General features: G+C 36.0%; 3 protein-coding genes and 1 non-coding gene across 5 annotated transcripts; all 4 read right to left on the reverse strand.

Moving 5' to 3' along the window:
- Nucleotides 1-11042: 11042 nt before the first annotated feature.
- Nucleotides 11043-33592, reverse strand: LOC112941567 (flocculation protein FLO11-like). The gene is made up of 3 exons (XM_026031175.2): nucleotides 33523-33592; nucleotides 24963-25068; nucleotides 11043-14879 (listed from the first exon to the last, which is right to left on the reverse strand). Exon 3 carries the CDS (start codon nucleotides 14865-14867, stop codon nucleotides 14262-14264), a length of 606 nt encoding a protein of 201 aa, XP_025886960.2. The 5' UTR covers nucleotides 14868-14879; nucleotides 24963-25068; nucleotides 33523-33592; the 3' UTR covers nucleotides 11043-14261.
- On the reverse strand, nucleotides 31439-42740 carry LOC138348803 (uncharacterized). The gene is made up of 2 exons (XM_069298382.1): nucleotides 42659-42740; nucleotides 31439-32079 (listed from the first exon to the last, which is right to left on the reverse strand). The coding sequence occupies exons 1-2, from the start codon at nucleotides 42738-42740 to the stop codon at nucleotides 31439-31441; spliced, it is 723 nt and encodes a 240-aa protein (XP_069154483.1).
- Nucleotides 42741-46816: 4076 nt separating this feature from the next.
- TRNAM-CAU (transfer RNA methionine (anticodon CAU)) lies at nucleotides 46817-46890 on the reverse strand. Its single transcript has one exon. It is a non-coding gene; the product is annotated as a tRNA-Met (tRNA).
- A 2514-nt stretch (nucleotides 46891-49404) lies between these two features.
- Nucleotides 49405-117180, reverse strand: LOC101261231 (uncharacterized). Of its 2 annotated transcripts, XR_741580.4 has the most exons (28): nucleotides 116961-117180; nucleotides 116578-116811; nucleotides 114846-114905; nucleotides 114671-114763; nucleotides 113808-114036; nucleotides 112685-112791; nucleotides 107503-107565; nucleotides 101711-101811; nucleotides 99327-99421; nucleotides 91704-91724; nucleotides 91534-91629; nucleotides 91305-91425; nucleotides 91024-91203; nucleotides 90714-90910; nucleotides 83560-83831; nucleotides 82699-82800; nucleotides 73932-74108; nucleotides 73633-73821; nucleotides 64459-64700; nucleotides 64233-64379; nucleotides 61339-61552; nucleotides 60799-60927; nucleotides 60588-60719; nucleotides 53949-54020; nucleotides 53694-53873; nucleotides 53409-53468; nucleotides 51065-51373; nucleotides 49405-49681 (listed from the first exon to the last, which is right to left on the reverse strand). XR_741580.4 is itself a non-coding variant. In XM_004239266.5 (26 exons), the coding sequence occupies exons 1-26, from the start codon at nucleotides 116815-116817 to the stop codon at nucleotides 51299-51301; spliced, it is 3594 nt and encodes a 1197-aa protein (XP_004239314.2). In that variant the 3' UTR covers nucleotides 50693-51298. The 2 variants fall into 2 exon arrangements, 1 of the variants encoding a protein (XP_004239314.2); XM_004239266.5 differs by lacking the exons at nucleotides 49405-49681; nucleotides 116961-117180 and having other exon boundaries at nucleotides 50693-51373; nucleotides 116578-116817.
- Nucleotides 117181-144179: the final 26999 nt, after the last annotated feature.

A 144179-nucleotide genomic window follows, 5' to 3' on the forward strand; every position in this document is an offset into this window, starting at 1 on the left:
GGATAGAGAACAAAAATGAAGCCAATGGATGCTGAAATTGAAAATATTTAAAGTAATGATATTTGGGAGCTTGTTGATCTTCCTGAGAAGCACAAAATCATTGGTATCAAGTGGGTCTATAAGACGAAGATGGAAGAAAAGGGTGAAATGGATAGGTATAAGGAGTGATTTATGACTACAGGATACAAGCAGGACTATGGAGTTGACTACATTGAAGTTTTTGTTTCAGTTGAAAGGAATGAAACTATCAGAATGTTAATTGCTTTGGTAGAATGAAATTCCAGGCCTATATTTCAGTTGAATGTGAAATCAGCTTTCCTACATGGAGTTTTGGAGGAAGTGGTATTTACCAAACAACCCTTGGTTATTTTAAGATTGGTTACGAACATAAGACTAAACAATTGAATAAAGATCCTATAAACTTAAATAAACCCAACAAGTTTTGTATAATTGATTGGGGCTTATTTTTATAAATGGGTTCTCAAAAATGTCCATAGGAGCATACACATTTTGTGAAATTTCAGGAAAATAGGAAATTTCTCATTGAGTGCTTATACATTAACAATTTTATATTCATGGGAATAGTACTGTAATATTTTAAAAACTCAAGAAGTGTAATGATAAATGAATATTCAATATGTCTGATATTCGTAATGAAAACCTCAAAACCTAAATAAAATTGAACATCATTAAAAGGGAAAACCAAGGAGGGGAATAAGAACGACTCTTCACCTTCGCCGTGGTTCACATACAGTCAAACATGGAAGACAACAGAGCTCTGCATGGGTAGTGGGACTCCACAAAGGCCATCATTAGGTTCCTGAAAAAGTACCTTAGAAACCCCCAAGTCATTATTAGGAACCACAATGGCCTTCACAACCCTGATGCTTCACACGATCTTTAAAGTTGACCATGAATGGGGCAGATAAGACTTTAAGTATTGGATCAACATCAAGCGGTCATATCTATTAACAGAAAATGAATTAAGTGGCTCATGACCTATCAAATTAATGATCTTGAGACCTTTCTAACACCATTGAGTTTGATAAAATCTAAGCTCAGTGTAAAAGGTTATGCTCATTTCAACAGATCCCTATTTAGCAGGGCCATAATCTATAACCCAGCCTGTCAGTGGCCTTGTGAAGGGCTTTGTTTTGATGATTTAATCGAATAACAATTTTGCTGATCCATTTACCAAAGGCTTACATAGAAGTCTTTTGATAAGTATGTTAATGATGTTAAATTATGTACATGAGTGGTTATAAATCGATGTGTTGGTTATAAAGACATAACGTTTTATGTTAATTAATATAATAAAGTCTTTTTTTATCATTATGTTTATATTTGTGTACATCGCTTATATAGTAGACCATTATTTTGTATGGATTTTTTAAACTCATGCCCGAAATATTAAAATTTTCGGTTCTTAGAAGTTAGAAGTTAAATGTTCACAACCAAAGATGAGGTTGGAGAAAAATCATGATGATTGTAATGCAAGATTAAATTTAATTCAATCTTAATTATGTGATTGGTAAAATTTCTACTTCTTATATAAGTACACTTTGCATGTATTGGAAGAACCAATTTGGGACACATATCTAGGTGCTCAATTTAAATCAATAATATCTCTAGCCTATTAGATGAGGTTATACTTTTAATCGTCATGTAGTTATTATAATATGTATAGCTTTCTTTATTATTTTAATATATTAAAAGGCAAGATTCTATAATGAGCAAAATATTCCTAATGGATTGGATGATAATAAATTAAACTCGTGAAATAATAATTAGTTCATAGAACCATCTAAGATATGAGAACTAAGACACCCCTTTATGGTGCTTATAAGTAATCATGAGAAAACCCTGCAGGTGGATGGTATGTATATCTGTCACGTGAATTATAAAATTAAAGGATTCAATTAACAAATGAATAAAAATTTTCAGATGTTTGAATTGATTGATTGGTGTCGATTATTCTAGCATGGGGAGTTAAATAAATTGTAACGGTATAGAGGAGTGAAGTTACAAAATTTTGGTGGTACAATATGTGCTTAATTTTTATATGGTTAATTCATACTTTGAAAAATTAAATATTACTATTGAAAGCCTCTACTAATAAAAGATCTTCATTGTTACCTAAAAACGTGTTGTATTTGAGGTTTCTAGAAATCAAAACCTTTTTGGTTTACCACTTTGTCTAAATTTTGAATTGATTCAAAGAATATAAAACTTCATTATAATTCAAGGATCATTCAATTAAGGATTGGAAGACTATAAAAGTTCCATCCTTAACATAGAAAAAACATGTGCATTAATGTTCTAGTCTTATCTTTTATATGATTGAAGCAAGTGAATGTTTAATTCTTTGAAAGATCATGCATCTCATTTTACGCGAATGGTTATTTATATTTTATACTCTTCACGGGTGCCTTCCCTAGATCACAACAACAAAGTAACGGGACATAGTTTGGATTTGGCTAAATATGTTTATTGTAACTTTAACGGACCATCACTCTTGCCGGATGTATGCTGTGAAGTTTCACTATGGTCCTTTTTGTGTAGGAAAATCTTATGTAGTAAGTTGATAAATAAAATATTGGCCAACTAATGTAGGACCATGAAAATATAAAATTTGTTTAATAATTGATAGATTATAGTGACACTACATTCGTCCCAATAGTTTACAAATCGTTCGCAAAAGATGCACGAACACTGACTACTGAGATTTGAGAATTTGTTTGTTGAAACTCATTATGGTTTGTTTGTTTCTTATGTAAGTTAAAATTATTCAAATTTGTACCAGGTGCACTATTTGATTACCTAGAAGAAGCTCTCCACAAATTTAACGATTGGACTTTTTTCTTCGGTCAATTAAATCAGATAATTACTATCTTTCATTTTCTTTTCCTCTGAGATGATGTTCCATGTGCGATGGAAGCACTTCCCAATAACAAATTCGATAAGTAGTACAAATTAGTGTCGGTGTACTTTTTTGCTAGATTTTCAAACTTCATCCATACATTCTGCTGATATGAAAACTCTGTTGTGCTAGTTTACATAACAGGTGCTCCATTTATCGAAAGGTAACATATTTTTAAGCCAAAGGGGTTTAACTATGACATCACAACCGGGAGGCCAAAGCAAGCCAAATGGATTGAGGTATGACTTATATTGTATTTGGAGTGTAAAGTATGATTAATATTTTTATATTATATAAGAAAAATTATTATTCTTATTATTAATTTAGTTGTATTAGATGTTGTATCGTAGAATGTTCATCACAAGAGAAAAGGGCCCATGACATTCCCTTTGAAAGCATAAATCTAAGGCTTGTTAAAATTGTATTTGTTTCTTTTGATGATAGCGTAAACTTCAGGCTTGTTTGTTGGTTCATTTTTCATGTCTAAATCATGTTCTTTATAATGAAGGTAAGCCTTGGAAAACAATAAAGTTGTCTTTGTGTTACTACAAAGACTTGAATTGCGCAGATTCTTCACTTCTGATGCACCCATTTACATTTTTTAAGGATCCAATTAACATAACATGTTGCATATAACAAGTTCAAACCGTGGAATCAACCACTGAAATTTTTGTTATGGTAGACTACATACATTACACCCCTTTGGTGTGCAGTATTTTCCTTATTCTGCAGGATGAAAGTGGGATGCTTCCTTCATCATTGTTCTATTTTAATTGTGTTGAATTGATAATCTCATAGGAAATGAACAATCTTGACGGATACAAGCAAACAAAAGTCTTGAAAGAGGAGAAAGTGGTTGAGTATTACAAAAACCGCTTTCTACCGGTACCCACTTCCCAAACAATAAATATATTTATGTCTTTTTGTTTTTTTGGTTTGAGAGTCGTATATATAGCTTATATGTGTTATTTTTTTTACAGAAAGCTTGAAACTTCAAAAATGCTTGTCAATCTTAAGTGAAAGTTACAGGGGCTAGTACTTGGTATTCAAATATGTCATGGAGTTCTGTAATAATATGAATCAACAATAAATTTTCTCTATGTTTATTTTGTTGTTAGTATTTGGAAGTGTATTTTCCTTCTAGAATTTTGAGAGACATGTACTTTTATTTTATCAAATATGTAACAGTAATGTAGTGAATTTAATTTCTTTAAAAATGGTGTTTTATAATTTTTTTATTGTAATTTAATATGTTTTTATGGTCTCATAAATTTTATATATTTTTCTAATATATTTTACTAAACTATAAAAGGGAACTTCAAGTACTGAAATGGGTAATCAACATGCTGGTTTGAGCATTTTCAGGGTGTTTTTGAAATTTTTTGTAGTTCTTTCATTTTAATTTGTATGTTTTATTTTACAGTCTTTTATATATTTTAAAAAGAATTAATAAAAAGATTTTTATCTAGGAGTATACACTGTTGGATAATATTAGACTCTGCTTCATATCTTTAGAAAAATATACGGCCTCATCTTCTAAAAAGAAGTAAATGGTGGAGTTTGGGGAGTGACTTTCACTCAATGTTGAGTTCCTTGGAGAGCATGAGCACTTACCAAAGTTGAAAGACCCACTGCTACAATAATAAATAGATATGGTGACAGAGGATCCGCCTGTCGATGGCCTCGTGATGTATGATATCACTAAAATGGTTACCAACATGAGATGCAAACCATTTGCATAATCTTTGTAATCCAATTCGATGAAAATCATATATTTATCATCTTTCTCAAAAAATTTCACTCCACTTTATCGTGAGGTTATCTAAAATGCATTTTGAAATTACCAAATCTTGTCTTTCCATGTGCTTTACCTTTAAAATGGTGATTAAACTCAAAAGTGATAATGACATTATCAAGAATAAATCTTCAACGAATAGATTCACTTTGGGCTTTAGCAACACAATCCTCCAAGAAAAGTTTTTAATACAATTTGCCAACATATTGCAAACTATATGATCAGTAATAATACATAAAGAAATCAGTCTTAGATCAGAAGCGAGCTCAAGTTACTTTATTTTTTTGGAATAAAATATTTCTTGTGAAAATTATTTCCTGTAATGAATCTATTATTATTCAGAAAAGTGAGTATCACATTAGTCACATATTTACCAATTTTAGCCTAAAAACTCTGATAAAAATTCAAATTCATCCCATATGGACCTGACGCCTTATCTGAATGCGTTGAAAAAACAACTTCTTTTACCTCATCAATAGTGAAAAGTCCATTCAAGGATGCATTCTGATATGCTGTTATTTTCCCCTCAATCTACCAATAATTTGATTCATGTGTCCTTACTCAAGCGTGTATAATGATTCAAAAAAGTTATAGATCATTCCCTCTAAAACACTATTCCAACCATTGTTATCTCTTGTATTAATATTAGCAAATCCTAAATAATAAAAGATGAAAAGAAAAATAAAAAAACTATCTGAATTCTAAGAACTCATTGTCTGTCCTTAAGAAATTTAATCCTCTCAAGTCTCCGAGGTTGTGGATGAATTCCTCACAAGATAAAACGGATTAACAATTAAAGAAGTATTGGAACCTCAAAGTTCAGTAATTTCAAAAATTTCAAAATGAAAGCAACAGATCACATGCACGGACTCCATCAATCGATTTTATTTTCATAGAAATGTATGTAAGAGAAAATAAGAATTCAGTGCAGAAATATCAGAGAAAGTCACACTATTTATAGACAACAAAGGGTAAAAGTCACAACCCTTTGGAAGAGGTACAACCTTTCATTTATATCACAACCCTTCAACAAAGTCAAAACTCATTCGAATAATCACAACCCTTCATTTCCTGTCCACACCTTTCAAACCCAATGTATCTCCTACATGAATGGGGAACAATTGCATCTGGATAAGTAAAGATTGATTACATCTACATAAGTGGGTTTTCCTTTGAACTTTGTATAGTGAATATATACCGGATATACTCAATCAGTTGATAAATTTAATATCTTTGAATCGTCGAGCTTTGGTGTATACCTAGACAATATAAGTAACACTCTCAAACCTTGAACTATTCTTTGTTCTGATTGTTTTTATCATTTTATCCATGAACATGTCTTAGTTTATAAGTGAGTAGAGAATTGGCCTTACCAGATTTTCCTTGAAGCAACTTACACTTCACACGTACATAGGTGATTTATAAATGTGTTATGTCGTAGATACACCATTTTATATACCCTGTATCAAACTTAAAAACTATTAAAAAGTCATAGTGGCCTATCCTTGTTACTAAATATTGTCATATCATCAATATGGACCATAAAAAAATATATTTACAATGTTGGACCATCATTAATGACTTTGTTTGATCTCCTTGAACCTACATCTTTGGATCTCCTATATTCTAGGTAGACTTATAGGCACAATGACATGTCCTCGGCCAAAGTCTCATTCCTTGGACAATCTATCTGGATCCGACTCATTATCCTCTGATTTTACATAGCAATTGGACAATTCAACTAGAGATTAGTTCTCTAAAGATATTCTGTGTAAGTCATATATAACGAGAGTTTATGTTATATATTATGTTTCATGCCCTACCTATTGCAAATTAACTCTAACGTTGTATGCATACTGGAGCTAAAGGTTTGGTCAAGAAATCTTTCAAGAATTTTCGGAGTCATTCAACTTCTTCAACAGCTTTATTTAGAGTGATAAACTAAGATTACTTAGTATAGTGAACGATACATTTCTTTTTGGATAATTACCAAGAGATTACTCCTCCACCAAGAGTGAGTACATCTGCACTTGCGTACTTTACTTCATTTTAGTGTACAATTTTCATGTTTGTATTATAACAATACTGTTGAATATAAGTTGTAATGCAATGTATAGTTTAATTTTAAATACTCCAAAAATATTTTTATTGTTACATTTATTAGAGTCTTGTAAATATTAAAATTCAAATACTTGAACTTGTCAAGTACCTTTTCAGACACATCAGTAACTTCAATGACTTTCATATCGAAGCTACTTTCTTGCATATACTTAGCATCATTTTTGTTAGAAATTTTTTTTTATGATCAACATGTCATCAACGTAAATCAAAATAACGACCTTGTAACTTGGAGTGTCTTAAATGTAAAACATTTATCACATTCATTGATCTTGAGTTCATTTGCCACTATAGTTTGGTCACAGTTTAGATGTCATAATTTGGGCACTTGTTTTTAGTCCAAAAAGTGACTTCAAAAGTTTATAGACCTTATTTTTATTACGAGGAACCACAAAGCCCTTGGGTTTTTTCTTGTATAGACTTTCTATTACCAGGAACCACAAAGCCTTCGCATTGTACCATGTAAATTTCTTTCTCAAATTCTCCATTTTTAAAAAAAGTTTGACATCCATTTTGCAGAATTTGAATGCCATATACCGCAACTAGTAAAATTAACATCTGAATTGATGTAATCCTAATTAGTTATTATTTTTGTATCAAAATATTCAAGTATCTATTATTGGATAAAGCCTATGATGACAAGTCATGCTTTGCGTTTTTCAATAGTTTTATTAACTTTCATTTCCTTTTGTACATCCACTTTGAACGCAAAGGTTTATTTCCCGAAAGAAAATCAACAAACTCTCAAGATTGATTGCTCAAGATTGAACCAATCTTACTGTTGATATCCTATTCCCAAAAGAATGAGTTCATAGAGGACATAACTTATTCGAATTTATGAGACTCGTTTTCAAGAAAAAGTTTTACACAATCAAACTCGAAGGAAGTAATTTGTAAATTGAAATTGACGACACCTCTTAATCACTTTATTAAGTACATCCTCCTTTGGTCTTTTCCAAGGTTATTTAGACACTTTACTTTACTATCCGATAGTTAAGACCTATGAAACATAAATCGACATTCGTTACTATTTGTTGAATATCCAATTAATATACATTCCACAATCCTAGGTCTTATTTTGACTCATTTAGGAATAGTTCCCTTATTTTCATTTCTCATATGGAGTAGATTGTATTGGAAATTTCTAGATCAGTATCTTATAAGAGTTAATTCTTGTATATAATTGAAGGGACGACAAAAAATTCTCTATTAGGCAACAACAAAGCCTCAACAAATCAACTTTTTGGTGCTTCCTTTCTTACCAAACAAATTTTTTATTTGTTACTCCCTTTACTAAGTAACAAAAAATATTTTCTCTTTCTTAACAGACAAACTTTTGTTGTTCTCTTTTTCTATAAGGATATAACCCCCACAAATTTTGTTCTAAATCTTAGTACATAAGTAGGAGATTCAATATTTCTAACAAAGTTTAATTTTTTCATGTCAACAATTTCATTAGATTGAGATGAGTATATGCAATAATTTTACGGATGATTGAATTTTTCAAATATATTTCTGCTAAATAATATTCATATTCGCCACATATACCACTTCTAATCATGGTAATCTTTTTACCCAACTAATTATCAACTTTATTTTTGTATTGCTTATGTGTTTATATTGTTTCATCCTTATCATTTAGCAAATAAACATAACAATAACTAATGCAATTCCCAATAAATATTATGAATAATTTTCCAACCATGTCATGCTGTTGACTTTATACCGTAAATGTAACTTTCAATCAAATTAAGGAATTAAAATTCCTTTGAAAGCAATTATACATATGCTTAAAATGCATCGATATAACACATACTTGACTTTTTTATTTATTCCATTAAAATTTCGTTAAAACTTCTAACTTGCTCAATTTTTAAATGTTTTGTAATGGACATGTTCCACGGATTTATGTTACAAACAATTTAATTCAAGAAAGTAATAACAAATAAAATACTATGTTTTAAAATTCCTTTACTCGGGTAAATTTTTTCCATATATATTTTGTTCTTTACATTTTATAAATTTCTCAAATCTACTATATATTTAGAATCAATACCTTGTCATATGTTCTTTTTAGAAAGAGCTTTCCATAAAATTCAAGTTTCTATAGAATTACCTATGTCCATAGTCTCATTGCTCCAATAAGGCATTATCACCCAATTGGTGTTCTTACAACACAATAAAATTTGTTGGTAGATTTGTTGGTATTATGAGTGATAGTGTTTCTGATACTAATTTGTTTAGAAAATTTAAAGTTTTGATTATGAATGAAATATGTGATTACCAAAAAGAACTTTTAACTAGTGTTCATATCTATAAAAACAAAATTATTTTAATAGACATATATTTTCATGAAAAATCTTAATCTTTTAAGTGACAAGTTTTCATCAACGAGTATAATTCCTTTGAACAGGTATTATAACGTTGTGATTTTATACTAGTCATATCATATACTATAAATTCTAGGGACCTAGTTGATGAAGGAATACACTAGTGTAATCCTACATACCAAGTAACAAAAATGAGGGAGAAATATTATACATTTCGGGGCTTATGCTTGAAGAACACTTCTTCTTGCTCTAGAAAGATATTGTTGCCTCTTTCTCCTCTTTTAGATCTAACTTGAATAATTTTTAGAGAATGAAAGTTTTGAGCAGGTTCTAAATTGATTATTAGGCTTAGGCATACTATAACAATATAGTTTAGGTGTTAAAGGGTGTAGTTTACAAACTCTATGCATACATGGAAAGACAAAAACTACCATGACATAACATTGGTGAGGATCACCCATGGAGAAACTAATGGACCATTAACGGAACCACGTTTTGTGGAGTGGATCATGGTTGCTTGACAGTTCTTACTCGTTGTGAATACTCCTCTCTAAGATCCACTACACTGACCATGTGAAGGACTAATCCACTTCACTTGGTCTAGGGGGTCAGCTGGCTTGACTTGATTGTCCAATCCAAAACTTCTCAATGAGATTACGACCCATGGAAGGACAAACGGTATACAACGCCAGCTAGATGTAAACCACGAGCAGGTCGACATACCGTTGTCCCTTTCACTGTCATTGAATCCCTCCGTGGTTCACCCAATTCTGTATTGTACAGTCTACTAGGTTCCTGAGGTATTACAATATCCATCATTTAACTTTTCATATTCTTATTAATTATTAAAAAATGTTTCTTTTTTGAATGCAAATAAATTGACAACTAATTTTCTCGAATTCATAAATATCATGTGGTACTAACTATATGGAATTCATAAATTACACGTAGTCGATCAAGTTTATTTCCATTGTTCTACTAAAGACCTTACACATAAATTAAAATTTTCCTTCATTTGCTCATAATTTTTTGAATGTATTGATATGCTCAAACTTACTTCTCAAATAAGAAGTAAAGCGGCCGTGTCAAGTAAATAACCCAACTAGTGAGGTTGGGATCATTCCCACGAGGTAAATAGTCTAGACTTAACTTCAACCTGTTATTACTATTGTTTGGTCAATGACTTCCTTGGAGAGTAAAAACAATAAAGGGGGGTTTGTATTTCTAATTGAGTGAAAATAAATAACGAACTTGACAGAGAAACTTAACAGCTTTTGAATGTTGGGTTTTAATCAATTAATCAAAGTAACTAGGGTTTACGTGTTCCCCATAGGTTCATAACTTGATAATTCCAACTATAACAATTCTTTCCTAGTATCTTGCATGCAAAGTGATAAATTATGTATTTCTAAATCCTTGGTCCGGCATCTAGAAAATCTCACTCCGTACCTTGGTCCGGCTACTGTGTTGCTATCCTAACCCTTATCCTTACCTCATATTAAGCATTGTATTCAATATTTGACTAAGTTATTACCTCGTACAAATCAATAATAGCCTATTAGATAGTATACACTAAATCTATGTTAATAATTCTTTTCCTATTATCTACCTCCTTGGTCCGGCAAGTTGCATTAAGGCAAGTTCTAACGTTGGCCATCCGTTAAAAAGACTTTTCAGCGAAAGAATTATTAATACATGCAAGACACTAATCTAGAATTGTTATTTTAGTTAGACTTGTCTCATTATTTGCCTATGGTTCCCACAACCCTAGTTATGGAGTTTAGTTACTCATTGCCATAAACACAATATTCAAATATATTAAATACGAATTCATGTACTTACTTCAATAAGAAAGAATAAAATCCAAACTTTGCTTGATTAATATCCAAAAATCATTTGCAAGAATCTCAAAATCCAACACTAATACACAAAATCTAAAAATCTGATGTCTAATCTCATAGAGTCTAACTATCTGGTGTCTAACCTCAAAAATGAGGTTTTTCGAACTATTTATAAAAAAACAAAAACCTAATTAAACAAGGATTCTAATTGCGGGAAATCTGCCAAAACGCGGCTGGATCGACAGACCACGCGATGGACCGTCGTGGTCACGACGGACCGTCATGGACCCCGTCGTCCCATACATGTGCAATTTCTTCTGCTGCTATCTTCATTCCCCTCGACGGCAAGTATGACGGACCCTCATAGGCACAACGGTCCGTCAAGGGTCTTCTTTCAAAACACTTCAACTTTTGGAATCTGGGTACTGGATCACTTCTCTGAACTTCACGACGAACCTGCAGGACGGACCGTCACAAGCTTCGTAATCCCACACTTCGTCAGACTTCCCCATCTTCCTTCAGCAGCTGCACTATGCTGCCACCCACGGACCGTCACAAGCACGACGGACCGTCATAAGCTCCGTAGGTGGTCTCTTCTGCAATTCTTCGCTCAAAATCTCCGCATTCAGCTTTGGACAGATTTCCTACAAAACAAAGAGAAACTTATATAAAAATTAGCACAAAAAGGCTTTTGGACACACTAAACTTAAGGAAAAAGTATTAATAATACCGTGAAACCACGATATATCAACACCCTCAACTTAAATTCGTTGTTTGTCCTCAAGCGACACACTATAACTCACTACACAATCTTTGTACAATAGTATCCATGTTTTATCCTTTGCAATCATTTGGATATCAATCCCGATTAATCTCATCACATCTATGCATGATATCACTGTTAGGCTTGAATTTTTTGTGTGATCAGAACATGTCACAGACTCACCACGCACTAACACCTATCCTCTTCAATTTCTGACCGAGGTGCTAACAATTCTGGTATTGTAACTAGTGTCCTCACTTTAAAACAAAATCTTCCTTTTTCACATAATGATTTCAGTTTGAGTATAAGGATTACTTTTCAACACTCACTCTCAAAACAAAGTCACACTCATTCATACCTTTTGCCATAAGCTTGCCCTTATTTTCGCTGCCTTAAGTTCGCTATACAACCCTCAGGATCACGATAGGACTTTTTTATCTAGTAACATAGGCTCGGGGTCAAGTAAGGTATATTTTAGTATACTTTAGTGAATTTTTGCCCTCCTTGACATATCGGCTAAACCTTCCACTGTCTCTCATTTCATCTTTCCCAGTTTCTCATATTCTTTTATCTTGCTATTTTCTCGTCTTCCTTCATTTGTGTAAGTGACTCTCTTCTTTTCTTGCTTGTATTTCTTGTGTATTTTTCTTTTTCTTGACTTTTCTTTTCATCTAATTCTTGAGTCACTTTACTTTTGTTCTTTCTGTCTGTTTGTTCTTTCAACCCCACTTTCCTGAGCATTCCTCATAGTAGCCACCCTCAACTCATGGCTTTGCCATGAGTCAAGGTACACAATACCTAAAGTAGGGTAAGGGCCATAACGAAGTTTGTTTATGCATTAGCCACCCTCAACTTATGCTTTTGGCATAAGCTGAGGTGCACATGTCCAAAGAGGGACCAGGGCCAACACATTGTTCCCAGAAAAGATCAGTTGGGGTGAAAAAGAAAGGTCAAATTTTAAGCTCAGATTATTTGGATCAAAGAAGGATAAATTTCATTTGGTTTCTTTTCTTTAGGCTAGAAATGGGCTATATTGAATAAGGGACTATGATCCTTTCCTAATTGTGTATTACGGCTTACATTTGCAGGACTAACCAGGTAAGTTCTAGCTCAGTACCAATAGTAGACTATTCAAATTTTCTCACACTCACTTAAGATCTCATCACTATACCAGATTATCAGACATCTAGTTCAAATTTAAGACTTAGGGTAATGCAATGGTGTAACTCGGTTTCATGCTTAGAGCCACACAATTATCAGTTACTATGCTTAATCATGCATTATTTTCCAATTTATCAGGATATCATTTTAGCCATCATGCTTCAGACATAAACTATGTAAAAAAGATATAAACGTGCCGGTTCAACAGAAAAAGTAATCAGTCTTTTGGGGAAAAAAACACAGGCAAGAAAACCCCAAAAGAGGATAGTGAATTGGGCTACTCAGACTTCACCCTAACACTCACTATCCATTTACCCCAACCCCAACAAAAGGCATGAAATTGTCCCCAATGCATAAAAATCTAAATACAAGAGTGGTAGGTGAAGCAACAAAGCGCCGTCGATCTGCAAGATGGTGGGTCCGGTTCCCTGGAACCCACGTCCTCTGCAATCTGGACACCCTCAGTGGTGTCTTCAGCAACAACTGCACCATCAATAGTGCCTCCTTCTATCTCCACAGTGCGGGAGCTAGACACCCCAGCCGCTAACTCAGATGCTCTCATGCGGTTTGCCTCCTCCTCAGCAAGGGAGGCTCTCCGCGTAGCCTCCATCTCTCGGCGCTCCTTCTTCCTTGCTCGCGCCTCGTTCTTTGCTCGAACCCTACACCTCTTGGCACTATCTCGAGGTGGAGGTGGTGGAACTTCTGAAAGTAGCAAAAAGGGCTGCCAACATGGTGTCCTCAGCAGGCTCGACAGAAGGGGCCTCAGGCTCCGGCACCCTAGCCTCTAAGATCGTGTCGATGTCTGCACGAAGACTGTCGACTACAGCCTGAAGAGTCGACACATCCACCGGAGGGGCTGGTCGGGCTAGCACTCTCAACTCAAAGGCGTCCAAACGCTGGTTAACCTCAGCTATCTTCCGCTCTGTAAACTGCATTATCTTCCTCTCTAGAACTTTGCTGTGAATGTGAGGTTGGCCTTCTTGATGGCCCCCTTCGGCTCAGTCGCCCAATTTTCACCCTCTACATCTATTGACAGGTGCAAGGCCATCCACCTCTTGGCGGTCTCTCTCAGTGCTGACTCACGCAAGAATTGTCCATCCTTTACTATCTGCCAGCAGTAGTCAAACTCGGCAGTGATGGGGGTCCAAGTAGCATCTGCGTTCTCCCCGTATAGAAACCAGCGGATGGCTGGCAGGGAAATGTCAACCTACACACCATGGACTCGAACCTGCTCCAGTGGGTCCTGTTTAGTAGGGGAAGCCCGCCTATCGATCTGTGATCAGAGAGTCGCTACGTAGGATGCGTAGAACTCTCGGACCATTTCCTCGTTGTATCATCCCAACGGACGTGCTGTCCATGCTAAGCGATGCCTGGTGAAGAGGTTGTCGATCTCCGGCATTGTTGGGAGACTCCCTTTAAGTACCCACCGCTCCAAGGTGAGTGTTCGAGTCATCATTCCTTTATCAGTCAGGAACTTGGCGTCGGAGTAGACTTGAAACTGCCCGTCGACACACCACCGGTTGGGCTGGTCAGGAGTGGGGACCTGAGCTGATGAGCCGGATGTAGAGTCTGAACTGTCAGCCTCATCAGACGAGGCCGACACTGCAGTAGTGGCGGGGACGAGAACCTGAGAAGAGTCAGAGGATTCCTCGGACCAGGATACTCCAAAGGAGACAGACGCTCCTTCATCATTTATGGCTGACCCAGAGGGTGTGCCGGTCAGTGTGCACTCCTCATCAGACTGGGAGGCAGTGACTACACCGGATGCCACCTTTTTGGGTGTGGCTTTGGGAGAACGTGCAACACGGGAAGGTGTGGAAGTGCTTGGGGGCACATACTCAGGGTCCCGCTCATCATCAGAGTCGATGATCATGCGTGCAGATGGGGCAACAGACTTTGATCGCCCGCGTGCGTAGCTCTGGTCTTGCTTGGGTGCCATAGTAGATAATACCTGCAAAGGATCAATATTAGTACAAGTAGTGGCAAACAAGACAAGAGAAACCATACAAAAGAAAACATTAAAAATAGTATGTCATTGCTGTAAAAGCAGTGACACACGACGGGCCAGGTGACGGCTCGTCGTGACTATGACGGACCGTCGTGAGGTCCGTCGTGTTTTACTTAGACTATGTATATATAGAGAACCCTAAAGGAGAGTCTCTGACTAGCATGATGGTATGTGCAGGACGGACCGTCACAGGTATGACGGTACGTCGTAGATGTCCGTCGTAGGACACTTGAGAAAAAATATGGAGACCCTTAGGAGAGGGGTCTCTGACCGTTATGATGGTCATGCAGGACGGACCATCGTGGGTACGACGGTCCGTCACATGTGTCCGTTGGGGAACACTTGGGAAAAAAATTAGAGACCCTTAAAAACAGGGTCTCTATCTAGCATGATGGTTGTGCAGGACGGACCGTCGCGAGTATGACGATCCGTCACATGTGTCCGTTGGGACAGGGGTGCTAGGGCTTTTGCAACAGACCCTATGACGGTCCATCGTAGGTACGACGGTCCGTCATCGGGGTCTCGTTCTGAATAACAGAGACAGAACTAAGGGTACCCTACGCATCCCTGATGAACCCACATCAACCTTGTAGTGTTTTGGACTTACATGTGACTAACCCAACTACCTAGGAAACTAGTAAAGCAAAAGCACCTATGTCTAGGGTGGTAAACATGGCAATTTCGACACTTAAAACGCTATACTATCCACAGTATGTTCTAATTCAAAATGAACGAAAAGTAGGGTGGCTGGACTTTCCTGATCATTCATCCATGTCGGCATCACCGTCGGTTCCCTTAAGAGACAAAAGGTCACTGTTCATAACATCAAAATCGGATTCGCTATCCCACATGCTATGCCTCTTGTCCTCATTAGTTGAGACATAACCCCCTATGGGATTGATATCGTTTATAGGATGCAACATTTCCAATCTAAACATGTGTGTCTTGGTCATATCATCCTCCTATTTTTCTCAACGATTGTGAGGGAGGGTCCATGTATATTTTTCGTGCCTTTTATTCTTGGTGATATATAGAGGTGTGGTGCACAAGGGTAACAACTCCAGATCGCCTACACAAAGTAGTGATTATTCCCCCAATAGCATACCTTTGACCTGAATATAGTCTAGCCTTGAGCATGGCCGATTTTAGCACTGCTCCTACATTGTGGATATGTCCTTTATTAGCGCGTAAACAAAGCATAATCAATTTCTCATCACCTTGGTAAAATGCAGCCTCAGTATTAGTGAACTTATGAAAAATTTTAACGACACTCAGGCTTCTCTATTTATGTGAGCACAAGGATATGACTAGAGCCACAGTGCATATGCTAAATCCATTTTGCACTAGATTGTACCCCACACAAATCATTTCGAATCTGATGATATGGAGGAATGATATTTATCCCATGAGAACATCAGAAGGGGAACTAGTAGTCCCCAAATATTTGATTTATGGTTGAAGGTGTAAGCGGGACCACCACGCCGCACACAGTTACTAAGTTAGAATAAGCATTAGTTTTCAATTTGAATAGAATTCCCATACCATACTAACATTGCACTCTGATGGATCTTAAAAGATAAAGTCCATGTGAAACTCTTGTAGGAGACGCATAATTCGTGAAAACTCCCTCTATAAATGGACGTCATCAAGTATCAGATTCGAGAAGTACTTGGCTTCGGTATGTAATTTGTACCATTATTGCGGATGTTGGCGGAATAATTGTTTCCATGTTTACTCTCTTACAACTGCTAGACGCCACCGCTTTTGTTGACATGTGTGAGATAGATATGTTATCCTACAATCAGACAAATATCATATCATATCAGTTGAGAATTCTCAATAATGGAGGACCACACCACACTTACTTTAAGGCACAACTTCACAAACAATACGGTACTCAAACTTCCAATTGTTATTTTCAGTATATGATTCACCCAATTCGACCCATTCTAAGTATACAAACCCATACTATTTAGATTCTACTAAAGAATTCGAACCAGCAAACATCCTTCTTCTAAATTAACCTAGTTTCTACGCAATACTTCACAAACCCTAATTCTTAATTTACCATATAAGGTCTTATTTTCTATAAGCAACCAAATGGAATACGACAAATTTTGCCACCATGAGTAGCAATAAACATGCAGAAAACTACAAAGAACAACAATTTAAACATGCTAAAACAACTCACAATACTATCTATAGCTTCAATAATTCATCCTAAAGAAATAAATAAAAGATTAGGATGCATACCTTGCGTGCTTAGACCCACAAAAATTGATGAACTTGAGGAGAAACTCAAACTTTGCGACATAGAATGGTTATTGGAAGCATTTAAAGTTGCAGGGGTAAGGAGAAGAATGAAATTTAGAAGAGAAAATGGGTTGTAAGGGATGGATTTGGGAATTAAAAGGAAATGGGTGTCGGGTTCTTACCTAATTATATGAATAAATCCCAAAGTTTTAATTTAAAAATTTGGGAAAACCTACCAGGTCCGCGACATGGAGTTGTCGCGTGCATGCCTTGGATATTTTTCTTCACCACAAAGAAGAACTCAAGCCTAGTGGGAACAAGTAAGCAATGGCAGTGAGGTCGTGCAATCCACTGTTAATCCCTCATAAATTTCATAATTATTAGCCACAGGTCCGCGATGCAGAGCTATTGCGAAAATGACTTTGGGATTTTTCATTTTTGTTTTCAGTTTTCCTCTTGTGGAAACAAGTATGAAACACAGTGAGGTTGCATACTCCACTATTTCCTCGCCAAAAATGTTATGATTCAATTGGGTCATCCACCTTTAAAAGATACATGTTGGTTTTTCTCCACGTTCAAAGTTACATGTTATATTAAAGATGGGTCGTCCTCCTTTCAAAGAAACATGTTGGGTTGTCACCTCGTTAAAAGTGAGATGTTATATTCAAGTTGTGTTGTCCACCATTCAAGAGACACATTGGGTTGTCACCTCATTCAAAGTGACATGTTATGTTCAAGTTGGGTCGTACACTTTTCAAAGAGACACATTGGGTTTTCACCTCATTAAAAATGGCACGTTATGTTAAAATTCGGTCGTCCGCCTTTAAAATAGATACATTGGGTTGTCACCTCATTCAAAGTGACATGTTATGTTCAAATTAGGTCGCCCGCCTTTCAAAGAGACACGTAGGGTTGTCACCTCATTTAAATTGACATGTTTTGTTCAAATTGGATCCTCTACCTTTTAAAGAGACACATTGGATTGTCACCTCGTTAAAAGTGACATGTTATTTTCAGGTTAGGTCGTCCGTCTTTCAAAGAGACACGTTAGGTTATCACCTCGTTCAAAGTGACAAGCTATTTTCAAGTTGGGTGGTACGTCTTTCAAAGAGACACATTGGGTTGTTAGCTCCATTGAATTGACATGTTAAGTTCAAGTTGGGTTTTCCGCCTTTCAAAGAGACATGTTTGGTTGTCACCTTGTTCAAAGTCACATGTTAATCAAGTTGGGTCGTCCGCCTTTCAAAGAGATATATTGGGTTGTCACCTCATTCAAAGTGACATGTTATGTTCAAATTGGGTCGTCCGCTTTTCATAGAGACGTGTTGGGTTGTCACCTTGTCCATAGTAACATGTTATTCACATCATCATCCTTTCAAAAAGGTACATAACCTTCATTGTTCAATTTTGCAAGTAACATCGAAGGAATGTGATTGTTCACAATTTACAATCAATCTCTTTCTTATGTTTATTATTTTCACCCTAGTCAACGGACATAGTGTCTTGCTCAAAAGCTCTATTACGTCTCACTTGTTTTGTCAAAGTTGATCAAATCAAATTTGGGTTCATCAACATTGTTTAATCAGGATCTCTTTCGTCGATCCTAATCAAATAAAGGGGCTAATAGTTTACACCAAATTTTGGTCTGATAGTTTTTAAATTAATATTTTTGAGTACTTTATTTTAAATAGTTCAAAATATATGTTTTTCCATCTTAATGCAGTTTGCTGACAATAATCATTTTTCTCAAAGTATTAAGATTTTTATCTATTATTCTCTTTATATTATTTTGTCACAGTTGGACGTTCAAATATTTATTCATTTTTTATAAAATCACTTTTTCTATCAAATTATATTTTTTACATGTCATTGGTACGTTTATTACATTTTTATAATACTCGTTGTTATTTGTTACATTATTAATATTAGTTTTCAAATACAATTTGCATACACATATATTTTATCAACCAAGAATTTATGGTCCACGATCTGGAGCCCATAACATAAGCCCATTTTTAATAGTTCCCTATATATAGAATGTTTGTCTAATTAGGTTACGGTGGTGAATAAATTTTAGAATTGGGATGCAATTTTCAGAGATATTTTACTTTTTTTTCACTTTTCATTGTTTTTCAAACCAGTCACCACCCCACCCACTAGTCACCCATCTCCATCTCTTCTCTCCTCACTGCCACTATAGAACCACCCAAAAAATCTACATTCCCATTTCTCCCAGCAAAAAAAGCACCTGAAACAATCCATTTTCCTTCATCCAAACTACCCATTTCACCCTTCATCATTTCCAGCAGTTCAACAAGAACTCCAAAAACCTTCCCTGTTTCTCCGACAACTAGCAAATCACCCCCTCTCTTCTCTTCAACCACCAATGAACTCTTCCAACCACGGTAAAAAAGACCATATCGGAAACCCCTAAACCCTAACCTGTAGAGAAGTATACCCACAACCACTAAACAAACCACCCTAAAAGCCATCGGAGCAGTGAGCTAAAGCTCTGCTAAGTTGCAGCAGCCGGAGAGAAGCAAAAATTGCCCTCATTTTCCATATTTTTTTACCACGAACTCACACCACTATCCGTTCTCCTCATAGACCCAAAAATACCGAAAGACATCTCACTATAAAATACCTAAATACACCAACAACTGCCCTTAAACTCCGACCAAACAAAAACCCAAACCCCTGTTCATTTTTCCCATTTTCCAAGCAGTATATCGGATGAACCAGAGCTAAACAACAATTCCCATTCCCCTCTCCCCATTAACGATTTTCTTCATTTTGTTGGTGCTTCGACAAGGCAAAGCTCAACCTCTCTTTTGTTCCATTTTCTCTCCGGCGTGATTACAACGTCGAGGAACCTTAGGCAAACTAAAAGTCTCCAAAACACCATCAAAGCTCCGATAACACAACTTTGTTCCAAACGGAAATCATGGCAACATACTGAAAACAACCCGACTTAATACTTCTCTAAGGTGACCTTTTTCCTTTTCAAATTTTTATGTATGTGGGTATTTTTTTTTAATTTGTTTGACATGATTATTGACAAATATTTTATAATTAATATTTTAATTGGAAAAAGTTGAGTGTTACTTTTAGCATATATTATTATTTTTTGATAAATATGTGGGACTATTCTATTTTAACTTTTAATTTGAGGGTACCTTCATCACTCTTTACTGACTTGTGAATATTAATTTGAACATTTCAATATTATTTTACATGGATGGTGTGCAATTTATTTTTTTATTATTATTGTGGTTATTAATTAATTATTTAGTTTTTATTTCAACTTTCTTGTTTCATTCTCATTACTTGTATTTTTTAGCTTATTTTCATGTTTTTTTTCTTTTCGTTTGCAAGTGTTAAAATATTACTAGAAACTCAATGTTTTTCTTTTTATTTTTATTTAAACCATTAATACTACTATGGAGCTTTCCCTTTAAGAGTTTGTTTTGCCCTTTTTATTATTTTTGTGTTATTGTTATTAGTATTAGTTCTATTGGACAATGAAAAGATCGTCAGTTTGAAGGCCTCTCCAATGTTAAAATACAAAAATTTAGTCTATGTTTATATTCTTTATATGTTAAATTGGCCGATGAAGAAATTACCATTGATTTCCAAGACCTTCCATGTTCATTAGATGGATTTTTATTTTCAAGTTATTATTTGATTTATTCATATTTATTTATTACTTAAACTTTTACTAAGGGTCTTTATAGGTACACGGAGTTGCTCTCCCTTGAAGCTATTCAAATTAAGTTCGAATTATATTTATTCTTCATTATCATATATATATATATATATATATATATATATATATATATATATATATATATATATATATATATATATATATATATATATATATATATATATAAAAATGTTAGGCAAACAATATGCCGTTTCTTATATTATTATTTTACGTTGTTATTTATGTATATCGCATGTTCATCATACTTGTATATTATTTTTGTCCCCTCCTCAATTTGAAAAAATAAACTTAGATGGGAACCATAGTTATGGATTTCGAAGGATTGTCTAATACCTTCCCTTCAAAATAACTTGAACCCCTAACCTAGAATCTTTAAATTTCGTAGACTACCTTTTAAATTAATTTATTAATTGGTTTCCTAGTTTTCAAAAAATTAGGGGGAGTGACTTCGTTTAAACTCATTTTACCCCCTTATTCTCTTTAAACCCTTTTAAATTTTTGTTAAAATTCTTTTTACTAGTCCTTTTAAAATTGAGTCACTGTGACGTTGCGCTCTATCACAGGATGTCAACAGTCTAATTTCAGACTCAGACTCACACCACCTCATCATTTTTTCTAGCCCTTTCTTGAAAAGAAAATGCTCATCCCATATGTAGAACTGAGCATCATAAATCACTCTTCTTTAGGTGTGTGGTTGCACCCGGTGGAAACAATGCGCTAACCTAATAATTAACAATGTGTGCAACCATACTAGTTCGGTCATGTCTAGCAACAATAGTTGTTCATTAGGAAACTCTTCCGGAAGCTGTCCTTGCTCTCCTACACATGAATAACTCTCCAATCTTGACAAATATTCTACAATCTTATTTTCAAATCCTCTTCGGCCCTTGATCTCTTTGTCACACTCTTGCAGCAATAGAATTGTAAGACCCACAAAATGAGTTAGGGTGTCTAGAGCCACACATGTGTGTATAAGATTTTTAACATGTTAATTATGTTTTTAGTACGAATAAGTGATTTTAAGTAATTATGATGTCAAACGTAAAGGGACGATCAAGACGTTCGGCGACTAGTCACAAAGAGGCCTTAGATATTTTTGTGTGCTTATATGTGTTCCATTGTCTTAAGAAGTCCTTATAGGAGTAATGATTATGTTTATAGGCAGTATGTTAAGTTTCATGAAGTTTAGAGGTTAAACGTCCAAAAACGTCCAAGACATTCGAATGTTAGCCCTTGAGACGTGCATGTTGGACTTGAGTATGCCATGCATGTTTGCATGTGTTACGAATGTTTGTTTTGGGTGAAACTGATGGATAAGGTCCTAGGCTTGTTTAAGGTTTATATTTATGTTGGAAATGTATAGGTACGAATCCCCAAGGGCCCCACAAAAGGCCTTTAAGGAAGACCCAAGGCCTGCCAAAACACTGCTTTGGGAGTGTCTACCAAAGACCTTCAATCGACGGACAGTAGGTTCACCTACGCCCCGTCGATAGTGATGCATCGATTGACACTTTTCATGTTGAAGGCTCAAGGTAGTTGTCAAGCACCAGAACCAAACAGCGGCCTGTAGTACAGTCTGTCGATGGACCTACTGGGCGTCGATAGGTCCGTTGATGCAGGCTTGAACAACTGTCATGCAAGATGCTTTCATTTAACGGGTGAATGGAAAATTCACTCAACGTGCTAACCTGACCCTAGTATGTTTATTTGATTATTTTTGGGTTTATTAAGTGGGTTATGAATGTGACAACCCCATTCCCAATCCATGAATTCGAATTAGACTTCCCTCTCCCAAAATACCCTAGGAACCTCCATTGGAGATGAAGCTCAAGAACAACTTGGATCTTGGATTACCATGGGTTCTTCATCAATTTTCAGTGGTTTTCTTCTACAATGATGTATGGTGATCCTTCATCTTTAGTTAATCTTCCATCTAAACAGTTTTTCTAATTGTTTTCAAAGAGAAATACATGATTAAACTTCTCCTTCTTCAATCTGCCCATGGCTTCTTCCTGAAAATGTTTTAAAAGGCTTCCTCATGATGAATTGATGTTAACATGTTGATTGTAACGTAAATTTAAATACAATGGAATGATGAACCCATGCTCTCTTAGAACTCTCGTTTAGCCATGTATGGGATTTGTTATTCTGATTTTATGCAAATCGAATTTTGATTAAGTAATGTTAAAATGCTTATATCTACTGCATAGTATGTGTATTGATAGTGAATTATTTATGAGTGATCCATAAGGATGAAGGATTGAAGGTTTGAATAAGACTAGCTTATAATGTAGTATCTTTTGATATTGATGTTGAGGATTATAATGTGAATCAATTATGTTCAGTTAATGGTTAGATACTGCCTATGATATCATGTGATGATGAATTATGTGTTGTTGGTCCAATATGGATTTATTCTTGAAGTCTTGACCTCTATTTCCTATTGATTTTTAAAGTATGATATTCACTTTAATCTCGTCTACATAGGGTACGAATGTAGGATTTTGTTTCTGTAAAGATAGTTGTAGCTACTGCCATATATGGATACTATTGATGAATTATGTGTATAAATCATGGATGATTAAAGCAGGTGAGTTTTGGTAAGGATGATCTACATTCCTTTAATTCTATAGATTGATGGTATAGTGTACTTGATATGATCGTGATCTTGTTATGGTTAATTCATTATTTTGATTATGTTACTGGACCTTTAGATACTACCCTAAATATGAATTACTGATGAAATATGGGTATTGATCCAAATGGATCAAAGGTGGATGAATTGGTAAGAATGACTCTTCCCCTCTACTTTTCTATAGAATTTGTAGTTGATGAAGCCTTGTATGGCATTGTGTGGTATGGTCCACTCATGGTGGCGGTGTTTACTTTATTTACAATATATATATGTGATGTGAACATGACCTTGAAGACAATTGTATTATGAATATATGGTGGTGATGATCACACTATGTGAAGCATATGCCTAGTTTCTTGTTCTAGCTATGATCTAGGTTATATTTATAATGTTATGACCATGTAAATGGTTAAGTTTATGGGTATATCTGCTGCCTATGATGAAGGTATTCTAATGTTTTATGTGAAATAAAGTTAATATAGGTGCATAATGACTAGAGCCTACTGTAATGATATTGTAAGTCTTGAATAAATGTGTCTTATTACATGTTGTCCATTCTATGATGTTATGTGATGTATCATTCACTAGGATGACTTGATAGGTGTACTATTACGGTAAAGGGTATGTGACCTTGTCTATGCATTGCACATGTGTGCCTTGATACGATAGTTCCTAGGTTTGGTTTTCTATGTACATGAATATGAATGTATGGTTATGTTATCAATGGGCATAGTCTTAATGTGTTTATATGAAAGAATTTCTCATAAAAACACTTATGCATTAATTTATGAACATGTGTGGCCTTAATTTGTTATGTAAAAGGTTTGCTCACATATAAGTATATACATACACATGTATGATGATCTAGTCAATGGAGAGTCCTTGAAAGGTGTGCTCAAGTGTACCCTAAACTAGATAGGTGCTTGAATATGCTATGTTCATGTGAAAGGGTTTCTCACATGATTTAGGTTGATGATGTCACATCCAGGAAAACCCCATTGACGTAACCGGCGTCATCTTCCTCTTTGAGGAGTAAGACTAGCCTCTTAACTTACATCATTACATTCATAGGTCCTATTTAGAGGAAAATTTAAAACTTCTCATTACTTCTACTTCAAGGTTTACATAGACCTCTACAGCTACAAAGTATATATATATATATATATATATATATATATATATATATATATATATATATATCGAGTATACATAGACGCTTCGTATACGAAGATTAATTAGTCTTCTACTTGTATTGATCGTAAATATTTATAGAACATAACATAGTCATTATATTCATCTCATCTCATAGCCATATAATAAGAGTATATCAAATTTTGGCCTAGACCATACATCAATAAGAAGACTACATATAGGTCATACAGTAGTCTTAATACCAAAACAAATTCATAACCTTATATTGGCATCGCCCTCGGAAAGTGAGGACCTACTCTACTTGGATGATCAAGAGATCCAAGTCTTCTTAAAGTCATCTCCAAAAGTCCTTCAACGATCGAAACCTAAAATGTTGGGGGAAATTATGAAATGGGATTAGTACAACACTTGTACTAAGTATGAGACCATATGAACACATACTTAAAATCATGCAAAGAAAAGGGACTTTTCATAAAAGGTATGCAATTAAGTTTGAAAACACTTATGCATATTCAACAAGACCATACCAAATCACGTAGGCATATTCATTAAGTCATAGTCATGTACATCACAAGACCAAAAACATCAAAACTAGTCAAGTCAACATGCATATCATGTAATTGAATACATGGTCAAGTACTCTACCATCAAGTCCTTATGGCAACAAGCATGAATAAGAGTTCATTATAACGTAATCAAAGCAAGACAATTACCCATAATCCCTATCAAGTCAACCAGTGCAATGACCAAGCAAAGCCCCATAACCTTACTCAAGCATGTAATCCAACAAGAATCATGCCTAACTTCTTATTTCACATAGCATAGCATTTAAGAGTACATATAATCATACTTTAACAATGTAGACCAACACATATTCATAAGTTACACCAATCAACATATAGTATAAACAATGTGCAAGCTCATCATATGCATATAATGTACCATTATAAGCATATTCATACATAGTAAAAAACTCCTAAAGTTCCCTTCAAGGAAAACTAGTGCAAGGCATAGGTTGAGTCCCATACCCCTACCTATGCTTAGTCAACCTCTCAAGTAACCTTAGTTTGTACTTCATTAATTAATTTTATTTTAGGGAACACTTGCCTTAACCGACATATACCACAAGAGCTAACTATGGAATCCGGTGTTGTGAAACCTTACACCGAAAGAAGGTGGTCTATCGGTCAAAGTAAAACCAAACATAAACGTAACTCTCTAGGTGGATCAACTAGCTAGTCTTATTATGGGGGCAACATAGTTCAAGAACTAAGAGATAGGTATAATCTCTCTGCATACCACTTGACAATTGGTGCCTCCTTTCAAAGGAATCCATTAGATGAGTATCCTCATTGGGGAGTAAACACCACATATGGAACTATAGGGTTAATCTTCCTCTATGGAAAGACATCACCTCCCATTGTCAAGTTCATTCGGTGCTATGCTAAGTCCCTTTTTGAAATTTCTTTAATGTCTTTATTAATCATCGTGCAAATTGTAGGTAATAGGGTCTAGTCGTTGTATATTCATCATCATCATAGCTCAACAAGAATTGCATGAGTATAGTTCTTTCATTAAAATTTATATAAGTGAGGTTAGCACATTTACATATTACTTCATAATAAGACAAATTGATAAATCATTCACCATCCTTATAAAATTTACATCTTAAGTCAACATTTCACAAATAATAGTAAAGACATTTCAATTCAACATCATACATCTTATCAATCCTAATACAAGGCATACTCCAATACAACATCATGACTTAATTACAATTAACCACAATTTTAAGTAAAGGATAAGGACACAAGACTTACCAAGTCTTCTTAATAATCCATCATCAAGGTCTTACCATAAACCCTTAATTCACCGCAATTAGGGTATAACATAATCATAATTTAATAACAAACATGATAAGTCAATTGAATCACTATATCAAAATTCATCACTAGTTCATAGCTTATGATACGATACTTGGGTCAATTCACAACATACTTCTTAACCTAGAACAAAGTCTAAGAAGTAGCATGATAGGTCTGTAATAATCCTAATTTAGTCATAATTGATAAATAGGAATCATCTAGTAGTAATTCAACCAATAACCAATTCAATTGAACCAATACAATACAATTGATATCAAGATCACAACCTAGGGTTATGGGTTAAAGGTCATCTTCTACAAAATAGACAAAACCATCAAGATATATCAAAATTATGTAAGAATACGTGTTTATATATTCATAATATCCAAAATAAATCATAAACAAATCAATTCATAACCTTAATTTCGAGATTGGATGAAACTCACTTGAAAACCCAATTTTTTGAAATAAATTGATGGAACCCTTTGAGGAAAGAAGTCTCAAAGGTGAAATAGATACCATCCCTTTTAAATTGATGAATATTGATGGTAAACTCTTTTAAGTGGTGTTAATACCTCCCCTATCTTGGTCTTCAATGGTGTTCTTCATTAGAGAGAGAAAAAAGAGAGAAGGAAGAGAGTTGGGTTTGTGAGTTATGAGAGTTTAGATTAGTCTAATGGGATTGTGGTCTTTATATGGGGTGTTAATTAATTTAATTATTCTTACCTTAACCCCCAACTAACAACCTAAACCCTTAATTAATTAATTAGAACAAGCTAAAAACATGCAGAAAATTCATGCCCTCATAGATGAAACCTCAACCAACGGTCCGTCTGTGAGTCGACGACTCCTGCCCCCCCCCCCCATTCCGTGCCACACTTCGTCGATCAGCTCAAAGACCTACCAAAACAGGTCCTTCAGGGATTTGGCTAAGTGTTGGTTGATGGATGGCATCAACGCCCGGTCCTTGGGGAGTCTTACCTGGACGTTTCAACTGTGAATCAACTTAAACACATGTTAGACACACTTCCACCAATTTTTATCATTTTCGACTTCAAAAAACTAGTCAAGTAGGCTAAGGCATGCGAGCACCTCATTGAACTAGTTTCCAGATGTCATGGACGTTCTCCGACGTTTTGATTCTACAATTCCTAAATGACTTATATTCATCATAATGAACCTTAAAATAGTGTCTAAACATTATGACATTTATGTTAAGATCTAGTACACATCTTGGATTTTCTAAGTGTTACATTATTCCCCTTTAGGAACATTTGTCCCCGATTGACACTAAAAATCTTTTTGAAGGAACGAATAGACTCAAGACTAGCAGCCCAACCAACAACAATACATAGCAACATTAGTTACAACACCAATAGTACCATTTACACAAGGAAATTCAAAAATTTCAATTTCCCTATATAAGGCTCAACATTACATTATGAAGAACATCATTCTCAAAACAACAAGAGATCAACATAGCATTCAACTTACCAACATGCTACATATCATCTCATAAATAATCACCATATCGAAATGCACAACATGACTCAAGAAAAAATACAATTTCAAATTGTTCAAGTCAAAATGCACATTCACTATAATTCAATATAACTACATCAAAAATGCACATTTTTGCAAAACTTCAACAAAAATCAAGAAACTTCAACTTCTACTCATTAATTTCATTATTAATAAAAACAACTAACCTTAGTTAACAAATAGAGGAAGGTAAAAAGACTTCATGTCGGACTCGGCCACCCATGTTGCACCCTCAACTAAGTTATTCCTCAATTTCTTTACTTGTCTATCAAGGATTTGAACCAAAAATTCCTTATAAGAGAGGTTATCCTTCACACCAAGACCCTAAATAGGAAGAATAGACTCGAGATCATTGATACAATAAGCATGGAAACATGGAAAACTGATGAACCGAAGCCAATTCACTAGGAAACCTTAACTCATAGGCAACCTTACCAACTATTTGCAAGATTTCATAGGTACCCACATAACGAGGACTCAACATCCCTTTCTTGCCAAATCTAACAACCCCTTTCATAGGCAAAATTCTCAAATACACCTTATCATCTTCTTGAAACTCTAAATCCTTTCTTCTGTGATCGGCGTAAGACTTTTGCCTACTATAGGCCATTTGTAACCGGTTCCTTATGATATGAAATTTCTCCAAAGACTTATAAATCAAATTGGCACCATGAAACGGAGGTTCACCCACTTTAAACCATCCAATAGGAAACCTACACCTTCTACCATACAAGGCTTCATAAGGGGCTATTGATATGGGCGAATGAAAACTATTATATAAGCAAACTACACCTAAGACAAATGCTTATCCCAATTTCCTTTGAAATCAATAATACAAGCCCTAAGCATATCCTCAAGGGTATGAATAGTGCACTCCGCTTGACCATCCATTTGGGGATGAAATGTGGTGCTTAATTTCACCTAAGTACCCAACCCTTCTTGTAATTACCTCTAATACCTAGATGTTAATTGTGCACCCCGATCCAATATGATGGATAACGGAATACCATGGCGACACACAATCTCATCTATGAATATCCTTGCATAATCTGCCGCCGAATAAGTAGATTTGATGGGAATAAAATGAGCAGACTTGGTCAACCTATCCACAATCACCCATATAGAGTCATATTTCTTTTGAGTCCGAGGCAAACCTACTACAAAATTGATATAATGTCTTCCCACTTCCAAGTAGGAACTTTGATTTCTTATAGTAAACCAGTGGGCTTTTGGTGTTTGACCTTAACTTGTGGAAAATATGGACAATTAGCGACAAACTCCGCTATCACTTTTCAAACCTTCCCACCAAAACACTTCCCTAAGGTCATGTACATCTTTATCGAACCTTGATGAATGGAGTAAAGGAACCCGTGGGCTTCCTCAAGATCTAGTTCCTCAACTCATCTACGTTGGGAACACACAATCTTCCATGATACTTTAAGACACCATCCCACCCCCCCCCCCCCCCAAGGAGAATGACTCATTAAGCTTACCAAGAATTGATTCCTTCAACTTCATCAATGATTGATCAAGGTGTTTTTTTTATTTAACCTCAACTACCAAAGATGACTCGGAGTTATGATGGACCATGAATCCACCTTTCGGAGAACCTTCCAACCTCACACCCAATCTACCCAACCTATGAACATCTCTCACTAAGTCTTTCTTGGCTTCCTCCATGTGAGACACACTACCAATTGTCATATGACTTAGAGCATCCGCAACCACGTTGGCCTTGCCAGGGTGATAGAGAACCCTCATGTTGTAATCTTTCAACAATTCTAACCACCTTATTTGTTTGAGATTCAACTCCTTTTAGGTAAACACATATTGGAGACTCTTCTTGTCGGTATATACATCAACATGGACACCGTACAAGTAATGCCTCCATATTTTCATGGCAAATATCACGACCGCTAATTCAAGATCATGAGTTGGGTAATTTCTCTCATGTACCTTATGTTACTTAGAATCATAGGATATTAACTTCCCATGTTTCATAAGCACACACCCTCAACCCACTCAGTATGTTACAATACATAATGAAACCATTTTTACCCTCCGGTAAGGTCAACACCGTAGCGAAGTAAGCCTTTCAAATTTTGGAAGCCTCTCTCACATACCTCCGACCACTCAAATTTCTTACTCTTTTGGGTCAAAGTAGTCAAGGGAATTGCAATGGATGCAAAACCATCCACAAACCTACGATAATAACCTGCTAGACCCAAGAATCTCCTATTGTCAATTAGAGCCAATTGTCTTGGCCAATTTTTCACCTCCATTTTCCTTGGATCAACCTCAAATCCCTCTCTAAAGATGATATGACTAATAAATTCCACCGACCTAAACCAAAACACACATTTGCTATACTTCGCAAATAAATGATTCTCCTTAAGCATTTTTGACACCACCCTCGAATGGTCCATGTGATCACCCTAATTTTAAATATATACCAAGATGTCGTCAATAAAGACAATGAAAAATAAATCTATTTAACTTCGAAACACCCTATTCATGAGATCCATAAACGTTGCCGGGGCATTCGTGAGACCAAAAAACATTACTAAGAACTCATAGTGACCATATCTAGTCTTAAAATCCCATCTTTGGTATATCCTAGCCTCTCACCCTAAGTTGATTATACCCCGATCTCAAGTCAATCTTAGAAAAGTAGCTTGACCCTTCGATTTTATCAAACAAGTTATCAATTCCAGGGAGAGGAGACTTGTTCTTAGTAGTGACTTTATTGAGTTGGAGGTAATCAGTGCACATACTAAGGGACCCATCCTTCTTCTTCATAAACAAGACCGGGGCACCCTATGGAGAAATACTAGGTCTAATGAAGCACTTGTCTATTAAATATTATAGTTGAGCCTTCAACACTTTCAAATCGGCCAGAGCCATATGATAAGAAGGAGTTGGATGGGATTTGTATCCGGTAACAAATCAATACCAAAATCAATTTCCCATTTGGGAGGAATACAAGGAAGATCATTAGGAAAAAGTCTCCAGAAATTCCCTCACTGCGGGTACCAACTCAATGGGAAGAATTTAGGATTCTAAATCTTGGACTCTTAATATGTGGTATAAACACCCTTTTGAGATCATTTTTCATGCTTTCAAAAAAGAGATGTTACGACCTATAGGGATAGAATTTCCCCCCTTCCGCTCTAAAATGGGCTCATTTGGAAAGTTAAACTTCACCACACTAGTTCTACAATATATAGAGGCAAAGCAAGCATTCAACCAATCCATACCCAAAATGACATTAAAAAATCAATAATATAAAGTTCTACTAGCTCAACATAAGAAACTCTAGTGCACAAAATTATAGGACAATTTCTATACACCCTTTTGCAACTACCGATTCACCCACCGGGGTAGACATTATAAAAGGTTCATGCAAGAAATAGAGTAAAATGTCAAACTTTTTAGCTACTAGAGGGGTAACAAATGATAAAGTAGCACCGGGATCAAGTAAAGCATATACACCAATAGATAAGACTTTCAACATATCAGTCACCACATCGGGAGAAGTATCTTTCTCACCCCTAGAGCGGAGAGCATACATGCGATTATTCTTTGGAGCCTTATTGGAAGCACTTGCTTGAGCTTGACCACTACCCTTGTCTTGACCCTTCCCATTAGGGCAATCTCTAACCTGGTGGCCACTCTTTCCACAACCAAAACAAATTCCCATTCCAACTAGACATTCACCTTGATGACCCTTTCCACACTTGGCACAAGTAGGCTTCTTGTTCGGTGAATTAGTACCCTTTCCCTGTATAGGTTTAGGGTTAGACACCCTATAATCCCTAGCCCTAGGAAACTTTGAAGGAACTTGATTAGACACCCGCTTCTTGAACCTAGGCTTGTCTTGAATCTCAATCCTTCCTTTTGAAGAGCCACCATCAAAAGATCTTGCCCTCTTGGCATCTCTACTTTTACTCTTAGCCCTTTGCTCTTCCACTTATTTAGTATGAACCATTAGACGAGAAATGTTCAAATTGCCATGTATCATAGCCGAATGACACTCCTCTTGCAAGTCATCTGACACCCCCCATCACAAAGCGGTTCATTTCATCTCTAGGGTCGGAAACCAAAGAAGGAGCATATTTTGACAATTGAGTAAATTTCAAAGAGTATTCAAGAACACTCAAACCTCCTTGATAGAGGTTAATTAAATCTACCACCTTGGATTCCCTCTTTTCGCTAGGAAAGAACCTAGCAAGAAAAACCTTCTTAAAAGCTTCTCAGGTCACCGGTCCACCCCTTAATGGCCTATTGTCCCTCCATTGGACATACCAAGTTTGAGCCACATTTTTGAGTCAGTAAGTGGATAAATCAGCCTTCTCACTAGTAGACAATATCATAGCATATAGGATCTTATAAACCTTATCAATAAACTCTTGGGGGTCTTCTTCAACCTTGGGCCCATAGAAAGTAGGGGGATTCATCCTAGTGAAATCCCTTAGACGAGAGGCCATGGTAGCAACTTATTGGTGTGCTCGGGGTACAACCTCCCAATTAGCTTGCGTCGTCATGCTTGATCTTGAGTAATGGAGACTTTTTCTTGGGTAGTAATTTCTTGGGCCATTTGTAAGAGAGCGGCTCTTATGTTCTCATCCGTCAAAGGAGGAGGATTCATCGGGGCTTTGTCATCATTGACATCTTCCTCATGTGCAGGAACTTGATCACCACGGGGATGAACCATATTTTTTCGAGTATTCATTGCCTATAATCACAATATGAGGATTACGTGCAAACGCACATAGAGTTAACACTCCAATGACACGATATTGGAATTCCTAGAAAGTGAGAGTTTTCTAAGCATCTCATAGATTCATATTCATAAGGGTGGCACGCTTCACAATTATGAATACAAACCTATATAGACGTGGTTGAGAGATATCGACGCAAAGATATTTAACCTCATGCTATGATACAAAGTTTTTCACATCCGGGAAAAGCCCCTAGACGTAAATGGCATCCTCGTCCTCTTTAAGGACTAAGACTAGCCTCTTAGATTACATCATTACATTAATAGGTAAGGTTTAGGAGAAAATTTTAAATTGTTCATTACTTTTACTTGGAGGTTTACATATATTTTTACATACACATAGTATATGTATGTCTATTATACATAGACCCTTCGTATAGGAAAATTACTTAGTCTTCTACTTCTATTGCACAAATATATATAGAACATAACATAGTCATAATAGTCATCTCATCTCATAGCCATATAATAAGAGTATATCAAATATGGGCCTAGCCTATACATCAATAACAAGACCACATATAGGTCATACAGTTAGTACTCATGAAAGGAAAGAAACATAAGAGTAGTCTTAATACTAAAACATATTCATAACCTGATATTAGCATAGCCCTCGAAAAGTGAGGACCTACCCTACTTGGATGATCAAGAGATCTAAGTCTTCTTAAAGTAATCTCCAAAAGCCCTACAACGATCAGAACCTAAAATGTTGGGGAAATTAAGAAATAGGATTAGTACAACACTTGTACTAAGTATGAGACCATATGAACACATACTTTAAATCATGCAAAGAAAAGGGACTTTTCATAAAAGGCATGCAATTTACTTTGAAAACACTTATGCATATTCAACAAGAGCATACCAAATCACGTATGCATATTCATTAAGTCATAGGCATGTATATCACAAGACCAAAAATACCAAAAGTAGTCAAGTCAACATGCATATCATGTAATTGAATACATGATCAAGTACTCTATCATCAAGTCATAATAGCAACAAGCATGAATAATAGTTCATTATAACATAACAAAAAGCAAGGCATTTACCCATAATCCCTATCAAGTCAACAAGTGCAATGACCAAGCAAAGCCCCATTACCTTACTCAATCAAGTAACCCGACAAGAATCATGACTAACTTCCAACTTCACAAAGCATAGCATTTAAGAGTACATATAATCATACTTTAACAATGTATACCAACACATATTCATAAGTTACACCAATCAACATATAGTATAAATAATGTGCAAGCTCATCATATACATATAATGTACAATTATAAGCATATTAATACATAGTAAAAACCTCCTAAAGTTCCCTTCAAGGCAAAATAATGCAAGGCATAGGTAGAGTCTTATACCCCTACCTATGCTAAGTCAACCTCTCAAGTAACCTTAGTTTGTACTTCATTAATAAATTTTATTTTAGGGAACACTTGCCTTAACCGACATATACCACAAGAGCTAACTATGGAATCCGGTGTTGTGAAATCTTACATCGAAGGAAGGTGGTCTATCGGTCAAAGTAAAACCAAACATAAAAGTACCTTTATAGGTGGATCAACTAGCTAGTCTTCTTATGGGGGCAACATAGTTCAAGACCTAAGACATAGGTATAATCTCTCTGCATACCACTTGACAATTGGTGCCTCCTCTCACGGGAATCCTTTGGATGAGTATCCTCATTTTGGAGTCAACACCACATATAGAACTATAGGGTGAATCTTCCTCTATGGAAAGCCATCACCTTCCATTGTCAAGTTAAATCGGTGCTAAGTTAAATTATTTTTTGAAATGTATTAATGTTTTTACAAATCATCATAGTTATTATAGTTCATAGGCTATAACCCTTTTATATTCATCATCATGATAACTCAATAAGAATTTCATAAGTATAATCCTTTCATTACAGTTTATATAAGTGAGGTTAAGATATTTAGATATTTCTTCATAATACAGCACATTGGTAATCATTCACCATCTTTATAACATTTACATCTTGAGGCAACACCTCACAAATCATAGTCAAGACATTTTAATTCAACATGATACCCTCCTATAAATCCAAATACAAGGCATACTACAATACAACAACATGACTTAATTACAATTAACCACAACTTGAAGTAAAGGATAGGGATGACAAGACTTACCAAGTCTCCTTAATAATTCATCATAAAGGTCTTACCATAAACCCTTAATTCACCCCAATTAGGGTAGAACGTCATCATAATTCAAAAACCAACATGATAACAAAGTCGATTGAATCACTATATCACAATTCATCACTAGTTCATAGCTTAAGATAAGATGGCCTCATTATTTCTTTGGGAACTTTAACCTTAACTAACATAGATCATGTAAGTATCATGAAATCCAGTGTCTGTCCCACACCGAAAAGAGGTTGAATCAGCGTCCAAAGTGACCCGAACATGATAGCATATATAGGGAGTCAAACCCCGCTAGATCCCTATATTGGCAGTATAGGTTCAAAGACTAGGATATATAAGGAGAACCATACCCGACATAACAGACAGTCTCATGTAATAAGAGTTACATGAACCTCATCCCTTCTCGAAGGAAGGCATCACCGCTCATTGCTAGCCTATCGGTGCTCAGTATAAAGTTCCATTACATTCAACTCATACATCATGGAACCTAGCTTCTAGCATGAGGGCATAATTTTTCATTAGATGATTTCTCATCTCATCATTAGTATTAAGTGTGAATTGTCCTTACACTTATATATAGTGTATGATTGAGACTTGTCTCTTGATTCTCAACACTCTCTAAGGTGAGTACTTTTAGTGACCTTTACTTAGGTTTGGTTGAGACTTGTATCACCATTTATCTTAGCCTCTTATTATGTTTTCATAATTTTCATTATCATCATAGATTAACATAATCACTCACTCATTACATGAATATTCATTTCTTCTTTATCTTTAGTGTTGACTCAAGCATTATGGAGGCTTGCTTCTAGATAAAGATTTACTTACTATATTTATGACTGGTCATCCTTACTTTACATTGATGAATTGTGAATTTTCCTTACATATCATCCTTTGGTGTTAATGAAACTGGATCACACATTCTAACACCTTCTACGTGAGTATTCATTAAACATAGAAGCTTAGGTGTAAGTGAGACTTGTCTCACTTCCTTTAACACCACATTCTGGTCACTTACTTACTCTATTGATGACTGGTCATCCTTACTTTACATTGATGAAATATGAATTTTCCTTACTTATCATCCTTTGGTGTGAATGAGACTAGCTCACACATTTTAACACCTTCATACGTGAGTATTCTTTTAGGATAGTAACTTAGGTGTAAGTGAGACTTGTCTCACTTCCTTTAACACTTCATTCTGGTAACTTACTTACTATATACCCCTTTAATTATGTTGTAACTCGTGTTACTTACTTACTTTAGTGTAGTAGATTCATATCATCGTTTATGGACGATGAGCACTTCATTCAATGAGTTTCATGAGTTCATATGTCATTCATTTAGAGCATGTTGGGAGTTGTCCCAATCAGTGGCATGCCCTTGGTTATGGATTCATTGAATTACTTTAGAAGTGATTATAATATATTTGATACTCTTACTACACAAGATTGACATATGATTAGTATTGGCATAAACATTTGGGTATAGATTACATAACCATCTTTGTTGGCATAGGCCAATTTTACATTCTTTTATGCTTGGTTGGATATGTACATTATTCATTAGCCAATCTTTTAATTATTTCACATAATATTATAGCCATTTGCATGCATCCCTTTTGAACAATGTATTTTTAGCCATTTTATTGGCATAAGCCAAACAATCACTCAAATTATGATTTTATGGAGATCTTTTTGGTCAACCTTATAACATTAAATTAGGCATAACGTTTTTAAATATCTTGAATAGAATAATATGATATTTTAACGAACACAACATCACCAACAAGTCACATTTATAGTCATTATGCACAAGAAACAGTAATCATCTTCATACATAACAGTTTTGGACACATCTTAACATAGTATCATTCTCTTAACCAATCTTGGTCCAAGACTTTAAGGTAACATTTGTAAGACATATTGGACAGCATCAAATTAGTATTTGATGAATTTAATACCTTCATAACGTCACAATAACAGCAATGCAACATTCGTCCAAACACATCAACATTTGAAACAATTACGAGTGTAACTAACACATCGTCGTTTCATGATTCATGTTTTAAGCACTTAACTTTATATGATCACAACATCATAGGTTAATCAATATTCATAATTCAAGAACATTAAACATAAGATCATACAGCACCACATACCAACAATATGATATCTAACCCATTCAACATGGAATCGAAAAGGATAATAGGGACAAAGGAGTTCGACGAGAACACGGGAACAACCCTATATTTTCAGGATCTTTGAATTGTTGGAAAGAAATTACTCTTGGTAAAGAATTATAGGATATAGACCCATACCTTATGTAGAACTTAATCTACGAATACCACCTTGAACGAAACCTTGAAGAAACCTTGAAATCGCCCTAGAGAAATTGATAAATTGTTTTGCCTTTTTCTTGCAGTCGTTGCTTACTCTTTTTGCGTCCTTTTTGTCTATGAGTTTGAAAGTTATTTTTAGGTTTGAGAACTGATCTTGACTCATTCAAATTAGGTTTCAGTAGTTTAATTAAATAAATTAATTAACTAATTACTAAAAAGCCCCTCCTAGATTGACTAGAACTAGGAAAACACATTACTTGGTCAAATCTGAAATTTTTTCTAATAAATTTATTTTCCTCCCTTAATTTAATTAATTAAATGTCTAATTTAATTAATTAAGGTACCTAGGGTAACTATTAAAGTGCCCCTAAATCATTGGAACAAAAGTTAACCCTTTTGGACCATCCTAGGTTAAGTACTAGGATGTTTCTTAAGTTGTACTAGATTAGTGTAAGATTTTGGTTTGACTCCTTTAATTTAATTAACTAAATGTTTAACTTAATTATTTAAGTGACATATTGTAATTTCTATAGTACCATTAAGTCGTAATAACCATACCTAATCCTTTGAACCATCCTAGGTCATGTACTAGGTTGTCTTTTTCTTGTTTTAACCAAAATCTGGATAATGCTTTGTGATTTATGTTTTCCCCTTTAAATTATTTAATTAAGTTACTAAATTATTAAATTAATTAGACTAGGGTAATTAATAAATTACCCTTAAGTTGTTAGGATCTTAACTAACTCTTTGGACCATCCTAGGTTAGGTTCTAGGTTGTCCCTTTCTTGTCTTAATCGAAATATGAAAAATTTCCTTTTTATTTTCGTTTTAGACCTTTTAAATTAGTTAATTAATTTTCCAAATTAATTAATTAGGTAACCTTGGGGAATTACTAAACTACCCCTAAGTTGTTAGGACCATAACTAACCTTTTGCACCATCCTACATTATGTACTAGGTTGTCTCTTTAACTAGTACTAGGTTAGTGTCAACCCGGTTTTGGTCCTAGGTTGTTAGGTGCACTAATGGATCCAATTCGGATAGTCCTAGGTTATTTAGTAATTTAGGGAAGTAGTTTAAAGTCTAGAATTGTTAGGAAGGTTAGGCCCCACGTGGAATAGTCCCTTATGCACGTTTTCCCCTTAACTACCCTAACCAAATTTTATTAGGGTGGTCCCCTCCTTTGGCAGCTTCTTCACATATCTTGCACATGTGCTTGCACATGGGTTGGTTGCACTTTTCTAACTAACTATTATTTATCGTTCATTTGGGAATGTTTACGTATTGTCTAAAGGACCCTCACTATGTCTTTGGGCACTACTTAATCTACATGAGCATTTTAATTGATCATGTTCTATGGTATCTAGGTTTGACACTTGGATGCCTCATACCTTTTATGTGAGAAATGAAAATTTATGATTTTTAGCTTAGGGTCTTTATTGCAAGTACATCTCTTAAACATGTTCATTAACATTTAGAAAAATTGGCTAACACCCTTTAAGCCAATATTTTCTAATATGCCCAATATTTTACTTATTTGGGCATTATATAGAAATTTACTTATACCCCTTAGAAAATTTTCTATATTATGTCCAATATTTCTCAATATTGGGCATTGGAAGGCCTATGTATCCCCAATACGCATTCTTAAAGACCTATTGGGCTCTTCACTAGACATGTAATTTTTCGGAATGTTATAATGGTATCAGAGCCCCAGGTTCATAGGTCTCACGTATATAAATTCAAGTCTAAGTAGATCCTCGAGGATCATTTTGTAGATGTTTGTACTTATCTTCAAGAGGCTACAATGACTTTTAGTAAAAAAAATTACTTCTTGAATCTTTATCGTGTTACTATGTTCACTTCACTTATAGTGATGACTTGTACGTAGTTCTTCATGTGAGTCATTGGTATGTCGCATATGGCTTGAAGTCTAGGTCCTGTTTAGAAGTGATAGAGTTATTGAAAGGATGTGTGATCAGATTAAAAATGTTCAAAAATTTGAAAGGGTTGAGCAAGGTGATGACTTAATGATGTATTTTGGGGATATTTGAATGATTAGGTTAGACATTGGTTTAAGGGAATTCATGAGCGTTTGATATTTATTTTTGGGATAGTTATCTAGTAATGAGATCATTAGTTGTGTGATATGGAGTGATTTGACAATTACAATAGGAGTTATTAAAAAGATGGCTAAATAGTGGACATGTAACTTTAGAAACTACAGTTAGCAGTGTTTTCATAACATATATGGGATGCTTAGTAAATGATGATAACGATATCACACGAATTTAGATTAGACGCTCTATCATAGTTTTATACATTAAGTGTGTAACAAAGAGGATCATAGTACAACTCATACAAATGTACCAATATATACTTTGTTAGAGCTATGGTATGTGTTACTTTTGCTATCGACTTGATCAACAAAGGAATACATAGGACTTAATATGAGAACTTCAATGGATTTGGTGGTGCATTATAGTTACTTAATCAGTAGAAATATGTGGGTTATTTGCGTACAATCTTCTTGAGGGGCGTGATGTGTTCTAATGGTGGATCTATCAGACTCTCATGATATGGGACTAGTGGTATATGAAAATAAATACATCGGTTGTTAAGAGTGAATACTAGATACTGTAGGAGTTATCAATTGTATCACATGCTCCTATAATTAGATTCAATGTTGCATTCATATTTGAGAAACCAACTAGTCTGTTACTATGGGCGCTTGAGTTAAAACATTGTTATAAGGGAGATTTTAGTGGTGGAAAATTTGTATGGTATTAATGTGTTAATTTGTGTAGTGTATCACAAGGTTTCTCAATTAGGACTAGTGATTTCATCATAAGCTCTAATGTAGTGGATCGATATAGAAATGACAAACTTACGGCTAAAAGGATTCTTCATGAGTAAGCTTGTGTGAAGATAATTAAGGATTTTAGTACTAAAGTGCATATAAAATTGGGTTATTCTATTGGATTTTGTTGGTATAAGTTGGTTTAAGGTGGCATATTGATAATAAGGAATACTTGTGATGATGGTAATGACTACCAAGTATAATGGTAATAAGAGTTTGTGATGGATTGTGACTGAGATTCAACAATATGATAAGGATTATTGGTTAAAGGAGCTTTTATATTGTAGTAACGACTTGCAAATATCTAAGGTTGTGATTTCCTACTATTTTGTGAGTATTGTGGTTGCAAGGTAAGTTTTACGAGGAGTTGAGATGTCGCTAAATAGAATTGAAATGAGATAATTAAAGTCATAATGAAAAAAATTGTGGGATGTAGTTTCGCTTTCAGAAAGAGGAGAGAGCAGGGATATTTACTTTGAGTGCAAGGATAAAGAGGTATCTTAAAAGGATAAGAATTGGGTTCAGAGATGCGTGGTTTCACGCGTTTTTATCGATTTATGGTAATAGTTTCACGGGATCATCAGATTTGTTAAAAATTAGTCGATAAAACTTGAGAAAAGAGTGCATAAACATTCAACTCGAGTGTGGTGATAAGTTCTTTTATAATTTTGAGTTTGGTAATTGGTACGATTGGATATTAAATGAAGAGCATGGTAAGGTCGATGGATAGGCGATCAATGATAATCTAAGATATGTGAATTCATAAAGATCTTCAATGTATGAGCTAATGTTGATAGATAATGGTATTGTGTTACACTATTGAAATCAAATTCATGGTCATGGGATTCTATATGCATGGTAGTATGTTTTGGACAAGGTATGGATTGGTAAGGTAAGAGATGATTGATTGCATTGAGTATTGAGCTTTTGGAAAGACATGTTCATAACTTGAATAGTAAATATGAGTACTTTTGATTGTTAAAAGACATAAATGGGGATACCACTTGAAATTTTTATATTGAAGATTATATAAATTTCATAGGATGCTTGTCAAATGATAAGAATTATATGCTAGTTAGCGAACAAAATAAGAGTTTAGTGTATTGAAGAGTTCAACATATAAGAATTTTTTAACATGAAAAAAAAATTAAGAAAGGTGAAAGACTAAGACCTATCGTATATATACCATTGGTTCAAAATTGAAGGGTATATGTATTCTTTCCTTTGAATTATGATATGACTATGAGATGTGAACATGTTTGGTACAGACTTACCAATGTTTATTAGCAATTTTTATAAGGAGTGAGTTTTGGTTTGGGTGATAAACAATGATGTGTGGAAGATTCTCTGTAGTTATATCGAGTTAGATTGTTCAAATTATGATAGGTAGTTTTTGGATATTCAACATTATGGACCTACGACTCGACTTGGTTATTGAGGACTTCAAGGCGAATGAAACTACTAATTCATGAGACTAGACAGACTATTATTATGTGCTACCTAGAGATTTGATGGTGAATAGAGATTATGAGCTTATAGTAAACAAAATTATTGAAGTTACTAAGGATTTCTATGAGTTTTAGAATTAGTTATACAACTGTTTAGAATGGTTGTTGAAATATTATATGTGAAAGTTTGTGTCAAGCTGACTTTCAGTGTGATTTAATTATTTTAACCCGATGTAAAAGTAGTCTTATATTTGGAATTAGTTCTATCATTCTTAAGTTTGACCCATATCTATCATGGGATGCTTAAGTGGAAAGAGATGAACCTATTGTTCAAAATTTTTGGAAGCTATAATGTGCTTGCTAAGAATAGTTTGATATTAGTGACGATTTGAGAGTAAGGTAAATGAATAGTGTTGTTATGATGTTTGTCGGCATTAAGAGTGTTGTCTTCTATGGAGTACTGTGAGAAGTATGTGAGGTTTGATAAATCAAGTATCTGTATGATTATAATGGGGATTAGACTAGTTATTGTGTTTGCCTAAAAATCAAAGAGATGGAGTCATATGAATGGGAGCTATGGAGAGAGTATATTTTGTTATTTTATTTTGGTTCGTGACCCACCTACTTCATTTTAAACATGATTTGGAGTAAAATTCTGTAACACTTCTAAAGTCCTTGACTTACACTAGAGCCTCACCTATTAAATAACAGATAAAACGATGTTTCCAGACCTATATTAATGTAAAACTCAGTTATAAAAGGTTAGATCCAAAACAACAAAGAAAGACCTTGACGTCCGGAAACTAGCTAAATTAAACTAGTCCACGTCCCTATGATTGGTGAAGGTTTGCTAGTGCCATATGAAGTCTAAAACTTGTAAAAAGACTTTAAAAGGTGTAATATAGTATAAAAGGGTCCAAACGTCAAGTAACAATTCCCCAATTACCACTGAAGGGTCCATCAGGAGGACCCGAACTTTGGCAAACAAGCTGCAAAAGCATCTCGATGCAGCCAAGATGTTGAGCCATCCACACTTTGCGCCCTCAATACAATATCACATCGTGGAATATCCCCTAGATGTAACCTGCGTCGTCATCCTCTTTGAGGACTAAGACTAGCCTCGAAGCTTACATCATTACATTCATAGGTCAAATTAAGCGGAAAATTTAAAACTTTTTATAACATATACTCGGAGGTTTACATAGACCTCTACATACACATAGTATATATGTATTGAGTATACATAGACCCTTCGTATAGGAAGATTACTTATTCTTCTACTTTTATTGCACATATGTATATATAGAACATAACATAGTCATAATAGTCGTCTCATCTCATAACCATCTAATAAGAGTATATCAAATTGGGTCTAGCCCATATATCAATTCAATAAGACCACATTTAGGTCATACAAATGTTGAGTACTTAATTGAAAGGAAAGAAACATAAGAGTCTTAAACTCATAACAAATCCATTAGCTAGATAGTGGCATCGCTCTCGGAAAGTGAGGACCTACCCTACTTGGATGATCAAGAGATCTAAGTCTTGTTCAAGTAGTCTTCAAAAGCGTTATTCGACCGGAACCTAAAATGTTGGGGAAAAGGAAGAAATAGGGTCCATACACCACTTTTACTAAGTATGATATTATATTCACACATACTTTGAAATTATGCTAAGAAAAAAGGACATTTCATAAAGTATGCACTTTTCATTAAAAAACTTTATGCACATTCAACAAGACCATATCAACCAATAGGACATGTTCATTAAGTCATATGCATGTACATCATAAGACCAACAACATCAAGTCTAGTATATTCAACATGCATATCATGTAATTGATACATAGCCAATTAACTCTATCCTCAATTCATAAATAACCACAAGCATGAGTAAGAGTACCTTTCAACATCAGTAAAGCAAGACAATAACCCATGAATCCCTATCAAGTCAACAAATACAATGACCAAGCAAAGTTTCATAACCTTACTCAATCAAGTAACCCAACAAGCATCATGACTAACATTCTACTTCACAGATCATAACATTTAAGAGTACATAATATCATACTTTAACAATATAGACCATCACATATTCATAAGTGACACTAATCAACATATAGTATCAACAATGTACAAGTTCATAATATACATGTCATATAGAATTATAAGTATTTTCATATATAATAACATCCTCCTAAGACTCCCTTCAAGGCTAACTAGTGCAATGTTTAGGTAGAGTCCCATACCCCTACCTAGATTAAGCTAAACCCCTTAGTTCATCTTAGTTAGAGTTCAATATTTTAATTCATTTTACCTTTTTGGGAACTTCTTGCCCTAACCAACATAGACCACATAATCTAATGTGGAATCCTGTGTCATGGAACCCTACAATGAAAGAAGGCAGACTACTTGCCAAGGTAGTATCAAAACACGGACAAAGAAACTACGTGGATCCACTAGCTAGTATTCCTATGGGGGCAACATAGTTCAAGAACGAGGAGATATAGTTGGGACTCTCTTTATGCTACATGCATTGTAGTCTACAATGTCAGGAGTACATTAGTGATCCTACCTTTCCTATGTGGGAAGGGACACTCCTCACTCTAGTTCACTGGGTGCTAAGCTAGAGTCCCTTTTTAAAATGTCTTTATGTCTTTATTAATCATCATAGGTTATTTTAGGTCATAGGGTCTAACCCTTGTATAACATCATCATCATCATAGCTCAATAATAATTGCATGAGAATTGTCCTTTCATTACAATTCATATAGGTGAAGTTAGCACATTAACATTCTCATATCATGATAAGGCACATTGGCAAATCATTCACCATCCTTATAACATTTACTTCTTAAGCAACATCTCTCAAACAATAATAAGAAGTATCATTGGTCCTCATGGAAGAATCTTAGTTTTCCACTTGAAGAAGAGGGAATTAGAGTTAAACAATTGAGTGATGTGTTTAAGTTGTTTCAATACAAGCAATGATGCGTGTTTAGATCAAAGCAAACTTTCTGGGGCAATTTCTTAAAAGCTAAGTATTGCCAAAGATCTAGTCCTATTAGCAAAAAGTGGAATACACAAGACTGTCAAACTTGGAGACATATGATGAGACACAAACATACCATCGAAACCTATATTCAATGGAAAATAATATATGTGACCTGCTCTTTTTGGTGGGATAACGGCTGGGAGTGCGACCTTTGGCACAATATACCAATGTGAGCAAAAGATTTAATAAAGAAACTATTGCAGACTTCATGGAGAATGGTCAATGGAACATGGAAAAAGTCATTCAGCAAGATCCTTCATCACATGTCCATACTATCTTAGCCACTGAAGTTCAGCTGTAGCAGGGAGTACCAGGTCATGACAATCTGGAACCTTAACATCAATGGGAAGTTCACTTGTTAATCGGCATGGAATGTTATCCGGTAGAAAAAATCCAAGACAAAGATTAATATTTGCACTTGGCATAAAAACATTACTTTTAATTGTGGAGAGAAATCAGAAGAACATTACCAACCAATGAAAATATTTGTAGATTTAGAGGTGAACCTTCAACATGCTACTGTTGCATTACGCCAAGAATGGACACTATCGATCATAATTTTAATTCTGGAACTTTTGCCAAGTATGTGTAGAGTTTTTTTTTTGCAGATTCTTTGGGTATCCAAACATATCAATTACCACTAACTTACTTGCTTATTAGATGGTGGTCCATTTAATACAAAAATGAAGCTCACAAACTCATTTTGCAGTCCAAACCTATCTTCATTTGTTGGAACTTGTGGAAAAATAGATGTGCTTAGAAATATAGAGGAAAACAGTCCAATATGGCTAAAGGTAAATTTATTGTCTTCAAAGACACTTTCAGACTCTTACACACTGTATTCCCATACATCCAATGTCCTACAAGCTGGAAAAAATTAATCCCCATGATTGAGGGTTGTACACGTGATACAAAGGTTAACTTGGTAAGATAGATCAAACCTCAAAACCAATGGATTAAACTTAATGCAGATGGTAGCACATTGACTAATCCTGGAAAAATAGGGGTTGGTGGTATCCTCAGAAGTTCCAATAGTGAGATGATTATGGCATATTCAGTATCTCTTAGTGAGGGTACCAACAATCAAGCTGAAGTTGAAGCTGCAATTTTTGGGCTGTCTTGGTGTGTTCAATTAAACCTCGAGTATGTCATCCTTGAAGTTGACTCAGAACTGCTTATTGATTAGATGCAGGAGAAAATCTCACCTCCTTGGAACTTATTAAATCATATTAAAAAACTAAACAACATTATCAACCAAGTCGAGCATTTCATTTGCATTCACACACTTAGAGAGGGGAACTTTGTAGCTGAAGCATTTTCAAAGCATGGTCACAAGATCACCAATCCACATGCCTACTTCAAAATCCAGGAACTTCCAAAAGATGCAGCAGAGTACTTCCATCTAGACAAAATTGAAATGGCAAGCTTCCGGAGAAGAAAAACCAATGCTGAGCTTGATAAGAAAATCATGGTAACTCTTTAAGGTCATTTTGCGCTCATGTTGATATTGAGGATAGTTTCTTCTAATGTGTTATGAAAAGTTAAGCTCTTATAATGAGACACAGAACAGTAGCAGCCAAGGCTTCTGATCTATAGGGCTCAGGCCTTATTGTTTGGACTTTCATTAAGGATAGACCTAGGATTGAAAGAGTCGCAATAGATGGATAGCATCTTCAAGGGATTGATGGCTTCTTCAGGAAAGGCTTGGCCTCCAGAAGATGAGGACTTTTTCGGAAGGATAGAGTCATTGTATTCCCACCTCTTGCTTTCATAGAAAAAAGAATTTAGGAGATGAAATCCCGATTACATTACTGCAGGCCAAAATTGGATTTGAAAAATGAAAGAGTTTCACGGGAATTGTCTTGATCGTCGGATATCATTGAGAAAGAAATAGGAAGAAGTGTTATCGAACGAAAGAAATACGACCTCTCTGAGATATACGGTTTATGCCGGAAAGGTACGAAGTTGGACTAATTTGGAAACATTGGGCAATTTACTTTATACCTACTATTTCGTCTGGTTTTTGGTTTCTAGGGTCCCATTGGTGTGCATCCAGTAGGAATTGAACCTACAAATTCGCCAATTATGAGTTGGGCGCTTTAACCATTCAGCCATGGATGCGAAGCGAGTGAAATAGGTTTTGGTATTCTTTTTATGAGTTGGGCGTTTTAACCATTCAGCCATGGATGCGAAGCGAGTGAAATAGGTTTTGGTATTCTTTCTCGAGCTTCTATTTCTTCCGTTAAAGGAGATTCGAGAAAAAGTAGGGAAGAGCAAGTGTCTGATCAGATCAATCAAGCGATAGGGGCAGAGACTTTACTTCGCTAGGACGGAGTTGCTGTCGATTGAGGATTGGCCGAGGTGTTGTGACTTGTGAATTGAGTTGCTATGTGTAATGTCATGTTTATGTGTTGGATGGAGTTGTGAAGTAACCCTATGACATGTGACTCATACTGATTATGTTATTCTTATTGTTGGTTGGGCTTCTAGTAATGAGTCTTGTCTTTCCCTTCAAAAAGATTTAGTGTCATTCGAGCACGAATGTTCCTAAGGGTGGATAATGTAACACTCCGGAAGTCCATGACATAGAATAGAATCACCTATTAAATAAATTCTAATATGGTGTTTTCGAACAAATATTAATGTAATAAACTCGGTTAGAAAAGGTTACATCCAAAACGACAAAGAAAGATTGTGACATCTGAAAACCAGCTATATTGAAATAGTTGGCGTCCCTATGTTCGGTGAAGGTTTGAAAGTGTCATAAAAAGTCTAAAAGTTATAAAAAGACTTCAAATAGGTAAATTATAGTAGAAAGGGTTCAAACGTCCAATAATGACTCCCCAAGGACCACCAGAAGGGTCCTTGAGGAGGACCCAAACATTGGCAAGCAAAGATGTTAATCCAGCCAAGGGTCGCGCCATCAACATTGAGTGGGAAAATTTTTCCCTACGACACGGATTTCACAAAAAAGATGTCGAACTTCCCCGCAACACGCAACCACTTCCTAGATTCGTCCGCGTCATTTTAACTCATTTTGACTTCACAAACAGATCCAATTAAGTGAGGGGTCTTTAGGTAATTTTTGTTACGAGTATATATTTGTTTTAGTTTAGTTTTACGTCATTTTAACTCACTCAAATTAAATCCCCAAACCAAAAATCCAAAAGCTCTCATCTCTCCCAAATTCTATCTCGATTCATCCTCCATTGAAGAACAAGAAAGCTTGAAGAAGAAGACCAATTTCTTAAGGATTTCACTCGAATTTAATGGATTAAAATCCATTAAGGTATAGTTTCTTCACTTTTGGGATTTCTTTCCCCAAGACGTCCTTTCATAGTTGACTTCTACAACACCCAATTCTTAAGGTTTTTCTCTACAAATGTGTTTTCTTCTGAACTTGAAATTGATGATTGATTATGGCAAACTGTGATTGCCTATAGCTAATTAACTATAGATTGTTGATTAATTGATGTTGACTAATGGTAATTTCGTTTTATTCAAGTCATTTCCTCAATTTCCCAAAATCTTAGATCTTGCTTATGAATTGATGGGAATTGATGAATGTGTTGATTGTTAGACTCGTTTTAACTATCCTAATTCATTTATGGAATGCCTAGGATCATGTATTGTTGGGATTGAATCTAATTCTTATAGAATTCATGATGAACCCTATTCCCCTAACCCTAGGTTATGAATTGATATTGATTTCGTCAGTGATGATGCAATTGACTTAGTTTTTGTGTTAATTATAATTGTGTGATGTTAAGCTTATTGATGGGTGAATATGGTTGGTTGATGGTAAGACCACTAAAGAAGGCTTATGAAGGTTAATAGGTAAGACCTTGTGATCTTGAACTCTTACTTCATATGTGATGCCTTGAACTTGATGGTGATGGTTAATTGAAGTATTACATGTGACTAGATTACATGGGTGATGGAATGAAGAATGTGATTGAAATGTCTTGACTATATGAATTGTGAGATGATGTTTAACGTATGATTATATAAGGTTGATGTTGAATCACTTATGTGTCTTACTATGACATGATGATAATGTGTTAATCTCACATATGAGGGTTGCTATGAAAGGACATTCTCATGCAATTCCTAAAGAGCTAAGTGATATGTTATACAAGGGGGTTAGTCTCCTATGACCTACATGAAGCTATGATTGATTAATAAAGGCTTAAAGACATTTCAAAAAGGTAGTCTAGCTTAAACTGAGTGAACTAGTAGTGAGGAGTGTCCCTTCCCAAGTAAGGAAGTTAGGTTCACTATTTTAGTCAGAGATAAAGATGACAATGACAATCGGATAAAGAGGGTCTCAAGCATGTCTCCGAGTTCTTGAACAATGTTGCCCTTATAGGAATACTACCTAGTGTGTCACCTCCGGGGAGAACCATTTGACGTAACCGGCGTCGTCATCCTCGAAGAGGACAAAGACTAGCCTTTTAGCATTCGTCATTATATTTCATAGATTAAAATATTCGGAAAATTAAAAATTTTGATCTACATCTACATCATGAGGTTTACATAGGCCTCTCGCTTACACATAATATATACATAACGAGTTTACTTAGACTACTCGCATAGGAATCTTCAGGATTCTACTTTTAAGTCACATATGCAATATTCAACATAAAGTCTAATAGATATGTCTCATATAAAACCATCTAAGTCGGAATAGAACAATTCAAGCATAGCCCTCACACAAATGTATATTTGACATTTAAGGCTTACAACAATGTCTTGAACAATAAGAGTGAAACAAATGTTTTTAGACTATAGCAAGTCACATAGGTAGAGTGAGAAAAGGCATCATCATCGGATCTTGAGGACATACCCACACTTGGAGAAATGATCCAAGCCTTCCCTGCAAATTGGCCACAAACCCTTCAACGAGCAGAACCTAAAATGTTTGGGAAAAGGGGAGAAATTGAGGTTAGTACATCACTTGTAATAAGTGTGGAAACATATCCACACACAACTTAAAATCATGCTAAAGGGAACATTTATTCAAAACCATGTCAAGTTACTTGAAAAATCTTATGCACAATCAAGGACACATATAAGACAATAATCACATATTCCAAGATCAATAACATATTCAACACAAGACCAAAATCATCAAGTTAAGTCTAGTCGACATATATATAACATATTAGAATTCATAGCCAAGATAACTTTAACATCATGTTATGGCAACAATGCATGCAAAAGAGTTCATACATTACAATGTATGCAAGACACTTACTCCTAACCCCTCACCAAGCTTACAAGTACAATAACCAAGTGAAGCCCAATAACCCCACTCAATCAAGTAAACTAACCAAAGGATCACAAATAATTTCTAGCTTCATCTAACATAGCATCATGAGTATTCATCATCATATTTAGCAATATAGACCAACAACATATTCACAAGTGAAACCAACATCATATAGAATTATCAACATGTTCATAGTCAACATATGCACATCATTTACTTCATAAGACATGTGAACACCCTCCTAGGACTTCCCTCAAGGCCAACTAGTGCAATGTATAGGTAGAGTCTCACACCTCTACCCAAACTAAGTCAAAGCACTTTAGTCCTCCTAGTTAGAGTTCACATTATAACTTGTTTTAACCGACATAGACCACATGAGCTAATGTGAAATATGATGTCACAGAACCCTATATTGAAAGAATGTGGACTACTTGCCATGGTCGTAATCTTAACATCGACAATGAGAGGATGCCAAAAGTATTTTGCTTTGACATATCTTCACACCCCCTAAGAAGAAAGGAGCTACATCTAAGTTTTGTATCATCCACTTCTTTTATGTATCTTCATTTTATGAAAGAAAAAATTTAATTTATTGAGCGAGTGCATACAACCCAACAGTATAAAAAAGATAAGTTTGAAATGTTTCAACTCTTTTAACAATCGTTCTGAATGCATAACAAAGTTGCGAATAAAATAGGATACGTACATCTCAAGGGAATTAAAATTCGTATTTGTCGGATCAAAAAACACATCACAGTAAACAAAAAAATTTGAGATGACTAGCCAGGACCATTGACAAGAATAAACACATGACAAACCATGCTTCCACTTTATAACAAGAAGCCGAACATGACCAAACGGGAAAGAATTCATGATAATTATACCACCACCATCCCCCCCCCCCCCCCCCCCCTTAAAAGAATACTACTATCAAAAAGTTTTTTCTAGATGTGAGATGGTTCCTCGGCACAAAACAGCAAATACATCAAAGTTGTAGACCTTAGCTACAAATGACATGCCTACCAAGTATAAAGTCATATCCATCGGATCATCAGCTACAACGTCGGAGAAATAGAATCTTCTCGGATAAATACATGAGCATATTTCCTAATTCATGTCCATCTAACTCAGCTGATTACAGCAGAACCCATTGAGCAGTGCATTGATAAAAAATCTCTACATGCCCATAGTTGCTTCAACAATTTGTGCAAACCAAGTTTTGACTAACGGGATATTGTGGTAACAACTACTATGCTTTCAAGATTGACTGACATAGAGTACAGGGACAAGGCCGGCCATTTTCCCATCTCTTCCAGGACGTTTTTTCTTGACCTGAAAAAAGATAGCACCATCAATGTCACCAAATAATTATCAGAAACCACTTCTACATGCTTCCTTCTTCCTTAGAAGGCAAAAGAGGACAAAATAAAAATAATTGTAGGGAAAGACTGCACTTAACTTTGAAATTAACCCAACAAGAATATGATTATGAGTATCAGATCATCTTATGAAGGGATCTTCCCAAGCACATATCTATGTCACATAAAAGATGTCAGATAGAGTCTCTTTGACTTACCCAGTGAAACGCTTATGAAAGAACTGTCAATTGTGGTTCAAAAGTATCACTAAATTAGTGAATTCTCCACAATTTTTTCGAAAAAGTTGTCACTTCATCCTTCCCAACTTTATTTGGCATTGTTCGACTTGAAAGGAAGAAAGAGAGGAAGACTTTTGACACATGAGTTAAATATGCACATTCACTCATCAAACAATTTGTTTTCACACCCAGTGGTGCCTACAACAGTCCTGTGAACGGCAAGGTGGACATGTAAAATTGAACTAGCTATAAGTAAAGAAAAGTGTCGACCTTTTAGGGATAGACAAAAAAGGAGACGGTACTAAACAAAATGAAATGGAGAGAGTAGCAAATAGCAGGAAAGGGAAGGATTCTTAATTGGGACTCAGACCATATACCTATACTATTATATTTAGATTGATAATAGACGGATGAGTGCAGAGGAAATGGAACATTGTAATTTAAATCTGTAGATCTGATACTTTTTAACAAACTCACCATAACCTAAACCTTTTCCTTTACCTTTTAGATATGTAATATACGAGCATAAGTTCTAGGAGAGTCATAGTTAAACCTACTCATTTAGAGCATTCCAATCAAAGAGCGACGTAATTAATATATGAAACACAATAATATAACTTGATTGATGATAAGATTAATGCAGTAACCAAGTTAAATATGCATATACACTCATATCAAACAATAACATACTTCTTTATGTTCATATATCTTCGGATTTAACATACAACACTAAAAACAAAAGTGTATGAGAGACTGGAAAAAAACATTCGATAAATGTGACACTGTTGAATCGGATCCTTCAAAAATCTCTGCCTCATCCATGTCTATCCAATGTGATTAGGGTGTGGTTGTGGGATCCCCACCTTGGTCAACCTAACCAGGGTGCGTTGACTAAAGCTACAGTCAAGAAGTATAGGTTGATCGGGTATTTGGTTTATGATATACATAAACACTCACATAGTACGAGAAAACTTTAGAATTATAATTAGGTGAACTCACATAAAAATTAATTTTTACCACAAATACTTTGTGGAGTTATTAAAGTTAACAAAGCTCAAGAAGCATAAACAGATAATCATATGTTCTAACCAAATTTCTAACAAGATATATACTTCTCTCTGTTCAAAGTATGTTATATAATATGTTACTGTATTTATCAAAATACTATATGTATAGCAATTTATACTACGCAATAGACATTTTTTCATTTGACTTAAATTAACAAAAATGGATTTAAATCACCTTGGTAATAAACAAATAAGTTGCTGTTCGACAATCTTAAATAATTGCCACATATTATTCTTGTATATTCATTAGCAGTATTCTAACACCCATATCCGCACTCAGCGCCATATACCCAGATACCAAATTTAAAGTGATTACGAATCCGACCTCCAGATCCTCACCTATATCGATACCAGCACCCACATCCATATCAGAGCAGTTAAAATTCTTACTTAAGATATTGAAGCTTACATGAGGATTATCACACGAAGTAAAATGTGACAGAAGTACTAAGCAGACCTTAATCTTCCTAAACGGGAATTACAGATACTTTTAGTAAGCAAGAATGGAGTATGATTGCCATTTGGAAAAGGAGGATCTAGATCAATGCGATGAAGAGATCTGGTCCAATGTATCTTCCTCATAATTAAAGTCAGTTATGTGCATATACAATGAATACTATGGTGACACAAGTAAGCTTAATCACATTAGATGCATGATTTGTAAGGAAATGTGACTTGACAATATCCAATAGGAATTACTTACGTAGAACCAGCCATCTACTTCATACTCAATTTCCAACTCTTCCCCTGCTGTCAGATTAAGCTGCAAATCAGAAAATTTGAAACTTAATTTGCATCTCCAGTGAACCAAAAGAACCAAGGTGCAGAGAAGAAAAATTTGGACATAATTCAACATCAGAATACATGTAAATGGGTACAACTTTATAAAAAGCAAGAAATGCAACATGTGGTGTCTTCATGCTCGCTACACATACCACCAGAAAGGATAATTAGATCATTAACCAGTCTTTCAGGGGAGAACATCTACCTCGTCATCTCCACCAGCTGTGAAGTCATAAAGTGCTGTACCAGACTGTGGGTTGCTAGAAGAAACTCGTTCCTCTTCATGGGGTCCAAAACTGTGAGAATCAGACCCAGCCAAGGGATTCTCAAATGACTCATATCTTTCTCTTATAGGTGATGAATATGGAGGAGGCTCTTCTCTTATCTGCAAATTCCTTTAATAAAAGACTTGCGTCTCACATGACAGAAGACATGAAATTGATTGACAGGGAGGACTTACCAGGGAGCCCAGACCATCATATGAGGAGCCACTGTAGGAATTATTATTATATCGGCTCCCACCAGATTTCCCCTATCATAGGCAATAATGACCCTTTACAAACTAACACAGGCAGAAAAAAAGGAATCCAAAATGAAATACAACAACAGAGTCGCTGCTCAATAGAAGCAATGCAATTGGAGTATCAGAGATATTCTTTTCTTTTTATCTTTTAAATGTATAAGGAGAAAATATGACTTGTACCCCTTTTACCAAAAATAAGTTAAAAAGTCTATCCCAACTTCATAGTAGACTCTGTTGCTAGTGTATGTATTGCTTGGGACTAAAGTTGGACATATGCAAATTTATCTAATCAAATAAATAGGACTTTGTTATGATCCGAATTCCAAACTTTTCACCACTATATCATATGATTCCCTCATTACATAACATGCACAAAGTGTAAGAAAGTTCACTATCCATGTACACTCGAATGTGTTAATCAGGTTCACTGATCCTTTAAGAACTGTTTGTTTAGTTACTTATAAGAGAAAAAAACACCACATTCAGTATTATCATTTAATCTCATTTCCTATGGACCCCATTACGTGATGAAACAGAAAATAATGTGTTATCTTCACCCAATATTACCCTTTTAGAATGAATAAATTGCTCGGAGACGTAGATCTGTCCCCCTTAGATAAAGCAAAGTATACCATAAGGGTTGGTTGGATTCCAGACGCTGTCTTCTGGTAAACTAAGACCCAAAATTCAATCTTTCAGATCTTGACTCGCTTATTTTCACCAGAGAATGGGTCCTCAAATGACGTGAATAGTGCAAATTGAACATCATCATCGGGTCTTCATTCTTAAGACCTATTAGGTAAGTCAACTTCATGTGGTGTTACATAATTTTCTTCAGGTGCTATTTGTTATGTCTCCTTGTTACAGCTTAATTACACTCGGCATTAACATGTGGCCCCAAGTGTTTCATAGTCTACAGGTGTTCAACTCCAGGTGCTTGAGTACTTCTGAGTTTGTGAATGCTCCAGAGAGAACATTCTCTGGCCATGGCTTTTTAAGGTTATTGCACTTCAACTGGTATTTAGCAATCTAATTCACTCTTCCCTTCTAATTAATGTAAAATTTCTTTCACTTGAAGATTATTTTACAAACAAAAATACAAAGAGAATCAAGATGAATCACATCCATACCCATCCCTCCGCATTTCAAATTTGTGTAGTCTCAGGCTCTCAGCAAGTTAACATTCTACGGTGACCAAAAGAAGGCTGACCACAAGCAACTTCTGTGCTTCTATGTATAACATTTTAACTACATTTATACACAAACAATTTGTACACTAGTCCTGATTACTGGTTTTCACAACATTCTATCCATATTTCCCAAGCAATGACTACATAAAAGCAGTTGAAAAGAAATGACATATATTACAGTGGAATGTTGACAGACATCAAACTTTACCGAATTATATGCCAGTAGGCTCTCATTTTCTTAGGAAGAATTTACTGTTTGGCATGTCAAGCTAAATAGAAGATAAGCCAAGTGGTAACAACATTATCTTTTGTATGTGGGGGAGGGATGAATTTTGCGGATGACAAGCGAGTTGCAATACACATTGTTTTGAATCCAGGTTTTATGAAAGAACAATGCTTACAGAAGTAGATTGTCATTTTGCTCGACAAATGATTGAATCGTGATGCATTGTGACAGGTCTCGTCAACTCAGCTAATCATATTCTTACAAAATCCTTTTGTGACTCCAAAACTGAATATATTTGTTTTCTTGCTTTTATGCCAGCTCATGTTCTAAACGAGTTGCATATACACCCTAGTGCATGATCCTTGACACAAGGGGCACCACTTAAGAGCAGGAGATTTTGTGACATTTCTGATTGTTGTCTTTTTTTTTTTTTTTTTGAGAAGATAACATTTTTGTACAACTATTTGGTCATTAAAGCTACAACTATCCATACTTGCAAGGAAATATAGGAAGATGTATTTGTTTTTCAGAAGATAACATTTTTGTACAACTATTTATCGCATTAAAGCTACAATTATCCATACTTGCAAGGAAATGTAGGAAGATGTACTAAGCCATAACCTACTTACAGGGATCCTTGAACATCAATAAAAGATTTTGTCTTCCACATTTTCATGTTTACACCAAAAATAGAATAGGGCTAGGCACTTCATGTTCAGTTCCTGGATAGAGCTGTGATCGTCTTCAAAATACCTTTGATTTCTCTCTTCCCAAACTGTCCACCAAATGCAAGCAGGGATAATCTTCCATCTTTCTTTCTGTTCTGACTTCTGACTGAGTGCTACATTGTTCGAGCACTCCAACACCTCAAGTGAATCTCTTGGCATCACCCACATGATCCCTTTTAAATTAAGGAAAATCCTCCAAAGTTGTCCGGTTAACTTGCAGTATAAAGAAGAGATGGTTGATTGTCTCTGATTTTCTCCGCACATAACATTTAGAGCATAAGTGGAAGCCCCTTTTCTTGAGTCCTTCATGTGATAGGACTGCTTTCCTGGCCACCAGCCAAATGAAACAAGCCACTTTGTGATGAATTTTGACTTTCCAAATTAGTTTCCATGGCCAACAATTAATCTGGTTGTTAGAATGGTCTAATTCTCTGTAAGCTTACTTTACTGAAATCTCCCTTGCACTTGCCATGTAAGATTGTCTTCCTGAGAGAGGGGCCTTCGAATAGACTGAGAGTGTTGTTGAATTCTGCCAAGTTATCTATCTCTCAATCATCAAGGTGTCTTCTGAAGCTTAGATTCAAACCATGAGCATCCTAGACTTCTCCTACCATGGCAGCTTGTTGTTATTCAGGCTGAAGATAATCGGGAAAAATTGCTTTAGTGGATGTTGACCTAACCAGCTGTCTGACCAAAAAGATGTTTTCAAACCATTACCCACTTGATGACTGCATTTACTCATGAATTTTGCCCCCAAATTTCTGATAGACCTCCATAGACAAACTCCATAAGGTGTAATGACTAGTGACTCACTTGATTGTCCATTCCCCATCCATTTCATACTTTTGACTAATTACCTTTTTCCAAAAAGATTGTTCATTTGAGGCAAACCTCCATAGCCGTTTCATCAAAAGACTATGGTTCAGAGTTATCATATTCTTGATTCCCATACCGCCATACTTATTGCTGGCGATCACTGACTTCCATTTGACCAAATATATCTTCCTAGTATCACAGTTTCCTTGCCAGAAGAAGTTTCTTCTAAGAGCATCTATACTATCCACCATTTTTATTGGAACACGAAAAATGGATATCATATGAGTTGGTATGCATCCAACATACTGTTAATCAAGATTAATCTACCACCCAAGGATAAGCATTGACTCTTCTACTTAGTCAACTTATCCTCACACTTCTGTATGACTCCATTCCAGATATCTTTGGAATTGCTTTTGGCACCAAGGGACATTCCAAGGTAATGGTTGGCAGAACACCAGTTCTTCCTCCCAGCATATTAGCCAAGTTGTGAATGTCAGGGACATCATTAACGGGATATAGGGAACTCTTGTTCCAGTTAATGTAGAGCCCATATATAGCCTCAAAAAGAAAAAAAAATACCCTTAAAAATCTTATTTATCCTCTGTCAGCTCCACAAAAAACTAAAGTATATCGACGTATTGAAAAGAAGTGATTTCAAGGTTATTGACGACCCTTAAATCTACACTAAAAACTGTTATCCAGCTATTTGATTGGGCAGTTTTCATCATATCATTTAAACTCTCCATGGCGATGACGAACAAAAAATGGAACGATGGGTCTTCTTGCATTAGTCCTCTCTGAGAAGAGAGGAATCCAATGGGTGAGCCGTTGACTAGGATTGGGAACTTGATGGTGTTGATGCAACAGCAGATCCAGTTGACCCATTTTTCCCCAAAACCCATTTTCATCATAGTCCTTAGTAGGAAAATTCCAGTTCAAGTGGTCAAAAGCCTTTTGTATATCCAGTTCGCAAAGGATACCAGGCTCTTTGTTTCTGATTCTTGAGTCAACACATTCATTGGCTATAAGAATGGCATCCATGATTTGTCTCCCTTGTTTTAAGGCCGTTTGTTGATCATCCACCAGCCTGTGCATCACTTTTTTGAGTCTTTCTGTCAACAACTTTTAGATAATCTTGTTCATGCTTCCTATAAGAATAATAGGCCAGAAAACTTTCAACTCTTTAGCTCCCACCTTCTTGGGAATCAACGCAACATATGTAGCATTGAAATTTCTTTCAAATATGTCTCTTTCATGGAAGTTCTGAATAGTAGTAATGAACTCAGTGTTCACTACTTCCCAATAATGTTTGAAAAGGGCCATTGTGTAACCATCTGGGCCATTTGCTTTATCCCCACCACACGCTTGCAGACTTGGCCATATCTCTTGCTCTTCAAATGGACATTGTAGCATCAGATTATCTTTGTGGGGATGGTGGGACAAACTTTCATGTTATCATGGGATCTCCAGTCTTCTATCTCTGCATAAAGGTTCTGATAAAAAGAGATGATCTCCTTTTTCATATCAACATGATTCCTTATGGAATCACCATAAATTTCTAGCAAGTCAATATTGTTGTATCTTCTGCGTGCATTAGCTGTTTTACGAAGCAACTTGGTGTTGTTGTCACAATGTTTCAACCATAATGCTCTTGATCCCTGTCTCCAGGTCATCTCCTCCATTGCAATCTCCTCAAAGTCCATAGTTAAGGCGATTTTGTTTCTTATTTCCTCCTTTGTAGAAATCCTGAGAAACATGATATTTTCAAGTTCTAATAATTGATTGAGTGTGTCAAACTTCTGCATCTCCAAGTTTCCTTGTAACGTTTTATTCCAGTCTCTAGGTTTGGCTTTCAAGGATTTTAGTTTGTAAGACAAATGTAGTCGGATCTGCCGACAGAGTTTAACAAGTCCCACCATTCCTAGACTCTTACTTTGTACCCTTCAGTTTGCAACCACCAATTTTCAAATTTGAAGTATGATTTGGATGGTTCCCAGTTGCTGCACTGTAGTGATGAAGGCGAGTGGTCAGAGGTCACTCTTTCAAGAATTGACTATTTGATATTCCTGCATCTTTCATCCCATTCATCAAATATCAAAAATTTATCCAAGATTGCAGCAATGTCATGTCTCCCACATTTTTTTCCAAGTAAATGTCCCACCAGTCAGTTGCAAGTCTAGAAAGTCATTGATTTGTTAATTCTCTTGTTATTCTCCTTTTCTGATGGGAATCGAACTGTGTTGAAATCTCCAGATAATACCGAAGAACCTGAGAATAGACCTCTAGCAGCTCAAACTTCCTCCCAGACTCTCTCTAGTCTTTCTATCATCTGGTGCATATACACCTGTTAAGTGCGAAGTGAGATCCTGTGTTTTTCCTGTGAATTGACATGTGATGGAGTGAGATACCTAGACTTTTACACTCTCCATTCCAGATTCTTTTATCCCACATTAGAAACCCCCCCCCCCCCCCCCCACTGTACCGCTGGCTTCAAGTTTGATGTGATCGACCCATCTGCTGGTCCAAAGATCTCTAAATAAGCCATTGATATGTCCTCCTTCAACTTTGGTACCTCTGCCTTCCAATTGTTTATGCAACTCTTAATCATTCTCCTGTTCCTTCCATCATTCAATCCTATGTGACAAGTTAGGAGTATACTATATGTACACTCCAACTAATGGGATTGTTAAGAATTAGGAAATGAATAATATGGCAAGAACCCATTCCTTGTACATATGGGAAAGGTTTAAGAGTCCTTATAACTATGTAACTGAAAATAGGAATTATGTTCGTCCTTTAAGGATTATTTTCCTTTCCTTTTTAGGATTACTATTAAAGTTATTTAAATCCGAACATGCTTGAGGAAATAATAAAGCAATCCATTCCTAACATCTCCTCTTACCTTCCTTCTTTAGCAAATCAGTGAGGAAAACATAGCCCTGAACAAATACAATTTATCAATGAGGTTTTGGTTTATGAATAATGATGTCCATTGCTTGTTACAGGAGGCGTGCTTAAGCCCTGAAGCGAGGCTCAGAACGTGTTGAGTGTTTTGCCTTGCTTATTGTGCACTTCAGTGTCGTCATCAAGGTTCTAAGACATACTTTTCCTTGCCAATGGTCCTCTTCTGAAGAGACTACATTAAAGAAAACAATATTTCCATTTATCGTAATTATTTATCAATCTCTTTGTTCATATATTTGTCTTCAAGCTTATAAATTATTAGTCTTGGACTAAACATATATACATGTATTCTTTTCTACCTTTGCGCCGTTTTTAATTTAAGTTCACGCTTTATTTGAGCCTAGAGCCCCAACAGACTTGGAGCTTTTTTGCACTTTTAGCTTTTGATGACACTCGGTCATCAGTATATTTGTATAGTATTATATAATATTAGGTAAAATATCTTATTAAACCATATGGTACTTCATCAAACATAAAAAAATTTAGGCCAATGTTTTCCTCAAATTGATAAGTTAACATGTCAATTAACAAAATAGATCAACTGAAATAATTGTCCACATTAGCATGTACAGATAAGGAGTTCCGTGAAACATGCCAAACATTCTCAACGCATTAAATTTAAAGAAGACTTAAAATGCAAACTACCTACCTTGGATTGTGTAGATGGTTTAGAACTAAATAACGATGGATAATTCATTCCACCAAAGTGGGACGATATAGACGTCTCGACTGACCCTACTGAGTCTGGGGAGGAAGACCCTGACGATCGTCCATCATCTTCCTGCAGTCACCAATCATATAAATGTATCATTTTTACGATGTTGGAGTAAATGAAAGAGACATATACTCAAGAACATTACCTCCATTTCCGAAGATTCTAAGAGAGTCTTTGCCCACATATCATCATAACTCATGGAAGGTCTAGAAATAATATTCTCCTCCTCAACATCAGGAGCATCAGTACCAGCACCGGCAAGAAACTCATTGACCTATGGAAGAAAGAACTTTTTAACAAGCATGAAAAGATCCCTACTGTAGGGGCTCTGATATGTTTAACTGTATATAAATTATAAGGTTCCATAATATGTTTTTGAGCAAAACAGAAAGATAGTTCTACGCCAAACAAATTCAATACAATTCAATACATACTTGAGACACATCTAGAGAACAGATTTCTAAATGAAACTAGACAGTAAATAACATATTGCCTATCAACTTGTCGTGTCAGCTCCATGTCCAATGAAACCATAGATAAATATCCAAGCTACATATGACATAGAGAACTGAAAAGTTGTGAGCATGTTTCTTTAGTTTGATTCATTAAGCTGTAAAATTTGAAAGCAAGAACAGAAAGGTGAAGGGACCAGTTTATAGGTTCAAAACATCACTCAAATACTTACCCTGTTAATTGCAGGTGCATTGTTCAAGCTATCATCACCAAGATTTGCAGCCCAGAAGTTCACAAGGTCATCATCAATTGATTCAGGCTCAGCAGCTTTTGTATTAGTAGATTCATACATAAGATCAGAAATGCCCGTGGCTACAGCCGGATCGCTGAGTCCAGTTGACGCACTTATATTATGCCGAGTGCGATAGACATCGATTAGCTTTGCGCTGTTTGTCATATAGAATTTTATTCAGTGCATTGTAAAATTTTTTGAAGAGTCTAAGCACAATACCCATCAATTAGCACATAAAAATGTGTAAATATATGACATACGGGCCTAACTCAACCCCCAAAACTTAGCTCATGAGGGAGGATTGCCCAAGTCCATATAAGGAGACCAGCAGTCCATTCCTCAATCAATTTGGGACTTTTACCCACTCTAACACCCATTCGCCTTCACAACCAGGCCGAACTAGAGCTTGGACCGGGAGTCCAAACAGAGATGGACCTACCATTGATACCAGGTAAAGATGGATCTTCGGCCTAACTCAACCTTAAAGAAGCTTATAGGGTGCGGATTGTCCAAGTCAACATAAGGAGACCAACCGCCCATCCCTTTTCTATGTGGGACTTCTTTACAAGATGAAAAACAACTGTTGAAGATCTTGTCAAAGTCAATGCAACACCAAAAATGGAAAATAATTGGGTGAAATGCAAGCAAAGCAGGGTTTACACCAATTGGGGATTATAAATAAATATTTCATTTTTTATAACTAAGAATTCATTTTTCATGTACCTTTGCCAACTGTTTTACTCAAGAGACAGTTGATGTGATGTACCATTTCCCCATCAAGTGAATGACTATGAACTATCAAGTGGTTTTGAGGAATCTTGACTTACCATTAAGGAGTGGCATGCCCAAACATTTGCAAGTTCTAAGAGAAGCTTTATTTATCAGAAGAGTGCTAAGGTCTAAGGCAAATAAGTTTCTAATAAGGATATATTTCTTTAATGTTATCTTCCCACAACGAAGTACATTTTAACAAGGTAAAATTGGGAATCCATGGATGCGAAGCGGGATCTACAGGCCACATGCTACCACGAGAAAGAAAAGTCCCACACTACGATAGAGGGCCACCCATCTAGTGCATACTAACTAAGGTTGCTCAAAAGTTGTCGAATAAAGATATATATCTTTACATTATCGTCCCACGTATTGAAACACTTTTCAACAAAGTAAAATTGGGAATCCCCATGTGAATCACACACATCGATAGGTGGCCATCCATTATGTACATACTTCACGACCTGAATAGTTTATTTTGTTAACACATTTTCTTGAGTTCAAATATTGTAGGTATTTGCCTGTCAACCTACATATGTGTGGGTCTACAATTTAGAATTCATTACTTAGGACCCGTTTAGTACTTAGGACCCGTTTAGCCATAGACTTTGGAAGCACTTTTAGGGGAACTTTTTTGGCAAAATCTGTTTGGCCATAAAATTTTTAGTTTTATTGTAGATTTTGAAAATCAAATCACAAAATCTGCTAAAAATTTGTTTTTGGGCCAACACATAGCTATTGATTCCTTTTAAAATGTTAAAACTTAGCCCAAAGTTGTATATTTACAAAAAAAAAAGGGGGGGGGGGGGGAATCTCTTCATGGTTCCCCAACTAATTCCTATCTACTCTTTTCAGTTATGTGATCTGGAAATACATGTTCTCCATGAAAAGATTGTTCATAGAATTTGAAAAGATTATATTAAGAATGATTAGTTACTACTGTTGTAATTATTTATATCTTTCACTGATGGATCATCATAACTAATTGTAATTTGATGGATTGTAGCAGCTAGTAATTGTGTTAGTAGTAGTTTTTTAAAATCAAAATAGGTCTTAGTCTTCAACGTAAAAAGTGAAATAAATTCAGTTGAATCAATTGTGTTGTGATTTTAGGATAATGTATTATCTAGTTTATTATAAAAATGATAATTTTGTTCCAAACTTATAGTTTCTGATAGATTTTAAAACTTATTGTTACTTTTGATAGTTTATAGAACTTATGGGTACAAGTCATGTTTCAAGTCTCAAAAAAGTGAAATATGTTTCCAAAAATTATGGCCAAACACATTTTGAAACTTCCAAATCCAAACCTCGCCCCTAATTTCCCAAAAATATTTGGGAATCTATGACCAAATGCTAGCTTAATCAAATTCTCATAAATACTTTATTATGCCAGATATTGCAACTAATTCTTACATTTGCTTTCGATACTATTTTCATACATCCTCACAATTTTATAACTTTTACCAATTTCGAACTTTATTTCATTTTTATATCCGTATATGGAACTAACATTCCATCCTATGACAAATAAGATGATTCAACCTACGTCTCCACCTCCTAAAGCCAGTGTTGTCAAAAGCGCGCTTAAAACCTAAAGCGAGGTACCAAAAATTGGGTGTTTTACCTCGCCTAGAGAGCATTGTAGTGTCGTCATCAAGGACCTAAGACATATTTCCCTTGCCACTGAGTGGTAATCCCAAATAGGTGGCACGTAAAAAATTGATATGTCACTTTCACAAATAAAGTTTCAATTTCTTCGACCATACATTTAATATTCATGCTTATAATTATTAGTCTTATGCTAAACATACATATTTGTATTGTTTTTTTTTCAATTGTGCTTTTCTTCATTAAAGCCCACACTTGAATTGCATCTTGCGCTTAAAGCCCTGACAGACCTTAGAGTTCTTTGGGCTTATTGCCTTTGACAACATTGCCTAATACACTCCTAACTCCTAACAAGTGAATTGATGTTCACACTCTGTCGCTCTTGCATAAAACTAACGACAATTCATTGAATCCTCAAAGTACAAGCTAAGGGAAATTTAAGAATAGCATACCTTGTTGGCCCTAAAGGAAGATACTTTGATCTTGGAACATAACAGAATAGAGAAACGAGATCCAAGAGCCTCTCATGAGTTTCATATAATTTCTTTAGTTCCTCATCCGTCCATTCTTTTTTTGCATTATCATGATTGCGCATATCTCTACATATTCAAGCACAATGTGTTAATGAGGACCACAAATGGTCCAATAGTGTTGAAAGAGCCAGAATAGTGTACTTACTTTATTAATTCATCCTGCGCAGAATACATTCCATCAAGGACCTTCAACATAGGACCGATTAAAGATCCAAGGCCAGTGCCACTGGATCCCTGGTCCTCTCCATTGCTAATATGCATATCTGAGAACTGAGACTGTACACCACCCTGGACTAAGGCATGTAAAAATTCATAAATCTGTAACCTATATGGCTCGCCAGATCGAATTGCAATAGTTGTAAGAGCCTGGGACGCAATTATACGAACCTGAAATTTGACATTTGTAAGAAGTGAAACCACGGAACACTCAATAATTACATTTTTAAATTATAATACACTCAATGTTGTATATTGAGAATAATATGAAGCATTTATAGTTGGATTAATAACTAGAACTAACTAAGCTATACTGATATATTTGTATACACTTTTTCAGTGGAGGCAATAACTTGATGCAATTTAGGATGGATTTGCTCCAGAACACCACCAAAAGTTTAAAACACAAAGGCAGCTTAACTTTTCATCTTCAGCAACCGGAAAGGAAACTCAAAGTACTCGCCATTAATAAGATTATAAACAAAGCAATTCCCAGTTTCTAAAGTAAATAGAGAAGTTGATTGGACACAGTTTTACGATGAATTTGCTCTTGAACACAGCCTATGGTGCAAAATACAAAGGCAGATAATTTTCATCTTTGACAAAGAGACTGAAACTCGAGCTACTCACAATTTATAACATCATAAACAGTGTTGTGAAAGGTGATCGCTTCTTCGCCGAGGCAACCCTTCATCGCCTTTTAGCTTTGTGGTGAGGTGATCTCCAAAAGGCGACGCCATGGAGACAATCGAAAAGAAAGGCGAGAGGCGATAAAGGTGTCGCCTTTTGTATTTTCTGTTTCTTTTTTTTTTTTAAAAAAAGGCAACCAATTTAGGGTTGTTAGAATCCTAGGAATATTCTATAGTAAATGTGTACATATAGTAGGCAGCTTGATTTCCTCCTAGCTTTACTCTAGCCTGATTGGTATTAATTTGCATTGATTATGTATTGATTTCCTTTCCTTTTTCAGACATGCATACTTAACTATTAAAACCCCAATAGCTTGTGGGAATAATCAAGCTGAGTTCTTTGTCAAACTCTTTTCTTCTCACATGGTATCATAGCAAACAGGTCATCCACACTGAAACATTAGTGATCATCCACGTGAATATTATCATCTCAATTTCACCAACTTATGTCATCCCATGGAATTCTTCTTCAGCCATCCTGTACATACACTGCAAACAAAATGGGATTGCATAGAGAAAAATAGGCATATTGTTGAGATTGCACACACATACAAGCAAATGTTCCACTGCGACTTAGGGATGAAACAGTGGTCACCTCTTATTATTTGATTATCATATGCCTCCCCCTGCTATTCATAATCAGGTACCACACTCTGTTTTGTTTCCCAAGTCAATCTATTTTATAACAAGGGAAACCTGAAGCCGCCACCCTTTGGGTGCGCACATGGTAAAACCCTCGCTCTTGTGCAATAGCTCGCAAACCACATAGGAGAGGTAACTCGTACCAGGCAAACCCCTTGCTTTTGCTCGCAAGGGGTTTCGAACTTGAGACCTCCAACATGAAAGTCCCAAGCTCAAACCACTGTTCAACCTTATTCTTTCTCCCAGCACGCGTCTTTGGGAGGACATGCTTTTTCCACATACTCACTCCAGGAAAAGATATATTTGCTCCATGTACTCTTGATCGTCTCTTTCCTGGTTATCAAGGGTGCATAAGGGATATTGATGCTTCTCACCTAACATCCACCGATACTGTATGTCAGTTGATGTTACATTATTGAAGGTCAGACCTACTTTACATCCTAATCTGCTCAACAATTAGACATTTCCAAGGTTATACCACTTCCATCCTGTGGGGATCCTGCCATAATTTATCCCAACTCCTATGACTCCATCTTACTCCTCTGCACCTCCACCATCGTTAACCTTTCATCTCGTCCACACCCACATGATTCACGTTATCCGCCAGAATCCTTGCCTGTTGAGGACTTGTCTACCCAGGGTCCTTCCATCGTCACTTGAAAAGGTAATCGCTCTACTTGAAATCCTAATCTTATCTTTACTTGTTTGAGCTATCATCATTGTCACAAGCCCATCTTGCCTTTGTATCATCACCATCATTTGTGCCTATTCCTAAGACTACATGTGAAGCTCTTTCTTATATAGGCTGGAAACAAGCCATAGTTGAAGAGACGTCTACATTACACTCTAGTGGTACTTGGGAGCTTGATAAATCTACAATTGGTTGTCAGTAGTATATACCGTGAAGGTTGGCCCCGACGGATAGATTGATTGCCTAAAAGCTCAACTAGTGGTCAAGGCGTTAGAGTAGGAATAAGTATTTCTTACTTAGAATAGGAATTAGAATAGGAATAAGAATAGAAATTCTAGTTGGAAAAGGTTTCCAATGTAGTGTCTATAAATAGGGTCTTCATGTAACAATTTAGTTATGCAATTCAATAATATTTTCTCCAATATTTCTCACATGGTATCAGAGCAATTGTGAGAAAAAAAATTAAGAAAATTAATATTTTCCGGTTAACCAAGTTGCTATCCGGATAATTATTATTTTCCGTCACTGTTTTCATAAAATTGACACCACCACTAGCTGCAGAATTTCACGTTGAGCAAAGCCCAGTCATCCCCACCGGAAACCTGTGCTACACGGGCCGTCACGCACCGCCAGTAGGATTTTTGTCGGCGAACTGTCAGACCACGCGCTGGTGCTTGACTTTTTCCGAACGATTTTATTCGACAATTTTTATTTTCTATCTGAGTCTCCTCTTCATTCCGAGGTTTACTATGTAATTATTTTTTTCTGATACCGACCAGATTCGATCGCCGGAATTAGGGTTCCGGCTATTCTCAGGCTGTTTTTGGCAAAAAAAATTCGAGATTTGAATTTTTCGATGATCAGATCTCAATAATCAAGATTTTCTTGTTGTTCCTGAGACAAATTTATCATAATGTCTTTTGGATGTGATGTTTTTGGTTCTTAAAATATAGGAATAGAAAATTCTAACCCTACAATCACTTCAGAACTTCTATTGGGAAGTTCAAACTATTTATCTTGGGCTTTGTCAGTTGAATTGTGGTGCAAGGGTCAAGGTGTACACGATCACTTAACGAACAAGAGTTATGTGGTAGATGTAAAGGCAAAGACTACGGAGGAAGATGCAAAAGTCAAAGAACATTGGGAGAAAGTAGATGCTCAATTTCAGCCTTAGAATATTTATCATCCCAATTTCAGCAATTTATGTCTCACCACGGAATCATTCACCAAACATCTTGTCCATACACTCCTCAACAAAATGGTGTCGCAAAAAGAAAGAATAGGCATCTCATAGAGACTGCTCGCACTCTCCTCATTCAATCCCATGTTCCGCTGCGTTTTTGGGGCAATGCAGTCCTTTGAGCTTGTTATTTAATTAACAGAATGCCCTCTTCATCTATTCAGAATCAAGTTCCACATTCCATATTGTTTCCTCAATCAAATCTCTATCCTATTCCCTCTCGTGTCTTTGAGAGCACATGCTTTGTTCATAATTTAGCCCAAGGAAAGATAAATTAGCTCCTCATGCCCTCAAATGTGTCTTTCTTGGGTACTCTAGAGTTCAAAAGGGTATCATTGTTGTTTACATGATATTCATCGATACGTTATGTCAGCTGATGTTGCATTTTTTGAGTCTCAACCTTACTATACATCTTCTGATCATACTGATGTCTCTACCGTCTTACCTATACCTCATGTTTTACCTGTGCCAACCTTTGAGGGATCTACAGTTACGTCTACATCTCCACTTGCAGTGCAACCACTACTAACTTATCATCGTCGTCCACGTCCAACCCTAGTCCCAGATGATTCATGTCATGTGCCAGACCCTGCTCCTACTGCGGACTTGCCTCTATCTAGCCCACCGCTTGCACTTCAAAAAAGGTATACGATCTACTCAAAATACTAACCCACATTATACCTTCTTAAATTATCATTGTCTATCATCACCCCATTATGCCTTTGTGTCGTCTTTGTCCTCTGTTTCCCTTCCTAAGACTACAGGTGAAGCACTTTCTCATTCTGGATGGAGGCAGGCTATGGTTGATGAGATGTCTACTATACATAAGAGTGGTACTTGAGAGCTTGTCTCCCTTCCTGCAGGTAAATCTACTGTTGGTTGTCGTTGGGTTTATGCAGTCAAAATTGGTCCAGATGGTCAGGTTGATCGACTTAAGGATCGCCTTGTCGCCAAAGGGTATACTCAGATATTTGGGATAGATTATAGTGACACTTTCGCTCCTGTGGCTAAAATAGCATATGTTCGTCTTTTTCTATCTATGGTTGTCGTTCGTCATTGGCCTCTTTATTAGTTGGACATAAAGAATGCTTTTCTGCATGGTGATCTTAAGGAAGAAGTCTATATGGAGCAACCACCTGGTTTTGTTGCTCAGGGGGAATCTAGTAGCCTTGTATGTCGATTGCGTAGGTCACTCTATGGTCTGAAACAGTCTCCTCGAGCTTGGTTTTGGAAGTTCAACACAGTAATTCAGGAGTTTGGTATGACTCGTAGTGAAGCTGATCACACTGTGTTTTATTGACATTCTGCACCAGGTCGATGTATCTATTTGGTTGTTTATGTGGATGATATTGTTATAACTAGTAAGGATTAAGATGGTATCACCGATTTAAAGCAACATCTTTTTAAGCACTTTCAGACTAAAGACCTTGGCAAATTGAAGTATTTTCTAGGTATTGAGGTTGCTCAGTCTAGATCAGACATTGTTATCTCTCAACACATGTATGCCTTAGACATTCTTGAGCAGACATGAATGATGGGATGTAGACCTATTGACACTCCGATGGATGCGAATATTAAACTTCTTCCGGGACAGGGGGAGCCACTTAGTAATCCTGACAGGTATAGATGACTTGTTAGAAAGTTGAATTATCTCACAGTGACTAGACCAGACATCTCTTTTCCCGTGAGTGTTGTAACTCAGTTTATGACTTCCCCTTGTGAGTCATTGGGAAGCAGTTGTTCATATTCTTCAAATATATAAAGTCAGCCCCCGACAAAGGACTACTCTTTGAGAATCAAGGTCATGAGCATATCATTAGATATACAGACGCTGATTGGGCAGGATCACCCTCTGACAGATGTTCGACATCCAGATATTGTGTTTTAGTTGGAGGTAATTTGGTGTGGTGGAAGAGTAAGAAACAAAATGTTATTGCTCGATCTAGTGCAGAATCAAAATATCGAGCAATGGCGACAACAACTTGTGAGTTAGTTTGGCTCAAACAGTTACTGGGAGAACTAAAATTTGGCAAAATTGATCAGATGGAACTTGTGTGTGATAATCAAGCGGCTCTTCATATCGCATCAAATCAAGTATTTCATGAAAGGAATAATCACATTGGGATTGACTGTCACTTTGTCAGAGAAAAGATACTCTCAGAAGATATTGTTACATAATTTGTGAAGTCAAATGATCAGCTTGCAGATATGTTCACCAAGTCTCTCACATGTCCTCGTATTAATTACATTTGTAGCAAGCTAGGTGCATATGATTTGTATGCACCAGCTTGAGGGGGAGTGTTAGAATAGGAATAAGTATTTCTTACTTAGAATAGGAATTAGAATAGGAATAAGAATAGGTTGGAAAAGGTTTCCAATGTAGTGTCTATAAATAGGGTCTTCATGTTACAATTTAGATATGCAATTCAATAATATTTTCTCCAATATTTCTCACACAAGGGTTATACATAGATTTTTGGTCTTGACAATGGTGATGTGTTCTCTCCTATGGCCAAGATATCTTCAGTGTTTAGTTTCTCTTTTTATCCATGGTTGTGTTTCGTCATTAGCCTTTCTACCAGTTGGATATTAAAAATGTCTTTCTTTATGGAGCAACCACCTGGTTTTGTTGCTCAAGGGGAGTGTAGTAACATGGTGTGCAAACTATGACGAGCACTTTATGCCCCGAAGTAGTCTCCTCAAGCATGTTTTTTCAGCAGTTTTGGCATGTTACAAAGTGAAGCTGATCAATTTGTGTTTTATTGTCACTCTTGCTTCAAGTTTGTGCTTGTACTTGGTAGTGTATGATAATGACATAGTTATCACAGGCAATTATGACGAGGGAATTACCAAATTGAAACATCACCTTTTCTAGCACTGTTAGACAAAGATTGAGGTACTTCTTGGGCATTGAGGTTGCTCAATCCAAAACACGAATTGTCATTTCAAAAAGGAAGGATGCACTTGATATTCTTGAAGAGACGGGGATGGCAGATTATAGTCCTATTGATTCACCAATGGATTCAAATGTTAAGCTCCTACCAGGTCTAGGGGGAGCCTCTTAGCGATCCAGGAAGATATAGAAGGCTGGTAGGAAAGTTGAATTATCTACCTTCCGATTAGTGTCGTAAGTTAGTTCTTGAATTCTCCTTGTGATAGTCATTGGAATGCCGTTATTCTCATTCTTTGATACATAAGATCTGCTCCCAGAAAAGGACTTTTTTATGAGGACCAAGATAAGAGAAAATTTTTGGATATCCAGATGCAGATTAGGCAAGGTCACCCTCTCCAAACAATCCACTTAAGGATATTGCTTTCTAGTTGGGGGATATCTGGTATCTTGGAAAAGTAATAAACAAAATGTGGTTGTTGATCTAGTACAAAAGAAAAATATCAGGCTATAGTAGTGGCAACATGTGAACTCATATGGATCAAGCAACTACTAAAGGAGTTGAAATTTGGAGATACTAAAGGAATGGAACTAGTGTGCAACAATCAAGTTGCACTTCACATTGCATCGAATATAGTATTTCACGAGAGGACCAAATACATAGAGATTGTTTATCATTTTGTTAGAGAAAAGGTACTTTCAAGAGACACGGTCATAAGGTTCTCGCCATCAAGAGATCAGTTTGCAGACATTCACCAAGTCCTTAGCAGGTCCCAAAACAAGTTATACATGTAACAAGTTTGGTACATAGAATTTATATGCACCAGCTTGAGGGGAAATGTTAGAACCCTAGGAGTGTTCTATAGCATGTGTAAATATAGTAGGTAGCTTGATTTCCTCCTATATTTACGCTAGATTAATTTTGATATTGATTTGTATTGATTAGGTATTGATTTTCTTTCCTTCTTAGGACATGTACACAGAGGTATTTAAACCCCTATAGCTTGTGGGAATAATCAAACTTAGTTCTCTCAAACTCTTATCTTCTCACAAGGGTTTTACAAGTTAAAAATGTAATTTAGGATTTTCTTTCCAGAATAGCACAGTTGCACTCTTAGCCTGCGACTGCGACTCCGACCAGTAGACTCGACTAGACTTCTCCGACGACAAGCCAGACTTTTTCGGTGACTCCAAACTCCAACCGATATGTATTTTTTCTTTTCTTCTTCATAATTCCTTTCCTGCTTCTTCAGACTTCAATGTTACTTCTGCCTCTGTTTTTTCCCTTAACTTTTTTGACTTTTTTTTCTCTTCAAGTTCTAGACTTTTAGTATGTACTATCTATTTTAAGTTTTTGAATTGAAATATTTGCTAATATGTTAATTGCTATTCAGATTTTAATTATTTATATATGCAATTTAATATTTTAATTTTTAGGCATTAACTGGCAGCGCACTTCAAAAGGCGCTCGGCGCTCGCCTCGCCTTGTGGCAAGGCAGACCCTTGTCGCCTTTCACCGCCAAAACACTGATCATAAACAAAATAGTTCTTAATATTGGGAGGGCCATTTAATGAAATAACTTTGGAGATAAAACAATGAAAAGTAAACTTTATGGAGACGGGTCATAAGCTGCAGGGATGAGGCAATTGGGACACTGGAGCACCAAACCAGTCAGAACATCATATGGAGTTGGCAATTGAAAATCCGTTAGGAATCTTTGGGAGGAGTTTGTAGCAAACACAGGTTTCAAGATGGATAATGGAAGGAGAATTTCATTCTGGAATGATGACTGGCTTGGCCATGGAGCACTGAAAGACCTGTTCCCCGGTTCATTTGTCTCAATGTATCCTACTATAGAAGAATCTTGAATCCCCTAGGATTGAAAGTATCTTCCAGAAGGCTTCTTAATTAATAGGATGTTACTAGAGTCACTGAGTTTCCCATCCACCTAGAAAGCTTTACAGGATTAAATGGAAAAGAAGAAGCAACTCAGAATTCAGACAGAGCAGCATACTACTATCTATCATCTACAGGGAAGTCCAGCGCCTCGTGCTGGAAACAGATTTGGAAGATCAAATTGCCATCTGAAGTTGTCTGTCTTTCGTGGCTTACAAGAAAAGCTTGCCATACGGGAAATTCTTCAGAGAAGAGGCTTTCAGCTCAGTCTTAGGTGCTTTTTATACCAGCAGAAAGCTGAAAACAATGACCATTTATTACTAGCAAACTCTGGCAACTTTTGTAGCATTAAGCTGACACTAGTTGGGTGATTCCTACACACACTTTTGGCCTGATATGCAGCTGGAACAGTATAAGGGGAAGAACATGTCACAAGGAATGGTGGAAGATTGTCTTAGATTTGCCTATGGTGGATAATTTGGAGGAATACCAGTTGTTATGAAGGCAAGAGCAGCCCAACCAAAAAAATCAAGAGTACACACATTTCTCCTTTTCATTTTTGGTGTAAAGAACAATTTACAAATGATGCAGAATCATTGACAAACCTTTTTGACTCCTTGTTAAGAATTACAGGGGTTTGTATTAGTGAATATTAGATACAAGCCCTGCTTTGGATGCTGACGGATATAACATGTTACCATTATCAAGAGAATATTGGCAGTGACAACAAGATAAACACACTCTTCCATTTTATTTAACCTGGTTATAATCTGGAAACTCTAAAAATACTTTTTTTATCATATTAGTTAACTTTCCATGTATTCTTCAAATCCACAGTTCCATATTTTTAAAAACAAAATAATCAATGTTAGATAAAGAATTGATCAAGTTGCCCATAAAATTTTTGGAAAAAAGGGAGAAATATATGTTCTCATGTTCTTCATATTCACAACTAATAAGCACTCGTAACCAATAACCAAAAGCATAAATCATGTATGGAATATATCAAAGCTTGCCAAATAAGAAAAACTTTTTGAGGGCTTAAAACTTCTACCTCCCAGCTTCCATTGAAAGCACACCGTTGGAGCCTAGTCAGAGCACCAGCCAGAGTAGGATTACGAGAACTGGCAGCAGCAACCATCTTATCTGCATCTAACATCATCAACGCTGTACCTGGAGGGGTTGCTGACTCCCAAGCATACTCAGAGGCAGCATAATTTGCATTTTCCCCAAGGAACCAAACCTTCAAGTATGTCAGAACCCATTCAGAAAAATAAATGCAGTCATGACAGATAGTTTCTAGATTATGGTAACTCAACTATCAACAAATTAATTCGTAGGTGAAATTCTTACTGCTGCTTGGACCATTCTCTGCAATGCCAGAGCAGACTTTGGGTCAGAAGCAGATACACTGTCAACTGAGGTAAGTCCAGACATTGAGCCAGGTTGCGGAGGAGGCAAATCCAGAACTATAGTAACTGCTTCCAGTGCGGTGTGTTTTCCATCTGGACCAGCTCCAACTAGACAGGTCTAGCAATGACATTATAAAATAGATTAGCACGAAGGTTTGTTACATGAACCAGCACAAATTGCAAAACTTGAAAAAACGACATATTGGCGACACTGGGAAAAGTATTGAATTCTAAAAAGATCAAGTTAAATGTAGCATGCGAGAGAAAAGAGGATGTGCATTAGCAAACAATGTCAAAGCTCCATTTAATTGAGTGGAAGAAAAATTCTGTAAATTATACTGCACTGCCTGATGAAAATAGCATCCTCAGGAGTACAATCACATAAGAATACCAATACCATTGATCATTGATGATCACAAATAGAGAAACCTAACATTGATGATCACAAATATGGAAAACCTAAGGTCAGATTCTAGTCACACATTGACACGCTGATCTACATATTAAAAACCTTTTTTTGCACATTTGGTCCTTTTTTAGGAATTGATGAGTGGACCTGATGTAGCGAGATATCGTGCTAAACAAATTGAGTGCGCACTTGGAGAAGGAGAGAGCGGGTGAATTAGGCTGAAGAGGGCCTGGAGAAGAGAGAGAGAGTAGGCTCAATGAGTAGAGTAGTAACCAGTAGTCCTGGAACAAAGTTAGTGACTCATTTGACTGAGGAGATATGAGAAGAACCTAGAGTTGCTATATGGGTTAAGCTGAGCGAAAGAAAACCAGCGCAATACAGCAGGTAGAGAAAAGAGGGTTTGTGAAATGGGCTTACAAAAGTTTAGGTCAAATACCATGTTAACAAAAATGGACTTTAAGCGTAACTCATCCTCAAAAGCTAGCTCATGAGGATTGCCCAAGATCACACAAGGAGGCAAGTGATAAAAATACATTTTCTCAACCAATGGCGGTAGTGCCATTAAAACCATCACTTTAGTGATGAGAAGTGATTGTTATCACTACATTGGTGAAGTATGCGTTTCAGATAAGCGTATTCTTCAACAATGAAGCCTAAATGATCAAAACAAGAAGCGGTAAGTTCTTTAAATTTCACTTTGAGGATTTGGATTAATATTAGCACTTACTATGCATTGGATTGGATTAACATTAGCATTATTATATTGGATGCTGAAATAAACTATTTTTATTGCTATCATAGCTTTGATCCCCAAAAAATTGAAGCCTTAGAGTTGAAGGACTATAGAGTAATCAGTTTGATAGGAGGAGTATACAAAATCACAGCCATGCTATTGGAAAAGCGACTGAAAAAGGTGGTAAGAAACCTGGTCAACAAGAATCAGATGGCTTTCATTATAGGGGGGACAAATCATGGATGTTGCATCAATAGCTAGTGAATGCATAGACTCAAGATTGAAAGGTGGACATGCAGGTGGATTATGCAAGTTGGACATCCAAGAAAGCTTATGACCATGTAAATTGGTCCTATATGTTGAACATTAAGACAAATGGGATTTTGCAACAAGTGGCTGAAATGGGTAGAAGTATGCATCAACACAGCTAGATTCAGTCCTTGTAAATTGAGTCAGGAAGGGGAGAAGAAATCATTCACTTATTATATGCAGATGACACCATCATAATGTGTGAACCAAAAGCTGAACAGCTGAAGTTTATCAGATTGATTTTGAACCTCCTTGAAGCAGTGTTAGGCCTAAAGGGTAATTGGGGAAGAGTAGCTTGATTCCTGTTAAACAAGTACCCCAAATTCAAGGGTTAGCAAACATTTAGGGGTGTAAAATTAAAGGATTGTCAACAACCTATTTTGGGCATGCCTTTAGGGAGCAAACACAAAGCACTGAAGATTTGGGATGGGATTCTGGAAAAGACAGAAAGGAAGCCAGCAAGATGGAAAGCATAATGCCTCTCATTGGGAGGTAGAGTGATTCAGATTAAGTCTGTACTGAAGTCTGAACTGCCTCCGCACTTATTTTATGTCCTTATTCCCGATTCCTTCAAAAGTTGTCGAGAAACTGGACAGGATTAGAAGGAACTTTCTATGGCAAGAAGGGAAAGAAGGCAAGGTTACTATATGGTGAAGTGGAGTATTGTAATGCTGAACAAGGGAAGAGGAGGCCTGGGTATCAGAAATCTAAAAGTTCAAAACAGAAGTTCCTTAATGAAATGGCGATGGATATCAGTGAGGATAAGGCACTCTGGAAAGGAGGTAATAACAATAAAATATGGAGAGTTGAGTCCTAGGTGCACAGAGTAAGTTACAACACCATATGGATGGTCAGTATGGTGAACAATCAGAGCACTATGGATGAAAATGTGATACTCAAAGTGGGAAGCGACAATAGTTTCAAATTTTGAAGAGAAGGTTGGATTGATCAGACCCCTTTGAGTGAATCATTTCAAGACTTCTCCATTTGCACCAATCCTGATGCCAAGGTAGGTGATTGTTGGTCTACACAAGGATGGAACTTATTCTTTAGAAGACTTTTGAATGATTGGGAAATAGAGAGAGTGGCATCATTGCTGAAAAATGGGAGGTACGAGCCTTGACACAAATGCAAAGACAGGGTTATCTAGAAACACAACAGGGAGGGCAAGTTCACAGTTAACAATGCGTTTAAGAGAGAGCGACATGGGGAATCGGAAAGTGCTCAATATCAATGGAAGAATATTTAGAGAAGTTTAACTCCTAGAGGAGTGCAAGTTACACTTGGTTAGTAATCAGAAAAACCTGTCTAACCAAGAAGTCCTTCAGAAGAAAGGAAGGACACTGGTACCAAGATGTTTTCTATGTAATCTAACAGGGAAACAAAGCACATATTCCTACATTGCAAGTTCACAATACAGCACTGGGAACTGCTTCTCAACATCACTGGTCAAAGTGGAACCATGCCAGAGCACACAGCTGATCTATTCAGTTGTTTTTTTCTTTTTCTTTTTTTTTTTTTAGTAAAGGTAACAACTTGTATACTATTTCCAAAAAACCAGAAACGTACTAAAACAAGTTAAAGGTTTCCTAATTGCAATTGAGGTGGAGTATCCAGAAGATCTTATACCCTTTTAACAAAAATTTGCAAAGATCTTAAGACATCCATAATTGCTTCTAGATCTTCCATATACTCCTGTTTACACTAAAAATGAAACAAAACTAAACACTTCATCTTCATCTTTTGAATGTTGTTGCTCTTGTTCTGGTGGCACCTGAAGTTTCTTTCTGTCCAAGGAGCCCACCAGATGCAAGCTGGTATAAATTCCACCTATCCTTATGGTCTGAAGTGTTAGCATAACTGCTCCAGATCTTCCAAGCTCTGATCTATTTTCCTTGGCATCACCCAGCTCAGCCCCTTCATACTTGGGAAAATTTGCCATAGTTGAAAGGTAATCCTGCAGGGTATAAATAGGTGGGTTACTGTCTCAGCCTTTTCTTCCCAAAAGAAACACCTAGGGCAGGTGGATCCCCCTTTTCATTAGATTTTCTTGAGTTAACACAGCTTTTAGCCAAAAGCCAAGTCAAACAGGAAACTTTATGAGGAGTTTTGACTTTAGCTTCCAAGGCCAATCATCAGTCTGATTATCATAAGGGTTAACTTTTTGGAAGCCCCTTTCACACTGAATCTACCTTGATTGTGGCTCTGCCGCTCCAATCTATCTTGGTCAGTTGAAATTCCTTTGAATTGCTCCAATTTGCTGTAGAACTCAGCTAACCACAAAATCTCCCGGTCATTAAAAGGTCTTCTAAAGCTCAAATTTCATCCCTGATTTGACAAAACTTCAGCCACACTAGTCCTTTGCTGTTGGTTTAGGATGTAAATATCATTGAGGGTATCCCTTACGGGAGCTTGTTTTAACCAATTATCTTCTCAGATTTGAACCTTTTTCCTACCATTTATTTTTTCGGAGGCTACAATGCTCTCTAAGCTTTGGACACAGGTTCTGATAGACCTCCAAAGTGACAGTCAATGTCAATGTGCTTAGTCCTTTCATGAAATACGGGATTTGATGCAATATGACGGGCCGCTTGATTATCACACACAAGTTTCATCTGACCAACTTAGCCAAATTTTAGCTCTCTCAAAAACTGTTTGATCCAAACTAGCTCACAAGTTGTTGCAGCCATTGCTCAGTATTCGAATTCTGCACTAGATCAAGCAAACACGTTTTCTTTTTTACTCTTCCGCAACACCAAATTACCTCCTACTAAAACACAGTATCAAGATGTCGAACGTCTATCAGTGGTCTTGATTCTCAAAGAGTAGTCCTTTACCAAGAGCTGATTTTATGTCTTAGAATAGGAACAACTGCATCCCAATGACTATCACAAGGGGAAGTCATAAACTAACTTACAACACTAACATAAAAAGAGAGGGCGGGCAATAGATTGAAAAAGAGGCCAATGACGAGCAGCAGCTATAGATTGAAAAAGACGAACAAATGATATTTTCGCCACAAGAGCGAAAGCATTACTACAATTGAGCCCAAAGATATGAGTATACCCTTTGGCAACAAGACGAGCCTTGAACCAATCAGCCTAACCATTTGGACCAATTCTGACTACATAAACCCACCAACAACCAACAGGAGATTTTTCTGCAGGAAGAGAGACAAGTTCCCAAGTATCACTTGTACAAGCAAATATCTCATCAAGCATAGTCTGTCTCCATCCAAAATAAGAAAGTGTTTCACGTGTAGTCTTAAGAATGGAAATAGAGGACAAAGATCATACAAAGGCATAATTTTGTGATGCGAGATGATGACAACTCAATAAAGTATAATGTGAGTAAGCTTTTCTAGTGGTACGTATACCTTTTGAAGTCAAATCGATTGACTAGAAGGAGGCAAGTCCGTAGTAGGAGCAAGATCTAACGCATAATATGAATTATCTGGGACTAGTGGTGGCGCAGACAATGATGATAAGTCAGGAATGGTGGCATTAGTGGCGATGTAGAAGTAACTATAGATTTCTCAAAAAATCAATACCGATTAAAACTCAGAGACATCAGAATGATCAGAAGATGTATAGTAGGGTTGAGATTCAACAAATGTGACACCTGCAAACATTATGTATCGACGAAGATCAGGTGATTAGCAACGATACTCTTTTTGAACTCGAGAGTAACCAAGAAAGACACATGAGAGCACGAGGAGCTAATTTATCTTTACCAAGGGCTAAGTTATGAACAAAGCATGTGATCCCAAAGACACGAGGGGGATAAAGTAAAGAGGTAAGTGAGGAAATAGTATAGAATGTGGAACCTAATTCTTAATAGAAGATGAGAGCATTTTATAAATCAAATAACAAGATGCAAGGACTACATCGCCCAAAAAACGCAGCGGAACATAAAATTCAATGAGAAGATTTCGAGCAGTCTCAATGAGATGCCTATTCTTCCTTTATATACACCATTCTGCTTAGGAGTGTGCGGACAAGATGTTTGGTGAATAATTCCATGGTGAGTCATAAATTCTTGAAACTGGGAGGATAAGTATTCTAAGGCATTATTACTACGAAAAGTATGAATAGAAACACCATAATGATTTTGTATTTTTGCATAGAAAATTTTGACTATAGAAAATAACTCCTACGGGTGAACCGACTCTTCTAGGACCTCATATCAGAATGAACTAATGAAAAAAGAGACTTTGAACGACCCTCAATATTAAGGGAAAATGTAGCACGGTTGTGTTTCCCAAGTTGACACGACTCACAATCTTACGTGGATAAACTAGAAAAACTACGCACCATTTTTTGCAACTTAGATAGACTCGGATGTCCAAAATATTTGTGAATTAGGGTTGGATGATCTGTAACAGAGCATGTTGTGAAGGAATTTGAAGAGGTAAAGATCGTAAAGGCCTTGTGATTCATATCCTGTGCGAATCATATGTCCTGTACTGCGGTCCTACGTGAGAAAGAAATCCTCAAAAAAGGTTATGGCACGTGTCAAACGACTTACAGAGCTAGATTAAAAGGCGAACCAGGGTCATAAAGAACAGAGTCTAAAGTAACTATAAAGAGATGTTAGGCTTTTCCAACCCCTTTTGGTTTGGTTTGGATCCCATTGGCTAAAGTAATAGCTAGAAGAGATCCTTAATAAACAAATATCAGACATAAGTGATTTGTTACCAGAAATATGATCTGAAGCGCATGAGCCCATGACCCATGAGCCAAAAGTATTAGACCGTGAAACACAAAAAAAATGTATTACCCACAACATGAACATTAGGCTGAGTAACCGAGGCTAATGGTGGAGACATTTGCTTGCTCGATACTGAAGGAACTCATCATATTCTGATTGAGCAATATGAGCATTATTAGGTGGTCAATCTGAGCAACAGTTGAGTCTTGTGGAGAAGTTTGCTTACTTGCGTGATTCCAAGAGACTCATTATATCCAATATTGCAGTAGAATCATAACTGGGTGGTGGACCATGCAAAATATGACACATGTCACGAGTGAGTCCAATCTTATGAAAATAGCTACACTTGGATTGAGATCTACCAAAACCACCTACTCTTTGATTCTCCATAGGTTGATATATTCACTTGTCTATTGTTGAGATGTGCGAATAGAGGAGTCAATGGTGGATGATGAAACTACTCTTTGACGGGGAGGCGTAGCAAGACAAAATAGACGAGAGAATAATTGATCAATTGTGGGAATAATTGGACTAAATAAAATTTGATCACGCACTAAATCATGGTCAAGATGAAGTCCAGCAAGTGTAAGAACTAGAAACAACGTACGTATGTGCTCTTGTTGTTTTTCTACATTCACAATGACTGGCATCAACATCTCAAATTTATCCATGATTGCATGTACTTGTCCCAAGTATGTAGACATATCGCATTCTTGTTTCTTTTAGTTGGTCATGCGAGATATCACATAATAGAACCGAGATGTGTCATTAGGGTATAAAGCACGAACCTTTTCCCAAACTGAATAGCATGTCTCGGATGGGCGAAACAAGGCAATCAACTTGGAATCAATTGATTACCATAGGAGACTTCATAGTTGAGCATCAACCTTCTCCGATTGTGCTTTGACTTTTGCATGTTCCTCACTAACCTTTTGTCATCTATGACACAATCCTTGGTAGTTAAATGGTCTTGACACTAGCACCACAACTCAACCGAAGAAGTCCAACCTAAATAGTTTGAGCTTCCCATTAATGATTCTACAGTGATCATAGGGCTTGAATTTCCACTTTTGGGGCAAAAATATCAATCCCGAAAGACATTCTAAAGTCAGGCCAAAAACAAAACATATCTTCACTGGAAATTGGACAGTAATATCAAAGAGGAAATAAAAAAATTGTGTAGGGCCGGAATTACGAGGCGATTCTACTGGGAAAAAATATGCTGAAAAATGGCCGCAAACAACCAGAAATTGCCTGAAAAGTGGATGGAATTGCAGGGATCTTAAAAATCAGATCTGATTGACAAAAAATATGATCGGATTCAAGAAATAATTGAACGGGAAGCCTCAAAAAGGAGAGCCGATCCAACTGGAAAAAAAGAAAATGCCAAAAAGTTGTCTAAACTGACCTCACACACCTCTGATCGGCGTGTGAGGGCACATGACAATATTTTCCAATGGGTCTGACTGGTGTTTCGTCTCCGAAGGGTGAGAGACCCAATGATGGTGTTGGTTTTCACACAACAATAACGGGAAGAGATGATGACAAAATTAAACTTCGACAGTAGCCGAATTTTTGTAAAGGTTTCTCACCATTGCTCTGATACCATGTGATAAATAAAGGAGAAATATTATTGAGATTGTGTATCTAGTATCTTTACTTTTTTTGGTGTAAACAACTATATTATCACAATGTAGATCGAATTGTAAATGATAGGAAATTTGTAATTTTTGTGATGAATTTTGAAGGTGGCCAGCATATCCTAATGCTGAAGAATACAAACTTACCAGTTCACAAAAAAAAAGAGCATTATAGTACAGATTTAAAATGTGACTGTATTTTCAATTTCTTCATAAGTTGCACACTTCACTTCAAAGAAACACACTTCATTTCTCGCTTTTCATTTCACTTCACATGGAACTTGTCGCTTTTAGGGAATTTTCCTTTTAAACAATGATCATAGGAATGGTGAGAAATACAAGAGAAACCAAAAACAAATAAAATATCAGAGGAACCAAAAACAAAAATACACCCTCACTTGCTACTTAACCTAGCATGTAATGGTACAAGTGCAACCAGATAAAAATCAAACCACGAGTAGATGTATTTATGGATGCAGAATTTTCAAAAATGTATCAATTCAACGTGTCAGAGAAGGTCCAATTTAAGGTCACCAAGATCATTGACCTATAGGGGACTTAGGTTGTAATAGATAATATCATTAACACATCATATTTGTACAAGAAAGTAGATGCACCACATATAAACATACTCATTAGAATTCATATGTTATCAATATGTGTTCAGTCAATGTGGTAATTAGGGTAACCACAATCTGCTACATACAACTTTGAGCCATCGGTTATGTACTATTTAATGCTTAACAGTATAATCTAATTGGAGGCAATAACTACAAAGAAACTATAAGCATATCCATGACAAACAAAACATTCGCCAAAAAATAAATGGAACTTTGGGGAAAAAAGAACAAAGACGTTAATTAAGAAAACAAATCAACTCTACATTTTGTTATGACAGTGAGCTTACTTTCCATAGTAGTTGTAGCACATCTGCATCTATCTTTCCGGGAACTTTGGTGGCAAAAATTCTGGCGATCTCTAGAAGGGTTACTGCCATATCAGGAGTAGCCTAACAATCACAACGCAAAAAGAAAGTTGGATATGTGAGCTCAGGGACTGATAATTCACAAAGATACCAAAAAACACAGAATATTTACACGTCTATTATTCTATTAACTATAGCATGGAAAATGCATGAGCTTGAACTTTCATTGACCCATATCTTCATTTCTTGTATTGGTTGCATGGACATCGATGCCAAGACGTTTTTATAGATACCAAGATTATGATCAAAAGTATCTTGATAAGGTAAGCATAAGAAAACCTCACGCTAAAATAACTTAACATTCAGGCCTAATTAACTACATTAGAACTTGAATAACCTAAACCTCTCTCAATAAATGGCTAGAAAAAACAACACCTCTCTACCATAAACAATAGCATAAGAACACATTATAAGAGAAAATGATCTAACGCTTCCATAAAAGAACAATGAACAATCTCAATATACGAAACTCCAGTGTAGAACAAATATTCGCTTCAGCATCGTCCTAGTTCTTACATCAAGATGTCTTTACTCTTTATCTTTTCTCATGGTGGTGAAAAAGAATAACATTATGATGAAAAGAAAGGAGTGGTACAACCAGAAAAACTTGAGAATGTTGACATATCTAATCCCAGAAGAAGAAACTAGAACATACAAGGCTCCATAGTGAAATACAGACTAACACAAGTTAAAGACATGATATATAGAGAATGATCACTTAATCCATTTACCAGACAACTAGACAACAACCCAAAGAATATGTTTTTCCCCGTCCATACATACCTTGAAACGAGCATGAAGTGTCAGCAATATATCATTTACTAATGGTGCTGGCCAAGCTGGATCTGTAAGTTCTGATGCGATGATGGATTCTAATTCATCAAAGGACTCGTGAGGGCTTTGCATCCATATTAGTGCTTTTATTACCATTGCGCGAACATAAACACATTCACATGCAACAGTTGTCCGCACCACCTCCATTAAGGAGGCCAATAAACTTGCAATCGTGTCCTTGGCACCATTGGTATTAGATAATGAGGAAACTCGACGTATACCTAAACAAAAAAGACAAGAAAATCAAAAATATGGAAGAATCAGTGAGGTGACAATTCTGGATCTACTCGACGTATACCTAAACAAAAAAGACAAGAAAATCAAAAATATGGAAGAATCAGTGAGGTGACAATTCTGGATCCAACAAAGAGAACACGAAAGTCATAGAAGAAATGAGTCTAGACACCAACCGTAATACAAGAGAATACTGACAGTTCCAACTAAATAAGGCCAACAAGTGAAAGCTAGTCTTTACAGGACTAATAAAATTAATAGCAGCAAGTCATCCACAAAGATAATCACCTCCAGAAAAGCAAAATCTATAAGTAAAATAATACAGCGAAAAACATAAATATTTTTTTTTTGACATATAATCAATGAAAGCATAAAAGATAATTGAACTTGTCAATAGAAGATAGTAAAGATCAAGGAAAAGTGCAATAACCAATATTAAAGGACCAATACACACCTAAAGGAGTTGAAAATGCAACCAAAACCAAGCATCTTCATAAACAAATGCATATTTGGCTAATATTGTGTAGATTCTGTCAAAGATACCTGAATAAATAACAGTGTGATCGCTATGATAGCTTAAGCTTTTTGATGGGACGATCACACTTAAACATGATGCCAGAGCTGGCAAAGGTTCTAGATTCGCCGCCACCTGTTATCAAAAAGAATTTCCACGTGTCTTGCCAGTGAAAGGATCTTGCCAGCACGTGAGAGAGTGTGGCGAAGATCAAAGTGTGCTCTCTAAGCTCAAGCTTTTACAGATTCTAAGATATTGTAAGTCTTCCAAAACATCTTTTCGTCCATTTGAATTTACGTCCACTTTATCCCATTTAGTACGCATTCAATCATCATGGTGCCACAACAACATACATGTGTATTTGGAGGTCTACCACATGACTGAACCATATCATGTTGTCAACTCTAATTTTTGTTGTGTTATTTTCACCTATCGGATATGATCATTTGTAATGTCGTCAAATCTTGTATGACCTGAAGAAGCTGCAATCTGGTGGACAGTTTGGAGAGGAAGGAATGCAATGTGTTTTGAGGGAAATTTAACTCTCTATTGAAGATCTTTTCTTTGTTAGTACAAACCCACTAAAGTACATTAGGGATCTTTTTTTTTAAGGATTAATCATTAGGGATCATATTCTGGAGTGACAATTGGCGTACCCTTCTTTTTATCATTTTCCCAAAAAATTCATAAAGTTGGCAGGTATTCAAAAGATATTATTTGTTTTCCATCACTATTGCATGTGTCAAACAAATATTGTGACATTTCAGTTATTACAGCTTGTCCAAATCTATTATTCTTTATGTAAAGAAATGGTTGATTTCATAGATTATAATCGAAAAGACTCACAAGAGGTTTTTCCAAACCAGAAGCGGTCTTCGTTTTTATTTTTTCTATCATGAAGTTGCAATAAGAATTGCATCCATAGATTTTGTCCAGATCTCACCCTTCTTTTGATAAAAGGGAAGGAGAAGGATAAGGATCTTCTTCAGTGGATCCCTCTTGTTCCTTTAGTCCCCTTCATTTCAAGGCTTGATCGCATTTTGTTTTGACATTTCTGGCATAAAGAATATATTTAGTGGAGTCTAAATCAATACTAGAGATTTTAGAATGATTTTTGTTAGAATCCTAATAGGAATACAATAGTATATACAATCCTAACTATGGTTGTTGTTCGTCACTGGCCTTTTCATCAATTGGACATTAAGGGCCCGTTTGGATGGGCTTAATAAAAGCAGCTTTAAAATAGTACTTTTTAAAGTGCTGAAACTTATTTTTAAAATAAGCAGTTATGCGTTTGGATGAAAGTGCTGAAGTTAAAAAAAAGTTGTTGATGTGTTTGGCAAATAAGTGCTGATAAACAGCTTTTTAAATCAAAATGTCTGAAATACCCTTAAAAGTTGTTAACATAAAAAAAGTTAATTAATTTATATTTTACAGCCATAAATAATTATATTTTGTTATCATTCACATATTTCTTTATTATCACACATTATTTATAAGAGGAATATAAATTTTTATTTAAGTTATATGTGCAACTTATTTTACATTTTATTAATATATAATTTGAATAGATCACCTGAAAGATTTAAGATTTATTTTATTTTCATTCATTAGTAATAGTAATTGTCTATCATCCACACGTGAAAAGGGAAAAATAGAAGAAAGAGATGTTAGGGTTATGTGGGTAATTTGGAGATTGTATAAAAATATTAAGGGCAAAAAAGTAAAAATGTGGTCAACTTAAAACAGCCTATAAGCTGGAAAAAAAAAACACCCCTGCCCCAGCTTTTAACTTTTGGCTTAAAATAAGTTTTTTTCAACTTAAAATAAGTTATTTTGAGTATTGCCAAACAGCTAAATAAGTCAAAAACCAGCTTTTAAGTCCGTTTGACCAGCTTTTAAGCTGAGCCAAACAGGCTCTAAGAATGCTTTTTTTCATGGTGATCTTGAGTTGGAAGTCTCTACGGAGCAACTACCTGGTTTTGTTGCTTAAGAGGAGTCTAGTAGCCTTGTATATCGATTGTGTAGGTCACTGTGGTCTGAAGCTGTCTCGTAGAGCTTGGTTTGGGAAGTTCAGCACAATTATTCAACAATTTAGCATGACTCGTAGTGGAGCTGAGCACTCCGTATTTTATCGACATTCTGCACCAAATTGATGTATCTATTTGGTTGTGTACGTTGATGACATTGTTACCACCGGTAATGATCAAGATGGTATCACCAAACTGAAGCAACATCTCTTTAAGCACTTCCAGACTAAAAGACCATGGTAGATTGAAGTATTTCCTAGGTATTGAGGTTGCTCAGTCTAGATCATGTATTGTTATTTCTCAACGCAAGTATGCCTTAGACATTCTTGAGGAAACGAGAGTGAATCCGAATTTTGAACTCCTTACACGATAGGGGGAGCCACTTAGTAATCCTGAAGAGGTATAGACGGCTTGTTGGAAAATTAAATTATCTCACAGTAACTAGACCCGACATGTCTTTTCCACTGAGTGTTGTGAGCCAGTTTAAGACTTCCCCTTGTAATATTCATTAGGAAGCAGTTGTTCGTATCCTGCGATATATAAAGTCAACTCTTGGTAAAGGACTACTCTATGAGGATGACCCTCTGATAGACGTTTGACATTCAGATATTGTGTTTTAGTAGGAGATAATTTGGTGTCGTGGAAGAGTAAGAAACAAAGTGTGGTTACTCAAGTAGTGCAAAATAAGAATATCGAGCAATGGTCGCAGCAACTTGTGAGCTAGTTTGGATCAAACAGTTGTTGGGAGAACTAAAATTTGGCACAATTGATCAGATGAAACTTATGTGTGACACGAAATTTCTGAAGTCAAATGATCAGCTAGCAAATATCTTCACCAAGTCCTCGCACTAATTACATTTGTCACAAGCTAAGTACATATGATTTGTATGCACCAGCTGGAGGGGAAGTGTTTAGAATAGAAATATGTATATATATTCCTACTTAGAATAGGAAGAAGAATAGGAATAGAAATCCTAGTTAAAAAGGGATTTCAATGTATTGTCTATAAATAGGGCCTCAATGTAACAATTTAGATACATAATTCAATACTATTCTTCCCATATATTTTTCACAAGTTTATTAGATTGATTTTGCAAATTTGTTTAATAGAGAGTTCAAATTTTTTTCTTGAATCAAGAATGGTGAATTTGGTGAAGATGAGAATGGTAGTAATGGTTTGGAGATGGTCAGTTTTGTTGTTGTTGTTTGTTGTTGTGTTGTTGTTGTTGTTGTTGTTGTTGTTATTATTATGATGATGATGATGATGATTAGTAGTAGTAGTAGTAGTATGATAATGATTATGATTATGATTATTATTATTATTATTATTATTATTAATAATAATAATATTATTATTATTATTATTAAAAAATACATATTTTTTAAAAAAAAGATATCCAAAATAAAATTTTAATATTTACTTTGGGAGTTCACTCTCTCAAAGAGGGTGACATACATTCACTTTGTCAGCTATGCATTTAAAGTGGTAATGATTTCACTTTGAAGAATGATAAGACCCTTATGAAATTGAAGTGTGTAGTTGTAAATCGGAATATAGATTGAGGGTCCTAGTAGAGTCAATTCCATCTTATGATAATAACATTAGTTCATTCTGATATTTGGGGTCCTAGTAGAGTCAAGTCCATCTTAGGATTTCGTTATTTTGTTAGTTTCTTTGATAATTATTCAAGATGTACTTGGGTTTTATTAATGAAAGATCGTTCTAAGTTATTTTCTATATTCAAAAGTTCCTTTGCTAAAATACAAAATCAATTTGGTGTTTCTATTCGTACTTTTCTTAGCGATAATGCCTTAGAATACTTATCCTCCCAATTTCAGGAGTTTATTACTCCCAATGCATTATTCACCAAACTACTTGTCCATACACCCCACAACAGAATGGTGTAGCAGAAAGGAAAAATAGGCATCTTATTGAGATTGCTCGTACTCTTCTCCTTGAATCCTATGTGCCGCTGCGTTTTTGGGGAGATGCAGTTCTTACGTCTTTTATTTAATAATAACAAATAGAATGCCTTCATCTTCTATTAAGAATCAGGTTCCACATTCCATATTGTTTCCTGAGTAACATCTCTATCCTATCCCACCTCGTGTATTGGGGAGCACATGCTTTGTTCATAACTTAGCCCTTGGGAAAGATAAATTAGCCCCCGTGCCCTCAAATGTGTCTTTCTTGGTTACTCTCAAGTTCAAAAAGGGGCTACACACTTCAATTTCCTTATACATCATCTATCTCACTCATTTTCGTGTAATCTCTTTCTAGGATTTGCCTCAAATTCTCCACATAATATCTGATAATTTAGGGTTAATAATTCTATTTTTAGATAATTTTATTATATTTAGGGTTTTATTGTATCCATACATGGACCCATATCTCCAAATCTTATAAATTAGATCATGAAGAATCCGACCTCTAGATCCACACATGTATAGGACACCGACACCCGAGTCCAAGCAACTTAGGTGGACGTGCCCTCTATGGTGAATAAGATGAGGGAAGCGTAACTGAGAAGGTTTGAACATGTGAAGAGGAGATGTATGGGAGCACTAGTGAGGAGGTGCGAGAGGTTGGTTATAGAGGGTACCGAAAAGAGGCAAAGGTAAGATGAAGAATTATTCGATAGAAGTGATAAAATAGGATATGACGCAGCTTCAGGTTACCGAAGAAGTTGTGGAGGCCACGTATTAGGATAGTAGGTTAGTAGGTAGCGTAGGGTTGTCTTTCTTAGGGTGGTTGGTGTTTTCCATTGTATTAGTTGTTTTGTCGTATTTCTTGTTTTGGATATATTGCACGGTGTATTCATGCTTTCAATAATCTGTTCTAATATGTCGTTTATTGATTATAACACTATTTCGTTGTTATCTTTGCTAATACACTTTGGACCATTACCTTGTTACTTACTATATTTTCTTTTACTGACTTCTTTACTTATTTTAGAACAAGAGAACCCGCAGTCGCTAACCTTTGGTTGCGCACAGGGTAAAATCCTCCCTCTCATGCAATAGATCGGAAACCACATAGGAGAGGTAACTCGCACTAGGCAAGCCCGAAACGACGAGCTCGCCCCAGAAGGCAAACCCCTTGCTTTCCTTCTTTTTTACTTTAGTCGAGGGTCTTTCGGAAACAACCATTCTACCTCCACGAGGTAGTGGTAAGGTATGCGTACATTCTACCCTCCATTTTACTAGGTACGTTGTTGTTGTAGTAGCTAGCCACATGAAGATGTACAACTTTCTCGACACCTTAGGAATTCAAACCGAAGCGTGTGACGGTGTGAAAAACTAACATGTGCCCTAACTAGAAGCTTCTTAAAGGACTTAACTAAGAATGGATTGTTGTTCCCAAACCCAACAAGCATTAGATCTATCTCAAATCCCATTACTTTGATAACTATGCTACTCGCCTTGCTTTGGAGTAAATCTAGCAACCATTGAAGCTCGGTCACCTCCCAATCTTAAAAATCACTCCTAAATCTCAAACCCAATTACTTTTATAATTATGCTACTATTGCATAATACTCATCTAATACTCCTCCATTTTTCTCATTTTGTTTTTGTTAATTATAAATATTCACATATCATGTCCTTCTATTGAAACATTGAACCTAGATATCATATTGTTGGTACTTGCCCAGTCATCGCAAATCTGTGTAATCACCTCAAATTCCTTTTTTGATTGTAGTTAAACTAGTCGTCTATCTAATGTCTTACTTTTACTTATCAAACTTTTACTCTCTAGAATGATTCTGCATAATTCTACTTATCCTAAACGCTTACCACCATCTAGAGTGCTCTGCATTGTTCAAGCTCTTAGTCGACTCCTTTCATTATCATCAATTGACAAAATATCGTTTGCAAATAACATGCACCATGAAATTCTATCTTGTATAATTTTGTTAAGTCATATATAATTAGAGTTTATGTTGCTTGGACTCTTCAAAAATGCCAAGGAGTGCATGTCGGATTATCCAAAGTAGTGTATTCTTGGAGATGGAGACATTTATGATGATTCCTACTTATATATTTTAGGTGTTCTTCGAAACCAGAAAGTCTCTAGATCTCACACTTATTTTCTCTCCATATGTCCTGAAATGTAAATTTATATATCAACCCTTAAGTCATATGATTATGTCTACTATAATTTAAGACCTTGACAAAGATCATTTGCACTGCATACAAGTAATTTTTGAACTCTTTCATTGGGTATGTCTTTTACAAACATTTAGTATCACAAATTGAACCTTCCATAAACATTAAAGAGAGAGAGATTATGAGTTATGTCTAAAAAGCTAACTCGTTTTCAGTACCTTCAGGGTGAGAGGTTTCATTATGATCCTGATCATATGAGTCATTATTTTCTGGAACTGTTTTAACATAAGCTCCTTCATCAATATCTTGTAAGCCCAAAGCGAAAGCTGCTGCACGACTTTTTCCCATTTCTTGCACCACCCGTGCGGCTGAATGAAGTACAGGTCGAGAGAAACTGCGGAAAGAACTCTCTAACCTGCCAAAGTCATGGGGGTGTTAGCTGAACAATTCATCACAAAATAGTTGGAGCATAAAAGGTTTAGGTTTAGTTTGGAGGGTCAGGAGAGCAAAAAAGACAAGCTTGAAGACCTCCTCATCACAAGTTTGATCAAAGGTTGAGGACGCCTTGTCTTTGAAGACTTGTCTTTGGAGGACTTTGAAGGAGCTCCATCCTTTGATTCGGAATTTGAGTCTTTAGCTGAAGGTGCTTCTGGAAGCTTGAGAATTTCTCTGGTCAGTCTGTACCATCCAGCAGCTCGTTCCTCAGTCCTGCAGAGTCCAAAACTCCACAGAAAATTACGTGCTTAATCTTACAAATTGGGCAGTTATCTGAGACGTTATAGTAAGAGAAGTTTCAAAGATGAAGCTACCTCTCAGCATTATCAACTTTACCCAGCACACAAAGGATAGCCTCAAAACAAACTCTTTCACTAGGATCAAGAAGTAGCTGATACAGCACTGAATTGAACTGAGTCTTAATGTCTGGCCTTTCTGCACCACATAATATGGAGTTCGCCAGCAATCAGTCTTATTATCTACTCCCAGTCTCCAAACAGAAAAGGGGCATGCTTGCTCAGAATACATTTCAAACAGACATACCTTCTAGTGACCGAGCTCGGGATATACTGTGGCACAACCTGGCAAGTGCAACTCTAGCAAGAACATCATGCATATGGAGTACATCTTGTAGAGCCCCTGATTCAAACAAATTCTGATAGTATTAATGGATGATATATGACAATGAAATTGGAGATAAGAAATTGACTTACCACCGGGCTGCACAAGCTTCCCTACAAAAAGACAAAAAAGCTAGTCAAAAAACAAACTCAAACCATCAATCAGATACATATGCCAAGAAATTCCCCTTTTACCAATAAGGATATCCACCAAGAAACTCGATTTATTTCATGAAAATTATCATAAGGATGCCCTTTTACATGGATCTTAGCATAAGACATCACAACAACAAAACATTAAAGCAATGCTACTTGTCAAGTGAGAACACACAAGAAAACAAATACAGAGATATTAATCAAAAAGGAATATCAATACAGATGGGAAAAGCAGTCCTCCTTAAAGAGTTCACATACTAATCAACATTTAACTCATGAAAGTTTGAAGATGTCCTAGAAACCCAGAATGTTGCAACTTGTAGGCCCTTTTCTCATCTTATTTCACTTCTTACTATTTCAACGGTGGTCTGTTTGCATGACACATCATTCATTCTATTCCAGTGTTGTAAAAAGAGCAGAAAAGCGTGCTTAAAAAGGATTCAAAGTGAGGCTTGACCAGTGCGCTTCTTTCTCCTGAGGTGATGCAATCTGAAAAAGGCCCTCGCTTCAAATAAAGAAGCGAGAAGCGACACTAAGGTAAAAGCGCAATAAAGCGCGCTTTTTATAAAAAACCGACAATTAGGGTATTTTTTAAAATTAGGTTTTGTTTTTTCAAAAAAATAATCTGAAATAGATATGACTTAATTTTCTTTCACGACTCTTCTTTCGCTGCTTCTATCTTCACGACCGTGACTGCAACTGCGTCTCTCTTCAAGACAGCGACTGCGACTTACTGTGCTTCATCTCTGTGAAACTCTTCACAATGCGACTACTGTAGTTTTTTCTTCTTCTTCTCTTCATCTCGGCTGAGATCTGCTACTGTTTCTGTTCACAATTATTGACTGCGTGCTCTGTTTTTTTCAATTCTTTTGCTGTTTTTTTCAATTCTTTTGCTGTTTTTTTCGTTTTTATTTTGTGATCAGTGTGTATGCTTGTTGCTCTGTTTTTTTATTTTTTGACACTTCTTTTTTGCTTGTAGTATTTAGTGAACTTGTATTTTCTCATTCAAGATGTCACAAAAAGGGATCCGGCTTGGGCATATGGAACTCCTATGGGTAGTAGCACAAAAGTCAAATGTAGCTTTTATGATGTGACATACAATGGCGGAATCTTTCGTAACAAAAGGCATCTCATCAATGGCTATAGAGATGTAAAAGTATGCCCGAGAGTCCCGGATAAAGTGAGGGAAGAGATCAAAGAATATATCTTGAAGAAAAATGAGTTTAAAACTCAAATGAACCATGAAGCATCCATGGTTAATCTTGTTGATAATGATGGAATGGATGATGATGAATTTGAAGTGAACATGCCAATGCCAATGGGGCCTCCCTCAAAGCATCAAAGGATGACTTCGAGTAATGGGAGTGGGTCTTCCATCAATAGCAGTATCAAGGGTCCTATGAATCTCTATTTCTCGCAACAATAAAACTAAAAGAGAAAAAGTGGACCTATTGACTTAGAATCTTCTAGAAAGATTTTGAGGGATCGTGCTATATCTGTTTTTGCTAGGTGGATGTATGATGCAGGAATTACTTTTAATTGTGTTAATTACAAAGATAGTTTTGGTGAATTCGTTGAGGTACTCAGCCAATATGACCCTGGAATGAATCCTCCCACCTATCATGAGGTAAGAGTTCCCTTTTCTAAAAAAGGAGGTGGAAAAGACAAACAAGATAGTAGAAGAACATAAGGTTCAATGGAAAACGTATGGTTGTTCCACTATGATGGATAAATGGACAACAAGGAATGGGGAAAAATGGCCATTAATGTTTTGGTGAACTCTCCAAGAGGGAGTGTATTCCTTGAATCTTATGATGCTAGTGACACTAATAAGATGTTTAATTTGTTGGAGAAGATTATCATGAAGGTAGGATAGGAAAATGTGGTACAAGTTGTAACAGATAATGCAAGTGAGAACAAAAAAACGGGTAACACGTTGAAGGGAGTGTTCCCACATATTTTCTCCACTCCTTGTGCTGCTCACTGTATCAACTTGATGTTTGGTGACATTTTCAAACAAGCCCTGTATTCTACAGGTGAACTTGAGTCAGTGTTGTGAAAAGCGCAGAAAAGTGCGCTTAAAGCGCGCTTCAAAGCGAGGCGACCCTTGTGCGTTTTTTTATCTTGAGGCGAGGCAATCTGAAAAAAGCTCTCGCTTTAGATGAAGAAGCGAGAAGCGACCCTAAGGCAAAAACACAATAAAGCGCGCTTTTTATAAATTAAAAAAAAAGTGACAATTAGGATTTTTTTAAAAAAAATTAGGTTTTTTTAAAAAAAAATCTGAAATATAACCTTCTCTCTCCTCACGACTCTTCTTTCACGACTCTTTTCCTTCTTTCTCTCCTCGCGACTCTTCTTTCACAATACTTCTTTCCCTTCTTTCTCTCCTGACGATCTCGATTGAGGCTGCCTCTCTCTTCAACCTCGACCGCGACTGTAGGTAACTTTTTGTTCATCTCTTTTTTAGCTAATGTTTATTAGTTCATCTCTATGAGTTTCTTTTCTCATGAAATATACAATCTTCGTCTGTGCTTCATCTCTTCATCTCTCTGAGTTTCGACTACTCTAGTTTTTTCTTCTTCTTCTCTTCTTTTCTTCCTGCCTGCTCTGTTTCTAATTACTGACTGCTGCCTTTTCAATTCTTTTGCTTTTTTTATTTTATTTTGTGATCAGTCTAGCAGCCTTGTTGAAGAATAGGAGTTTGAATGTTGTGATTTGATTATGTTTTTGATTTTTTGCTTTATATGTTATGACTTATGAGTATTTTTGCCTATGTAATTTCTTTCAATATAAGACTATATTAGCTCTATTTAGTTATTTAATTTTTTTATTTTTATAGTAAATGTCGCTTTTTTTAAAAAAGCGAGCGCTTCGCTTCACGCTTCTCGCTTCTGTGAAGCATGCCCTCGTCGCTTTTTTCCGCTTCTCGCTTCCCGAAACACTGACTTGAGTCTTGATATTTAAATTGCATTTTTTAAACTTCATATTTTAACTGCCATTTTCTTTACAGTTTCTGGTAAGGCTGTTAAGGTACATGCTTATATCAATCAAAGGGCATTGTTGTTGAATATGATGAGGAGATACACAAAGCAAAGATCTTTGGTAAAACCCGCCAAGACAAGATTCGCAACAACTTTTTTGACTTTGTATAGTTTTTATAAGAAAAAGAAAAAAATTGAGAAATTTGTTTATATCAACTGAATGGAATGAGAGTATCTATTCAAAGGAATCTCTTGGTAAAGAAGTTGCGACACATATCATTAGTCCATTTTTTTGGAATGACGTTGTTCAAGAACTCACAGTTGGTGGTCCTTTAATTCATGTACATCGTATGGTGGATGGGGAGAAAAAATCACCAATGGGTTACATTTATGAAACCATGGACAGGGCCAAAGAAAGTATTGATACAAGGAAATATGAAAGTGTTTTTGAATCATTGATGCAAGGTGGACAGATCAACTTCATCAACCTTTGCATGAAGCGTGACACATTTTGAACTGCTCTATTATAAAAATAATGACATGAAGATTTTAACTGAAGAAGTGCGGCAGGGATATCATAAATGTGTTGAGAGGATGATCCCAGACAAAACTTTGCAAGAAAAAATAGGGGAGGAGCTTGGTGTGTACATGAAAGCGGATGGCCTACTTGGAATTGAATCAGCCATTATAGCTAGAACCTTGAGGTCACCAGGTAAGAATTTCATCTTTTAATTGTTTACAGCTTCAACTTTTAAGTTATTACATATCTTTTAAAATAACTCTTCTACAGTTGAATGGTGGATGCAATTTGGTCATAATGTCCCAAACTTGCAACAGTTTTGCTATAAGAGTGCAAAGTTTGCTTGTAGCACATCCGATTGTGAGAGAAAATGGAGCGTGTATGAACATGTGAGAAACTACATTAAATCAATGCATTATTACTAATTAAATTGATATCTTAATCATCCCAAGTCCTCCTATTAATTACATTCTACTATGTGCAGATTCATAGTAAAAAAAGATAGGCTTGAGTTGACACGCCTCAATGATCTAGTGTCCATCAAATATAATAGAACATTGGAGTGTCGTTACAATGCACGTAATACCATTGATCCAATTTTGTTGGATAGTATTGATAAGGCAAATAAATGGTTAACTGGAGCACCATCAGATCACCAAAAGAGAAAGTCTCACTTATGGTGATATTTCTGTGGCAAGTGGTGTTGAGGAGAATATTTATAGTTTTAGGGGGAGTACTTTAAGGGGCAAGGAAAAGAGGAGTTGGAGGTTCTAGTTCAAGTCGAAACCTTGTTGATGAGCCTTCTGATGATGAAAAGATGACCAAGTAGAACCATTGGTTGTGGCACTTCAAGAATTTGAGGATCTTGTTGAAGAATAGGAGTTTGAGTCTTTGTGATTTAAAAATGTTTTTGATTTTTTGTTTTATATGTTATGACTTGTGAGTATTATTGACTATCTATTTTCATTTAATCTAAGACTATATTACCTATATTCAGTTATTTAATATTTTTTTATTTTTATACTAAATGTCGCTTTTTAAAAATAAAAAAAAAGTGTGCGCTTCACTTCACGCTTCTCGCTTTTGTGAAGCGAGCCCTCGTCGCTTTTTTCCGCTTCTCGCTTCGCAAAACATTGTTCTATTCAATGAGTTCTTTCTCTTCCTTTCAACTGATGAAGCAAGGATTTTCAAGTTTCTCCCCCCATTCATGAAGGAACACTTCAGAAATTTATTAAGAAATATATTTATTTTTCATGTTTAGGAAATGTGAGGACCTTTACAGAATTCGAACTTATTAATGGAGGAAACCAAAAATATGAAACCCTCATACCTTCCTAACATCCTATTTACTTAACACAACTGGGAGATTTATTTAATACCGCTTCCCGTGATCAGATTGTCTTTTACATCCTTGTTCAAGGTATAGCAATATATCTTTAAACCACAATGAACTCAAAGTGCTCCCTCCAACATGTCTAACAACTTATCTTGTTCTCTTGATGTAAAAGGGATTTCAATAAAAAGCATCAAAAAGATGCATAACTTACAAAACGGGAATGATTAATTGCTCTAATACAAGTGAGTCTACGCTACTATCTACTTCTTTCTTTGACAAAAGTACTGTTGGTGAGTATATACTACTATCAGGGAGCTAATAAAATCCACAAAAAGATATGTTTGATTACCAAGGGTGAGATAATTCCAGTAAAATGATGAAAGCCTGTTTGGATGGGCTTATAACATAGGAGTTGTGTGGTGTGAGGTAGAAGGTATAATAGTCCCATGATAAAATGTAGGATTATCTAGACCCACGTTTGGTTGGAGGTATTAGGTAGTCACTGGATTATTTTATCCCACCATTTTTGCTAGAGTGATGGGATAAGCTATACCATATACATAGTGAATAACTTTTTAAAAAATAAAAAACATCCCGGTATAACTTGTTGCCACCCAAACGACCCCTTATAATTTATAGTCCACAAACCATACGTTAGGAATTCTAACTTATGGTTTTTGGCTTATTTTTGTTATTTTGGCGTAAAGCACTTTTTATTTTAGCCAAACACCACAAAAGTACTTGCATTTTATTTTGGCTAGAAAGAACCTAAAATAAGTCAATCCAAACAGGATCTAACTAAACAAGCAGCCTTGAGGAAGTAAGTTGGATTTGAGATGCCATCAAACTATCTTTGGTTTCTATCTGTTCAGACACAGAGAAATTACTGGTGCAGCCATTTTCCAGATTTTCTAGAAGGTTTTATGAATATTCAGGGAATAATAGCTTTCATAGGCTTGTATTATTTTCTGTGGCATAACCCATTCCAGACCAAAAATAGATCTTCTACAGTTTTACGATGGGTCAGTGAAGGAAGAGATAGCTGACACTTCTGAGCTTTGCTGACACATGTGGCATCTTTTAATTAGTAAAATATTCCTCTTGATTATGAAGACAAGGTCTTGTGGAAACTCAGCAACGATGGGGCTTTATCAGTCAAAAGTGCATATGGAGTGGTCTACATGAGATAATTGGGGGAACACTATCCTTGGAGATACTTCTGGAAGAGTGTCATGTCCACCAAAGTGAAACGTTTTACAACGTTAAAGATTAAGAGAGCTTCCCTTACTCAAGAAGTCTTACATTGCATGTTCACTAGAACATTTTCCTGAACATTACAAGCACTAGCTAGATAATGCCAGAGCACACATCAGATCTTTTGAGTTGCTAGATTAGGAGGGGAGGAATCGAAAGTCAAAAGGGATGGTGGAGATTTATACCATCATATCATAAATATGGTGGTCAATATGGAAGGAAAGAAATAAGAGATGCTTTAGACATAGGTCCAATTCCATAAACAAAGTAAAATGGAATTGTATTGTATCTTTACATTTTTTGGTGTAAACAACTTTGTATAGAAGATGTAGATTAGATTGTAGATTTAATAGGAAGCTTGCAATTGATATCTTTTGGAGGTGGCGAGCATACCTTAATGCTAATGAATACAACTTAACAAATTTTATAAAAAAATATTCCTCTTGATTAAGTCATCTTGGGTGAGAAAGGCCCCTTTGAGAGCCAGTCAGGTGAAGCACTTCACCTTTGTAGGCACTTTAGTTTGCTTGTTTATTTATTTCAATCTCTCCCTCTTCTAAAGATTCTTGAAACAAAGAATAAAACCTCAATGATTTGACTCACTTAGCCTCATGAAGAATTAAATATCACAAACAAATTAATTACATAAAGTGAGGATAAGAGCAGAAACAGGACATGAAAATGACATCCATTTTAGTCTTTTGGGAACATGTGAATAAAGAATATGTCCTCAAGGCATCTATGGTACTTTAGTTTAGACCTTTCTTTCATTTGACAGATTTTACCCATTACCAGACATCTCTATACTCCACATTTTTAGTTCAGACCTTTTAGTGAACTTTTGTGGTATTATGCTCTTTTATACCACTCTTTTTCAGTAACTTTTTCTTTAGGGAGGATAGCAAATGCTTCTGCATACATGTTCCCGGAGCTCTAATGTAGGTAAAATATCTTGTTCATGTTCATTAACATTTTTAAATTAGGTTTAGGCCTAGCTCACACCCCAAAAGCTAGCTCAAAGGGAGGAGGATTTTCCAATCCTAACAAGGAGTCAACCCATCTCATTAACCACGGATATGGGACTTTTATAATTCTTTATTACCCACCTCACGCCCATTGCTTAGCATCTGATGCATGGGCAATTTTGATTTTGGGGATTCCAAGATCGGGTGAGACGAACCCTGCTTTTATACCATGTGAAACTAGGTCTCAAATATAAGAAACACCCCAAAAGCTAGCTCAAAGAGAGAAGGATTGCCCAAAGCCTTATAAGGAGTCCACTTATCTCATTAACCACCGATTTGAAACTTTTGTCATTCTTTACGAAACATAAAATGAGAATCAACATAGCAGTGCACAGTATTGTAAGTTACAATAATAGAATTTGGAGTTCATAAATTGAAGTTCTTCATACTATTAAAGCAAAAGAAAGGATTGCAAAAGTTAAAACACCTTGTTCAGGAAATTACCTAATGCCATTGCAACTGCATATGGATCACTTGTGGCTAAATCGGAGAGAATTTCTAAAGAATGCCTCACAGCAACTGGATCAGCAAATGAGACTCTGTATCAACATACAAAATGTCTTAAGTTTTGTTGTTCGACGATTTAAAAAAATTACAGAATCATAAATACATTTATACTAAAAATGGAAGACCAAGCTACTGTAGACAAGTAAAATTTGAGAAGCTGTTGCAGAGCAGAATCATATGATTTTCCTTGAACTTCTTCGAAGTAAATAATAGGGATCAGGTAATGGCTTTGCAACTTGTGCAAAATTTCTGAAAGGTAAACGCATATTTAACAACCCAGGCTTGGTATGCATAAGAGAAGGCTCCTGGTAAACTTGAAATCCAGAAGCTTGATTATCACATCTTGGACCCCAAACCACTTGTCAGCAGGCACCTCCAAGATGTATTAAGCCACTTGGGCCTCAAGCAGATGAGATCTCCCCAAGTTGGTAAGAACTGAACAAACAAATCCTTTCGCTATACCTTTTGTCAGAAATGTCAAAGGTTGAAATGAATGTAATAACCAATCTTCCATAAAAAGCGACACCCTTGTTAAGAGTATATACACACCAAGTGATGTTGGAACTATAGGTGGCTTATTGGGGCAACATAAAGGAAGCGAGACTCGGAAGACTTAGGAATATAAAGAGAAAATGTGTTGATGCCACAGTGAGGAGATGTGAGAGGTTGGTTGTTGGGAGTACACAGAGAGGTAGAGGTATACCTAAAAAGTACTGAAGAGAGGTGATTAAACAGGACATGGCGCAGCTTCATATTGCTGAGGATATGAATCTAGATAGGAAAGACTGCAGGTCGCATTTAGGGGTAGAAGGTTAGTACGGATAAAGTGTTGCCTTGCCTTGAGAAGGCCTAGGCTTGTCAGTTCCTATCATAGTACTAGTTGTGTCATATGTTGTTTATTGTGTTTCGGTTACACACTATTTGTTGTTATATTGTTTCTTTCTTGTAGACCTTACAATGCTTATCTTATTTTGTTATATGCTTTATTCATTGTTTCTTCTGCTTTTACTTGGGTTTGATGTAGTTGAGCCGAGGAGGGTCTTTCAGAAACAACCTCTCTAGTTCCATGAGGTACCGATAGGGTCATCCTACCCTTCCCAGTCCCCACTTGGTGGAATTTCACTCGGTATGTTGTTGTCCCACTGCCTACCTTTGAATGCAGCATTTGGCCCCTTACAACACTTACTCTTTTGATTGATAAAGGTTTGTTATTAATATGCAGCAAAGTGATGCAATGTATTTATAGGGACCCTTTGACACAGTTAATTCAAACACACCTATCACATTTTCATATCATTTTTAACGCCCTGGTTCTACAAGACCCAATACAATACTCTCAATAAGTTTTAGAATTCAGGACTTAAAAATGTTATCCTTGGGCCTAAAACCACTTGCCCAAGCTTATAAAGTCACTCGTGTTCCTTTTCACTGATAGGGGACTTAAGGGATGTAACAAGCACTTGCACTCATTCCCCGATACCGCAACAAAAGATAGATTCTGACAAGAAGCTTTTTCTCATAGGTAAGATTCAAGCAAATAGGCATTGGAATCAGCAACCTAAATGACTGGCGCAAACTTCAACAATAGCAAGCCTTTTTCCACTAGAAAATTGGACGACTCAAACTGAATCCTTCCTATTACGCGGATGATTATGAATTTTCCTTTATCGATTACTGTATTGATATTACACATTGGATGTGCAGTTCAACTTCTTATTCTTCTCCTTAGCTTTAAATGTGCAGCCTAAATGCCTGATAGCAAAAAATTATGTCCGAGAACTCCCCGAAGGCCAGTGGCACACAGTTTGGAACTCGGTGGATAATGGACTCACCCCTCTGCCTTCTCCAATTTATACTAGGTTTTTGTTTGCGGCAGAGTTCAAAATCCGTAATGTGCACCTAACCCACAATTGTTAATTGCGCTCTTACTACTAGACCAAAGCTCTGGAAGACACATGATAATAATGCTTATTGCAAACACTTTAAAATATCCTCCATAGTATGCTGAAAGAACATTGCTGAAGTTGCACTCAAAATGGTAAAATTCACATTAGTAGTCACACTAGCATTGATTACTTTTATAGAAAAGGTTCGTGTACAAAGAAGACGATAAAATGTTTGCTTCAATGGATATTAGTGGAGATGTGTCGTTTTATTTATTTATTGACATGGGGGAAGACGCCGATAGGAAGGGGAAAGCAAGGATTATCACAATGGACCACTACTAAAATAGGGTATACCACATTCAGCAGTAAAATGAGAGAACTAAATTTTTTTATCAATTGATTACAAAAGACATCAACAGTAGGAAGCAAACTAACCCTTGTACAGCACGATGAAGGAAAGCTGGATTCCCTGGATCCAAGGGAAGTCTTCTCAACGCACTCAATGCAGCATATTGCAAATTACTCCGAATCGTAGACTGAAACATGAAGGGGAGAAAACGTAAGTTCACATATACCAAGCAGAACCATGATAATGGAGAAAACTTGAGGCACACCATCGTACGATATCTATTTGTCCAACAACTCTTACACGCATGTACTACCAATAAAAAGACAATAATTGCATACATTCTTCAAACACAACAATGACCTCATGTTTGTCCTAAGAGCTATCCATAACAAACACATTGAACAATTATATTGGCAGTCTAAGTGGCTCAGACTTGTTTGTGGGTGTCCGATACGAATGCAGATCTAGAGGTCAAACCCTTCATGATCTAATATATTTTTTTTATATATATATAAGGTTTGTTTTCATGATCTAATTTATAAAATTCGGGGATATGGATCCATGTATGGATACAGGTACGGAGATTTGCCTAAAACTAATTAAAATATCTAAAAATAGAGTTATAAACCCTAAATTATGAGACATTATGTGGAGAACTTTAGGAGAATCCAGGAAGAATATTGAAGGAAAAGGAGTGACTTTTATATAAAAGGTATTCCATTTTCTTCAATTTCACCTTTTAACTTTTGTATAGACTACAAAAATCATGAAAACTGCCCAGAGTTTCCCCGTCGATTTTGGTCAAATTATCCAAAATTGGTTGACCAATATGGACACCGATTCGACACCCATGTCATGTCGACACGGGTGCGGTACCAAAAGTCAAGAGTGTGAGCAACTAGATGGCAGTAGCTATGAAGTTAAAAGTAAACATAAAGCATACAATCTTGTGGATGGAGTGTTTGATGAGCCATTGTTAAGTACTTTCTAATTTTTTTGAGAAATTGCAATTAATTGAAATACACATATATAAAGAGATAAATGTCAAAAACACACGTAAATTATTGTCTTTTTTTTAATTTCATACCTTAACTAATGCGAGTGTAACTTTCATACCTTAACTATCACTACTAGTTTTTTGATAAACACACTCAGTCGTGTGTAATACATGCTCTTTTAATTGCAATCCACATGGATAAAATATTTCACCTTGACAAAAATTAAATAAACAATTAATATAGTTAAAAACTAAGGAGTAAAATATTACTATCCCAAAAAAATTGAAAATTAAAAAAAAATATTTTAAAAAAAAATTCTCACCCCACTCTACCATCTCCTACCCCCCCCCCCCCATCCCCCGTCCTTTTATTCCATAAAATTCTTTCATGAAATATTTTCTTATAATTCAGAACTCACCCCCTCTCTACTCCTTCATAAGAACATTTTTATATTATTTTTAAAAAATATCTACCCCACCCCATCTAACCCTCGACTCCGAGTTTATTTTTCTATTTTTACATTTTTCTTGTTTTGTGTTAGATGTGTATATATATCTTTAGAAAATATTTTTTTTATTCAAGTACAGAATAAAACAAAAATAAAAATTATAATTTAAAAAAAGTCTTGTGGCAAGTAAAAAATACTTTCCTAAAATCTCTCTCTCTCTCTCTCTCTCTCTATATATATATATATATATATAATTCAAAAAGGGAAAAAAATTGGAAGCAGAGGGTTATGTGGGGTGGGGTGGAATTTCTTTTTTTAAAAAAAATTATATCTAAATTATTTATTTGAAGGGATGGTGGTTCGGAAAATGAAGTTATAATTCAAAAAGGGAAAAAAATGGAAGCAGAGGGTTATGTGGGGTGGGGTGGAATTTCTTTTCTTTTTTAAATAATATCTAAATTATTATTTGAAGGGATGGTGGTTCGGGAAATGAAGTTAGAATTATTTTCAGAAAACAAAAAAAAGGGATGGGGAAGAGTGTTGTAGAGGAAATGAAATGGAGTGGAATAAGAGAAATATTTGACATTTAATTTGATTTTCTTTTTTTTTTTTTGTGAGGGGGGGGGGGGGGGGGGGGGATGGGGGAGGGAGGGGATAGTGATACTTTAATCTTTTAACTTAAACTAATAATTTATTTAATTTTTGTGAAGGTGGAATGCTTTGTCCATGTGGAGTGTGATGTGCCAATTTTTTAAAAATAAAAGAGTATCATACACACCATGAACCATGATGAGAGCGTAATAAAAGAGAGGTGTTTTTCAAAGTAACAAGTGATAGTTTAGGTATGAAACTCACACTCTCATCAAATTAGGTATGAAACTAAAAAAAAAAAATAGTTTATGTGTGTTTTTGACCCCTCTCTCTCTCTCTCTCTCCCCCCCCCCCCCCCCTATATATATATATATATAGGTAACTTTGTATTCACTAAAGGTTTATCAGCAAATAAATGATGAGCATGGGTCACTTACAATCTTATCAGAGCATATCAAACTACCCTCTGGGAGATTACAAATTACCTATAAAGTCAGCAAAAAGTTCTATATCCCCATCATATCATGTTTGCACCAAAAGTACAAAAGACTAAGACAATTCATTCTAATTTTCTGGATGTTGTTTCTCTTATACACAGCATCTTCCGTTCCTTTCTTTCCATAGGGACCACCAGATGCAGGCTGGGATTAACTCACACCAATCTTCATTTGACTCCATTCTTCCTATCTTCTTCCAGCTATAGAGCAAGTCGTTAGTGAACTTTGGAATCACCCAGCATACACCAAGAAGACCAAGAAACATGTTCCACAAGCTTGTAGCTACTTTGCAATGAAATAAGTGACTATTAACTTCTGCATCTTGATCACACATAAAGCATCTTGAGCATAATTGTCTGCCTTTCTTTTGAAGCACTTAATGTGTTAAGCAGGCCCTTTTGCATACTAACCAAGCAAAATATGAGATCTTAAATGGTATTTTTATCTTCCACATTAACTTACATGGCCAGTTTCTGATCTGTGTTTGGCCAATATTGTATCTGCAGTAACATGACTTTACTGTAAACCCACCTTTGTTTTGCCATCTCCAAATAGACTTATCAGGTGCAGTGGAGGTGCCTGGGAAGGCATTGAGGATCTGAAACAAATTAATGATCCTCGCGATTTCCCAATCATTGAAAGCTCTCCTGAATATAAGATTCCAACCCTGAGGGCTCCATAGCTGTGAGATGTGGCTTTGTTTTGAGTGGTGAGCATAAACAGGTCTAGGAAGAGTGATTGAAGGCTTTCATCCCCAATCCAATGTTCATTCCAAAAATGAATTTTCCTACCATTTCCCACCTATAGTGAGATGTTGCCTTTGAACTGGGGCCATAATCTTCTAATAGTCTTCCACAACTGCATCCAAAAGTTCCAAGAGCCTCCTCAGTAATCCAGCTTTCCATACTTCATTGTGATGACTCTTTTCCAGAGTGACTGATCATCAATGCAGAATCTCCACAACCACTTTTGAAGACGACAATTATTCTGAAGATTGAGCTTTTTTATTCCCAGCCCCCCTTGCTTTCTGCTAAGAGTAAGAGTATCTCACTTAACTAGAAAGTAACATTTGTACTGTTTATTTCAATTCCATAGGAAAGACCTTCTGAGTTGATTGATCTTTTTCACAGTGTTCTTTGGAATTGGAAATAGGCTCATCATATATGAAGGAAGGGCATCAAGGACTGATTTAATTAGAGTCAACCTACCCCACAGGGAGATGTATAGACTCTTCCACCTAGCAAGCTTCTTGTTACATCTATCCAAAACTTCAGCCCACACTGTTGTCTCCTTATTTTGTGCTCCTAAAGGCCGCCCAGATACCTTGTAGGTACGGTTTTTATTTGGCAGCCAAGATTTCTAGCTAGCAACTCCATATTATCCACTTGATTCACAGGATAGAGAAAACCTTTTTTGCCAGTTTATATGCAGACCAGATATACCTTCAAAGATGGTAAGGATTGCTCTAATGTGTCTAATTTGTATCACCTCAGCCTCACAGAAAACTTAAGTATCATCTGCATATAGTAGATGAGTAATCTGCACCTCATTGTCCCTATTCCCCTGAGTCTGAGCCTTAAAGCCTTTAATCCATCCATTAACATTAGCTTTTCTGATCATGTGATTGAGGCCATCCATGGCTAGCAAGAAAAGAAAAGGTGAGAGAGGGTCACCTTGTCTCAAACCTCTTTGTAATTTGAAAAAACCTTCTTAGTTTCCATTTATGATCAGGCAGAATTTAGCAATGAATATGCAGAACTTTATCCAATTGAGCCATTTCCTCCAAAATTCCATGTCCTTTAAACTCTTCAAAGAAAAGCCCAATTGACGTGATCATAGGCCTTCTCTATGTGGAACTTACATAAAATTCCAGGAATTTTTTGCTTAACTCTGGAGTACCAACTCATTAGCAACTAGTGCAGCATCCCATGATCTGCCTTCCAGAAAGGCCATTTGGTGTACATCAACCAGTAATCAGTTTGGAAATGATCTTGCAAACTCCTCCTATCAAGCTTATAGGCCTGAAATCTTTCAATTTTTCTGCTCCATGTATTTTAGGAATCAGTGCTAGGAAGGTGGCATTGAAAGACTTTTCAAAATTCCATTTTGATGGAAATTGTGAAGATTCAGCATCAGATCCTCTTTTAAAAGAAACTCATTGTGTAGCCATCTGGACCTGGAGCTTTATCTCCGTCCAAAAGTTGTAGCATTGCAAGACCTCTGATTCAGAATTTGAGAATTGGTGGCAAAGGTGGAGGGTTTCACCAACTTGATTGAGAGTTGGTGGAATGAATTTCTAGAGAAAAGTTATCCTGATTACAGATTGAATATTAAACTAAGAATGCTAAAGCAGAAACTCAAGGAGCGCAGCAAGTCAAATTTTGGGGAGCTTACTAGTAAGAAAAATAGCTTACTGGAGGAACTCGCAGAAACTGATTTGATACAAGAAACCAGGGAATTGACTGAAGATGAAGTGATACTAAGAGCCACCATAGTAGTGGAGCAAAAAATGAAGAATTGAAATGGAGACAAGAATCAAGGCTTTTATGGCTGAAACAAGGAGATAATAACACAAGGTTTTTTCAGAAAATGGCAACCGCCCACAGAAGGATCAACACTATTGATAGGTTGATTGATAGAGGAGAGGTTGTAGAAGACCCTGTAGAGATCAGGAGCACCATGATTAACTTCTACAAAGAACTTTACACTGAATCTGTGGAGTGGAGACCCAGTTTTGACCTTATGGAATGTCCAACTATTTCCCAGGAAGAAAAGGATTGGACGCAAAGACCATTTACTGAATCAGAGGTAGATATATATATATATATATATATATATATATATATATATATATATATATATATATATATATATATATATTGTGTGTATATAGATCCCAATCTTTTAGGCAAAGCAATGTAGAATCTCATTTTATTTTTGTGATCTGTAAGAAATATAGCATTGTTATTTCTTTACCGCCTCCTACAGATACATCCATTGGTCTGGATACTTCGGTACTATCATATCCTACCATATGGCTAAGTAAAGATGTATTTTTCAATTAGCAGTACTTCAGAATTCCAAGGCTAATGAAAAGACCACAAAAGGACAAATTACCAACTCTTACTGGATATCATGTGAAAATAATATATCAAATAAAGATTGCACAGCTGGTTATAATAGAAATCTTAAGAGAGGAAGCACACACGTTTTCAAGCTAACAATTATGTTTCTGTGTTAGAAAATTCTCCTTCATCACGCGTTTGTTATATAGTAAATCAATACCCGATGAAGGAATACAATAACTTGCAGACAAAAAGATTTATGTGGTTTGACAAAAGTACCTCCTTATCAACTCCTTTGGTCCCAAGGATGCCCTTCTTGCGTTTTTGTGGTGTATCAGCAACCTAACAATTGTAAGGCATAAACAAACAACTTGCAGTTCAGTAAAGCTGATTTTTTTCAATGATTTAAGTAAAGAAAGTTATTGAAGAACATCAGTTGTACATCTAATAAATACTCCCTCCGTCATAATTTATGTGATGGTGCTTGATTGGGCGTGGAGTTTAAGGATGAAATGAAGATTTTTGGAACTTGTGATCTAAAATAAGTCATAGATATTTGTGTAGATATAAGTGCCCGTTTGGATTGACTTGTTTTAGGTGTTTTTAAGCCAAGATAGTTTTTAAGCAGTTTTGAAGTGTTCGGGTAAAATTAAAAAGTGCCTATAAACACTTATTTTAAAGTCAAAATAACAAAAATAAGTCAAAAGTCATAACTTAGAAATCCTAACTTACGCTTTTGGCTTACAAGTTGTAAGTCAAAAGCCAATCCAAACAGGCCCTAAATCTCATTAAGGGTAAAATGGGAAGTTAAAGTTAAATTGTTACTAAATATAGAAAGGTGTCAATTCTTTTTGGGATTGACTAAAGAGGAAAGAGTTTCACATAGATCGAGACGGATGGAGTAGAATTTGTTTGAGGCAAAACGAAATCACACTCATGAATTCTCTAGCATAATTAACTACCATAGTTTCAAATATTTGGAAGACCTCTTCAGGAAATGTATGTATCACTTATACTTGTGGTATAGAGGTACTATTTGTACTCATAATAGAAAAATAGAAATATACTTAATAAGCCGCAACCATGAATTAAAATGCACTCTATCGGGCAAAAACATTTGTTTTTGTTTTTTTGTGAAAGGTAAGAATTGAGGAAAAGAGTATTTTTATTTGGGAGTGATACAAAAACAACACATCCACTTAAATCCCATGAGGTGGGGTCTGGGGATGGTAGAGATTATGCAGACCTTACCATTACCTTGAAGAGGTAGAGAGGTTATTTTTTATAGACCCTCGGCTTAAGTGCATCAAACTCAAGTACACAAAGAAGATAAAGATGAAGAAACATAGCAATCATATATTTATACAAAAGAGAACCTTACACCCGCCTACATGGCGCCACTACAAGCCAGAATTTCCTTTTAAATTTATTTATATCCAAAACTAGTCTTTCCCTTTTATGAAAAGTTGCGACTTTTATGAAAAGTTGCAGCTTTTATGAAGAGTTGCGACTTCATGAAAAGTTGCGACTTCAAATGAAGAGTTGCAACTTTTATAAAAGATATGACTTTAATGAAAGGTTGTGACATTTCCGAAGGGTTGCAATAGTTGTGACCTTTCCAATAGGCGCAACAAATAGTAGTTCACACTACCCTTGTTAAATACAGAGATTTTTTCTCATTATAAAACAAAAAATCTGAACTTCTTATTCTTCCTTTTCTTCTTCTTCTTCTTCTTCTTCTACACAATTAAATATTCGTGTACTTTGCTCCTGTTGAGTTGCTCAATGACACCATTGCTTATGTTACAGATCCAAGTATCATTTTTCCAGTCATAAATTTATGTGTATGTTGTTAAAAGATAAATGATATGTAATAATTTTCATTTTCCTTTACATTATTAATGTTCGTTACTGCATAATCTTATTAGTAAAATATTGTGTTTTAGTTTTAATGAAGGATAGGTTTTAAATATTATTTTATGAATTACATGATATAAATTCCCGCGCAAAGCGCGAGTAATTTTACTAGTTAACAAGGAAAGCAGAGTAAAGTGTACAATAAAGAACAGAAACATCAGCAAATAGTCTGATAATCGAAACACAATAAACAACATATGGCAATAAATACACGGAACCTTCGCAAGGCAAGACAACACTCTAGACGTACTAGTATTCTACCCTAATACGCAATTTCCACTCCATCCTATCTAATTCATGACTCGATAATCCAAAGTTGCACCATGTCGTGTCTAATCACCTCTCTTCAATACTTTTTCGACCTACCTTTACCCCCTCCATGTACCCTCTACCACCCACCTCTCTCACCTCCTCATTGGGGCAGCAACACAACTCATCTGCACATGCCAGGCCATCTCAATCTTGCTTACCTCAGCTTTTCCACCAAAGAGGCCACTCCAACTTTCTCTCGCATAACCGCATTCCTAATTTTGTCGCTCCTAGTATGTCCACACATCCCTCTCAACATCCGCATCTTGCAACATGCATCTTCTCAACAATGAGTTCTTAATTGGCCCACACTCCACTTCATACAACAAGGAAGGTCTAACAACCATTCTATAGAACTTTTAGTTTCAAAAAAAAATAACCACTCCATAGAACTTATCAAGTTAAAGCGGTACCACTCTATAGAACTTACCAAGTTTAGGTGGTACCATATTATCACACAAGACACCAAATGCAAGCCTCCATTTCATCCATGTCGCTCTAATGGGATGTGTGACATCATTGTTAGTGTCTCCACTACCTTGGATTATGGACCCAAGATACTTAAAAAATCTCCCTCTCAAGGATATGCTAAGTGGCAAACCTTACTTACACGTCCATTTCATCCACCATCACACTGAATTTACACTCCAAATATTTAGTTTTGGTCCTGCTTAACCTAAGCCCTTTGGACTCCAGAGTTTGTCTCCAAACCTCTAATCTAGCATTGACTCTGTCACGAGTTTCATCAATCGGTACTATGTCATCCGCAAATAACATACACCATTGAACCTCCTTCTTCTAAATATACCCCGTCCACTCATCCATCACCAAGGTAAATAAGAAAGCGCTAAGAATTGATCCTTGGTGCTAGTGTTGCCCATCTCAACTGGAAAGTCTTTCGTGTCTCCTCCCACCATTCTACAAGACTCTTGGCTCCTTCATACGTGTTCTTTATAATTATCGCCTTAATATAAGCCATCAGGACACCTTTAACCTCCAAGCACCTCCAGAGGACATCCCTCAGGAGTTCGTCAATTTTCAAAGACTGAACATCATAGGTAGATCCCTCTTTCTTTCTCCATATTTTTCCACCGATCTCCGCACAAGATAAATGGCTTCAGTGGTCGATCGTCCCGGCATAAATCCAAATTGATTCCTAGAAATGAACACTCCTCTCCTCACCCTCATCTCCACTACTCTATCTCAAACCTTCATGGTGTGGCTTAGCAATTTGATACCCTTGTAGTTGTTACAATTTTGGATATCACCCTTGTTCTTGTACAGTGGAGCCATTATTCTCCATCTCCCTTTGTCTAGCATTTGTTTTCTTAAGAATAACACTAAACAACCCAGTCAACCACTTCCTACCTTCCTTGTCTGTGCTCTTCCGAAATTTCACCGGAATCTCATCAGGTCCAATTGCTCTTCTTCTGTTTAACGTACTAATAGCATGTTTAACCTCCTCGACCTTAAAACACCTACGATGCCCGATGTCTTTCACAGTGCACCAAATCACCCAACACAATGTATCAGTCCCTTACTTTGTTTAAGATTTTGTGGAAGTATGCTTGCCATCTTTGCTTAGTGGCAGCCTCCTTCACCAACACCTTGCCTCTCTCATCCTTAATACAAATATAATATACAACTGACTGGAGCCTAAGTAAGTAAATGGCAATGGTTTTTTTAAAAAAGGAACATGTAGTTGACAATGGTTTTTTTAGAGAAGGTAACATGTACTTCCAAGGCCTCTTAGTTATTAGTATCTCCCCATTAGGACTCTAGTTCACTTTGACAAAAAGTAAATAATAATGAACATCTCGTAACTCCTTTTTTAATAGACCAAAAGCATTCAATTATACTTCACCAACACGTAAATCATATTCATAGAGTCAAAAACATAGAAAATTAGGAACGATTGGGCAAAAAAAGCATTCGGAATTTATAATTATTAAAAGTGTAATGAGTTCCAAAGTGTTTGGTTGACCAGGAGGTCAAATTATTACCATCACTAGAGAAGATAAGAATATTGAGGGGAAGGATATTCAAATATTTATGGTCCACAGAATTTGCTAAAAGAAGGAAAAAACTAGACTCTCATGAGCATCTGTGTCCAAAAACAAAGGTGAATGTAGATGAAAGCAGGAAATTTATACTAAAAATTGGTGTTGCTTCACTATGAAGATTGTGGATTGAATTTGCAAACTAGGACTGGAAAAAGGGTAAGACCTACCTTTAGCAAATCAAATTCACAAGTTCCCCAGATACTACCATAAGAATTAGCATTTAAACTTCAAAACATAATAAAAGTTCAACTAATATTCGTCCCAATTTATACGACACCTATCCCATTTTGGAACTATTCAGATATTGAACATTGATGCGATGTTATCTCTATTAGACTTATTTTCAGCCATTACATTATTATTTTATTATGTTGCATATATACATGTTAAATTACCATCTTAAATAATGTATCCAGTTTAACGTCATCATATAAAACGAGATAGAGGAAGTAATGATCTGTGAGTTAACAGTAATCAGTCGTTTATACGAACTCATCTCTATTTGGTGACTCAAAAACTATCGTGTAATGATTAATATCTCTTTAGAAAGTTAATATTTTAAATAATTTTCTTTGGACAAACTCTGTCCTTCACCTTCTGTTATAGTAATAATATATTTTCACAAATCAGTTTTTCAGGTTAGCAATTAGTAGAAAGTAAATGTAGACACCTCCTGCAGAAACTAAATTGTTACTTCAAATTGAATTTCGCAACATGCCTGTATCCCTTCAGGTAAATAACAAAATACAGCTGAATATCGTATAATCTGATTTTGATGTGTTTAATTTAAATATGTCAAACATCTCAATTACTTCCAGCACAAAACAGTGGACCGTCCCCCCTACTCCTTTACGAGAAGGAAAGAGACAACAGGGAACAATAAATTGGACTGACTTATCAGGAAAAAGAGGGCTGAAATAAATTGGAGACAATACAGCATATATGCTAAATATGTACCAGATCAGCCTCACCCACATTAATAATGAAAATGTGAAATCATATGAAATAGGTTGTTTAAGAGAAGCTATCAAAATCATCAAGAAAGAGAAGCTAAATATACAAAGGAAGGGATTCTTTCAATCCAAATGTAAAATGATGTTGGTACAAAGAGCGGGATTTTTTCAATGCAAATGTAAAAAGGAGCAGACAATAAGATAGATTTGTGGACAAACCTTATCTAGAATGCCAAACACGATTTCATACAACTTCTGTGTTATCTCAGGGCTGCTAGAAGGTGCATATGTAAGAGCCTTTAGTGCTTGAAGACGTCGTGCATGAACTTCAAAAAGACAAAGGAGCATCACCAACTTCATCCAGTTAAACAAAAAGACAACCATATGAAACAAATTTGTCTAATTGATAAAGTTCTGCTTGTAATGGCCCTAAAAATGATTTATAGAAGTTAACTTCATGTGTGAGAAAAGACAACCATATGGAAAAAAAATAACTGATTAATAAAGTTCTGCTTGTAATGGGCCTAAGAATGATATACAAAAGTTAACATCATGTGTGAGAAATTCCTGGTTGACAACAGATCTTAGAGAATGAATTGGTTCATAACTTATAGACCTGCTTTAATAGCAGCAAGGCTCGAAGCAAATAATGGCATGTGCAAATGGAAGTGCATGGCAAAAATTTTGACAATTAAGTTGACAGCAGAGCAACTATATTTCTGCAGGGAGCATATTCAGTTTAAAAGAATTCACTCTATACCTATAAATAATTTTGAGGAGGATTCAAAAGGCTTGCGTTCAAGCAATGCAACAAGCTAAAAGAATCACAGCAGGTCAAACATCGAGATAAAAATGTTGCTTCTTACATCTCAGGTTGATGCATCCTATTTATGTGGCCCTAAGAATCAGTAGGTCAAACATCAAGAAATAGGGTGGTTACTAATTCCACCTTTGGATTCGATGGGGAAGATTGTTAGAAGAAAGAGGATATGGCTCCTCTAGCACTTATGTGAACTGTTTGAAGGGAGAGAAATATGTGAGCTCTAGAAGGAGCAGAGAATGATTTGCACAACTAATGAGCAGACTCTTATCCCTTAATGCTGCTTTGTACACCACGTAATTCTTATTTGTAGATAAGATTGGGTGACTTCTGCAGAACAACATATCATTTTATAAGCTTTTTTACTTTTTGATACACCACTGTTTACAGATGGTTTAGCACCCTTCATTCAAAATATTGTATTACTTCAAAAAAAATGATATGATGATTGTTTTAGAATGAATAACTATAAAACATAGAAATTGCAACTCAGAGTAAGTGAATAATAGTAGTAGACTTTACACTCAACATCTTCATTTAAGGCCTCTGATGTTAACCGATCTACTATTCTAGGTACCACGTCAGCTCTTGTCACCCCTCCAACTGCATCAATATCAGCTAAAGCATCCCAGTTTGGTGTAGGAATACCACCACCTGAGCTTACACCTTGCGAACCACTATCTGAGAGAATTCGGGCCAAGTAATAATAGACATAACGCAGAACAGTTCGATCCTCGCACTGTTGATCAAGCTGTGATGTAATGAAAGAAACGGAAGAGTGGGTAAATTTTTCAATAAAGCTTAACAGATTTATAAGAACACATTCTGTCCAGCATAAGTATAACATAAGGAAGCTCTAAGATATGAATACTGATCCAGAGTCTGCTTAAGGAAGCTCTAAGATATTTTTAAAAAATAAATCACTTCTTTCCTTTAGTAGAATAATCTACAATCTTCTCCAAATAAAAGGAAAAGAACATTTTCAGAGTGGTAAACTCCTCCAACTACCAAATCCTTCACTGCAGACAAATTGTTTTTTGAAGAACAGACAACAGAAAATTTTTTGGGTTAAAACTTATATATACCTTCTTGAATCAAAGGCAATGCTAAAGACGAAACAAGACAAATAAGTAGTCAAAATGCACATTTACATCAGATAGTCAAAATTTTTAAGACAGATTAAGCATTCAAGCTCTAAATACATATCACAGCTCGACTATTAAACCATTTCATGAAAATCAGAAGTCAGAAATACTCAATGTATGCCCTCTTCTGGTATTATTCTCTAGTTTGGCAAACTCAAAAGTGCTTTCTAGTTTTTTGTTATCCGGGAAGAAATAGCAAATGAATTGCAGAAACAGGATAAAAATGATCATAAGCAATACCATAAGAAGAGATGGTGCTAGAGAAGGATCAACAGAATTGTATACTGCCAATTTTGGGAAAACATGATGAACCAATTGCCTCTGAGAACTTTTCTGCAATTAATCACATACAAAAAGAGAACAATTAAAGAAAGAATTTTCCAGAGGAAAGTACAAAGTGAGAAAGCTAATGTACTTGATCAGACGTGGCTGCTAGCTCGTGGATGCTCCTTGCAAGTTGTGCATAAGAAACTGGCTGTACAAAAAAAGTAAAGCAAATTGAATCAGGTACACTAGAAAGGCACACAAAAGATCAAAGATATTCAAACAACTTTTGGTCAAAGACAATATGTCCCATTGCCTTAAAAATGTACACCATTTAGGTTAGCTAGGTCTAGTCCTATAATATAAATTCCCAAAAGCTGGAAGGGACATTTTTCCTTCTATAACACCATCAAAGGGGTAGAACTATTTTATGAGTATAGCCGCGATAAGATTGTGCATTGTGCGCAATAAAGGTTTATAAGAACAATTATGAACGAGGATGAATTATGCAAGAAAGTAAAATCATTCATTTATATTATCCTCTTGAACAAATGTGCAGTTGCAGGCAGGTTATAACTGTACTCGATTTGATAATGCTGAAGAGTTATACTATAGATCAAAAAGATCAAGGTTATAAATTGGTGATAGTAAGACCACCAGAAACATTTGTGGAGAGGGAGCTTCTAAAACTGTTCATCAGCCCTTCGAGGTAGATAACTCTAGCCTCGAAGAGTCTGAGCATGTTAGGGATTGTTGTATGTATCATATTTCAAGCGCTTCTGCAGCTTTTGTATTATATTTCAAGTGCTTCCGGAGCTCTTATTTTCCTGGTAGTACTCTTGATGGATTTCTTTGCATCCAATTTTCCAAGGTTATTTCCTATATACTAGCCTATCATGTGAATATCGACTTTAATGGAGAAGGACATGAATCTACTGTGACCAAGACGGGTCTCGCTTGGGAACCCGTTCCACTGGTGGAAGCCGACACAGTGGTTCTTTCCCATTCATCAGGAATTTATGCTGAAGAAGAATGGACTGAAAGGGGCATTGCAGATACTGTTACCATTTTGATAAGCTATCCGGTGACTTTGTATGCATTACGTTGGGTGATAAATCCATGCTTATCCTCTCCTTAACTTGTTACTGTTAAATGCCCTTTTACACAAACCGTGGGAAGAAGGAGTTAACATTGTTAATGTTGCAATGAATTCAGACTAACACATTGACAAATGATGTTGGCCTCTTTGGTAATGCACGAGTAAATTGACGGTAAGGGCCAAATATTTTCAATAATTGGAGCTAAGCTGTCTCTCTGCGAGCTATGACTATGAAGATTGTGGGAATTGCTATTCTGAGGAGCAGGAAATTGAAAAACACAAACCAATGAACCCAATTTACAAACTAATCAAAACTACTTATCTTAATTCCCAAATATATCAAGCAGAGGCCGACCATCTTGAACTAAGGTGTTGACACAACTGATGAAGTTGGGTACCGAACAAGTATAATGAATTTAAATGATCTCAATTGATACCACGTTCAAGTTAACTAATCTAATATGAATTTTCCACGTAATAACAACTAACTAGACATTGGAAGTCAAACCGAGATTTTCCAGCTCAATAATACAAATAAGTCTTTGCCTTCTCCCTAACACTTTCTCAAACATCTGGCTTGTGTTAGAAATGTATATAAAGGAATTTAAAGATTGGTAATGGGATACCAACTGAACGGAAAGTGCAACCAGTAAAAGATGTAAAAAAATTTACAACAAAAGTTCATAGCTTGATTTCAAATTAGCCAGTGTCAGAGATAGATAATTTTGTGATTCGAAATAATAGTATAGCATTTAGAGTCATAAAATAATATGTAAAAAATGACCTTTTTCTTTTGTTTCTGAGGCATAATGTTGGCACGAACAGCCTTAGCAGCAGAAATAGTATCACTTTGGATCTGCATCAATGTTCCCTTCTTCTTCCGATCTGTGGATGCGGAATGCGGCGGCGCCGACTGTTGAGGCATTATCAGTGGTGGAGCAGTCGTCGACTGTGATGAAGTTGAGGTGGATGATGGGTCTGACGTTATCAGATCCATTAGTGTCGTCCCCGACGAATCCTGCATCATTTGCAAAACGAGAAAAAAGAGAAGCAAAATTTAGAGCTGGAAAGAGCACATATATGTATCATACATGAAAATTTGTGATCAGCTTTAGGTTAGAGAAGATGAAATGTGAAATCGAAGAGTGATATCAGTAAGAAAATTACTGTCATGGCTGTGCTTTGATTGAAGTGAATGAAGCAGACGCAGACACTAAAAATTATGAAGATGCACGTTGATTTGATGAAGAAGAGAAAACTCTAAAGTCTTTCTTCTTTGGAATTGGAAAATACACCTAAATCCCTCTTAGATGCTTTATATAAAAAAAATTAATAATAATTAGAAAAAAAAAAAAAGGTAAAGCTTTGTTTTCACAGAGAGTATTGCAAAAATCCATTTTTAATTGATAAATCTCAAAATTCAAATTCTGTTGTAAAACAGTGACCATTACCACGTGGAGCCCACCACTTTAGTAACATTCATCACTTATTTTGGGGCCTTGAATTATAGGTGACATTAAGGTGTCAAAATAAAAGGGTGAAGATGTAACAATCCTGAAAGTTCATAACTTAGTGTAGAGTCTCATATGATGAACCAAGACTAAAAACAATGTTTTTAAGCCTAAGTTAATGTATTGAAACCAAGTAGGAAGTATTTGAGCCAAAACATTAAAGAAAAACCTTGACGTCCGAAAACTAGCGTAATTAACTAGTAGACGTCTCTATGTTTGGTCAGAATTTTTGGGAGTGTTATATGGAGTCTAAAACTTGTAAAAAGACTTAAAATAGGTAAAATATAGTATATATGGTCCAAACGTCCAGTAACGACTCCCCAAGGACCACCCGAAGAGTCCTTGAGGAGGACCCAAACATTGGCGAGCAAGTTGTTAAAGCAGCGTGCGTGCAGCCAAGATGTGAGAGCCCCCACGCATTGCGCAGCCAGCACTTGGTAGGAAAAAAGTGTCTCGCGATGCGGGGCCTTCATGAGGCTCACTGCCTCAGCCCAGATTTCAGAAAAAAATAATTGGAAATGCCCCCGCGATGCGCAACCACTTCCCATATTTGTTCGCGTTGTTTTTAAGTCAATTTGACTATATCCATGACTCCTTTTGAAGCTTTGTATGGTAGGAGATATAGATCTCCAATTGGTTGGTTTGAAGTTGGCGAGTCTTCACTTCTTGGTCACGACTTAATCTATAAGACCTTGGGAAAGTTCATATCATAAGGATCCGGTTGAAAACGGCCTAGAGCCGGCAAATGTATTATCCCGACAATAGGAGAATAAAGTTATATTTTGAAGAAGGTGATAAAGTGTACTTAAAAATTTCAACCATGAAAGGGGTGATGAGATTTGGCAAGAAAAGGAAGTTGAGTCCTAGGAACTCTACATAACACCTTCAATGTCGATTGTGCAATGTCTAGATAGCATCACATACCACCACCTAAACTCCATAAACTCCTCTAATGCTAATCGGTATTTCATATGATGAGAATAGGCAATAACCGACATAGACCATGATAGCTAGACATGAAATCCGGAGTTCTATCCTACTCCGATGAGGTTGTTCTACTTGTCAATGGTAGAACTTAGACACATCCCATATAGGCACATGGTTAAGGAATATGAAGGGCATACTTTGTAATCTAGTCTCATACTTAACTAGAACTACTTTCCCTTACCATACTCACTCGGTGCTAGACTTAGTTCTCATAGATCAATTCTCATTAAGGTTCATATAAAAGGGTCCTATAACAAGTTCATAACCCAATCACATTTACCCTACCAAGGAAGGTCCACTAGGGCTACCTCACAATGGCGACAAGAAGCTCATGATGACTTTCCTAAGGATTAATATGATGTCGTTTCATCCAACTAACCTTAAGTCCATCATTCCTTTACTATGAAGGATACCATTATGGCTTACGCTTCAACAATCTTAACCTTACCCTTAAGTCAAGGTTTTCACATAATAGACTCTCATATCATCTTTTAAAGTCACATGTCATTCATACATTCAAGACTAAGAGTTCTAACACCCTAAACCATTCATACATTCAAGACTAAGAGTTCTAACACCCTAAACCAATACATCACATATTCATAATCATATATACATCAAGCAAGTGACACAAGTCAACCAAGACAAGATACCACATACTTCACTTTTAACTCATAATGCAAGTCATTCTAGAAAACACCAAGAAAAAATCTAATATCTTCAAGTCATCATATATATCATCATAACATCATGAATTTACTCCACATAGACTCACAAAGCCAAGTAGGAATAACCAAGACTTAACCCTAACACTATTCTCATAATGTAAAAGTCATAGTCTAACATGATCACTTAAGACAACATAAGTAGAAGAACACACATATGACTTCACATGTAGATAGATAATGTCATGATTCACATAATCAACTACACAAATGGCCACATTGCTTAGTTTCCAAGAAGTCCATGCTCATCATATTGCATAAAGTAACGCCGACAAGGCCACGTCAATTGCAAGTAAAACACATAACACCGCCACCATAAGTGGACCATACCAATCACAATAGAATATAAGTATAATTAATATCAAATTAAATAAAATGGGGCATGATACCTTCATCCCCTCATCCAAACTTACATTCAATGCCAAATCAACCAATTCAACATCACAAGGCCCTTACCCATGGCCATGAACAATAATTCAAAGCAATAACTGTAATACTCAATGAATCTACATCAATTCAATCTAGGTTTAACAATATAAGATCAATAAGATATCAATTGAATACAATTCTTATATTATTAGAAAGCCCATAAGAAATTACATAACAATTCAACATTATTAGCTTAATATCAAGTAACCCAATAAGTAGTAAAAACTAGGGTTCATCAATTTACATGGGTTCATAGGTAATTTAGATTCAAATCACCAATAAAATATCAATTAGATCATAATTCAATGTTTAGAAATCATTTATGCAAGAACCCATGGTAGAATCATGGAATTAGACAATTCACTTTAGAAAACTTTGAAAAACATCTTGAGAGTTGGGCTCCTTGATGAAACGAGTTTCAAGGATCAAAAGCCATACCTCAAGGATGATAATTTTTCACTTTGATGAATAATTTCAACACAAAAACCCCTCACCAAGCTGCCTCTTCAAGTTGGACTTCAATGGAGGTTTTGGGATATTTTCTAAGTGTTTTGGGTTTATGATTTTGAAAAATGAAGTCTTCCATGTGATTACCCCTTATATACTTAATAAATATACCTAAATAACCCTTAATAAACCGTCCATAACTTAATTTAGAAGTGGGGTGAACTTAAATTTCATCCCTTGACTTGGTAGAAGACCTGCGCAGGAGAACAGGTTGCATGACGACTTGCTCTTGACGGGGCGTCATCACCTCGATGGGCCGTCACAGGCCTCTGTCGGTGGAAACAGTGGCTGGACAAGCTTCCATAATTCATACAAGGCTAAGTCCATCAGAACTGGACCCTTTGACGGGGCGTCACAGCCACGAATGGCCGTTGACTGCTTCTTCTCCAAGGTCTGCCTCGGACAACCTGCACATTGATTTTTGGTCCTTCCTCAAGGACCCTTTGGTGAACCTTGGGGAACATTTCCCGGGCGTTTCCAACCCAAATATGACCGTATATAATTTTAAAACCTATCACATGAATTTCATCTAAAATGAACACGTAAAACTCGACGAAACTCGCCTAGACGTACAAGGTCGACTCAAGGCATATCTTTCGAACACCTTGGACGTTCTTGGTCATTTGACCTCCAAAATCTTTGAAATTCTTAACCAATTCCTATACATGATAGATTAACTCAATCAATAAACTTAAAACATCATGAAACACACATAAACACATAGAACAACATAAGAGACATTTAGGTGACTTAGTCATCGAACGTTTTAGTCGTCCCTTGACATTTGACTTCCAACACCCCTAATACTTTAGATACGTCCTCTATACATTATATTAGACATATTTAGGACCTTATAAAATCAATACAAACATGTTAGGATCTAGTTAACTTAGGCCATTTTTGGGGTCTTACAATCTCCCCCACTTGGACAATATTCGTCCTTGAATGACACTTGCTACTCTCCGAACACTTCCAAGATTAGAGACTCAACTATAAGCTAATAACCATTCCATAAAACACATAATCACAAGAAAACATCAATTTCACATAATCAAGAGATTCATAACACAACCAGAAACTAGAAAACATTTATATAACACATTAGGCTACTAAACTCACATTCTTCAATCCAAATAGTAAAAACTCATTTTATACTCAATACCCTACTTATATACATTAGTTATAACCACATTACGATATTTTTAGGCAAACGAATCAATTAGTCATTTTTTCAAAAATATGGCAGCATGCAGTTTTAATGCAACAGTGAATTTTAAAGCCATTTTAAAGCAATTTTTCAAAAATCCACATTCTAAGCAATTCATGATATAAACATGCTTATAAGCAAAACAACATCATATAAACACATCTTACAACATAATAATGGCTTCATAAAACACACAATGCAAGAACCAAACGCAATTCAATTTCAACCAAACTCCTAAACATCATGCATAAGCAACAAATTGAACGACTTTTATCCTATCTACAAACCATACTCCCCCACTTAGAAGGAACTCATATCTTAACAAAATAAAGAGAACTTACCAACATCATCATCACTCTCCTTTTCATCCGTCTTCTCCACCCTAGAACGGAGTGCATAGAAACGCCTCTTTGTTGAAGCATCATCTTTTGTAACACTAGGAGCAACTTGTTTACCCTCTCTACCTCTTGAAGCAATCATTGGACAATCTCTCACTTTGTGCCCATCTTTACCACAACTAAAGCAACTCCCGGTACCCAATAGACACTTACCATAATGTTTCTTTCCACAATTTACACAAGTAGGCTTGCCATCCTTGGAACCACCTCTTTTCTCAACCTTGAACTTAGCACTCCTAGATTATCCTTGAGATTGAACCTTCTTCTTAAACCTAGTTTGCTCTTGATCACTGGAACCACTGCTTTTAAAACTTCAAGCCATCCTCCTAAGTTTAGACTCTTCAATTGATTGTGAATACTCCATAAGTCTAGCTAAGGTCATATCATCATGCAACATAGAGGTATGACATTCTTCCACCACTAAGTCAACTACCCCCATCACAAAACGACTCATTTCATCTCTTGGATTAGACACAAGAGAAAGGGCATGCCTAGACAAAGTTGAGAATTTCAAAGAGTTTTCCTCAACACTCATATTACCTTGCTTGAGATTGATAAACTCTTCCACCTTAATTTCTCTCCTCCCTCGGGGAAAGTACATACCAAGAAAAGCTTCCTTAAATTTTTCCCATTCAATAGGACCCAATCCTTCCAGCCTGTTATTGTTCCATTGAGTCTACAAAATTTGAGAAACATCCCTCAATTGGTACAAAGCCAACTCTGCCTTCTCCCTAGATGTAACCCCCATATCACTCAAAAATTTGTACACTCCATCAAGAAACACTTGGGGATCCTCATATACCTTAGAGACATCTTCAGAACCTCAATACCTCCTTCCACATTAGGAATATGATCACCTAGGGAGGCACTTGGGCATCTTGAGCACCTTGAACTCCTTAGCCACCTTGAGGAACTTTCTCAACTTACTCAACTTGAGTTGGAACCTACTCATTCACCCTCTCCTCTTCCAACCTTCTAGCTGCCATCCTCCTAGTATTCATCTCCTAGAAAACACAAGGAAACTCATAATAAGGATAATCATAATATTTACTCTACCGCACGACATAGGATTAGAAATGAAGGGAAACTTTATCGTCCTATAGACTCTCGCCCGTAGATATGTAGAAATGAAGAAGGAAGTGATGAGTTTCTTAGGGAGGTTGAACTACATCAATCGATTCATAGCTCAATCAACTATGGTGTGTGAGACTATCTTCAAGCTTTTAAAGAAAGTCGCTTTGACAAAGTGGACTGAAGAATGTCAGACTGCTTTCTATGCCATCAAGAATTATTTGTCTAATCCACTAGTGTTGGTTCCTCAACGATAAGTGAGCCCATTGTTGCTATATTTATCTATCTCATATAACGCATTTGTATGCGTACTTGGTCAACATGACGAGAAAGGGGAGAAGGAACGAGCTATTTATTACATAAGCAAGAAGTTCACTCCGTACGATTCCCGTTATACTCTTTTGGAAAGAACATGTTGTGCTTTAACTTGGATTGCCCATAAATTGAGGCATTATTTGTCTTCTTATACTACATATCACATTTCCATAATGGACCCGTTGGACTATATTTTCCAGTAGGCGATGTCGACCAGAAAGTTGGCTAAATGGCAAATGCTTTTGAGTCAATTTGATATTGTGTATGTGATTTAGAAGGCAATAAAAGCACAAGCCTTGGCTGATCATCTTTTGAAAAATCCCATCGACGAAAAGTATGAATCTCTAAAGACTTATTTTTCCGGTGAAGAAGTATCGTTTGTGGTGAAGATATTTCTGAAGCATATTCGGGTTGGAGGTTATTCTTTGATGGAGCGGCAAATAACCAAGGAAGAGGTATTGGAGCGTTCTTAGTGTCAGAATCCGATCAAAACTATCCTGTGGCTTTAAAATATTGTTTAATTGCACGAACAACATGGACAATATGAAGCATGCATTCTTAGGTTGAAGATGGCCATCGATATGAATGTTCATAACTTCTAGTTATCGGAGATTCAGATTTGTTGATTCATCAGGTTCAAGGACAATAGGCCATGAAAAACCCGAAGATCACACCGTATGTGCAATAAATATAGAAGTTTTCCTATGCTCTTGCCACCATCTCTTCAATGATTAAACATCTGGTTACTGGTCATATTGACTCTCTGGATATAGTGTTGAAAGAACATCCAGTTCATTATACACAATTCGAAGCGGAACCAGATGGTTTGCCATGATATTTTGATATAAAGAAGTACTTAGAGACCGGAAGTTATCTTGGAGATGCAACATCCAACTCAAAGAAGTCGATACACTGTATGGCTCTCAATTTTCTTCTAAGTGCAGAAATCCTTTATAAGAGGACTCCAGATTTAGGTCTTTTCAGATGCGTCGATGATGCAAAGCTTATCGAATAGATACATGCTGGAGTTTGTGGCAGGAACATGAATGGACTCACTTTGGATAGGAAGATCCTTTGAGCCGGGTATTTTTGGATGACTATTGAGCATGATTGCTGCAAGTTGTGCAAAAATGTCATTAATGTCAAGTGCACAGTGATTTTATCCGAGTGCCACCTCACGAACTCAATGCCATGAGTTCACCTTGGACATTTGTAGCTTGGGGAATGGATGTCATCGGTCCAATAGAGCCAACCGCTTTTAACGGACATAGATTTATTTTGGTTGTCATTGACTACTTCACTAATTGGGTGGAAGCAGCTTCGTACAAGTCAGACACCAAGAAAGTTGTAGCTGATTTTGTTTGTAACAATATGATATGCAGGTTTGGAGTACCAAAGTCCATTATTACTAATAATGGTGCAAATCTCAACAATCTCTTGATGAGAGAAATATGTGAGCAATTTAAGATTACTCATCGAAACTCAACTGTTTATCGCTCTCAAATAAATGGAGCTGTAGAGGCCGCCAATAAGCACATCAAGAAGATTATGAGGAAAAAGATTGACAATTACCAAGGTTGGCACGATATGTTGCCATATGTTTTATTGGGATACCGAACGACTATCAGAACGTTGATTGGACCTACTCCATACTTTCTAATATATGGAAAATAAGCAGTCATACCCGCTGAAGTAGAGATACCGTCTTTGACAATCATCCAAGAAGCTTTGTTGAGTAATGTTGAATAGGTCAGTAAGATGATCGACCAGTTAGCCTTGATTGATGAGAAGAGAATGGTTGCTATTTGTCTTGGTCAACTATATCGACAGAGGATGATTCTTTGTTTCCATAGGAGAGTCAGAGCCAGAAATTTTGAAATTGGTCAGTTTGTACTTAAGCACATTTTTCCTTATTAAGATGAGTACAAAGGAAAATTCGCACAAAATTGGCAAGGACCCTACATGTTTTGCAAAGTATTATTAGGAGGTGCTTTGGTCCTGTCGTAGATGGATGGCTCCACATGGACGAAGATTAAATTAGATGCTGTCAAGAGATACTATGTGTGAAGCTTCAATTTGCATTTCTGTCATTTACTTGTAATCATTGTTTTCTTGTAATCTCTTAGTTTGGAATTTTATCCCTCCTGTAATGAACTATGTCTGACCTGAATTCTCATTGTGAGATACGTAGACGACCCGTGTTGGCCTCGGTCACCCCATTTATCCCTTTCAATATTTCTTGGTATTTGAACAGTGTTTGACCTGAATTCTTAAAAAGGAGATACCTAGGCGGCCTATGTCAGCCTCGGTCGGTTTCTTTGTAAATTTCTTATTATTGTTAACCTTTGAGAGGAACTATGTTTGATGTGATTCCTGCGTTAACGGGATACGTAGGCGCCACAATAGTTTGGTCATATATCCTGTAAGATTTCTATTCCTCTTTGCAATAGAAACTGGGACATAATTTTTGAGAGGGACTAAAAAATTATCGAGAAGAAGATTTTTTATCAACAAGTCTAGACTGAAATCACTTTGAAGCTTGCAACTGGGATAGAATTTTTGAGAGGATCTCAAAAATTCCGCGATTTACTCACCGGCGGTTGAAGAGAAGCTAAGACATGTAACTAGGAAAAAAATTTTGAGGATGACCTCAAAATTTCAACATAGTTTTATCGGTGGTTTAGAGTGACTCTAAGTACTTTCTAGCAAATAATCAGATGGACCTCCAAGTATCATGCTCAAAGAAGTTCGCTAAGCCTGACGTGACATGATGCTTGGCAATAACATTTTTTTAAAAAATATTACTTTTTGAAAAATTATTTTTCTTAAAATTTTCTCTTTGTGTTTGATTTGTTTTAGCATAAAATATTTTGTCTTATCTATCAAGAGTCGGGACATCATAAAAATCAACAGAAGAAAGCAGGACAAGGAGCAGACAACTGAAGAAATCGACAAAGTTCAATTCATTTTAAAAATAATGATTTTATTGTTGACGCAGATTTATAGATTTGCTCTGAAATCAGCAAATTCCTCCGATCGATGAATATGGAGAAGTAAAGGGGGAGAAAAGCTCTCCCAAAATTTACAATTTTTTTGCGGACACAAGAATTATTATGTATTGCTTATATCAAAGACCTGGGAATGTGAACAACATTGTTTCATTTAACTCCCAACAACACTAATTACATAGCGAAGATACAACTATGTTTGAAGAAGAATCAAATGAAAACCCCAGGAAAAAGACTTTACGGTTTTCATCAAGGATGTCATCTACATCATATTATCAGACATGATAGTATTACTACCAGGAGGGTCATTTTATTCGTATTTTCAATATTGATAATCACACTACCTTGAGGTTCATTTTTTGTGTTGTCGATTAAGACGATTTCACTATCCAGAAGGCATCTAGAAGACACTATGTTGCTCGATCGAAGCACTATCTTCATTTGGTATCAAGGATGACATCAAGAAGATAATCATGCATCACGAGAAGATATTCATGCATCGCGAGAAAATATACATGCCTCGCGAGAAAATATTCATGCATCGCAAAAAAATCATGCATCGCGGGAAGATATTCATGCCACACTGAATGTCATGCATCACGAGAAAATATTCATGCATCGCGAGTTGATGTTCATGCATCGCGAATGAATATTCATGCATCGCGAGAAGATATTTATTCCCAGCAAAAAATCAAGCACCGTGGTAAGATATTCATTCCCTAGAGGAAATCATGCATCACGATTTACTATTCATGTATCTCAAGTTAATATTCATGCATCACGAGAAGATATTCATGCATTACGGAAAATCATGCATGGCGAGAGAAAATTCATGCATCAAGAAAAAGTCATGTATTGCAGAGGAGAAATCGTGCACTGCGAGAGAAGGAAATCGTGCATCCCAAAAGAAATTTTTACCCCTCAACATCAACCACATCTTTTTATTTTGACAAGAGTGAATACAAAGAGGATCATCAAACACGACATTATGAGAAATATCAACACTGCATCAACTTTTATTTATGTTGACATCAAATGAATTATACATTGAATATTACATTGTAAGCGTAAGACATAAGCTTTATCTACTTTACGTCCAACCGAACGGAGTTGACATCAAGTGTTCAAGGAGAACAATTAAGTGTCAACATGGTAAAAGATACTATCTCCATTTGAACTGCATTTTATGCTAATGAGTTTTATCTCTGTCGTTGTCAAGAGCATCCGAAAGGATGAATTCTCCTAAAAAGAAAACACCACAGGTGCGGATGACATAAAAAAGGATGCAACATAATGTGGAACTTTTTATTAGCAGCGAACTGTGACATAGTCCAAAGAGGAGTGTCAAACTCTTAGGACGTGAGAGGAGCGACTTCCACCACAATCAAACCACACCCCTATCAGAAGACGTGTGGGGTTTTCTTAGATTTCTCAGTTTTGGTCTCGCATCTAGAAATTGTGTATTTGCCAGAAGCAAGTTTCCAATCTGAGTGACAATACACCAAGAGCTTTGAAAATTATGTCAGTGCAAGTTCTTAATTATGAGTGTGAAGTGCACCACATTCATGGATAAGAAGTTACAAGCATCTTTTTCATACTCGACTTAATTTGTCATTTGTCCAGAACCAAAGGTTATCTAGCATAATAGATTCTTTTTTCAACCGATTGAGTCGAACTACAAGAATCTTGATTCCTTGGGTTTAAGAATTTGTAGGCGGGCTCAATGTTGAAAACTCGACTGTATTCTCACGTTCGCCCTTGAATCTTATTCTCGAGCATCTCGAACCCTTGATGATTCTGTTTTGAGATAACCTCTAAAATAATCTCAAAATCGTGCGTTAAATCAAGCGTATCGAACTACTAGTGGCCTGAATTCTCATATAGCCTGAGATATATAGGAAACTCTTTCTAGGGTTCAACCATATTTCTTAAAATCCTTACCGAATTCCTTTTTTCCAAGAAGATGAATATGTGGTTGGTCAAAACTGGTTTGGTCAATTTCATTTTCCTCGAATTTCTTGCATCAATCCAAGTAAAATGAGGGACAGTTGTTGACACCCAATTTTGACTCTCCCTGTTGAGAATTAATTAACGAGTTTCTTAGTTCTAAGAGATTTTGCAATAATTAATTTTTATAAGATATAAAATACCTTTTAAATTATTTTTATATTAATCTTATCGATTTTTTATTCTTAGATAATATATAGGTTTTACGTAATTGCATATACGATTAGTTTATTTTATGTTTATTCGAAAACCATCTCAAAAGAATTTGATTTTACTTAATATTTTTATTAAGTTTAATTTCAGCTAAATAAGTAGTTCATATTTTGAGGCTCTAGTTTATATTTAAGTTATTTATTTTATCTTGCCAAAATCAAGAATCTCGTTAATTAATTAATGTGTATTCATTTGGTTTTAAGTTTTAATTAAAAAATATTAATCAACTCGACTTGGTTAATTTGTTAAAATTCACTCGAACATCCATCTTTCTTTGGACCCATTAGAAACCAATTTTGGGCTTCCATTTCATATTTCAGGTTTCCTCTTTCATTTCCTCCAACTATGCTGACCCAGCCCACCTGTTCCTATAAACCTGGTCCAACTCTCTTCTCCAACAAAATTACATAAGCGGAAACTTTGCAGAAGTAGCACCGATAGTAGCTGCCTCATGGTGATACACAGACCATGGACGGAAGGACGCGTGAGTGACACCGCTGACCCCTACGCGCATCAACACACTTCACTCCAAAAGATGACAACTAACGATCCTAACAGAAGTAGACGGAAGGCATTTCAACGACTCTTCCCTCATTTTTGGTATTGTCTTTATGCAAAGAATTCAGAGATAACAGACCTGGGAGCTCATCCTAGTGGCTGTGAGATGAAGCCACATCGCTCGCCAAGGATGGGAGATCGATCCTAGCCGTTGATTTCCCCTTCCCTTTTCGGAATGGTTTTAGACTCCAGAGAAAGGGTGTTTATCCAAATTGATGAAAGACTTTGATTTCGAATCTTGAATTCATGTGCCTGAAATCCGAATTTTGTTCCTTTCCCTCCAAATTTTTGTAGCCCTAAATTCCTCGTTTGTATAATCTTTATATAATCTGTTGGGTTTAGTGGTCCGAAGGGTATTTTTTCTTTGGGAGATTTTCTTGGGGTTGGAGGATTTTTTTAGTTAAGAAAACACAGAGATGTCACATTTGGGTTTACCCCCTAGACGTAACCGGCATCGTCGTCCTTTTCAAATACTAAGAGTAGCCTTTTAGCCTCATGTCATTACATTCATAGGTTGAAAAATGCGGAATAATTTAAAACATTAGTTATTACTACTTGGAGGTTTACATACACATAGTATGTAGTCATATCGAGTATACATAGACCCTTCGTATAGGAAGGTTACATAGCTTTCTACTTTTATTGTACATACATATATATAAAATGTAAAGACAGTCTCAATGTTTATCTCATATCATACCTAAACGATTATCACAATATGGGCATATCCCTTACCTCAATCCAACAAGACCACAGATAGGTCATATGAAAGTAAAATACTCAATTAAAAGGAAAGAAATGAAAGTCATTAAATTCATAACAAGTCCGTAAGCTAGGTGATGGAATTTCCCTTGGAGGTTGAGGACCTATCCTACTTGGATTAAAGAAAGAATCTAAGATTTCAACAATGTCTCCTTCCAAACTCTTTAACAACTGGAACCGAAAATGTTTGGGAGAAAAGGAAGAAAATGGGGTTAGTACTCCACATGTACTAAGTATGAGACCTTATGCACATATACAAACAAATCATGCTAAAAAGGGACATTTAGTCAAAACATGCCATTTTGAACCTTTAAGAACCTATTGCAAAACAAAACAAGTCATATCAACCAACCAAACATGCTTACTATCTTAACAAGTATACTTATCCTAACACACTTGAAACCATGATTTACTACAACCCTATCATCAAGGAGTAATATCACAAGAATGAATAAGAGTCAATCATATGATAATAAGTAAGACCACCACTCATGAATCCTTATCAAGTCAACAAGTGCAATGAACAAGCAAATCCCCATAACCTTGCTCAACCAAGTAAACTTAACAAAAAAACATAACCAATGTCCAACTTTAACAATATAGTTCAACTACATATATCAAGAGGATACTCATCATCATATATAGACATTTACATTGTAAGATAGACATATTATCATCATATACATCATTATCATATACATACATAACATCACTTCTTAAAGCTTCCATCAAAGTCAACTAGTGCAAGGCATAGGTAGATTCCCATACCCCTACCTAGGATAAGTTAAACCTCTCAAGTCACCTTAGTTAGTTTATAATCCATTACTTTATTTTACTTTAGAAAACACTTTCCTTAGCCGACGTAGACCACATGAGCTAAGTGTTGAATCTGGTGTTGTAAACCTTTACACCAATGGAAGGTGGTCTACCGGCCAAAGTAGAACCAAACACAAACGTAGCTTTGTAGGTGGATCCACTAGCTAGTCTTCCTATAGGGGCAACATAGTTCAAGAACTAAGAGATAGTATATCCCCTCTTGATAGCACTTGGTAGTTGGGGCCTCCTCTCATGGAATCTATTAGATGAGTATTCCTCTTTGGGAAGTCAACATCTCATAGAGAACTATAGGGCGAATCTTCCTCTTTGGGAAGCCATCACCTCCCATTATCAAGTTCACCCGGTGCTAAGCTAAGTCCCTTTATTGAAATATCTTTAAGCCTTTAAATAAAAATCATAGATTAGTTTAGGTCATAGGGTCTATCCTTTGTATAATCATCATGATTAATAACTCAATAAGAATTGCATGAGTATAGTCCTTTCATCACAATTCATATACGTGAGGTTAACACATTACATAGCATTTCATACTCAGGCATATTGGTACACATCACTATCCTTATAGCATTTACATCCTTATCAACATAACAACCATAATCAAGGCATTTCAATTCAATTATCATACCATTCTATCAATCATAATATGAGGCATACTCCAATATAATATCATGACTTAACCACAATTAATCACAATTGGAAGTAAAGACTAAGATTCTAAGACTTACCATCAACTAATAACTCAACCCAACTAGGGGAGTAGCCTCATCACACAATGAGAAGAAATAATATAACAAGGCCAATTGCATCTCTATAACACAATTCAATACTAGATTATAGCTCAAGACAAAATACATAGGCTAATTTCACAATATGCTTCATAACCTAAATCACATCTCAAGAACTAGCGTGATAGTCCTATAATTCATCTTAATTTATTCATAATAACACCATAGGATAGTAATCTAATCAACTACCAAGTCAATTGAATGATCACAATACAATATAGACCAATATCACAAACTAGGGTTAGGGATGGAGGATCATATTCTTCAATTTAGACCAAAGCACTTACAATTACCAAAATCAAGTTGAAATTCAAGTTAATCTAATCAATATAACCTAAATAAATCATTAATAACTCAATTCATAACTTAAATTTCGTAAGTGAATGAAACCCATAAGAAAACTCAACTTTTGAAATTCATTTTTAAGGAACCATTTGAGGAAAGAGTCTCAAAGATGACTTAGATCCCATACCTTAACGTTTGACAACAATTTGATGGTGAATATGTCCATTTCCAGCCCCCAAACCCTTCTCCTTGATAGTTTTCAATGCTGAGTTCAAGTAGAGAGAAAAAGAAGAGAGAAGGAAGAAAGTCAATATTTTAGAATTGTCTTAGATTAAAAGAGGGTTTGGAGCATTTGTATTGGGTATTAAATCATCTTAATTAGACTCCCTTAACCCCTAATTAAATCAACTCACCCCCTAACAAATTAAATGAAACAAACTTAAATTAGGCAGAAAACTCGACCCAGAACGATGGACCGTTTGTGAATCAATGAACCCCAGCCCCTTTCGTCCTGAACTTCGTCGATGAGTTCAGAGACTGTGCAGGCTAGGGAATTCCATGGATTGGCTATCTGTGGAACGATGATAGCATCGACACCCCGTCGATCCACACACGGACCATAGCCTTCACCTCTACACTGGGTCGATGAGTTCAGAGGTGGCATCGACGCCCCGTTGGTCCATACATGGTCCATCTTCTGTCTTGTCGATGCACACTGCCAAGCAGTGTTGCTCCAAATGCTAGGGTCCTCTTCGAGGGCCCTAGGTTTGTCCTTGGGGAGCCGTACCTGTACATTTTGACCATAAAACAACTTAAACGCCTATTAGCCAATCTTTCGCCAATTTATGTTTATTTTCGACTACTAAAAGTTAGAAAAATAGGCGAAGGCATGCTACAACCCTCTGAACCAACTTCTCGGAAATCATGAACGTTCTTGGATGTTTTGTCTTGGATTTTCAAGGTGTTAGAAGAGAGTTTTTGAGTGTGAAAATACTGAAAATAAGACAAAAGAAGAGGGAAATTTTTTGGGAAAAATTTGAGGAGTTAGATTATTTTTCAAAATTCTTAGATAGAAAGACAGAAAGATTTTAAATTGATCTTTGGTAAGGAAGAGATTACTGAATACTTGAAATAGGAAGAGAGGGTAGTGAATTGTATCCTAGTTTTTTTCTGTTTTGTTTTGATACCAAGTTTCTTCTCGAATCCAATTTTGGGTCGACATTCTTCGCAATTCTGTGTTCCTTGTCCGTGTTGGTGTGGTGGAGGTCATTGATGTCCATCTCTACTTGTCATTTCTTCAATATCGCTGCCCTAAAAAGGTGAAATCTCCTTTAGACTAAGTCATTTGATATATTGTTTGTTACAGAAATCATGAATTTCTGTCGATTCTCATTCTTGTCATTTGGTTTCTGCTCGCTGTAGTTTAAGGTTTGTAAAATGTTGTAGGTTTCGTTTAGGTTTTTTTCTTTTTTTGTCTTTTTAAATAGAATATTTTCATGACTAAGGTTAAAGCATGTTATTCAAATAAGCTTAAGAGTTTTGGGTTAGTTGATGTATTAGTCGTTATAATATGCTTGTTGTTTAGCTTTCAACCTTCCGTGTGTGTTTGTCCTCTTTGTATTGTGTCGATAGATATATAAAGTTATCTTGGGGTTAAGATTTGTGTTTGGTTTAATATTGTTTTCGCCTTTTTTATGTTCAAAATGCTCCTACACTTTTAAGTCGAATTCGTTTTAATTTGAGTTCTCGTAAGTCTTGGCTTTGTCGGAGTTTAGTCTTTTGGATCGCTTGAAGCATGATTTCTATTAGTATTATACCTTGTGTGCGTAGTCGGAGCTACACCGACTCGATTTGCGTCATGTGTATGGTTTATGTTTTTCCAGAAAAGGGAAAACCAGCCCCTCCCTTTGCATTTCATATTATGTGCGTGTGTATTCATATACAACATGTTTAGTTTGGGGCAAGCTTGTTTTGCCTTTGTTATATTTTTTAATTTTATTATTTTTAAAAGCGGGCTAATTCAAATGCCTGTTTGAATCTGTTTCTTACTGCTTTAGGTGCCATGATACCTTATAATTTAACTTTTTCCGTCGATTTAGTATTCCCCATCAATTTTTTCAATGATTTACTAGCATGTAGCCTACTTCTTGATGCCTTTATCACCATTTGGTTTTTAGTCTAATTGTAGTAAATGTATATGTCCTTTGTCAACATGAGTATAACGTCCAAATCATGGGTCATGTGCATTTTGTGTTAAAATTTGAGTGATATTCATTGTATTGTCTTTAGCTTTACATCACCAATAAATAGTATTTCTTACTATCTTAATGTTTGGTCTTTCCCATTAACTCATATAAATTCTTAACTGGTTACTGATTCTATATTGTTTTACATATATACAATTTTGTCATTTTTTGACATGTTTTCATCATAAGCCATTTTGTGAGTTTCATTTACTGACCGATTTCTTCTCTTTCCTTATTATAACTCGCATCCGAGTTTAGTGTGAACTCCTCTCGAGTCCATTTGGACTCCATTTTTCCTCTTGCATTTCCTTGAGTCATTTCGTGTCAGCCCCATTGCAAATTGTGAAGCTGATGCACATGTTGTAGGCCACAAAGTAATGTTTGAAATTAATTTTCCAGCCCTGTGGAGGCCAAAAATCAGCTGATATACTAGTTGCATACACCCGTATACAGTTGGAATGTGCGACGTACATGTCTTGAAAAATGCAAGAGTGCATATTTGATAAAAAAATACAGGCCAAAGTCAATATACAGGGATAATACAGGAAAAACGTTTGAAATGCGACTCATATACAACGATATACATATATGTTTATGCTGGTTTTCCAATGTAAATAAGCCCAAAAGCCTTAACAATTTCCAGCAACCACTTTTTTTAAAGTGGGCCCGGATCCATCTTTGGGTCAGTTTAGATTTAGGACAGGTCATAAAATTTGGGTTCAAGGTCCAAATTTAATACTTTCCTCCTTTTACTCTTATTGGTATTATTTTTCCTAACTTTGTTTATCATATAGTTGTAATTTAATTAAATTCCCAAAGTTGTCATTCTCTTATATTCTAAAAAATATATATAATAAATAATTTTTTTTACAAGTTACTTAGCTTTATTCTATATTTGGTCTTATTACCCCTTTTTGTCCCTTCCCCTTAAGTGATTTCCTTTCTACCCTAAAATAATAATAATAATAATAATAATAATAATAATAATAATAATAATAATAATAATAATAATTAGGAAATAATAGTAATAAGTACATGAATAAATAAAATTTCATTTCCTTTACTTTAGTCAAAATTTGCAAGTTATTTAAAAGGTCATTTTTAGTCAAATCGTCGGTCAACCATAGGTTAGCGGACATTCCGAGAGCCTAACACCTTCTCGGAATGTACATTTGAACTTCGAACCCTTTTCAAATTGATTTTTGTTTGTTTTTAAATCTTTTGAAAATAAATAATTTTTTTTCTTGATTTTTTACTAAAAAGTCAAGTAAAAAAATTTGTTAATTCGGAAAATCAATTTTTCTTAAATCATAAGATTAATTGAATTTTTGAAACTTAATCATTTTTTACTTTATATATTTTTTAAGTAAAACATGTAGGGTGGTTTCTTTATATATATATATAAGTTATCAATGTATAATTAGGCTATGAACGTGATGTTTGTGAGATGATGATAAGTGTATGATTATGAGGGATTGGAAGTGATCCTCTTGTGCATCATATTATTATGTTATGATGTAATACATATGGCTTATGAAGTATGAGTATGTGCTGTATAAATGTGTTTTTATGAAAGACTTTCTCATATATGTACACAAAACACACATGAAAGCATGTTAACGATGATCTATCAATTAATAGTCTTTTGGATGATTGTTTTTCTTAATTGTACTCTAAACTAGACTATGTTTTGATTATGTGAAAGTATATTCTCGCATGATGTTGGTTTTGATGAAAGTACATTCTCATCATATAGCCTATAAGCTAATTATATGTATATAAGATATCAACCTCTTAAAGCCTATCTTAGGAAGTAATGTTTAATGAAGACTTAAAGGCTTTTCAAAAAGGAAAAGTCAGCTTAGCACCAAGTGAACTTGACAATGACAAGTGTCCCTTCTAAAAAAGAAGGTAGGTTCACCAAATGCTCTCATGAGGTGGAAACTTCAATGCTAGTTACCATAAATATGTTTTCTAGTAACAATCTCCTAGTTCATTAACTATGTGCCCCCGTAGGTTCTAGCTAGTGGATCCACCTAGATAGATATTATGTATGGTTTTACCTTTGGAATTAGAGCACCTTCTTTTGGTGTGGGCTTTTAGACACTGGTTTTCATGTTTAGAACACATGGTTTAATTTCAGTTAAGGCAAAGTTTCCCAAATGTAAAATGAAGAATGGAAGTAAGACGATGAACCCTAATTGGGACCACCTATAGGATGTTTCTTAGTGTAGGTGAGGGAATGAGACTTTATTTATACATTGCACAAGTATCTCTTGATATATATATATATATATATATATGTATATATATATATGTATATATATATATATATGCATAGTGTTGGTGTTATTGTCTACATGATGAGGGTCTTACTTAATATGAAATGTTGAATATAGCTTCATTATGGTGATATTCATAATATGGACTCATATGTTGTCTTGAAATATGCATATAGACTAAATGGGTTATGACTATGATGTAATAATTGAATGAGTCCTTATATGATGTCTAGGAAGGATGGTTATATTGTGTTTAAGGTTAAATGCATATGTTGTATCTTTTTTAATATGATGAGACTAAGTCTAGGGTGACTTCATAGGTTCACTTGTATGAGTAGTATTATGGGAAGCTACTTGTACATTGCACTAGTGTGACTTGGGGTGGTCTTAGGTGGTGGTTCTTGCGTGAGGTATGTATTTCATGATATGTCATGTATTTATGAATTTATATTCTTAAAATGATGAAGGATACATGAATACCTTGGCAACCTTCATGTGATACTTTGGTGTGAATGGATGAATTGGACACTATTCATGAATTGCACTAAGAATTAGTTAAGGGTTGGCTTGGGGTGGATAAGTTAAGGTAAAAAGGAAAGCTAATACTATGAAATGGATAAATGTGTATTAAGTGTGATATATGGCTTTATGTGTTGTTATGAATAGTATTCATGTCTATATAATTTATGTGAACTATATTGTTCCCATTTTATCAAATGCTCATGAAGTTTTACTAAAAGACATGATGCATGATTTCTAACTCAATGTCATCTTTAACTCATGTTTGCATGGTTATTATACTTAGTGTATTCTTTTAGTAATATCATTATTCTTTATATTTTTACACAAAGTGTAGATGGTGATGGCTAGAGGATCTTTCCTAGAATGAAGAGTGTGGATAGTTATTCCCAAGTTCAAGTGTGCCCTTATGATTCAAGGAGTTTCATGTCAAGATGTTATTTCAATTCATGTAGTAGTATAAATTATTCTTTTATGTTGTTAAGGGTCGTGTCCGTATTCTACTCTATTTGAGTTGTGTCTTAAGACGGCAAGACGAGACCTAGTGTCTTAACTATGTACCTATGACTTTTAAATGAAGTCATGTTAGCATTATGTTATATTATGAAAAGTTTCAAAAATTTTCGCTAAATTTCCATGACAATGCGATGAATGAATGCTAAGAGGCTTGTCCAACACCTCCGAGAGGTCGACGCCGCCGGTTACTTCTAGGGATTCTCCCCGATCGTCAATAACTTGGTATATGTATAGGTCAAACTAGAGCTTCACCTGTATTTCATGAGTTATTAATGACTTAAAATTGTGTATTTTAGCATTAGAAGTCAGTTTATAAAGTTTGGGAGTGTTTGGAAGTCAAATGTCCAAGACATCCGGAAACTAGTCGAAGTTGAACTTGTGTGTCCTAGTGTTTTGTAATGATGTTTTGGGGGATGGTTTGAGGGAAAATTTGAAGAGTGATACTTCCTATGCGTAGAGTGACATGTAAAGGGTCGAAAAATTCAAGAACGATGCCCCGGGGAACAGCTTAAGGGTCCTTGAGGAGGACCCAAACATCGGTCATCGAAGCTGCCACACAACCTAGATCTGAGAGCTGCTGCGCGATGCACAACCAACACTTGGTAGGAAAATTTGGTCCTGTGACGTGGGTTAAACACGAACCTTACTATCCCAAAATATTTTCTAGAACTAAGATCTGAAAATGACCTCACGACGCACAACCAAGTCCCAGATTTTGGCACATCATTTTAAATCCAGATTTAAAGTTTAAAAAGGCTCCAAATAGTGAAAGGGTCTATTGGGAACTTTGGGGATCATTTGTGCACATATTTAGGTCATTTTAAACCTCTTTTCACCCACTAATTCAAAATCAATTTCTCCAAAAACCTCCATTTTCAAGAAGCTTCAAGCTCCAAGGAAGAAGACCAAGTTCTTCACATTTTCTTTACCAAATTCATGGGTTTCTTCATATTAAGGTATGATAGTCATCCTTGAACGTTCTTTCATTCAAGGAGCCATTTCAAGTAGATTTCGGAAAGGATTTTAACTTCAAACTTCTTTATTCCTTGACTCTAAGTATGGGTCTGTCACAACCCGAGGCCACACCTTAGAAGATATGGCACTGCCGGAGTGCAACCGGCGTACTTGACCTCTCAGAGGTCTTGCACAAGGCCTTTTGTATCGTTTATCGCATATAAACATGCGAAAAGTAGTGTGGAATTAAAACTTTCACAAACATTCTATAAGTCTTTAAAATGTCTTTCTTATAAAATTCATAGGAAACACTAAGTCTCATTTCATCAAATCTTAGACATAATAATATTTTGGAACACGGCCCAGGCAATACAAATATAGAAATACTTAGTCTATCACTTTACTTGGATAAAGGAAATGAAATACATTTATTCCCTCGAGTCAAATGAGGACATACTTCAACTTGCTTGAATGATCTTCCACTACAACAAATTTGATTATTAGTGACAAATAATTTTCACTAAATACTTTTATTTTGTAACAAAAGAACATTCAGGACGAGAAATAATTCGTCCATCATTTGTCTTTAAAGCATGGTTCACTAAATGTATACAAAGAAGATTTAGTGTTTCATCACTGAAAAGAGTTTTATTAACTAAGAGAATACTTTTTATCCCTAAATGTATTGTATTGATGAAAAACTTATTGATCGTAAAAATAATAAAATTTTGTAGGTAATAATATATTTTCGTCACTAGATTATTCTGCATGCACTTTGAATTGGCTTGCAAGTTACATAGCTTATGAAAGGATGCAAGAAAGGTAATGGGGATGTCTTCATTTTTTGTAGCATGAAATATGTATAATGTAGTTGATCTCTTGTCTTCATTTAAAGTATAGTCCTCATGAAAACACTATAATCGATATTGGGAAAGTGATACTCACATATGTATATTAATTCTAGGATGAAAGTGTATTCTCACCTAATGAATCTAAGAGATTTACGTTGAGTTGTATTGAATGATCATGGATTACTCTTCACACATGTAGATACAGTTAATCAATGGTAGTAAGTTAGGAAAGTATACTAAGCACCGAGAGAATATGGACAATGAGGAAAACACCATTCCGTTAATGCAAGAGGTTGGACCATCGTAGTGATATTCATGAGATAGGGACTCCTCCGCTAATGCAATAGGTAGAGTCCTTAGAAGCTATCTTCCTATCCCTTAACTACGTGACCCCGTAGGACTTAGCTAGTGGATCCACATAGTAGCTAGTATGTAGGTTCTACCTTGTCAAGTAGAACACCCCTTTCCGGTGAGGGGCTTTATGACACCGGATTCCATGCAAGCTCTCATGGCCTATGTCGGTTATGGTAGATCTTCCCTAAATAATAAAGTAAAAAATCAACTATGAAATAGCCTATGATATCCTAATAAGTGGACTAAGTTCACGTAGGGGTATGGGAATTGACTTGTTCATTGCACTAATAGGCTTTGCAGGATGTTATATGGAGTTCTTTGTAGTCATGAAGTAATATGAGAATATGTAGGCTGTATGGATAATAGTTTAAGTGAGCATATCCTTATATCAAAATGTTTCTCATGATTTATGTGTTCCACTTATGATTATTGGTATGTGATGAAAGTAAATGTAATATGTGGACAGGGTGGTTTCTATGGGAATGCTTGATAGGGTTGGTAGTATGGGATGCTAACTCTACATCGTACAACTGGAACCTACAAGTGTTAAGGTTTTGTCGTCATGTAATTTTAACGTTTTTGGGATATTGTCTTACGTGTTGTCTTTATGATATAAATGGTTTTCAAAAGCTTCACAAATGTATACTTTACATGTAAATGTGCCTTTATCATGTTTTAATGATTTTCAAGCATTTCTCCATACTTAGTGCATTAATTATACTAACCCTTCTCTCCCTTTTTATTTATGAGTATAGGTTCCGGCTAATTGGTTTGCTTATACATCCTTGAATAAAGCTTGAACTTCTATTCTCCAAGACTGTGGTAGGTCCTCAAAGATTCGAGGACACATGCACTAGTGGATACTTTTGATTTCTCTATTGATGTATAAACTTAGTAATCTTCTCTTGTACTTTTATTCTAATAGACTATTGATTCTAAAGGGTTAAAGACCCTATTTGTAGACCTGTGTTGAACTCTTATAAATAGATGGTAATATGAGGCGATATTAGAATATGATCATGAATCATTGGTATTGCTAAACAAGGAGTTTAAGTAAACTCCATAATCGAAGAGTCTATGTAAACTCTTTATACAATATGTGAGATATCTACGTATACTTCACTATATATAAATTTTTTCAATTTACCCTATTATTTCTAGTTCATTATGCCATGACCATTATGCTAAGAGGCTTGTATGAGACCCCTTTGGGGTCGAGTACATCGGTAACGTCTAGAGGGTACTCTCCAGTCGTTACAAACATTGAACCAGAGCATAAGGTTTTGGGATAATAGTAGGGTTGATGTCTCACACACCATATCAAGTAGAGTCTTATTCATAAATGTGAAGCGCACCACCTTTATGAATAGGAGGCTATGAGACTATAGGGAATAATCCTTTCTTCATTATTCTATGATTGTGCTTGGAGTCTTAACACTATTTACTTAACTCTTTCTTTCGAATCCTTTTCTTATGCTTATAGGACATGAATACAAGGAGGAATAATGCTATGATCTAGGGTCGAAGAGGAGAATATGAATGAGGCGGCTCCCTCTCCGGCTCCTCAAAACCCTCAAGTTCCTATTGAAAAAGGGGTTATTTCCAATGTTGGGATAAGGGATGCCATTCATTGTTTGACCCAAGTGTTGGATACTCAAGTTTCTAGATATGCTAGGGTGCAAGTGAATCCCAATGCTAGCACAACCACTTTAAGGATGAGGGATTTCACTAGGACGAATACCTCTACATTCTTTGGCTCTAAGGTGGAAAAAGACCCACAAGGGTTCATAGATGAGGTATTCAAGGTAGTAGATGTAATGGGTGTGACCTCTCAAGAAAAGGCGGAACTTTTCACATATCAACTCAAAGATATAGGTCTATTTTGGTATGAACAATGGAAGGATGAGAGGCCGGTTAGAGAAGGTCAGATTACTAGGGGGCTTTCAAAACTGCTTTCATTGACAGGTTCTTTCCCTTGGAACTAAGGAAGAGAAAAATGTAAGAATTCATAAATCTTCACCAAGGGAATATGAGTGTGAAGGAGTATAGTCTCAAGTTCACTCAACTATCCAGGTATGTTCCTACTATGGTGGGGGACTCTAGGGCTAATGTTACGCCCCAAAACGAACTAAGGTAAACTAGAGACTCATGAGTGTTTATTAAATTAATTTTAAGTAAAATGAGTTAATTTAGTGCTATTAGGCAGTGTGTGAAGTTTGGTTAGGTTTGGATATGAAACACCCCAGAACGTCCATGACGTTCGGAAGGTGTGCCTTAGATAGCGCTTGTGTGTCTTGATGTGTTTGAGTTTGTTTTATGTGTTCGTTTTGCTTGAAATTTTCATGAGATGTTCCTTAAAACTATAAGAATTAGTTTAGGGGCTTAACGTCTGTTAAGGACCCCACATAATACCCACAAGGGGCCTTAGATGAAGGGCCCATGCCTTGGACCAAACTGCCAAAGCAGTGACCAAATGACGACCCTAAGGACGGTCCGTTGGTCCACCACTGATCTGTCGACCAAGGGCTTCAATTGTATCTTAAATGAAGGATGGATAGGTTCCATTTGTAGCTAAGTATCAAACCACGATACCCTACCAACAGCCCATTGACGCATAGACGGCCCGTTTGTTAGGTCTCGTCTGTGAGGTCTGCCAAAAGATGTAAGTTGCTGCCTTGGCTTAGGGTGTTTGGTAAATTCACCCTAAGTCTTTTATGACCCTAGGAATTTTTTTAGTGTTTATTAGGTATATTAAAGTGTTCTAAACCCCAAGACCTCATTTTAGACCCCTCTTCCTAAAACCAAAAACCTCTCTCTCTTAGAATTCTCTCTCAAGTCTCCATGGAAGCTAGAAGTCAAGAAATGCTAGGAGGAATATTGATGTTTGTTTATTCATCAAAAATCATGGGTATTTATTCAATCTTAGGTATGGTATCCATACTTTAACTCTCTTTCATTCAAGTATCCCCTTCTAAATATGGGTCTTGCATGAAAACGTTTCTAATGAATTAGTAATGGTATTTCTAATGTTAGTTTATGATTTTAAGGTTAAAACTTCAATGAAATCATGTTGAAGCTTTTCATCTAATGTTGGCTTAAGAAATGGGTTATATGAGCATGAATTGTTAGTCTTTGAGCTTTGGTTAATTCCGCACTACTTTTCATGTCTTATGTAATGAATTCTAGTTGAAGGTCTTTTACAAGACCCCAAAGGGTCAAGTACGTCAGGTCACGAAACAAGGGTTCTCCCTAACTTCGAGGAGGTGTTTTTTGGTCGAGAACCTAACTTCTAGGAGGTGTGTTCGGGTCATGACAACTAAGATGAATAAGTTTTTTATGGGGATAACAAATATTGTGGTGAATGAATATAAGTCATCTATGATAATTTCAATCATGGGCATTTCTCTTCTTATGGTCCACGCCGAACAAATTGAGGACACAAGCTTAAACAAGTTGGTAGAGAGTTGAAGAGATCAAAGCCGAATGAGGGAAATTTCTCTAAAGCTAGGTTTGAAATACAAGACAAACCAAGGGTCAACAAGAGTTTTTCTAATCCAATTCCCTACAATGCTCCAAAGACTAATTAAGGTAGGAGTACTACCCCTAAGCCTCAAGTAGAAGATAAGATGTGCCTTTTGTGGAAATAACTACTTGTGCCAAGTGTAGTAAAAAGCATGAAGGGAAATGTCTTGTCGGTATGGGTGTTTGATATGGATGATGAAAGAGTGGTCACTAGTTGAAAGATTGTCCAAACCGTATAGACAAGGGGAGAGAAGGTACCCAAGCTACTAATAATACTTCAAACTCCGATGCTCCTATGAAGAATTGCTTTTTTGCTCTCCGCTCTAGGGGTGATTAAGAGGAATCTCCTGATGTCATCACCGGTATGTTACAAGTGTTTTCTATAGATGTCTATGCCTTACTAGATCACGATTCCACCCTATCATTTGTAACCCCTTTAGTGTCCATGAAGTTTGATTTACTTCTAGATATTTTCCATGAACCTTTTTCGATTTCTACCCCAGTGCATGATTCCATACTTGTTAAATGAGTTATAGGATTTGTCCCATTTCATTTCCCAATAGAGTCACATTAGTTGACTTGGTAGAACTGGATATGTTGGACTTTGATGTTATCTTGGGGATGGATTGGTTACATTCCTGTTTTGCTTTCATTGATTTTAGAACTCGGGTAGTAAAGTTTAATTCTAAATGAACCTATGGTAGAGTTGAAGGGGGGAAACCTACCTCCAAAAAGTCGATTCATTTCATGTCTTAAAGCTTGTAAGTTGATTGCGAAGGGTTGTCTCTATCATTAGTTAGGGTCAAGGATCTCAAATCCAATACCTTTCTTTTTGAGTCGGTCCCCATAGTGATGGTTTCCATAGGTCTTCCTCATGACCTGCTTGGAATCCCTCTCGTACGGGAAATTGACTTTGACATAGACTTATTGCCGAATACACAAAATATTTAAATTCCTCCTTATTCGATGGCTTCGACTGAGTTGAAGGAACTAAAGATTCAACTCAAATATTTACTTGACAAAGGTTTCATCAAGTATTTTGCCATTGGGTGCCCCAGTGTTGTTTGCGAAATAAAATAATGGGTCTTTTAGGATGTGCATTGATTAGCGACAATTAAATAAGGTCACCACAAAGAGAAAGTACCCTTTCCCTAGGATTAACGATTTGTTTGACCAACTCCAAGGGGCAAGCTACTTTTCAAAAATCTATTTAAGATCGGGGTATGATAAACTAAGAGTCAGAGAAGTTGACATACCCAAGACAGTTTTCCGTACTAGGTATGGTCATTTTGAACTCCGAGTCATGTATTTTGGTCTAACAAATGCTCCAACAACTTTCATAGACCTTATGAATTGAGTCTTTAGAAAATATCTTAATTTGTTTGTGATTGTGAACTATTTGAGGATAGTTTTGCAAGTTCTCATGGATGCCCCACTCTATGCCAATTATAGGAAGTGTGAGTTTTGGTTGAGATCGATTGCTTTTCTTGGTCAGATTTGTCTAGTGAAGGGGTAAGAGTAGATCCAATGAAAACGA

This window comes from Solanum lycopersicum, chromosome 5 (assembly GCF_036512215.1).
Source record: "Solanum lycopersicum chromosome 5, SLM_r2.1".
Lineage (NCBI taxonomy): Eukaryota > Viridiplantae > Streptophyta > Magnoliopsida > Solanales > Solanaceae > Solanum > Solanum lycopersicum.

Excerpts from the sequence above, each read along its gene's own strand:
- LOC101261231 (XM_004239266.5), bottom strand. The coding sequence starts at position 116,817 with ATGCAGGATTCGTCGGGGACGACACTAATGGATCTGATAACGTCAGAC. Across the intron at positions 91,426-91,533 it reads CCGAGCTCGGTCACTAGAAG|AAAGGCCAGACATTAAGACT; the intron begins GTATGTCTGTTT and ends TATGTGGTGCAG. Across the intron at positions 82,801-83,559 it reads CACTTCATGCTCGTTTCAAG|GCTACTCCTGATATGGCAGT; the intron begins GTATGTATGGAC and ends TGTGATTGTTAG.
- LOC138348803 (XM_069298382.1), bottom strand. The coding sequence starts at position 42,740 with ATGGCTCAACATCTTGGCTGCATCGAGATGCTTTTGCAGCTTGTTTGC. Across the intron at positions 32,080-42,658 it reads TCCTGATGGACCCTTCAGTG|TGGAAGAGCAAAGGGCTAAG; the intron begins GTAATTGGGGAA and ends ATACTAAATAAG.
- LOC112941567 (XM_026031175.2), bottom strand. The coding sequence starts at position 14,867 with ATGGCACCCAAGCAAGACCAGAGCTACGCACGCGGGCGATCAAAGTCT.